Raw genomic sequence first — 125,896 nt, forward strand, 5'->3', positions numbered from 1 at the left:
GGGTACAAAATATTTATTTTTAATAAAACACAGTTTTGGAGCATTTCAATACAGACAAAGAAAAAAAAAGCCTATCACTCAAAACCATCAGTGTTACAAGGTAGGAAGGTGTTATAACTATCACAATTACAAGTACATTTAGTGATATGATTGAAGGGTTAGTGTGAAGAACGGTTAGTGTGAAATGGTTAATGCCCAAGAGGGCCCACCTACATTAGTCAAGCAGCAAAGATCCTTCCTACTCAGGTCCCTGACAGCCTCTGGGCCCCAGTGCTGCTGCATTGTGGATAGTTATGCAAGTGGATGGAGAGATCCACATCTGTGACCTTTGACACCTCTCCTGTTTCTGCATTTATCCGCTTCCTGACGCCCTCCTACTGGATCACACAGCAAACCACCCCACAGTGCCTTCTGTGATAAAGGATTTATAAGGTTCCCCCATGCAGAGCTGGCAGTTTGCCCTTAAGACATCTCCCTGTCCTTCCACTGTCATGTTGCATCGAGACCCGTCGTGGTGAACCTGCAAGCCTCATGTGGCAGCAGTGAACCATTTCAGAGAAGTAAGCGTTTAAGGCTTCTGTTAATGGAGTTACACTACAATGAATGTATAGGTTGACATGAGGTGACTCCTGCATGAATGATTTTAAATGCATTTGATTATTATTACTTCATCAGCACTGATAGTCGGCGCCTGATATTCAATTTGGGAAGTGTAGCCTAATCTGTAGGCTACTGACGTGTTCTGGAATATCCTGTTGCCACTTGACAAACGCAGTACCGTAACATTTGGCCCCGATGCAAATACCCCCCACATCCTCGCCCCAAACACACAACCACTCCAGACAATTGCAAAGCACACAATTGCTATGTCACCATGGAGAGGCTCACCATACTCCCACCCTGCAGAGGAGCGGCTGCTGTTGGTGGTGCTGGTCAAGGACAGGCCGAAGCACCAAATTGATCATCGCTAATCTAGGAGCCTGCTCTGCACTCAAACCACCACAGCCTAATTTCTCCAACTATTTCACGTCCGAAATGGCTTTAGCCACCCAACCTTAACAAATGAACACAAAGGTAGTTTACACCGTGTGTCGATAAGCATAGAAAAATAGCCATCAAGAAAGTCATTATAGGCCCACACAGTATGAATCACACGATCACTTACATTTATAGAATGCACCATTCATCATCAATGGCACAGCGGCCAAATGTTATCACAGACAGATTACAGTAGGTGGGCAGAATTACATTGCTATAGATTTAAATTCCTGATCCCACTCCATAAAGAGAAACCTGTAGGCTACTCACCCATAAAAAAATGGTGAATCTAACGTGCCTTGCGTTTAGCAAAATCATTATAATAATCAGCTTGTCCCATGCTGCTCCTTAACTCTATCAAATTGAGTTTAACAGTAGACTACACCCTGTTCTCTTTTTCCCTTGCTCTTTAGCTCCGCTTTTTAGTGTGGGCTTGCTAAACATTATGTATGTTGCTAACTTATCATCTATTTGCTGAAGAACATTGCAGCTTGCGAACAGCTGAGGGAAAAAATAACGTTAAGACCAGCAAGTTATCAAAAATGACAAGGAACAAGGTCATTGGACAAACAAATTAGTAGGCTAATTTCCAGCAAGCCTTCTTCCTTCGTAACTTTTGTCAAGAAAGCAACCAAATTACATAAGTGGTGGGTAGCAATAATATTTATTTTGAATAAAACATGCAGTTTTAGAACATTTCAATAAGTAGCTACCACTAAAAACAGCCTACATAAAAATAGGCTATGACTCAAAACCGTAGGCTCAGTATTATACACAAGGTGGGAAGATGTATTACAATTGCAACTAGGCTACTAGATTTAGTGATATGATATCCTTGAATGGTTCGTTTCAAAACCGCGTGAAACGCGAGAGTACCCTACATTAACGTTAATCAAGCAGCAAAAATGCTCCTTCCTATGGGCCTCGGTTGCACCGTCGATAGTTACACCAGTGGACAAACGCAATTGATATCAATAAATTAAGTATAATCTGTTTAATCTATACTGTCTGTCTTCATCATGCGGCATAGTCACAATCGTGCACCAGAAGCAAACCATTAACAGGTGAAACTGCGGTCTTGGTGTCTGTGAAAACGGCTGAGGGATCGGCAGGTTATGACTGTCATCAGCTGGCAACCAAGAGGCTCTCTGCGTGTCAGCGGCGTGTCTCTTGCTCCCCCAAAGTTCATCCGCAGCTGAGGCCCTCGGAGAGTTCTTTCTCTGCCCTTCTGCCGAGACGGTAAAAATATCTCCGAGACGTATCCCGACAGACAATAGAGGTAATACATGGTGACAAGCGAACAGATCCCAAGATGGATTTTTTTTCTGCGCTCCTCCTCAGATGTGACGTTAAGAATGGAACGATGTTGTGTTTTTCTCGCTCTCTCTTTCTCTCACAGCGCTTGTTGCCATGCCAGTCTTGAGTGTCGAATTCTGTGATAACGTTTCAACACCTCTGGCGCGAGGTTTCTGTGACGAGGAGAAACGTCTTCCTACATGAACCCTAAACACACACAAACTCACGTTCAAAATCTGCCGCGTGTTTCTTCTCCAGGCCACGAGAGCGTGGTTTTCACATACACCCAATTTTTACACATCACTGGGATTTTAGCGCCAATGCAACGTGCTGTCGGTCATTGTACCTACGTTGGCTATTCTTGTTAAAAAAAAAAAAAAAAAAAAAAAAAACAGGCATCATTATCTACTAGGCTGCATTAGTGTTTGAGGTTTTATATGGTTGGCATTTAAAACTGCTGTGGAAAGGCCATTATCATAAGGCGTGTTAAATTCTTTATTGCGACTTGACTTAAGTTAACAACAATATGATTGATCTGTTTCGCTTTGTCAAAGCATTTATAGGTCTGCCTATTATTTGTGCCATTTGGACATATTCCAAATGCTAGGTCACCAGGCTTACTAATGATTTTGCTCTACATACCTTACAGAATGAGACAATGTGTCTAAGACCAACAAACTGCAATAACGGCATTAATGGTTCTGGTCACCCCAGAAACTGATGGCGACATCATGGTCTTTGTGTAGGCCACATTGAACTCAATGTTTAAGACGAGGATGGTTTTACCAAATAGCAATGCTGCCATCTAGGGGTAAAATAGATGCTTAGCCGTAGACCTGTAAACAAGGGCACTTGGGTAGTGAAGTTCATAATGGAATTTAGGGACATGGAAATGAGGTTACTGAAATTTTTACCAACTGTTTACAAGAGATCTGGTCAGGTATAAGCCTTAGAACTGGCCTCTTCCCCCTCCACCTCCGGATTTTCCATATACAATACACACCGATAATTTTCTTTGTATACAATGCATTTGAATTCAACTTTACAGTGCACAGATCTATGACAGGTGGCCGGTTCAATAACCAGGGAGCACACATACTAATTAAAATGTATAGGCTTACTGTACAGTGCTGTACTGTAAATTGCTGTCGATAAAAGCCTCTGCTTAATGAAAACATGATATGCTGACCCTGAAAATCAAATCTGTATGGATGATCTTGAGCTCCTGAGAGGATCCCTAAAACTGGTAGATTGAGAGCACCCTACATTAGGCAAATTGATTCCCGTGGATTGATTGAGTGGAGACAAGTAAGAAGAAAAAAAAACAGTACAAATTGAACAATTGAACAGTGCAATTGAACTATATTGGGAGCTTCGTCATTCAAATCAATTTCAATCAAATTTGGTATTCTGTACTAAAGACATTGTCTCAGATAGCATCCTCACGTTCAGCCTCTCAGACCTTTTGACCTTTTGATGAGGGATGGTGTCACTTGACAGCAAAGTCGATGTTATCAAAATGTTTCCTGTTGGTAGTCTGATGGTGATTATTTGTCTGCTGTGTACTTATTCAACAGATAAGACTTGTTATGTATTACATATTATACTGTATCACAAAAGAGTTCCCATGCGATTTTGTAGACAAGCTAAATGGCTCATGAAAAATCATGTACACTGAATTTAATTAAACGTGATAACATTGTAAGCAAGAGCCCTGAGCAAGCCTTTGAAAACCACTCTGGAAGTCTGTTTCGCCCCTCTACACCCCCACTGGCTTTGCAGTGGCAGTGCAACAGCCTTTGGGTGGTGAATGGGCATAATCAGCTCAATTGTCCACACATGAGGAGGAGGTGTGGCTAAAAGCCATGCAGGTCGCCTTCCGAAGGGGCCTTGCATTCTCACCATGCGTTGCACACTATGGGTTTTTGGTGCTTGGCACTTACTATTTTATTCCTTATTTTGTGTTCTAGAAATAAACCCTATTTTTGTATACCCTGCGGTCTGTGTCCAATTTATGTTGCTGCTCACGAGCCGGGTCGTAACAAAGTCTTTTACATGTAGTACCATTTTCTCTCTATAGAGGGCTCTCATTCCCCCTGAAGTGAAAACCCAGAAAACTGGAGGTGTAAAACATGCTGGCAGTCATTAAGAATTGTCTTATAAGCCTTATAACATATTGTTTTGTTGGAATGTCTTATCTCAAGGCATTGAATTAAGCTGTATCAGTTATCAGTAACTGGGATCAGGAAGTCAGACAGGAAGAGAAGGACCAGCCATAAACACGTCAGACTTACCTTCTCTGATCAGAGAACTCTGTCAGTGGCCTCTCTTGTAGTCCCCTCTTCTTGTAGTGTACTTTACCTATCCCTTCCCTCAGTCCTGGTTGGCTACTACCTTTGCTTTACAGCGCTTTCCTTGCGTGATCAGTGCATGCACTACATAATCAGTTACACCTAACAGCTGTACTTACGTCTAGGGTTTTTGAAAGGAATATGTCACAATCTTATTTGGGATAAAATGCATTCCTTCCACCAAAGTTTCTTGCAATCCACTACCTTTAGCCTCATTTGTTAAACAGTAGAGACAATTATCTCATGTTCTGAGGGTTTCTCTTATAAATAAACAGAAGGAACAGATCCGTTCAAACACGTAATATGTTTGTTAAATATCAGTAAATGGACACAGATATCTTGGCATTTTTTTTAACACAACAAGGAAGTGTGCAAAGAATATTTGAGACTGGCATGGCAGAATCCAACTGGCAGTCCTCACTCATCAACTTCAACTGTTGAATTCAGCTGTGTTCGCACAGGGAGAGAAAGATGTCTCGAATATTTGTGAGAGAGGTGTTTTGAATTTGATATAGGGTAAGTGGATGGAATCAAATTGGTCTATGTACCATTCTAGAAAGTATACTGTCAAGACAGTTATCACAGTAGATAGCAGATGTGTCAAACTCTGCCATAGAATTATGTTTATAACTTTTGCAACTAAAAGCATGTCCAGCCAAAAGCAAGGCAGTAGACAGTAATTTCCTCACTCTTAAGGGTGATTTAAGAAAACATACAGACATGAGTTGTGGGGAGGGCCTTGTAATTACTACACCAACAGCTCAGCACGTGTAATACTAAAAGCTAGCTCAGAAGATGGACAACCCGACTTGAGTGCTTCCATCTTGTAGCATGTCAACACTGTTGGCTGCTGTTAGTGGTTGACCACTATCCATTCGTCAGAGTTCATAACTGATACATTGAGGTTTCACAGCAGATAGTGTATATGTTAGATGTTATATAACCCTTGTAGGCTTGCAGGGGCTTAAAGTTACTATTTGCCACCAGCACCTTGGTGGACTGCTTTGGTGTTAGCAGTCTGTTCATTAATTTGTGAAAACAAGCTTTTATCATTAAGTTAGTTATATATACAGTACATATAGCAACAAGGCTTATAGCATAGTGTAAACCTGCTGGCATCACCTGAAGGAGGGAGGAGTCATCCATAAGGTGAACTGCGGAGCTTAGAGAGCCTGACTAATATTACTGTGTCACCCCTGAAATTGGGTTAATTTCCTCTGGCATTGAATTAAACGACGGACCTCCCTTGAATCATTAATTATCTCTCAGCATTTCCAGGCAGACCTCTAGTGTGAGTGTGGGGGATAGTCGAGACTTTGCTTTTACACTAATTGCCCAGCAGATGTCACTGTTTCACTACTCTCACATTCATACTGCACATCATCTTAACCTTAGCAAAGGCAATGATTTCTGAGGGGCTGTGCTAGTTTTAGAAGAATCACTGTAACTGCTCTGTCAGCCCCAAATAGAATATGCATGGATAAGGATTATATTTGCCTTTGCCTTTTTTAATCAGACCTGGTGGTTTAAGACATTTTTGACATCCATGCTGGTATATAGATTCTTAGATGAACATGTCTTGTTGTAGTATTTCTTAAACATGCAGCAACATTTTGCGTTGTAAATAATAGCAACGCTCTCAGTTCCTGACAAAGTCATATAGCCGCTGTGCTGGTCTAGTATAAGCCTCTCGGGTTCAACCACAGTGTGTGCGTGTGTTTCTGCTTGTTGCACACATCTACCACCTCCTTTCCCCGCACCTTACATCCCGTCTATTACTCTAGCCTGTCAAGCATCCTTCCAGCGATGCTCTTGTCTCAACCACAGCCACTAGGGTATGCTTCCGCTGCGGAGCTGAGGGTAGAGGAGCACCCTCACACAGATGCACTTAATACTCCCTGCGGGTCCTCTTACCCCATTCAGACTGCCCATTCACCTACAAAATTGATTTCCTCTTTGTTGAGTGTGTGTGTGTGTGTGTGTGGTAGCTCCTCTGTTGTATGTGAGGTGCAAACAAAAAGAAAGAGAGAGAGAGAGTGGGGGAAAGATGGGTTTGTTTGTTGCAGCATGGTTTTATTTGTTGGGGTGCAATCATCGTGCAAAATAAGAAATCACTGGCCTGGTTTTGAGTGCCTTAAGCTTTTGTGAACCTCACTTGTCTTCTCTTTTCTTTTCTGTATACTATGTTTACTCAAAAATGCTTACACACTCATATGCAAATGAACAAATGCACAAGCACAAAAAAATTGTACTAAAGAACATACACTAAAAAGCACACACACAAGGACACACACACACGGTCACACACATACACACTGAGATTGAGAACCATCTCACACAGAAACTAGGCAGGCATCTCTTTTGATCCGTCCTCCTGTCCCCTTTATTAGATATGATTTGTAAACAGCACACAGTCCAAAAAAAGAGAATGGACATAGAAAAAATACAACAATGGTTTAAAGAGTTTTATTTTCAATATGAGGCATCTTCTCCATATTTTTATGTCAGCATAACAGGAACAGTTGCACAATGATCTTAAAAAATAGTACTCATTTACTACTACTCCTATTTAGTTTTCCTTCGTAGATTTTCAAATATCAAAGAGTCAAGCAGGTTAATAATCATCATCATCAATGTCATGATAAAATAGAAAAAATAGAATTACATGCAATCAGGTCTTTCCTCAGGTCTTCGCACAAGTTCCACCGAGCAAGTGAGTCCAAAACATATGCCATGAAGAGTCTAGCAGTGCTTTTGTATTAGGACACGTGTGAGAGTTGTGCTATGCTAGAGACCTTGACAAAACAATAAATGATATACTTGCAAAGTCTGACCAAGCCGGAAGTGATAGTCATTCTACACGTTTAATTCAGTATGAACAGCAGAGGGCACTGTTTGAAAAAAATAAAAACTGACATATTTTCTTAAAAGTTACAGGACGTAAAATAAATATGGACCAAACTCTGAGCAAAAGGTCACTTAAAAATGCAACTCTGTGAAACGTAATCTTAAACCACAGATGACGCTTCAAGATCCCCTCACTCACCTAATATGTGCCCTCTCTGTGTACCTTCCTCAAACAGAAACATGTCCTGAATGCCACCACTGCTGTCAGAGGCAGTTATGTTAGAAAAGTGACAGTAAAATGTCTTTATTTTCCATGAAAATACCTTTAATAAACTTAAAGCAAATGTCATATACTCAACGCATTCAAACACACACAGCAAATTTGTTTTGCGAGCTTATTTAAGTACCAGACCACACAGCTATCGAGGCAAACTGATCACATATGTCTATGGACAAAAAGTACAGCAGCTGTGTTAAAACACCTCAGTTCATATTCAGTACAGATATCTAAACTTGGACTTTAAGACTAGTTTAAGAGACCGCAGGAGTACTCTACAATGAACATCAGATGTCTCAATTCACAGTGTTTTAAATCGAACAGTACAGGCCAACACCTAATGTGTATAGCATGATTTCATACAAACTATACTTTTGAGTCGACTTCGCCTTCAAGTTCAGTTATTGCTCAAGTAATTCTACCAAGCATACATTAAAGCACCAGTGGATTGACTTCAGTTCAAACCCATACAGGATAAATCACCTACAGAAATGATACCAAATTACAGCACTACAGCATCTCAGCATCAAGACGTTGTAACATAATACTCTGCCTCTCCGTCTGTAGTTTTTAGCAGTACAGATTTACCACCCAAATAATAAAAACTCTTCTTTATGCAAGATTTAACAAAACCATACTTCCATAGTGAATTCCACAAAACTGTGTTGCCATAGAACTTCTTTTTTTTTAATTCATAGTGATTTTTCTTTTTAGTTTTTTTTCTTTCACATCTGTCAGGAATAAGACATTTACTGATTGTGGAATCTTGGTTTAAACCACAGTATATTATAATATCATATATCTGAATAGTGTTATATACCTTCATTTGATAATATATCTCAATGTCTTATAATATAATCAGTATTATATACTCTCATATTTTTCATGCGTGTATAAATATAAAATCAATTATTTATTTTGTTTTTCCAAAGTAAATAAGATTTAAATGGAGTTTCTCAACAGATTTTGTTGCATAGGAAGAAATATATTTTACCTATAGGAAAATAACAAACTCCTTTACTAAATGATATCCCAAGTTAGATATGATAGATTAGACCTTTAACCAAACCTAAGTAAAACTGGTCCAAAACTGGCTGTGATGAAAATGACCTCCATTTAAATGCATTGATGCAAGAAGAGACAGCATGACTGTAAGCTATAAAAACAGAAATGGTCTCTATTTCAAAACTGGACCAAGGCAATTCAAATCACAAGAACATGTTTGTACAACCATGAAAAAATAATGTGCTAATCAGAAAAGTAGGAAACCGAGTGAACAAATATTGGTATGACATCATGACAATAAACAAACTAGAAGTTACTTCTATTCTGCATTTGGCAGGCAATATTCTAAATATGAATAATACTGACCACACGCAGACAGGAATATATCTCTTGTGAATAATAAAATACATATCTACAAACATTTATAATAAATAAGCCCAATATATAGAGATATGTACTGTATCACAATATATATGTATTCCTATACATATATGTGTATATATATATATATATGTATATATATATATATATATTTGTTTATGTACATTGGAAGGTGCACTTGATTAAATGATGTCATCAAGAAGATGAGGGGTGCCTACCCAGTCCAGTGTTCTTGGCTCCGAGGCAGCCATGATCATGCACATGAACTGTTTTCCTGTCCGCTTGTCGATTGGGTAAATGGTGGTGGGCGTAAACCTCCTGTTGCTCTCGACAAACTCACAGAGCTGCTGGTATATCTGTGGGTACTCGTGGCGCAGGAACACTCCTCGCATCCTCAGTTCTCGTTGGATGTTAATAAAGCAGATTTCTCGTGCCTTCCTTCCTTCCTCGCCTTCCTTGTCAATGTCGGCTGTCCCCGGTGGCGGCGTGAGGATCAGCGTCTCCATGTCATTTTCTTTCCTTTGAACCTTCCTCTCTGGACTGTAGGAGGCCAGAGCGACCTTGGCATATTTCCTGACGGTTGGGCTTTGGACCCTTGGTGACGGTCCGTCTGGCACTTGATCGCCAACGGCGATGGATACATTCAAGAGGAAACATTCGTTGGGATCATACTCCTTCCCAGCCTCCTGCAGGTCTTTGCAGTATTCCCCCAAGTTATCTTTGAAGCTATCTAGTTCTCGGAGTGACAGGTATGTTGGACACATGAGGAGGCTTTCCAGGCCATAGTGAAGGAAGTTTGAAGATGATCCTGGATTTGGGAATCCTAAAAACAGAACGCCTCTCCCTCGAGACAAGTAGCCCACCTTAGCAATTCGAGAGAAGGCCTTGTGCACCTCAGTCGTCTCACGGCAGTGCTTGATGATGTGACGACAAAGACTACCAATGCGTCCGTACAAGCAGCTTTCCTTATGAATGTCCCAATGTTCCCGGCGGCAGTTACGAGAGCAGTAGTAGGTGTAGCAGCTGTGGCAGGATTTGAAGTACAGGCAAGCGTTGAACATGGTCTCAGTCCGCTGGCACTTGCTGTTAGAACACATCATAGTGTCGTCTTCGTCAGGACTCTGGTCTGGGGAGCACTCATCCGTGCTTCTGGTGGTGTCACAGGTGCCATCAGTGTCTCTAAAAGAATCGGGGGTCATTCTGATGGAGGTGGGTTGCTTGTCCAGAGGGCAACTGCTCTCAGACCCTGCCTTTGAATCCTTTCTAGCTAGAGATGCTGCTTCCTCATCATCAATTAGCCTTTTGAGTTGGCCCAACAGTTCTTCATTATGCCTTCCGCTACAGGTAGGTTTGTAGTCAATCACAAGATCAGCTAAAAGCTCGTCGAGCTGCTCTAGGCTTTGCTGCAGTGACGAGCTGTTATGTGTCTTTTCTTTGGTAGAGTCCACTGAGCAGGACATTGTTTCCTCATGTTTAGTTGCCTCATCTCGTCCTCGAGCACTTTTAGAATCAAGCACATCCCAGCTAGCTGAACGTCCCCCTGACTTAGTGAGGATTCCTGGTCGAATGTCATTGTCAGTGATGGTGATCTCTGGTGTGACATACCAAAGCTTTCCTGTAGCACTCTTCCCAGCTTCTGTTGGGCTCTTGTCAATGAGGGAGTTTTCAGACAAAGACAGGGCTGCATAGCGTCTTGGCGATGTCGACAGATTGACAACCACAGGTTTTGGTTTGTCCTCTGCGGACAGAGTCTGTTTCCCCTGATTCAGGAGAGTTTCATAGCTGCGACCTCGTGGTGCAGCTTGAGGTTGTTCTTGCTCCACTTGCGTGTTGAGGATGTTGTCCCAGGACCTTGAGTGTGGTCTAGGCTCTTGGACAGACCTTGTTGTGTCAATGCAGGGGTTAGCGTACCAGGTGGTGGGTCCTGGATCTTGCCTGACTCTGGTCGGAGTGACCTGAGAGACATAAGAGGAAGGATAATGTGTTGAGTAGCCTGACACATCAGAGCCATACCAGTCATCAGGCTGGGGCTGGGGCTGGGGCTGAACCACTCGAGCCCGCTGACGGCCCTCTGTGTAGTATGCCCTCGCTGGAATGTGATGCTCCATAGGGGGTGCATAGGGGTCACCCGTATAGAAAACGCGCGGGGGAGCCGTCTTGATCTGGTATGTCCTTGGATCATCTCCGTAGAATGTTCTTGCAGGGGGTGTCTGAATAATATATGACGCAGGTTCGCTTGGAGCGTAAGGTTTTTGATACACCTGTGCTTGATACTGGCATGGGTCTATTTCAGCATAATATTGCCGCGGAGTCACACTACGCACAAGTCGAGTCCTTGAGTCTTGTACATATTGGACTTTGGGGGTGAGGTTTTGGCTGGGAATGCTGAAGTGGTCCTCATGGTAGTAAGTCCTTGATGGAGGAGGTGCAGGGGTAGCATATCTCCCCAAATCCTCTGCATAAAAGAATTTTGTTGGCACGTTGGGGCTGGAATGAGCCCTTCTTTCCCTTCCGTAGTATTCCCTCGGCTCCCTTGGAGAAGGCATCCTTTGCATTGGTATCTCCACAGGGTGCATGTAACTGTTTGGCATACTGTGGGAATACTGGTAAGCCTGTCTGTACTCTCCACTAAAGGATTCTGTGGGTGTCGGCGTCCTCGACATTGAAAAATGGCGGGGCACGGTAAGACTCCGACTTTGTCCACTCGGGTACCTCTGCCAAGGTATATCCATCCTGGGCGTCGCAGGCTTTCGTCCGGCCTGCTGAAAGGCTGCGTCGTCCGGCTTAATGTCCACCCTGCACCTGACGTGAGGGCTAGTAGCAGGCTTATCTGGCCGGCCCTCGTCGAGCCCCTCGGGCGTGAACACTGGGGAGAAGGGGCTGGTGTCCATGCGCTGGGGCTGCAGTTTGACGGGGTGCACCTCGTGCATGAGCGCTCTGGTCGCAGCGAACGAGCACTCCCTGCGAGGCGACACCTCGGGCTTCCACTTGGTGTCCCGTTGCGACCTCTGCGTCTCTCGTCCCCTCCTGCCCACGGGCGGCGAGCCCTCGAAGGACACAGGGGTCAGGCTGGCCTGTGCTCTCGTGGCACTTTTTGACCGGGCCCTTCTCTTCATATCTGTAACGGCCATTTCACTTGCCATTTCAGCACTGATCGGCTGTGGGGTCAGTCTATGGTTGTAAAGGTCAGGAGAGGAAAAGCGATGCTGGCTTTGCTGGCTCTGCTGGCGGCCCAAGGCATTCCAGGCTACATCTGGGTGAGCCACGTAGCGGTCAGCCCTCCTGTGTGGGTACTCCATAGAGTAAGAGTTGAATCTGGGCCTGTCCAGCGACCCAACGTAATGAAAGCTACGGCAGTGCCTCTTTTTACTCTTGTCCCGATTGTCCTCCAGTGTGCTGACAGGTGGAGAATCACATTGTTCAGAGGGACAGGGGGACTGGGTGTGTGTGGAAAGGGATTTCACTTCTATGTCTTGATACACAGTTGATACCAGTATGTCAGGTGGGTCTGTGCGTGTCATCTTAATGGAACTCCTCTTGTTTTCTCCATTAAATCTTTTCAAGGGTTTTTATACCCTAGGAGAGAGAGACAAAAAGGGAGAGAAGAGAAACTTGATAAGCTTTTGGTTGGCTATGAAGTGCTTTTATCTTTCTGGTGCAACATATACATGATTTATTATAAAGAAACTTGTAAATCCAAAGTTAACAACATTGCAATTTCCAAGACAGCCTATGATTGTTTCCTGGGTGAACATTATAAATTAAATAGATGAATATAAGGCATATAAAACAACTCAGTGTCAGAGCACCTCCGTAAAACACATGGTCATTCTATACAACTATGAATGGCTGAGAATAAAACCTCACAGTAACAATTTCTTAACTTTTCCTGAAGTTTGCATAAATAGCTAAAGTCAACTCTGCCTTACTAACTGAAAGACCACAAAGCGGAAGCGCACAAAAACAATCTTACGTATATGAACTGAAGAGAAACCACAAGCCATGTAAAACTTGTTGAGTATAGATTTCTGGCCAAACCTGTGGCTACAAATGGAGCTCATGTGTTGTTATAAATGTTAAGGGATATATTACAACCAAAGTTTGAGAATAATGAGAATAGGTAATTCATCACAAAACAAGAAGGCTTTCACCATCTGTTTCTCTGCAGTGATGTCATCTTCTTTTTATAAGGTATGAATGCAATTTATATTACTTTGCTGGTTCTAGAGCCCAACACTAGTCCAAATGACTGCTTCCCTACACAAAAGTTGTCCCAATTCCTGTCAAAGGGATTTTGCTAATATCTGATCTGAAGTGATTTTATTGCGTTGACACAAGACAGAATTATACTATTTTCAGCCCTTGCTTTGCATGCAATACTAATACAAATAAGCCCTTAACAAAAAAAGGAGCATTTCACAAAAGACTTTGAAAATTCAGGCATATATTTCCTTATCATAGACGGTAAATTCTAAATTACTCCCCTCCTTTTCAAGGTCTCATTGTATTACTCAAACTTATATGAAACTGAAATTGGTCCTGGAGTGTTGAAAAGAACACCAAATTACAGGCTTTTGACAATTAGAAGCCAAATTTAAAACAGACAGGAGGTGGGTTTAGAGTGGCACTAAAGATCCATCTGAATGCATTATCTGCTGTATCAAACCACCGTTTGAAATTGCATAGTGAGGGAAATTGCAGGGAGCAGCCACAGTGGTATCATTATCGCCCAACTCATACCTGGGTACTATGGTTGCTAATGGATGCCGTTGCCTCAGAAACGGTACAGTATATGACATATGGCCAGACTTCACAACGCCCTTGGCAGAGAGAATTGTTTTCCATCTCAGGGTGGAGAAAACGTTCCATCACAAATTGAACCAAGAGTGATTATTTCAACGAAATACTTAATTAGCTGAGTTCAGATTTCACAAAGGAACACTGGAATGAGTAGAAGCGCCTCCTCTGAAGTTGGGGGTTTAGAAGAAGAAAGCAGAAGAAGCGCCGTCTAAAAATATCTCGTTCTAGCGAGAGTTCTGGGCCATCTTGTCATTTCTAATGGCTCTGGATTTCATGGGACAAGTCTGTCAGGGACCGAAAATAATCATATTATTCGTTTCCGACAACCCTGACATCAAAACACCCAGCAAAAGCTTAAAAATACCCCACCCTTAAGTGGGAGATGTCACAGAAACTCAGCACACACTAAACTGTGGTGAAACAGTAAGGCTTTAAATGGAAATATTAAGAGAATCTGGCTGCGTGCTCATTTAAATTGATACTTTGGATAATAACAATGATAAACGCACATATGTGGTCTTGATATGATTGTGTACCAAGTTTAACAAGTATACCATGATCTAGACTGCAAAGTGCAGTCTTCCCAGAGTTGAGGTGGAGGTTTAACTACAATAACTTGGAAAGAGTAGCAGATGCTCCTGCAACGTGCTGTCAGCACAGCGAAAGCCTTGCCATCACCAGTGCGAGGTAAGAGGGCGTCCTCTCGGGGGACATGGGGGTGAGTGTGGCACACGGCGCACCTGTGCAAGGCCACCTGCATCATAGCAACAACCCTCATTAGGGCCTCCTGGGAGCCCACTATAGGCTGCCAGATGCCCCAGAACTCCCCTCACCACCACATCTTCGTGTCTGTCTTCTGTTTTTTTTTCCCCCTTCCCACCGCACTTATGATAGCAGTACCGCTTACCACAACAGACGTGCGCTCCGTCTGTGCACCAAACACAGACCGTCAGACCAACAATGCACATCTGTAAGGCCTCCTGTCAACTCCTTCGGCACTTCAAACAAGACCCGCTAATTATGATTCTGCACTGTGAGGAGTGTTTCGAAAAAGACTTGCTGTGAAACAGCAGCACACTCACTCCACCAACTCAGCCTATTCAGCACAGTGCAGGATAAACCTTGCTTACTGACAGCTCTTTGAGCCCTGCAGAAACACAGTTTAGCCCCTTACACATTTCGCGCATCACCGAGCTTGTGTAAGTCCGTCGTGGTTTAAATTTTCTACACGGAGAGCAAGAGTGGAGTTTCGAGACTTTCAAGTTTTCATAACTGCATCACCCGAGACGAGGGAGGAAGCTCTGACTCCAGAGGGAGGTGTCTTTTGTCACACCCCTGTCGTATGCTAATGTGGATCCTGCTGCCTTACAAACATCCTCTCCCATGATGTTTACGCACGGAGTCTCAGTTGGCACCTTCCCATGGTCTCTCCTGATCATAAGACTGCGAGGTGTGTGTGTACACAACAACACACCTCCTCTGCAATGAGACTAATCCGAGACAAAAAAAAAAAGGGAGGAAAAAGAAAACGATGCTGCATGACACAGTAACTTCCTCGAGCCAAAGTGTGCTGTCTGGATCGGGCTTATGTGGTGCCATACAGGCCCACAGCCGCAGGGGAAATGTGCCGGGCTTCCGTAATAGGATTAGCGCCCTCGCTGTTTTGCAAACAGCTCAGCACAAGTGCACAGGGGAAAACGAGGCAGAGACGTTTTCAGGAGTTTTCAGCGAGACGCCGGTGTGATGAGAGGAATGACGTTGGCTCGAACACTATGTGCCCATGTGGCCCCTTGAGGCGCACTCTTATTGTGGAGCTCCCTATTTATCTTTTTCCAAGCACCACTATAATATTTGCTCTTTTAGAGTTGCAAGTCATGCGAAAGTGAACAATGAAGACAGGCTATTTTTGCAAGCTGGCACTCGGTCAAGTCGAGCGCAAAGCATATGCGTGTTTTTCTCCAGACTAATAAATCACTTGCTGATTATGTTTCTCGCCACGTCTCAATTTTAAATTCTATTGAGAGCCCTCATTTGTTCGTGTGAAAGGATGGTTTCATGTTTAGATCTGCGCTAACTGGTTAAAAAAAAAGGAAACGCTGAGTTTACAAGTGATGCAAATTGGTCGGTAATGCTCAGTCTAACAAGGAGATCCTTAACCTAGATTCATATTTTTTTAATTTTTGAACCGATCTGTTTTTTTTTGTGTTGCTTCTGTGTTGCCCTCGTCATCACCCCAGCTTCAGTTTCCGTCAGTGTCCTGTGTGGAGATGTTGATGTAAGAGACTGCTGCGGTACCAGCTGGGCCACTTCTTCGACCCTTTTAACCTGTTCAGCTCTACAGATGGACGTGAATTATTTAGCAGGAGTTGCATCTTTGCAGTATGCTGCCTCCACTCTTTCCATTGAGCATCCACTACCTCCGACTGACATCAAAACATACTTCCTCTTGGAGCATGGATAAGACATTTACCAGTCAATTAGTGAGCTCCATTTGGTCTCCATTATGATGTATAGCCTGTTATGTGTATCTGCGGAGACCCATAGAGGAGGTTGGATGACTGTGCTGTTCTTAGACTGGGCATTACTAAAAAACAGGCTGTGGTGCATGAGTGCTCAACTGCAGATGATTTAGCAAAAGCCTTGAGTCCCCGCTGGGCACCGAGAGGCAAAATGTGCCTCTGAGGCAAAATGGCCATGAGGAAAAGGGGCATCGTCATGGCAGCTCGGGTCTTTCGAAGGCAAACAAAAGCCAAACTTGCTCATGCCCCGCTGACTCACACTGGTGTCATACCACCACTCATCGCGCAATCTGTGTCAATCTGTGGCCTTTGCACAGCATGAATCCCCTCTTTTCTTGTCCAATGAGTCGGGTATCAAAGGAGCCCATTCTGCAACCTGCCGCTCCAGTGATGTTGGTATAATTAGTCTGTTTGTGCCGGAGCACAATGGGCTGCCCTGTGAATGTCCCCCTGCACATTTACCGCCCTAAATCAACCGTCTCGATAAAATAACAATCGTAATAAAAATCTACGGACATCAGATATAATTGTCCTGTACACAAAGCGCGATCCAGACGGAGAGAAGAAAAAGCCCTGGCAGAGGCGTGGGAGCCCCTGCGTTGAGGGAGCTGGGAAGCAGGGCAGAGGTGAGCCCAGTGCTACTGCAGCCCGCCGGAGCGCGAGCAGAGCGCTGAGCTGTGTCATTCACTCGGTAAAATGATGATGACAAGCGCCATACTAATGTCCTGCTACTGCCTCTCTCCTGGGAGCTCTCTCTCTATCTCTCTCTCCCTCCCTCTCTCTCTCTCTCTCTCTCTCTCTCGCAGGACCATCTGTTAAGGTCTGTGATCTGGCAACCGTGACCCCCCCTCAGAGCTCAAACACACCCACACACAATCTTAAAGAGTAAGTACTTTGGAATACTTTGCCACATTCAGTTTTACCACATTCAGAGAATACCACTGTTTTAACTATGGTATATCATCATCTCATCACCATCATCTCAACCTGCATATCCCATATTTAAAGGATCCCTGATTTGAGTATGCATATATGATAGACAAGTCTGATAAACATTATATATATATATATTTATATTTTCCTTCCTCTGGCATAAAGCAAGTAAATGCTGTAGATACTGTTTAAATAACACATCACACAACATTGTGTTCCATTCCAAAGAGCACAATTACTAACATAATTACACTCTCTGGGTTTAGCCTCAAGACGTTTAGACCTGAGTGATCTAAAACACTTCAGGCCATTGAGGATAACTTACATTAACCATAACTTCTATTACGATTATTTTCTCATAGACTACGAACTTGCTGTGTGAGAGCTTGGTAAAGTAGAGAAACATATGCATTTATTGGTCTCAGTTCAGTCAAATGAGTACACTGTTTACAGACAGAAAGATATTGGCTAACACTGTTTTTACATAGTCTGATGAAATGGGATCTGCTTCACTGTACTGCTACATACACTGGAAAAACCGAAAAGATGGGTTGTCAAATTTGCTAAACCACATCACATTTGAATTACACAAAGTAGTCTTATTGTGTTGAACCAACTAATTCAGACCTCCATAACACTAAAATGTTGAAGTAACCTGATTAAATAAAGAAATCTATGGCACCTATTTCATGTAACCTTAAACAGTTTCACTGGAACTAGTTGGTTAAGTTTTGTCTGTTTTTTTAAGGGGACATAAACACATTTAATTGGAAGAGAAATGCTCTGTTGATTTAACACACTTCATTCATGTCCACATTACAGTTAAATACATCCAAATAAAATTTAAAAAAATTCTCCAGTGCAAATCGTGCCAGCTTGTGTGACACTGAAGCTTGGCTGAGAGGCTTTAATTGCCAATGCAACAGCAGTTGAGACTGAGGCAATGTGTTTTTGTGAGAAACGCAGCATAACCACTGCGTCTGGCATGTGCCGCCCTAGAGATAGAGAGAGAGCAAAAGCTGTTTCATCATCACGAGAGGAAACCCAATATGGCACGATAAAGACCTCTATATTAACATTGTATTATCCATCCATTAGCTGTGACAGCTGCCCACTGGTCCAAGGGGGTGTGGCTGGTAAGTACCCCACTCAAGCATCATCACTAATCATGATGACATCTGCCAGATTTCATCACAAGTTTAAGGTTTAAGCTTTTATGCTCATCTGACCGTTGACTGATTCATCCAGTCCCATACGATCCCATTATACACTTTCCAGCTTATCAATATCTGCATCCAAAAAATGAAAGTGTTTTAATTGGTATAGATCCCGTTTTTTTCGTTCTGAATGTTCCTCAAGTTGTTTATCTCATGACATCCATCTGTTTTATTTACATGTGTTTCAAGGCTCTGTATCGCAGAGGCGAGAAAAGTTATTTGGCTGAGGCCCTTTCATAAACCCGTCAAAATGACACTTAGAACCATCTTTCATTTCATGACAACGCCCATAAATCTAAACGAGTGTCAATGTCATGATATCCAGCAGCCTCTTCCATTGAATCACGGTTATACAGTATTCTTGTCTTCAGTGGGCTCCGACAGGCATTCTTATAACCCCTGGCTAATTACTCACTGATGGCTGACCAAATTGCTTAACCTCTCTTCCTCTTTGGAGGCACCATGGAGCAACACTCCCCCTTCCTTGCAGCAGAAGATATGGGCGATCAGGCATGAAGTGGTGGCTGGAGAGCCCAATCACTCACTATTATTCTCCCACTTCGCCTCTGTTTTCTTTTGCTCCCCTCCTCATCTCCTGACTAGTCGTGTTAAATTCTCTGCCATTCAAATCCCTGCCAGCATTCTGACCTGTTTATAGCCCTGTCTTGGTCCAGTGTCTGCACTGTCATTCTCTCTATGACCCCCAAGCCTTAATCTCTCTAATCCACTCCCGCCCCAGGATCCAACATGCAGTAATTTAATAGAACTCCATGGTGGGAATGAGGACACTCGAACCGTTGAACAAATGTCGTCGTCTGGGTTTTTTTCTTTTTTTTTTTTTTACAAGGACAGCCAAATATACAAACACCATACAGCACCCAATAAAAAAATGGCCGATTTAAAATGTCAGACAGTGAAATATGGCGGAACGCTATCAAAAGAACATTAAATAGGACTCCATCCCAGCATGTACCCAAGCAAAATGACTTGAGGCTGTTGTAGATAATCAACTGTAGAGCTTTCAGTTTAAAAAGCTGCCAGGCTGGCCAATTATATGCTATTCCCTTCACAATGTACAGAGAACAACTCCTGAGTGGGGGTGATTTTAATGGTTCTTTAAATTGTTTCTGACTTCACACTGAGGTTGATACTACTGTATGGGAAAAAAGACCTAAATCGAACATGAATTCATAATAAGCAAATTTTCAATAAAAACAAAATCAACAACCAACAGCAATTTCATCATCTTGGTCTTTGGTCAGAGCTTACATAGAAATACCTCAGCATAAATCAGTGAACCACAGCCTGGCATCCTTACTCTCTCCATCATCAGGCTGTAGCATGCCCGTAGGCGGCGAGGATGTGTGTGTGTGTGTCGGGCGGAGGGGGGGGGGATTAAATCCCATCCCTCTGTGTGTCACAGGAGGCTTTCCCTGCACCCCGCCCCCCCTTTTCTCTTCCTCCTCCTCCTCCTCCTCCCCCCCCCCCCCCCCCTAGTCCATGGGCGATGCAGCCCGTCCTGTGAGTCAGAGGACTGCCTTTTACGCCACGCTAACGCATGGCAGGGACCCCGGCGCAGTGTGTGCCACTCAGCCAGCCACCGCCAGGCCTGCCCCAGCGCCAGCAGAGAGCTGGGCTTTGTTGGTGCTTCGTGACCCATATCATCACAGCTAAAAAGGGGCATGGGCGCTGAGGGCAACACATCAAAGCTCTCATCCGCTCTGTGTGATTGAGAGAGCGGAAGAGAGAGAAAGCCCTGAGCTCCCAGGGTCCTTCATACAATCAGGGGGAGGAAATGGACTAAAAATATCGGTGCATGTCTGTGTACTATGCACAGCAGGGCCATATGCTTTCAGGGCAAGGCATCACGGGGATGGGTCGATACTGATCCTATCACAGGCCTCTGCAGTGGCAGCATATACAGTGGCTCGGCGCAGACAGCAGTGGAGCGCGTTTCAGAGGCGTGTTTCTCAGATGCAACTTATACTTCTCTGCTTTCCCCCAGGGAGCATCAATCTCGCCTAGGAAAATGGGAGTTTGGCCCTGATAGGACATTATAGTGCATTATAGTGTGACAGGCTATGGCGGCTCCTCTGTGTTTGAAGTGAGAGTATCTCCATAAGAACATTTTGATTGGACTTTACCAAGTGTATGTTTGTGTTGGTGTATTTGTTTGTGCTCATAAACAAAGATCAAAGAATCTGCAAAATGGAAAGGACTTGGACAAACACAACCTTAGTAGGTAAAAGTAAAAGTTACAGCATCAAATATCAAGTAAAACACATAGGTCAACGTCTCACACAGGTTTCCTCAGAGTGAATAAGGCCTTCCAAACCTAGCACTGACTATTCTGCTATATGTATCAGCACAAGCTACGAAGTCTGTTCGAGTGATGCATACTCGGGTAGATCCATACAATTTCGCCTCCACCACATCAACTGTGCTCTGAGAGCATGACGTATACTCCCTCAGCATCCTCCACCACGTGACTTGCGCGAGCCATTTCATCACGCTCGGTTTGAGGTTAATCTAGTTGTAACACTGGGATGCCCACAGAAGTGTATTTTCCCTGTTCTACTATCACGTGATCTCTAGTAAGGCAGTTAAAAGACAAGCAAATATACAAGGAATCAGGCGTCGAGCGATCTATCAGTATTGTAGGCAACTACTACCGCGGGAAAGGCGAACAAGCTTACTAGCTTACATGCAAACGTGACTCAAGCAAATGAACATAAAGGTGTGTACGAAGTATGTAGTTCTGCAGTGCCGCTATAAGATATCTCAATATAAACTGTGCAACAAGATGTAGCTAATGGACACATTTGTATTGAAACCGTGCACTGTAGACACACTCAAGCAACGTCTTCCGCAGCACATTCATTCGTGATAGGGCAGAGCTCTGACAGATGTGCGCACCTCTTCAAAACTACGAAAACTAATTTAATTTGCATTGGCAAAGAGCCCGTGAAATAGCTGCATTTTGATAAACGCACTCTAGTGTCCCCGCGTATCCTGTGAGTGACCATTACTGTCAGGTTGAAATGCGAAAAAGAGAGATTTTCCTTAACTGAAATTCTGCTTGGCAATGACAAAATCACAAGGATGCACATATTATGTCCATAACGATTTGGACAAGACCTTACCGTATCGTTGCAGTCACCTTACATATATCCATGCTTAAAATACAAGCAGTGGCGATGCTGTGCGTTATGGCATGTGAGATGTTGCATTTTATGAGTAAAAAATCGTTTGTAATCCGTCTTATCGGTCAACCATGTCGTCCTCCCCGCCTCATCCTTCTGCTGTGCGTATGTTTCGCACTGCATACGTCGGGTTACTACCCGCTCTCCCCGGCGTACGGTGCTTCCAATGCGTCTAATATGCATTTAAAAGGGGCGTGCCAAATGAGAGAGAGAGAGGGAGTGAGGCATGGGTGTAATCATGTATGATACACACTTGCTTACACTTTACAAGATCTCGATTGACGATTTAAAAATGGAAATCAATTCATTTTTAGAAAACTATTCAAACAAGTCTAGTCGACGTAGACATACACAGCCGTGTGATGACTTATTTCGCAATTTCGCAACTCACCTAATGTAAGCATGATCTATGGCATTCATAACCAATTATGCGAGTGAAAGAGCAGATTAGAATTGCACCTGCTATCACCAACAAAAGCACTGCTACTACATTACCTCATCACAAACCCACTCTGCACTAGTCGTGATAACACAACATCCACATACCTAACTCAACGGTGGCCAGTGTATCCACTGACATGGGAAGTTGAACCTACTTCTCTCCACTCTGATTTACAAGGGAAATGAGGCGTGCGATGATTGAGTTTTTAGGGCATACGTGATAAGGGTTGTAAAAGCCACCTCACACAAAGTTCCCTAATTGCAATTTGTGGAGAGACAAATGCTATCTTGCCGCGAATGCAATATTTCAAGAGACTGATTTATTAATGTTTTATTTCAGTAAATGTCTTACAATGGAATTCAATAACTTGGAGCCTTGATATATTTCAATTAGCTGGATCAGGTATTGGTAACAGATTATTAGGATGCTCATTCCAACGTGTTACATTGCTTTAGTCTTTCTATGTTGTCCAAAGAAATTAAATATTTGAATGGATCCTTTCCTATTTTATTTCACAAAGTAGTGTTCATTATATCCAGTAAGTAATGAACAAATCAGTCTGTATTATCTGCTTGTCTGTCTACCCCAAATTAGGATAGGATTCAAGACAATGCAGTATAGTGTTACTCATCAAACTCCTCCTCATGGGCCATATCATTCAAGCACACACAGACAGCACCACAGGGACCAGCCTTTGCTAATGGGATTACCCAGAGAGGAAGGGAGCACATTTTAAAACAGCCCACCTCTTGATCTGAACGAACTTGTGCGTTCCCCAATGACAATCATTTCAACACGTCGCCATCTTGCTCATCTTAACCACCCTTGACAGTTTGTCACCTGGAAACCAAAATGACCTCATTCCTTTATGAAACCCAAGGTGGAATTTGAATAGCTTTGTGTTATTGGCTCTAATAAGCAAACCCTCGCTTACAATGCCACCACGAGTGGGTGGGAGTGCTAGGACTTACAAAAACTATGTCCAGAATGGATGATATCTGTATGCGGTTATGAGCTGTAACAAATTCTCATTGTTTCTTTACAAAGAAATGTCCACAAAATAAATAGATGTATTTATGAAATATGTCATACTACTAATAGGGAGAGCTATGTCAGTTCTATATACAAATGAACATTACAACATTATATCATTAGTCAACTGTATTGTCATTAACGACACAATAGAAGCAGTTGCTATTGTGTGTTAGCTATAACCTTGACACAGACGTCCTGTCCAACTCCACGCAGCCCACTCCCTCCCATGAGCGGGTATTTAATTCCCCAGGATCGCTGCAGTGTGCCGGGCTTCCAAGCCATAGGAGGATCCAGTGCTGTGATATTGATCTGATTCTGGGCAGAATGAGAAAATCTGCTGAATGGCACACACCTGCTCACATATCACACCCAGGGAAGGGGCTCGCATTTATATGGGGCATGATGTCAATACGTAGCCAGGACATACACGCACAAACATGGCCGCACATGTGGGCACTCAAACACACACACATACGCACACAGACTCACACCTACACGTGCATGACGACACATGCATCTGCAACATTCATGCACACAGATAGTTAAACACATACACACGCAATTGCAAAGGCAAATAATTGGGGGCTGATTAATGCACATCAATGTTTTATTCATGCCTTCATTAGGACCCCGTATGCATTCAATATACAAAGAAAAGCTACCCATCAAGGTAATCAGTGTTAAGTCCCCATTAACCTCCAGTGAGTGGTGACCAGGCGACTAAGGGTTTCCCCCCGGTGGTGGCTGATCTGTCTCTTCGGATGCCTTGCTTGTGGTTGGGCCATGCATTATTAAAACAGCCGAGTCTTGAAATGGGTACTGCTGCAACTCACCGGCCAGCACCTCATGTCTGGGACCAGCCAATAGACGGCATAATGAATTGCATCAGTCAGCAGACAGGCAGGAGGAAGTTAGGAACGTGTCTTCACTAACCTGCCGCCCACATTAGGCGCGGGCTCTGGATTGATCTGCTGAATGGCAGTCTTGTAATACCCACGTGTGCATGGCTCATTCCATTTCATTCATCAATCATTGTTAATATGGGGGACAGCATATGGCTGTCTAGGCTGTGTTTAGATAACCTTGGTGAGTTACGAGTGATAGTAAGCTAAGACGGTTTTCACTCAACCTGTCTCGCTTTGAGAAGAGCAACTGACGAGGAGGAAATCCGATCAAAGAAAAGGTGGAAGTCAGAAATACAATATCATAATATTACTGTAATATTGTAATATAGTAAAAAATGCATCTTAAAAGAACAACGCCCTAGATGTACTCACTAGACATCCTAGCAGTGAGTCTGTGAGCCTGCCTGCTTCCTCAGTGAGATGACTGTTGGCATCCAGTCGCGCCTGGTGTGGCCGTGGCATGGGGTCAGCCCTTAGCTATCTTTGAAGAGTTTGAACCCCCCACGGAGGCCACTGATTGATTTACCAGTTTTTAGGCCTCTCTGGACTCGTGAATTCTGCTTGCACTTGCTGTTTGTACTACTGTAATGTCCTGGTTGCATTTGCTTATCTGATTTATGTGTTCAAATGACCGAGGTTTGTCATATCCAATTTGCATGTAAATGTATTTTTGATTCATGCATTTCACTCATGCGCAAGTACATTCATAGAAACACACACACACACACACACACACACACACACACACACACACACACACACACACACACACACACACACACACACACGCACACAAATGAACAGACTGATTACTTTTGCAACATGATGAACTTATCAGTTGACAAGGACAGGGAGTCTGGGCTCACCATGGATCTGGTGGATTTGAGTCTTTAAAATACACAACAGATTTGAGTGAGGATTAATCTCATCCAGGGAGAAACTTTGGATAAAATGGAGAGGCTTCATTTCTTTCTTTTCATCAAACTTTAAAGGCTTTAAAGGCCTGAAGTTCAGTCATGTTTGTTTTTTAGAATACATAAAATACAGATCAGAACCCCACGACTATTACTCCACTTGTTGATGACATTTGTTATTATCTATGGAAGGTCATCATCATGCAGTGTTTTTGTTTTACAAAGTTCCAGAAAATTTGAACTGCGTTGTAAACCATGCTGCATTTGTCAATTTCATTTATAATTCACAACCTCTTCTGGCTTTTGGTAGGGTGGAGAGAGAAGTCGTGACAGGCTAACAAGAAAAAAGCGTTCTAAAGAGCCCTTGGGTCTTGTAAAGCAGTAACTCCTAAAAGCGGAGCTCCCCATTCCAAGCAGCTATCTCAGCCCCATTTTGCATCATGTTTTTTTCCCTGACAGTGGCAAGGTACTCGACAAAGAGTCTAGAGGTGGGGTGTACTGCATGTCACGCTGACTCTCCTCTGCCTTTGTGACTCACTGGCGGTTACATAAGAGGCCCAAAAGTGGCGTCGTGTGAACAAGCTCAGGCCCAGGATCAGAAGGGGCTCTTAAAAAAATCAGCCCAGAGATATGCTGCTCCAACAAGCAAAATTAAAGATATAGAAAAGTCTCTAATGAGGAGACGGCGCAAAATGTCACGGTGGCGCACAGTGGGGATGGATGTAGAGTTAAACCAGGCAGAATTTATAGGGATTTTCACACTTAAATAAACACAAGCTAAGATGCCAATTAATTTTCTTAAAAATGCTCCACAACCCCTGCCTCTTTCACATCCAAAACTAATCAAGACTGAGCTACCATTTTGTGAAAAGACATTTAGAGGGGGATGCCAGTGATTTGTGGTTCGCTCTGTGCTTGGTCAGTATTTAAAATCAGTGAGATCACCCCACAGGCCAATTGAAAGCGCTCATGACCTACCTGGCACCACAGCCAATCTTGGGGTCTATCACCAGAAACTCACTGATCCAGAACCCATGCTGGCCCCACCATTCATATCCAATAATGGGACTGTCAGCCAACTGACATATCCTGTGCATGTCAATGGCAGTGCTTCTGGGCCCCGATACAAATAGTATCCAGAGGCGAGGGCTGTGTGGAAAGAAGGCCAGTTCAGAGCGGATTATGGCTAAACTGGACCGGAGGGAAGTCTGGGACTTGAACAGAGTGGCAGATTTTAGTCCCTTGAAGCGAGCAAGCTGGACGGTTGAGCCACAGATGTTGGATGAGCTGCTGTGTCCTCTAATCATTTGCACTTGAAAGAATTACTTGCAGGCTTTTAATGGTAAAGTCAAAATGGCTAGAGCTCTGTGCTTTTTACAGTTAATCATTGCAAACCAGCACAACATAAAAGGCTAATTTTTGGGACTGATCAAGTTGTTAATCCTCTTCCAGGAAAACTGTATCAAACTAATTCACTCAGAAGATCAACTACTCCTGTCCTCTCCTCCTCTCCCCTTCTGGTGAGATCACCCTTACTGACTGCACTCCAGGCCATTGACTACGGGATTTCCTAGAGATTGTGTCCCAATTCCAGCTTTAGGTCAGGACCTGCTCACAATAGTCACTGATTATCTCCTTTCACGATGGTCCAGATTTATTTTCATGATGGCTACAATTCAGCCCCTCATTAAACTAGAGTGTGCTAGATTCCTTGTTTATAAAAAAAAGACACAGGCTCATCTTAAAATTCTGTTTTACTTTTTCTTTTTTTGTTTCACTTTTAGTTCTTTGGTTTAGTGTAAATTCTAGGCAATTTTATTTAAAATAAACTCATGGATATTTTCAGGGTCAAAGCTCAGAAAAACTCTTAGGGATGTCAATGACCCTCTGCCGAAGATGGGGAGTGGTCAGTCTTGGTGCTTTTGACAAAATTGTTCATGCATTATTAATTAATATTGAGACAAGGCAGTGGTTTGGTACATCTGTAAAAGTCCTTTAGTGAGTTTCAATGGTCAATACACAATTATTTTCCAGTCAATATTGACAATGTTTCCTGATGTATTTCTAAGATTACATGTGGTGTACCCCCAAGGCTCTATACTTGGTCCTATGTTATTGTCTGTCAATTTTCTACCAAGACCACATTAACAGAGACAGAACAGCTCCTTCCCCAGACCACATTAACAGAGACCGAACAGCTCCATCCCCAGACCACATTAACAGAGACAGAATAGCCCCATCCCCAGACCACATCAAAAGAGACAGAACAGCTCCATCCCCAGACCACATTAACAGTTCCTTCCACTGGTATACCAATGACACTCAGCTATAGATCTGTCTGCTAAACCTAATGAAGTTGATAACATGCTCAAAATCCAAATACAGCGACTATTGATGTGTAATCCAACGCATTGTGTTTACTTCAGTGTAACTACCAGCCAACTGTCTGCAATTGAAGACCAAGCATTTGCACAACCTTAAACAAATCTGAACAAAAAAAACACATTGCCATGTGCTTGCATGTTTTACTGTCTAAGGTTTTGGGACGATGCTTATCGTATTATTATAATGCTACTATAAAGATACATTATTGACACAGAATGTGGCACCTGCAGTTCAAGTGATGGAAGATGGAAGATCGTTTCACTGGAATCTTGTATACTGATCCAATGTATGCACTCACTGTATGGTCAGCTGCTTTGGATAATGACTGCTAAATAGCTAAATGTAAATGTAATGTGTGGCATTGCACTGATGCTGTCCACCAGTGAAATAGTGCTGCATTGCAGGCTGCCTGCAGCAGCTGGCAATTACCGAACCGGGCGCGGAAGTTTTGTCATCGGCTCCTGTTCTGACAGCCACATAAAGAGCTCAGGCACAGAGAGAGCTGGGGAGATTGCAATAGGAGATCCCCGATAAGCTCTCACCTTTCCTGACGAAAAAAAAAAAAAAAAAGACACAAAGCAAACTGTGCTGCCGGAAACCGTTGTGAAAACAAATATTTGATAAACGTACAATGTACCCTGCAGGAGCCTGCTGGACCGGTTTCAGTTGCCCCCTGCTCTCATGGCCTGGGGTGGAATGTGTAATGTCTTACATTCACTGGGGGATAGAGACAAATGGGCATCAGCCCAGTGCTGTGGACATGAGGCAGCCAAATGCAGGCAGAGAGTGCGCATGTCCAGCCCCTGCACAGAGCAAGGAAATTGAGGTTTTTTTAGCCCTACTTAACACACATGGCCAAGTTCAACTAAAATAAGGACAATCCCCTCTTAAAATCGCTGGCCTATTGAAATTCAAGATTCTCCCTCCCTCCCTCCCTTCCTGTCCCTCTCTCTCTTTATGTGTGTGTGTGTGTGTGTGTGTGTGTGTGTGTGCACGTCTGTAAGTGTGTGTGTGTCCACGTCTGTATGTGTGTGTGTGTGTGTGTGTGTGTGTGTGTGTGTGTGTGTGTGTGCGTCTGTATGTGTGTGTGTGTGTGTGTGTGTGTGTGTGTGCGTCTGTATGTGTGTGTGTGTGCACGTCTGTGTGTGTGTGCGTCTGTATGTGTGTGTGTGTGTGCGCGTCTGTAAGTGTGTGCACGTCTGTATGTGTGCGTGTGTGAGAGAGAGAGAGAGAGAGAAAGAGAGAACGTCTGCTTTTGCCTTTGAGTTTATATAATACTTCAAATATTTATATTGCAATCATTATTTCAGCTTTACGCCTCTCAGTGAATTTGATTTAGCTGTGGAACATTTCCCTTTAAATTAGATCATCATTCTGCACCTCTCATTTTAGAATTCCACCCATAGCCTCTCCTTCCCTAACAGTTTCATTCTGCTGGGTGTCATGCTGCGTGCCCTCCTTACAGTCTGTGTTAGGAGAAGGAGGAGAGGAAAGAAGGGGTGAATCACCCCATGAACCCAGCGCGAGAGAGAAAGTCACGGGTGCAGGGACCTTGAGTTCATGGCCAATCCCTTGTGTGTCAGGACATGTCGAGAGAGAGAATGCCCCTGTGCAGAGGCTATTTCCATAACGGTTATGAGACGATGCCTTGTGAATCATTAGAACAGCCAAGACCAAGCTCTGCTGGGCAAGGTCATTTCAAGGTTATTTCAGTGCTGTTTGCAGGCAGATAAGCGACCTCGGCGATAATTGTTATCGCTGCCGCCACCGCTGCCACCGCTGCCACCGCTGGCTCCACGTGTGCCATTGGAGAGGGACAGCTTGAAGGACAAGCCTTCCTGGTGGGTGGGGAACAGGTGAAAAAAAACGTTGGGGGTCGAATTCCTGTCCCACTTTTTTTTCCTGTGGCTCTGACAGACTGCCAGCATCCTCAGGAGCCTGACACATCAGCACAAAATGTTGCATGCAGTCACATGCATCATGGGAATACTCCACTTCAGCCCTGCACTTCCTCTTTCTCCCCCCGAGCCCTGTAATGTACTTTGGCCATTTCTGAGTGCCGACCACAATTTCTGGTCTCTCACTCTTTCTCTCAATCCTCCTTTTCTCTCTCTCACACACTCTTGCTCCCTATTCCTCCCCTTACTAATGATCATTTTCTCAGGGAATGAATACATTTTCTTATCGCACCATCTTTCATTTTCGAGCGATCCCCTTCTTTTGCCTCCTCCTCCTCCAGCTCTGCTGGGGCACCATTGTGAGCGTGTGAAAATGAGGAGGGGGGGGGGGGGGGGGGGGTGATAGGGAAGGGGAGGAGACGGGAGGAGGATTGGAGGGGGCCGCATTTGCCCCCGGGAGCCGAGTGGCTTTAAATAGACGGGCACAGGGAATGACCAGAGAGCTCTTCGTGTGGACTGATGCACAGGGTTTCCCTCCCCCTGCTCAGGCCATTATACCCCCTGCCAGTAACTGCTTCATGCACATCATGGACACTGCAGTTACGTTTCCATCACTTCCATCAGCCTAGACTAATGGGAATCTAATGTCTGGCCTCTGCACCTAACATCTTTGGATCCGTGGCTAGCATGTCAGAAACCTGCACAGAGGCAGCACGGGTGGGTTGAAGCCAGTGACATGCATTCACACAAAGTTAGAATATATTAGGTCAAGATATACAGCACTCTTGTAAGGTTTCCATAAATCAGGGGTTGTTTTTACAGTCAGAGAGCTGGAAGGGGCTCTGCTATAAAGACATACAGTACGTTGTGCCAGTATGCCTTCAAGCATGAGGGACTAGAAGGAACTGGTGGTTTGGAGGGCACAGAAAAGCAGAGCTGGATGCCCACCATAAATCACTTCTTCAGCCAGAGGAGGAGGTCACTGGAGTTAATAGCTCCACCTGGATGACAGTGCAGTTTTGATGTTTGTCTCCTGGGGAGTTTCCCTGTGTGTTTTCCTAATGTGTCTCCAGCCCTCTGCAATATATCTGGGTAAAGAATTGTTGTGATATATGGAGTGTTGTAAAATGTTGATGACATGCTAGGGAGGGCCACATAAATGTTTCTCAACTTGTCACAAGGAGACGTGTCTCTGTTTATGCTCGGTATTCAATGTTATTGATCTCTTAGGCAGGTCACAGGTGTCCGTTGTATATTTCACTGGGTTATCACCGTCATCATAATCATCTTCTGCTTTTTCTTCCTCAAAGATGGATGAGCTGAACTTTGATAATTATTTTATCCCCTTCTTTCACTTTTCTCTATTTTTTCCCTTATCCTCTTTTTGTTCTCCTTTCCGTCATCATAATCTCATTTCTAGATTAGCAATCATCAGCATAAATCCTTATAAATCCTTTCCATCTTCCATCTTAATCACCATCGTCTTTTTGCTCTTCAACTTTGACAACTTCAGCAACTTCATTGTATTCTACCTCTTTGACTAATTTGTCTTTCCTCATTTCATCGTCACGTTCTTCTCATTCCTCCTCTTCTTTTTCTCGTCCTTCCTCTCGTCATCACTGTGACTCAGACCTGATCGTGCTGTTCTCCCTCTTAGTGGTGTTCTCTCCTCCGCCTCCTCCTCCTCCTCCACGTTGCGTTGCTCATTAGCTGACCGTGCTCTGGGTGGCGTCTCTTTGGAGAGAGTGTTGAGTCTGGCTGGCAAAGTTGCCTTTGATGATTCTCCCGTGATACTCTCCTTAGGATGCGTCATGATGTGTGTGAATGTATCAGAAAATGACAGTGAGAGAGAGAGAGTGTGGGGAGAGAGAGAGTGTGGGGAGAGAGAGAGAGAGAGAGAGAGAGAGAGAGAGAGAGAGAGAGAGAGAGAGAGAGAGAGAGAGTGCACGAAGGCAGGAGAGTAACTGTCTGCCTTCCTCTGTTGTGCTGCGATAATTAGTGTGTCTGGCACTGAGTAGGGGGATGGGAGGGGGAGGGAAGGGGGGAATTGGCTGGATGGAAGTGGGTGTTGATGAGACAGCATCTTTGTTTTAATCTTCCACGCATGATGTCGGCTGGCTTTTGAGTTCTCTGTGTACTTTCGGGTTTTTGAAGGGGGCTGTTTTGTGCCCTTTTTTTTTTGTTAAAGTTTGGATTTTTTTCTCTCTCACAGATGGCAGCAGAGCAACTACGCATGCAGAGCTGCGGAGGACAGTGATGGGATAGGCTTGGCTTGGCTTGGCGTGGTTTCAGCGGTGCCTCTCTGGCTTCGCTTGGCTGTTGCTGCACTGTCACGGGGATTTCAAAAATGGAGGCTGTGTGCTCACAAGGACCCTCTGCCCTACAGCCAGTCTGCTGACAGTATTCCCATGCAATCCCAAGAGGGCACTGGGGAAACTGATTTTTTTTAATTATTATTATTTTAGGCAGTAAAAGGAGTCCTCTGTATTTACACTTCAGAGTAACTATTACAGTGCCTGCGAGGCTGATCAAAGAAAGGCTCACGCTTCAGTTTTAAGCTGACAAGTTGAGGGGATGTAGAAATGAGTCTTAAGATAAATACTGGATATTTTTATTCAGATATAACATGTCAAGACAGTCATAGCCGGTGAAGATTGCCGCCCATAGTCCTGATGGCTGAGTGGATGCCAAAGGGAGAGACAGACCTGGTTATCCTCTAAAAATATGCAGGTTACGTTATTTTTAACCCAAACCTGATTTAGGTGTGTTGTCATGGCACCAGGATGAGTCATCGGTTGTGTTCCATCAGTCAGATTGTGGCTTATTGCGAGAGGTGGCCGGCCAACTCAGACCACGCCAGCCCTGACCAGGAAGTGACAGAACCATCTGTTCTCGGGCCAGCTTCTAGCGGGGCCTTGTCTGAGCGTCGACCCGCAGCACATTCACACATACACACACACACATACACACACACACACACACACAGTGTTAACAAGGACACTTTTCAACACTCAGATAAAACTGATGCGCCGGAGTGATTTACTAACACACCCATGATGCATCTCAACGGCAGGACTCACATACATCCCATGTGGGCTTCACAGAGTGTGATAGTCAAAGACAGAAGCCATTAAAGACACACAAACACGCATAGAAAGAGAGAGAAGTCAAAGACAGAAGCCATTAAAGACACATAAACACGCATAGAAAGAGAGAGAAGTCACAGACAGAAGCCATTAAAGACACACAAACACGCATAGAAAGAGAGAGAAGTCAAAGACAGAAACCATTAAAGACACACAAACACGCATTGAAAGAGAGAGAAGTCACAGACAGAAGCCATTAAAGACACACAAACACGCATAGAAAGAGAGAGAAGTCAAAGACAGAAACCATTAAAGACACACAAACACGCATAGAAAGAGAGAGAAGTCACAGACAGAAGCCATTAAAGACACATAAACACGCATAGAAAGAGAGAGAAGTGGAGGCTGTGAATGGTACCCCTCCTGTCTATGAGATGCCATCTGGTAGTGGCTCATTGCACAACTCTAATGAAGCAAACGGCCCCAAAGCCTCTGTGGTACTGAGGAGAGCAGCACATTGTTAGTCCGTATGGTGAGTCATCTAAAAGCGTGGCACTGAACAGCCTGTGGCACCATCCCTCAGGGAGTCCACGGTGTGTTTTTAAACATCCACGTGACTACCTGTCTGCGAAAGCGTCCCTTTCTCAAAATGCGCTGCCCTCCGAACGAATGGGGGTTCACTCGGCCGGCTGACTTTTTCCTCATTTGAAGTCGCTCTTGTTTTGTTGTACAAAGTGTTTCGAGAACGCTATATCGGATCTATCCGCGAGAGTGACGAGTTCATTGGTGGCATTCTCCAGCGAGGGCATGTGGCATTTGTTGACCTCCAACGGCTTCATCTGCTGTAGCTTTTGTAAGTGATGACTCACCAAAGTCATTGACAGTTGGGTGCTAATATGTCAGCCTAAACTGGAATCATTTCCACCGCAGGCAACGGTCAACTGCAAATAAGGCACTTTTCCCAGTGAGCACATATAAATAAGAATAAATACATCACAGTGTTAGTAAGCAAAATATTACCAGTCTATGAGGAATGCATTAATAGTGTCTGTATACAGTGGACTAATCTCCCTCCCAGGCTAACTAAAGGTGTAATAATTGAGTTCTGCCTGAGGCAGATAGCAACTGTGAAGGTTACACTTGAAAAGAAGCTGGCAGATGAGGAAAACAAAGCCGTGACAGAGCCGCATTTCCCACCCTACTCCCAGTGTCTGAAAACTGCCTCCATCTCTCCATGGTAGATTTAATTACGCTCATTTCCTTGTGTGTTGTGTGGACTCGGGGCACTTCATGTTGCGGTTTCAGTTTGGGGAGATGGGGGCAGCCTCTCAGGCACATGTTCTGGTTTTTGCCGGTCCGCTTCAGGCGCTAAGAGTCAGGATTGGTGATTCGGTTGCATCATATGGGCCGGAGAGAGAGCCTGAAGGCATTAAGCTGCAGTTGCAGGGGAGGCGTTGCGTAACACATACGCACACGCCCGGCTCATGCCAGGCACTCAGAAAGCATATTAAAATAATAAAGAAGCAACGTTCATTCATACCAATCCGCTGGTAATATCTCTCGTCTGTTGGAGCTCGGCCCGGGGATGTGATTGGCCCGGAGCCCGGATGAGGTCACACTCTGCTTTGAAGAGGGATTACAAGACTCTGATCAAGTTCACGGTCAAACGTTTAAGTTTATGGAAGGACAACTTAAGAACCGCTAGAACTGTGCTGTTCATTAGGCTGTCTCCATCTGTGTTCCTGGAAGTCACCTGCTACCAGAGAAGTCTGCAGCTACATAATATCACGACAAAATGACCATATTCACAGGACAAATGAGCAATGGCAGACACAATTGTATTCTGTGACAGGAGAACGCGTACACACACCCCCCTTCTGAATATACATCTATCTCAAATTGTGTGAGTGCAAGTCATTCTGTGAAATAGGCCTATGCTACCTTTTATCAGCACTGCTCGACTATTGCATAACAGTCCTGTGGGAATAGTATTTCAAAGAAGTCAGAAGCATTACAAGAGACAGGGCATTCCTTCACCACATCAGCATGCATGCCTCTCATCAGCTCTTGATTGGCTCCCTTGGCTGCCTATCAGGATGCAATCTGTTTCCCAGGCAACGGGCATTGGCAGCCAATCGAATGGCGCCGTGAGGAAATTGCAGAACCTCTGGCCGTTGGAGAGTAATAAATTCCATTTTACCGAAAGAGGGTGTACATGTCGGTCAGTTAAGATTTTATAGGTTTTCAGGATCATGCTTGCGACTCCTCTTAGTGAGGTACTGTACCCAGTAGTGCAGTCAACTGAGGTCATTCATGAATATCATCAAGACTGCTCTTCACATCTCACTGGGTATATATTTGTCCTCCCTTAATATGATGTTTTTGCTGCAGCAAGTCAGGTTGACCTTGAAAACCATAAAATGAATAGCCTACAACTTGAATTTCTGAAGAATCATTTGCTTTATAGGTATATTTAAAACCAAAAGACAAATATTTGTAAAAGCATATACCACTTTTGGAACAAATCTCTACTTCCTGGACATATGAGTAGGCCTACATATTCCAGCCTCTCAAAATGATGTCTTGACTGCTATGTAACTTGACTGTAGAAGGAAGAAGTTAAAAATATACCATATATTCTCTGCACGATTCCTATAACCTACAAACCTGATTAAATTAAGGTCAACCTAATGAAGGAAAGACATAGGCAGCATGCTAGTGACAAAATGAAAGGAGGAATCCTCACCAGGTTTCCTGATGAATAAAGCAGGTGGTTCCAGTAGGCCTGCGCGCGTGTGTGTGTGTGTGCGTGCGCAGACTAATTACCTGAGGATATCTCTTCTATTAAATATTGATGGCCATTACAAGGATCTCAGCAGAAGCGCTCTACGTAAAGGAGCACTTCAAGAGCTGCCAGCTAGCACCTGTGTGCATGTCCACATGCTTCAAGTGCTCCTTTGATTTAGATAATGACGCGTAAAAATTACAGCGCAAATCTCACGGTCATAATGACTTCGCTGCTGACTGTCACACTGCCGGTCGACGTCTGGCAGGAGTTTAATGTTCATGTGAGAATGCTGTGTGTCGGGAGACGGGAGTGGGTGAATGATGCAGAGGGAATCAATCCACATATCTACGCCAAGCACTGTCTTCTGTTTTTTTGTGTGTGTGGGCAAATTATGCCTTCGTATGATTGCTTAGATTCTAACGTAATGATTTCCCCCTGTGGCGCTGAGGCAATCGATTGAAGCCAAATGAGGTGTCACACTTCAGTAAGAAAAATCTTGCTGCGTCCAACACCCCCCTGTGGCCGAAAAGAGTAAGGACAGGTCATTGCATATGATTTTTCAGCTTTGCTGAGGAGTTGAATAGATTGAGTTTGGTGTCCTAGCGCCTGTATTGTCTTACTCTGCTGAAACATGTTGCATGGCTTCACACTAATACTTTAGTTTGTAAGGCGAAGTACGAAATCTATCCGACAGTGTTTTACTCAGATAAGTCATGTATTGAAGATGATGACACTGGTAAGGGAGAAAATATGTTTGAATTTATTCAAACAGTTTGAACACACCGTCACAGACCCACAATGGGAAGATGGAGGTATACCAAAGAATGTCAAAATAAAATATTTCTTTGCAATCAAATGTTATTACTTCACACAAACAGTCACATTGGTCTGAGAGATGGTGTAGAATGACTACACATTCTTAAATTAATCTGTGATTTAAATTAAATTGAGCACAAGGGAAAAACTGAAAACATTGCACAATTGTGTTTTAAAAATCTGTCATCCTGAACTCTTTCGCTCAAACACACATAACAGGTTTTATACATCATCTCTAAACTTTTTCTAAATCAACTGGTACCGGCTCTCACTAATAATCTCAACCACAGAGATGGCTTTCCAGCAGAGAGTGCCTCACAGCTGTGGTCCCCAGGACACCCTCTCACCCTGTGGTTCAAAAGGGGACAACATTGGAGACACAGCACCAAAGTCAGCCATGTTCTTCAGACTTCATGTTGATGTCTGGAGCTCAGGAGGTTAGGGACAGCTCCCACACTGGCTTCATGTTGATGTTTGGAGCTCAGGAGGTTAGGGACAGCTCCCACACTGGCTTCATGTTGATGTCTAGAGCTCAGGAGGTAAGGGACAGTGTCCATACTGGCTTTTTGCAGGTCAGCGCTGGAGATACCTGAACCCGTGGGAGAGATTTGGGGCTCATGGCAGCTCCCCAGGTTGTCCCGGCGTGTTTGTTGGTAAGAAAAAAGCTTGAAAGTGGAATCTTATTCCTTCACCTTCGAGTCCAGTTGGGGCGGTGTGGGTGCAAGCTGCCACGGAGGGTCCACAGCCCTTACGAGGAGACAGGGCTGCACCCGGGATGGGCGAGGCTCAGAAGACGGGCCAACAGACGACAGAGTCAAGTTTGTTCAGAGGGGCGGGGGGGGGGGGGGACTTGGACATGTGGTGGTTTTACACTTGAGCAGGCAAACTGCAGACAAAAGGAAAGATGAAAACAAGAAAGAAACAAAAGCACACTGAGAAAAGAAAAAAACAACACCAACAAAAAGGGGCTCTCAAAGAACAAACAAGATGTCCCGTCTAATAGAAGCAGCAGGGCTGGGCGAATGTTCCAGGAGGTTTGAGATCGTGTCTCTTTTTTTTTTTACTTCCTCACAGTGAGCATGCAGAAACCATCAGCTGAATTGTGGCTTCAGTCTACAGGTCCTGATAAAAATGCACAGCAGTCTTAAAGGACACACACAAACACAAACACACACACACACACACACTTTACATCCTCAGTCATTCCACACAGAAGTCCACCAACAACACCACCAACACTCAACCCCATCCAACGAGGGTAGCTGAGAAAGAGTCGATCTTGCACAGAGGAACAGATAGAGGCAGATAGCCACTTCACCTTCTGCCATCAAAGGAACAAAACAGAGCCTCTCCTCCATGTCCTTGGGTGGCTCTCGAGGGTTGGCGGAGTGGCACAGGGTCAGACCGGGTTAACCTCGCTCCACTCTGTTAATCACTGATGAGGGAACCATTCCAAAACCACCATCCCAGCAAATCTTTCCAGCCACAGGCAGACGCGTGAGAACAGAAACAGAAACACAGCTGTGGGCCTTCTGGCTCAAGATAGGAGAGAGACACCAACTGGGAAACTGGAAACTGGGTGTGTTTTTGGTGGTCATTTCCTACACACTGATTAAAAATAGCCTCCAGTATGAGGAAAGGGGGCGAAAGAGAGAGAGAGCGAGAGAGACAAGGAGAGAGGGAGACAGAGGGGAAAAAAACAGCCAAAAAAAATAAAAAGAAGGGAGAGAGAAAGAGGTCACCTGGGGAGACCTCCGTGTTCAGACAGGCGGTGCAAAGGTGTTCACAAATATCTGTGCATATCATTTGAATTCATGAATAAATCAATGTGTAAACTCGTACAATATCCCAAAATATTTCTCCACACATCAAAATAGACAAAATAAATAAATATGAAATGGTAGAAATGTGTGTATTCAAAATAGGATATGGTTTTCAACATATTCCAACATTTCATTTTCTTCATAAATATATTCTTTTTCTCCATGGCATGGATGACCAATTCTAGAACGCTCTAAAAGCGGTAACAATCACACGTCTCATTTGACCATAAATTAGTCTGGATAACGGAATGAGAAACGCTGACCAGCTTGAGGCTCTCCGTTGTCAGAGGCCAGCATTAAACAAGCTAGCTGAAACTTGCCGGAAGCAGTAAGGTAAAATGGGTGAATTGGGTAAGCGAATTAGCATTTAGCATATCTAAAAGTGCAAACTCTCCAGCTTTTCTCCACGGAGACGGAAAATGGGCACAAACGATGCTAGTGGTGACACCACGCTAGCTCGCATTCTAATTGCTGCCAAGTCGATCATCGGCTTCTACGAATGTAAACGAAAGTATTTCCAGCTTCACACTACTAAACTGTTATTTTGTTTTATCTACAGAAGGGGGGGAGGGGGGTTAAAACGTTTTAAAAAATCTAAATGAGCCAACGTCATGGAAATCACAGAGATCAGAATGGTTATGTTGACTGTACCTATTTAGCTGAGCTTGGCTGCTATTTTACTGTAAGCTACGATCAGCACTCTTGCGTAGAGCACCGTTTCAGAAAGGCTTCGGTCTTGATGGTGCACGAGTTAGGCTTTAGTTAAGGCATTTGATCAATGGAAGGAATGCAAGAAGAAGAGAAACAAATCTACGTAATTAAACAGCGGGTCGCCATTGGAGAGGTTCGTTTCATCATGTGCTTCATGCATATTTACTTGTCTGTACAAAGCCTAAGGGAGGAAGACGGCTAATGTTAGCTGGACAAAATACTCAGCAGAGATTTCAGTGTGCGTGCAGGTGGCACACTGTGTACCTTCTGTTAGACAAGTTAACTGTAAAAAAAATGATTATTTGAAGCTGAAGCATGATGCTGAAGTTGGTGTGCTTTAACTAAAAGCAAAACTTGGAGGTTGAATCACTATTGGAGATCTAATTTGCCTTTTTCCTTCGAAAATTGAAATTGGTTAAATTATATGTGGGAAGGATTTACTAGTGAGAAGATGGGTTCAAATTGATTTCAAGATTACGGGCCCCTAGACCTCTACCTGGGAGGCTAGATGCGATGTGATGAAGGAGAGACATGGACATTATTGACTCGAAAAACAATAATCAAAAATGTAGGCACCACAAAATCAGGTAAGGTGAAATGAATCCGACGCAATGAAAGTCCAACAGATGGGCCAAGACCACACCGCTGATGCAAAAACAAAAACAAAACCCTGATTGGACACTTAAGAGTTCTAGATCTCCTCATAGTCTCCACCCCCGCTCCTGATAGGCCCGTCCCCTCCGGCCAGGAAGGACTCCAGGTCGTCCACGTTGGACGTCTTCTTGGTCTTTGACTTCTTCTTCTTCTTTTCCTTCTCCTTCTCCTTCTCGTCACCCGATCCGGAGTCCTCCTTCTCTTTCTTCTTGTGTTTGTGTCGTTTCTTGCTGCTCTTCTCCTCCTCCTAAGGACAGAAAGGGGGAAGGGGGGGGGGGGGGGGTATGCTTTGAACCTTAGTTTCGGATGAGAGTGTCACTTAAAACAGTGCCAGACCAGATGAAAAATGATTTTGTTGCGGCATGAATATGAACCGAGGAGCGATCTAAAGGACGGCTGCCAAAGCCTGAGGAAGATAACGTGCCTCGCTGCGGAGGAAAGAGTCTACACTGAGCCCATCAGCTCTGGGACACACACGCTTGCGATGAGTAAACTGAGATGCGTGGGCTTATGCTTTTTTTCTTCTCCTCCTCCTACCTACCTCTTTGCTCTTCTTCTTCTTTTTCTTCTTCTCTTTTGTGGAGTGTCTGCTTTCGTTGTCTGAGGAGGAAAAGACAGCATCTGTGAGCACACCACCCCTTCATTTATATTTCAGTCGCTCGCTCTCTACACAGCCCACACACTGCTGACTGAATGGACTGACTGACAGATCCAGAGATTGAGTGAGTGAGTGATTGATTGATTGATTGCCAAATGGCTTTGCAGACCTTCCTGGTCCTCGCTGCTGTCTTTGCTCTTGGACGGCGTCTCGTTGAAACCCAGGCCGAACAGGTCAATGTCACTGGTCTGGCTCTTGAAGGACGGCGCGCCGGCTTTAAGCGGCTCAGGGAGTCCTGTCAGGCCAAAGCAGTCATCTGACCTGTCAGAAAGGTCATCGCGCGCTGGGAAAGACTCCTGCAGGGGAGGGAGAGAGAGAGAGAGAGAGAGAGAGAGAGAGAGAAAGAAAGAAAGAAAAAAAGAGAGGGGGAGGGGGAGGAGAGAGAGTATGTGTATGAGAGAGGGAGAGGTTAGCCGTCCTGCTCATGTCACAGGAAGACTGATGAGGGCTGCTTGTAATTTATCCCAAAGGCCAAAAAGGACACATGTGTGTGTGTGTGTGTGTGTGTGTGTGTTTGAAGTGAAAAGGGGCATGTATGTGCTTGGAAATGTTTTCTAATGTTCACTTTATTAAGTGGAAGAGTTGATCTGATTGTAAGTGGAGTGAAGCCTTAGTGTGCTCAGCAATATTGATCACAGCACTCAGCAGAGCTTATTTTTAGTGTCTGCCTTTAATCCACTTCTCATCTCTACATCATTTCAATTTCCATTAGTTGAGTGACACATTTTTAAGCCATCTACCTTTTTGACCTTTGTGGTCTCCAGGTCGTCACTGTCAAAGTCGGGGTCGTCCATGACAAACGAGAGCATCTGCTTGGCAACAGGACCGCCGCCGTGTTCTGAGTCGGAGGACCCGGCCTCCACAGCGCCCCCTGTCTTCTTACTGTGCCGCTGCGGCGTGGGCGAGGCGGCCTTGGTCTTTAGAGTGGCTGGCCTCTCAGCCGCTTTGGTCTTAGCTGGCTGGGCCTTCAACATGGAGTTCATGGAAAATCTAGACAAAACAATCCCGTGGAGTTACTCTCAATGAGGGAATGTAAATTCATATTTCGTGTTAGCTTGACATACAAGAAAACAAGCAAACACAACACAACACAAAAAACTGACATAACAGCAATGAATCATTTACAGTAGGTATGTAGGTAAGTATATTTGTAAATATGTATGTAAATATATGAACATGTATATAAGCATGCAAGTATGTATTGATATTTGTCATATGAATAATACTGAAATACTGCCAACAAACAGGACAAATGTGCGATACGGAGTGCAGCACAGCACAGCACAGCACAGCACAGCATAGTGGTCCTTCACACTGAGTGGTACATTGGCCACTTGAGGCTCTTACCCCTTCAGGTCCCCTCCCGTGGATGGGCCCTTTTTGTCCTGATAGGTGGCTGCGGCAGTGGAGGGCTTCATCACCTCCTCCTCCTCCTCCTCCTCATCACTGGTCAGCGTGATGTCCAGGCTCGGGGCCGCCGCCGGCGGTAACGGCAGCGCTGCCACCACTCTGTCGTCAGGGTCCAGGTCGTCTTGGAAACCCGACACTAAGGGGTTGCCTCCTCTGCCCTCCCCGTCACTGTAGAGGGAGAAGGAGGAGAGGGGGCTGAGTTCATGTGATATGCTCCTCAATGCAGTGCTCAGGTGAGAGGTCAGGGTATAGTATCAACCGCCCAGACAACAAGTGTCTGTAAAGCATACCATACAGAAGACGACAGAAAGACACAGCTTCATGAATCTCATGTTCTTTTTTTTTTTTTTACTTTTTTTTCAATCCTCCAAGTGTTCCCTCCTAAAGTGGTTCATTGTGGCACTGCAGGTATAAATGTATCATCCTAGTGTGAAGAAAAAAAGTCGAAACCGTTTAGTAGGTTTTCCCACAAAAGCAAAGCGAGAGCTCCTCAGAGCCTTGACATATCCGCTCCCTCTTCCCTCTCCCGCTGTTTCCTTTAATAACTGGAATCAGAACTCTGGGGCACTCGTGCGCATTCTCAAGGCCAGAGGAGGATGAGGAGAATGATTAATGACCCAGATTTGATGCGTGCAAATAAAGAAATGTAAGAAGAAAAAAGCGAGGAGATGAAAGAATACTAAAATAGACCTCCCTTTGTCTGGGTGAGGTCAGAAACTCACAGTGACGTGTGAGCCATCCCTGAGGTTCCACTGAGTGTTACAGTCAGCCCCGCCAAGCACTTTAATGCAAGCAGACCTCCAAAGAAAGGTGCAGCAAAAGGTGGAATTCTCCACTTCCGTCAAATCTTGTCAATTGGCTAAGACAGCAACATTTGAACACGTCTATAAAACAGTGATAGTATCTGGAGAAAGTGGTTGACATTTTAAGTCAAATTATTCGTACAATCCTGGACAATGTTCTCCATGTATAACCACCAGGATTTGGTCCATCTTTGGTTATGGAAGCCCTAAACATTAAGTCACTTCAACTGCTAAAATTACCAAAACAACAGATGATCTCTACTCTGACTGTCTCATCTCACCATAATAAGGTGTAAATTTAAAGCAATTGCAATATGCAGTTTTTGTCAACAGAAACCAAAGGTTGTTCGAGGTCTTCTAGAACCATGATGATGATTTTAACAAGAGAAAAAAAAAAAAAAAAGAAGTGTGACAAACAAAACAAAGATCCATGGGTGCCTTTAGAATATCACGAGGCCACATTATTCCATTTAGAATCACATCCTTCTAGGTCTGCAAGCATTTCCAATCTTCAGTAAGAATGAATGAATGAATGAATGAATGAATGCTTTAAATACTGTTGAGGTGCAGCTTGGCCAGTGCAGTGAGAGTGAGAATCTGCTTCTGTCCGCACCTGTCGCTGTCCAGAGCGGCACGTCGGGCTTTCTCCTTGGCCCTGGCAGCGCTGGCGCCGCTGTCCTCCAGGAAGCTCTTGTCCAAGCCCAGCTCTGGCACAAAGTCGTCCACGCTCTGCACTTTGCCAGAGGACTGCGGAGTGCCTGAGCCCCCAGACTCTAAGAGAGGGAAATGGAAAACACAAATAGGGGCAACGACACATTAGAAGGTTTTTTTTTTTCATAACAGGGATCCCTTCTTTTAGCCTCTCATCAATTCAGCTCTGAATCATGACTATCATACAGTTTCTTTGATGCTGGAGAAAACATAATCTTACACTTTAATCTTTGCCAACAAAGCAAAACAAATACAAAATAAAAATAAAACAAATCAAAGGCCTGGAAGAACATCAGAAGACTTGATGTTTGTTATCACAGTTCATTGTTTGTTCTTGATAGGATGACTGCCTCCATATGACTCACAGAGCATGCATGAGTAAATATCTACATGAACATCTGTGTGGCTAAGTATGTCAACATGTATGTGAGTGTGTATTTATGTATATATATATATATATATATATATATATATATATATATATATATATATGTGTGTGTGTGTGTGTGTGTGAGTGTGTGTGTGTGTGTGTGTGTGTCAGTGACTGAGTGAGTGGAGTGTCTAAGGGACTTGTAATGGCCAGCGTCTCCGGCTCCCTCTAGCCCTGACCCAGCCCCCTCTGGATCTGCAATGCAGCAGTGGGTGCACTGGTGCGGAGCAGAGACAAATGACTGACTGACTGAGTGAGTGTGTGTGTGTGTGTGTGTGTGTGTGTGTGTGTGTGTGTGTGTGAGAGAGATTGTAAGAGCCAGTGTGCAAGTGTGTATAAAGGAGCATGTAAACATGCACGCCTCTGGTATCTCTGTGTGTCTGAGAACACGTATACAGTTGTGCATGAGTGTGTGTGTGTGTATATAAGTGAGTGTGTGTGTGTGCGTGTGGAATGTGATGTGCAAGCTCCATAGGTGCTGCTAATGGGTCTTCATTTCATCCTATTCTTTTCCACCCAACCCCCATCTCTACAGACACACACACAGAGACACACAGAGACACACACACACACCCACACACACACAGACACACAGACACACAGACACACAGACACACAGACACACACACACGCATCCCTCATTGGCATGCGGTGCAAGTGTGAACTCGCAGCCCCACAGAGCCTCTCCGCTGTGCCACCTGACAGTGCTCTTCCATCTCCGCGGCAACGCACACTAGGTTTTAAATGCAACTGGACGTTACTGGGTTACCGGTGACAAGGAACCGCTGGAATTCCCCTCTCTATATGGCCAAAGGACGAGTGAAAAAACGAAGGCCAAGCAAAGACAATCACACGAGTGAGCTTTTGGAACCCCTTTCGTGTGTGGCGTTTCCGCTGGCGTAAATCAGATATGGCCGTGAGAGAACGTGACAGAGCAATTTCAGGCTTGACGTCTCGCACATTTCTACAGAGCAGACGCATAAATGTTCACAGGCTGTTAAAGAAAAAAATCATCCCCTTCAACGTGATGCCATTTTTACTGCTCTTTTACTGTGCCTGTGCTTGGCTGACTGAAATGACGCTCTGGCTCATTTAAAACAAAGTAATGTGATGTCTTGATCTTGATGTCTGCCCCTCTCCCCCACAGACGGCCAATGAGTGGTGAGCGTACTACCGCAAAGATGGATGACGCCGCATCGCTCAGGTGGGTGGGACGTGGTGTTGGTTGTGGTGACGCAGTAAGTATGTAAATGCTATGTATGGCAAGTACTATTTCCAACGTATGTGATGTCCTTTGAGCGTAAATCATTTATTCATTCATTCATTCATTTCTTTAACACAAAACAACGTGAGGTCTTGATCCTTCAGCCCAACAAAATCATCGGCCACTGCACAGACTGAAACAGCACATACTTACCTACAAACGGCTGTCAAAAATGGAGCCCATACCTACATTTCATCCTTACATTATCTACCCTGGCAGCATTGACATATGTCTGGGCTCACCTGGTCTGTCTGGGGTCTGTTCTGCCGAGCCCCCAAACAGGCGGGACATGAAGCCTCTTTTCTGGGGTAGAGCCCCAGCAGCAGCGTTGGGGGGGGACTGGGCGACCGGAGGAGGAGGCTCTGCGGGCCGTGCTGGAGGTGGCGGTGCCGTCTGCGCATGAGGGGCAGGCTGAGCCACGGGCCGCGGAGGGGCGTGGGGTGCGGCCGGGTGGGGCACTGGCAGCGGCTGCGTCTGGGGAGGGAAGGGAGCCTGAGGGGTGCTGGGGCTGGGGATGCTGGGGGACGCGGCGCCCGCGGGCACCACGGGGGACTGGGAGCCTGAGGACGGGCTCTGGCCGTTGGAGGGGCCCGGGGAGTTGAAGCCCTTACCACGAGTCTCCATCATATCCATAAATCTGCAGCGGGAGTAGCAGATGGTTGAATAAAGCAGAAAAACAGAAAACAGCTGCTTCATTAAACAGGCTGCCCGCCAGTAACTGAGTGGGTGTGAGGGTGTACCACATGCATGCTCTTGGAGCTATGAAGGTGAGATCTGGACATTTGGTATGAGTAAGTGTGGGATGTGACTGAATATGTGAGTGTGTGTGTGTGTGTGTGTGTGTGTGTGTGTGTGTGTGTGTGTGTGTGTGTGTGTGTGTGTGTGTGTGTGTGTGTGTGTGTGTGTGTGTGTAAATAAGCATGCAAGAGATATGACTCACATTTCATAGTTCTGATCCTCGGTCTCCTGTTGGACGTTGAGCTCCTCCAGAGTGGCGTCAATATCAAGTTGGTTTGTCTCCAGCTGCCTCAGGAGAGTCTCTCTCTGTAACATTATTAATAATAAATAACAACATTATTAATAATATTAATATTATACTTAAATCACTTAAATTCTGAGACAGATTTCAGAGTAATCAAAGCATCTAAAATGCTAAAACTTCAGTCGATACTTTTTCTGAGCCTCAACTAAAAGCAGAGTTTTTCATGACTGAATTCCCAGTAGGGTCAAGCTCTTGCTGTCATCAGTCGGAAATACGGCTCTGCCCACTCCAGTCACAACACTGTTGGCCTCCGCCCAGAATGGCTCACTTCCTCCGAGTGCCCAACTGAGTGCCATACTGAAGGGCACGGCTGAGTGTAGCCCCCTGCAGTGCTAGCCAGCGCTAACTTTAGGAGCCCATTATAATGGCACGCCAGCTTGGGCTCTGGGCTTGTGCCACTTAATGCCACTTCTTCCTCACACCTACATTTTATCTATCCACGGGCACCTACTCACTGAGTGTAGGGACACAAAAAGCATTTCACATTCAAGAAAAGCCCCCCTAAACACCCTTCTAAAAATGCCAACCATATTTGCCTACCAAACAACATAGAAAATGTGTTCAGTGACTACAATATGTCTTTGCCAATACTTTACCATATGTCTCTTTAAAATGGACACAAAGATTAACTATGGTTGTTTTTCTTCTTTTTTTGTATGGCCAGTTGAGTCATGATCACTGCAATAAAAAAACAACTGAAGGCTTTAATTGAAAAAAAAAAACAAAAACACAACCACACCAGGGCCATCAATATTTCAGAACAATCAATACCGGAGCGACCGGCTGCCACGAGTCCATGAAAAACAGTTCCAAGAGTGCATACCCAGTCAGTGTGTGTGGAGGAGAGGCTCTGCATATTTAAACCCTCTCTCCACTAGGCACAGCACTGTACTCCACTGCTCTCTCTCTCTCTCTCCCTCCCTCTTTCTCTCTCTCAGAGTCCCAGAATAGCCCGGTGCTTGAGCTGCGGGCCCAGCGACTGAGCTTCATGCCACTGTACTCACCTCTGTGCAACGCAGGCTTCCCTTTCATCACCTTACTAATTCATGGAGTCAGCAAGTTTAGCAGACACTCAGAAAGATAATACGACGCTCCGCAGCACCACCTGACCTCTAAGGTTAGCAAATCCTGTTCGTATGACACACAATAACGAACGGGGCGGCCGGTGACCGTTCCATCCGGTGCAAGGCGGATTGATGGGGCTGGGTTGTGGGGGGAGGCCAGGAGGCTGGGGAATAATTGATGGGAGGGGGAAAGCAGTGGCCAAAGGAGCTTGGGAATAAGGCATGCACGGGCCGAACGCCATAGTGTGTCTCTGCCGGCCATGACATGAAACAAATACACCAAGGCCTCACTTGCAGGAAAAGTGAAGTGGACAAAATCACGAGACAGGCACATAGAGGGCAACAATGGGACGGATGTGTTCTAGACTCAGCTACAATCTGGTTCAGTAATGACTGATATACAGGCTAACTGCATAGTCTACATGACTGGAGTGTAAAAAGTGGAGGTTATATCTAATCCAGAAACCAGAATACTCACTATGTAGTTACGTGGTCAAGAGGACAAAGCACTGCTAAAATATAAGCTTTACAACACAACATCAGGTAACATATTGCTATATCAGTTAGCAAACTAGCTAGATTTTCTAAGTGCTAGTTGTGTTGTTGTTGGTGTTTGCATGACAAGGTTGTTAGCCGTCAAGTTCCCTCTTCTTCGACTAAAATTCCTCACTACTGCTTTCACTTCACTAAAACTAAAAGATTTTATTTTTTTTGTGGGACCCAACCCAACTGTTGAGCCCCCCCCCCCCCCCCACACACACACACACAGCACAAGCACGCCCTCTGACCTGTAGCTGCAGGAAGGGGATGTTGAAGAAGCGGTGCAGGTACTTCAGCCCGAAGCCGTTCTTCATGGACGACTCTGCGTAGTGGACGTACGAGGAGCCCCGAGGCCTACGGAGAGGAGGACACGGCAACACACTGTGTGATTGATGCTTCTCATGGCCGTCAGTGTCACCGCTGATGAAGATGAACAGGAGACCCTGTCCGTTCATACGGCTCAAGTGATTATTCATGCCCTCTGTCACGACAGAGAAGAGCCCATCATTGCCTTTGGCTACCTGCTTGCTCTATAGGGGTGCAGGCCTTGGGCTCTGTAAAAGGCTGAGTTAATGGCGCCATATAAATGCATTTAATTGTCAAATTCAGAGAGGCATTTCTAGAATAAGCATACATATCTTGGAATGGCTATCAGAGATGTTCACAGTCCGGCAGTATCTAGACTGGACCTGGCCATCTGTACCTTTTGAGGTTGGAGATGAATTCTCGTGTGTCGTCGGGCAGGATGACCCGGTGCTCGCCCATGTCACGCTGGTTGCCTAGCACGCACACGGGCACATGCATGGGCACCTTGGGCAGCTCTCTCATGATGTAATTGAAAGTCCTGCAGAGAATGACACACATTTACCTACATTTTCGATGACAAGATGGTCACCTTCAATGCTAGCCAGTTTTAGAAGCAGTTCGTGACAGCTAATGGGTGCTAAAGCTTAATCTCTTTCTGGGGAAAAAAAAATGAATTTGAAACTACTTCAGCAGAAAATTGCTTCCCAGCTGTGGAAAGTGAGCTGAGGGTGAAAACCTGACCCAGGCCTGTCCTCGGTAATGTGCTACCGAGGGTTAATGGGGATCTTTTACGGGATCAGCTACATGAGCTGTCTTCCAGCCTGGATCTCTCTCTTAGACCTCATAGGAGGCAAAGCATAAGAGGTACACAAGTCCATCTGTTTGTTGTCATGATATCTGTTTGTTTAGACATCAAAACAATAGACATCATTGACAATGAACTAAATAACTGAGATGGGTTATATATTTTCCAAGGGCCAACAATGAACCTATAGAGAACATTAAGCCAAATTTGACAAATTTGCAAACAATGCGGACAAAATAAAAATAAAAAAGAAGGAAGAAATAATCCCTTTCTCTAGGCCATGTGTGTGTGTTTATTTATCTCTCCCAACAAGAGAGGCCATGGCGCCGCTCTGGCGACCCAGCTGCAACCCAATGCCAGATACAGAGACCGACAGAGACACAGGAGCAGACAGAAAGAGTGGATGCTCACCACTGCTTTGTGATGTCGAACATCATGATCACCCCGTTACAGTTCTTATAAACATCCAGGAACTCGGCATCCAGAGCCATCTCCGTCTCCGACTGACGACAAAACACAAGGGTACAAGGAAAAGTAAATTCACGAAGCATTAAACGCAGAGAATAACTCTTAACCATACACTGGCTTAGCTAACACTTTAATATGGCTGACTTTAGAATATAAAGTAGAAATTGCTGCATCTCATCCACAGAACAGAATTGACATTTGTTATGGCAGTTATGACAGACGCTTTGGGCTTGAACAAAGGCTCTTTTCCATCTCTGACTTGTACTCCAAACTAGGCAGACTCATTAGGAGCGTGGGACGCCTCTGAGTGCAGTCGTTACCTCCTGAGGCTCGTTCTCCAATTTCAGGTTGTCTCCTCGCTTTTTGCCTTTCCCCGCAGTAGTTGGAAAAAACACAAACAAGCAAATAAATAAACAAAACAAATACAGATATTACAAATCACTGAAGAGGAAAAGCAATTACAGAGGACTAACACATATTTCTAATGCAGTCGGACGGGAGAAGAAAAGAAAAATGTCAATATACAATTTAATAGTCTTTGTTCTGTACTCAGTTTAAATTCACAAGTCATTTCACAGCTGCTGAGGCAGAGGGGGTGGATGATTTTCTAAAGTTCACATTTCATATCATTCACACATAATGTGCTGCTGTTTTACAGTTATTGAAGAGCGTTAGTTTTAGTTATCTGTGATCCGATTTGTTTGTCATGGGTGTTGTGGGGTGGAGGTGGGGGTGTAAACCCAATTTACCCCATGGGAACAACAAAGTCAACAAAGTCATGCACTTTGGCAATAAAAAAACAATAACAAAAATAAAGTGGACAACCAGGACGATTTCCAAAAATGAGAAAAATAATGACTCAGTGTAGCAATATACAAGAAAACAGGCGTATACGATATAAATCACAGAAAATGCATCAACCACCCCCGCCTTCAAAGAATCTCTGCCAAGTCCTGCTATTGAGCTCCGCCTTAGAGAAACAGAAATCAGAGCAGTCTAAAGCCATGTCTCTGGAGTAAGGACCCAGCAGGAAAGGGAGAGAGGGTCACACAAGCACCACAAACACAGGCTGCCTACAGTTCCACCACTACTGGGCCACCCACTCTCACCTAATCCCTCAGGGACAGGTGGCTTCTGACCTGAAGGAACCACAGGAGGGGAGCAAGAATACTGTTAGAAGCAAAGTACAAAATGGCTGCTGTTCTTCACTAACACTGATCATCAGCACTAAGGCCATCTACCAGCACTGATTTACACACTCATTATGTAACCAGATTACCATTCCATCAGTGACTCTTGCACCCCAATCAATTGAGTCCTCTCATGTTGACACGCTCCATGTGGGGAAACACTTGACTCATGTCTTTGCCTCTGTCAAAATGTAACTCGTGCTGTTCGTTTGACCAAATAGCACCTGAAGCCGGTGTTTTATTAAAGCCCACGTTGTTTTCCCCAAAGGATCACCCCAAGACTCACCTTTGTCCACTACGTCCCACACCTCAACCTTCACCACGTCGTCTGTAGCTGAGGACGGAAAGAGACAGGTTCAAAGTCTCCGTTCAAAATCAGCAGAAAAACCACACACTTACAACTACTCAGCAATTTCACAGATAAAAATAAAATGAAGTCATCAAATGCGCAAAACACGCTCAAATATCTGAGGAATGAATACACTGACAATATACAATACATTTTAATACATTTAATTACATTTTAAGATCATTTTTATGGTCATCTATACTGTACCAAAAGTAAATACCACCATAACCTGTGGGGACGGCCCTATTCTGTCAGATGCCCCAGTGCTGAGTCACCAAGTAAAGGGCATTTGTTGACAGAAAGTGTTTCCCCTCCAGCAGGAACCACTTTGTTTTTTTGCAGCCGCAGTTAATGGGCAACTGAGGGAGAGAGAGCTCCGTCTGCTGGCATTGGGCCAGACACACACCGTGCACGGCAGAAGCGCTTGGCGGAGGAGAGCGAACACTGGCCACTAGCTACTATTTAATGTGGATTAAAGCACAGGATACGGAAGCAAGAGTTGCAAGATGGCGAGTAAAACTGATGGGAGTGATGTTTTGCGGCCTGTTCTGAGTTCTTATGAGCTTAATGGGACAACAACTGAGGGGAAATGTGCCGATAGACGGCAGTTTGATGGATTCACACTCTGACCTGCAACATTGCATTGTGCTGTAGGTAACAAAACACCCTTCTCATGTATTGCTGCCCTGCACTGTATCTAATTAAAAGGACACGGAGAGTCTCACTTTTGTAGTTCCAGTGTATGCTGGTGACCTGGATTTCCTGGGTGGGTAAATACTCCTCTACAAACTTCTTCCCTTGCAGTCGGTGCCATAAAGCACTCTTGCCAGTGTTCCGGTCCCCACGGATGACGATCTTCACTGGGAGAGAGATGAAGCATACAGATTATGTGACAGCTGCAACGCATCGACTATCAATCAGACCATTAGAGGAACACAAACAACTCAATAAATGGGAGAGCAGCGACTCTTTATGACTACCCAGTAAACATCAATCAGATGCAAAGTAAACGAATGTGTGAACTAATGACTAAATGAACGTGATCTTGCGAGTGTCTGACTGCATATCACTTTCCATGTGTCAACAAAAATGACCCCCCCCCCCCCCCCCCTAAAAACTGCATCGATGGCCATGACATTTAATGTGCAACACAACAGGTAGAAAATACCATTAATTAACTTCGCAAAACATTTGAGTGAATGTGCATAGAGCTATCCCCACAGCCCAGAAAACATTATCTAAATTCATATCCGCAGGCATATGCTAGGTGACATGTTCAGGAGAGATTTACAACGGAGACTGTAAAAGTAAAGCAAACCTAACTGCACCTGAACACCACTGACAATGAGAAGTCGGAGCCGACTGGAAAAATAGGCCAGTGGGTGGGTGATCGTGTATCAGTCATGAATGTTTAATGTCTCCTGAGAGATGGTCGGACAGCAGCCCGAGTGCTAACGGACGATCAATAGGAGTACAGTTCACTGTCTGTAGGGAAACAGCCTGATATGTCACGGCACAACCCGTCAGTCAATCAGCCTCACCACGCCACATGTTCTGTCAGGGATAACTACAGCTGGAATTGATCATGTATGGCTGGGAGGGAAATCATTTGGTTTCACCATCAAAAAGACCTGCAACCTGTTAACCATGCTAACTACAACGGTGATATTATTATTCCCACAACGCCTCAAGAAATCAAGTGCTTCAATTCAGCCCAGCTATTTGCCTTTATAAAATATGATGCGTGTGTGTTCAGTAGTCTGAAGGGCAGGCACTTACTGTTGTACTGCACGCCCTTGGCGAAGCGCCTCTGTAGACTCTGGTTCATTGACTGCAGGCCGGCCGGGATGTTTTTATCCCTCAGTTGCCCTCCCTCCGAGCCAACAAGTTTCTTTAGTGCGGAAAACATCTTGACAATGCTTTTTGTTCAATTTCCCTTTCAGAAGTCAGAATTCAAATGTCTTCTCCTGTCTGTCCTTGACTGAATGGGTCAGCAAAATCCAAAGGAGATAACCTTTCAAGAATTACAGCTGCAGCTTGTACAAATAGGTTTACCATGCACACATTGTTGTGAGGCTGTCGGCCAGGCTCACGTTCTGCAGTCAGTGACAGCCAAGATCATGAACTACTGAGGAAAGACTTGGCAGCCAAATATCTTCACCAGTGCAGAATCCTTCGAAAGCCCATTGCTCTGTGAAATAACTGTCTTGTTCTATTTTCGTTCCAGCTGGCATCACCTATAAGAAGAAAACAATCGCATTAGGCTGGTCCGTCCATTCATAATTGTATAAAATCTACCCTACATAGACACGACGCTGGAAAAGGACGTTTGACATCAACAGAACTGCGTTGCACGAATGAATATAATTGCAGACGAAAGACATTTCATCTATGAGTAACTCCAGAAAATATGCTAAGGCATAATGCAACAAGCAATAATTTACATAATGCACGACGAGGTGCAAAACACCCACATTCACAGTGTAATGACACGGTGATGACCATTCACTCACAACATATTACGACAGCTGGTAAATCTATGTGTTGAATGCATTTCATTGCAGCTATCCTTGCTAACGTTTACTTAGCTAAAATGGGCTCCTTTGCTGCTGCTTCAAGAAGACATAGTCGTTAATGCTATCTAAGGGTATCTGTTAACCATATGGCACTTGACACCTGAATGCCAGTTTAAGTGGAACGTTTTCAGGAACGTGAGAACTCACGTATTCATCATAACCAACAGTGCCGAGTAGCTGACATGTCTTCTCAGCCCTAGCAGTAAAGCCGCTTCGGAGCTAAAGCTAACTGGCTCTCCATCATTTTCCTATACGGTGGCAAGCACAAAGCTATTTCCTCGACTGGATCCAAATGTTATGCTACGTGTCAGTGTTTTCTAATCCAGATCCGGTAAAACAGACCAGGACAATTTTCAATCGATTTTTCTCAGCGTTCCAATTACAAATGTACCTTATAAACTGGCCTCGCCACCGCCTTTCCTTCCCCATGTTGACGATGAAACCCTCTGGAGCATCATTATCCCGCGATGACAACCATTTCCCTAGCATCCCTCATCCCAACTGGAATGTATCGTGAAGAGACAATTACATCTTCACGGCAACCGACGATATAGCGCCTCTAGTGGACGGAAGATGAGTAGACCAAAATGTGACTGGTGCCCAGGTGAATTTTACAGGTGAAGTTGACAACATTTAGTTAGGCGCTGGAAGGGTGGCAAGACAGGGGAACATTAGGTTGGCTCTATCATTCGCATTCAGAGGCATGGTATTAGCTATTGTCTGGGGCAGCACCTTTGGTCATGGCTATATTTGCTTTTATTTAGCCCTAGTACATATACAAACAGATATTGGTCCAGAGGAACATATTTTCATTTTCATTACACTGTCAAAACATGTGCCTCCAACACACACACACACACACAAAGATATACGAACACCTCACCATCAGCAGTAATGATACCTCGTTTAAAATAATTTCTTTCTGCCTGTATTTATTTCTTATACATATTTAGTTGTAAGATTATAGAAATGAAGGAATGATGACAATAATAGTATCTGTTTTTCATTTCTACATAGGTCTACTACAACACTCAAATGGAAATCATCAAAACTGTGCACAGGGACCACAAACAGACGACCTTGAACTTTAGTATAGTAGCATTAACCAACATTATTTCAAATACTCAAATACTGGATTTTTGTTTACTTTTTTTTATCACTGCTGAAGGGCAAACATGGTGTGAATTTGAAGTAGATTAAAATGCTAAAGGTATCTTTAATCTTTCAGTGTTTGGTTTTAGACCTATTGAAAACTCGATTAGTTAAAAAAGTGGGTGCTGTAAATGCGCCTATAGGCTATGAGTCATTGGGCTATAAGTTTAACTGTATCTTCAAATAGATCTCTTATGACAACAATCACATATTTTATTATAAGATAGTTCATTGCATTTTAAAGAACTCCAGGCTCAAATAGAATAGACTCTTAAAGTCTATTACAGGTCTATAGACTATCCCAGATAACAAGGCCAGTGGACCACTGTCAGCCCACTGGGGGCAGAGCTGACGGTCTGCTGGCATTTTGCTCATCGGTTTTCAGGCAGGCCATTAGTGAGTTATAGACAAACGGCTCACCGTTTTGCCACTTTCTTTCTTTCTTTATTCATTTCCACTTCTTCATTAACTTCTACCAACCCCCAATCTTTTTATAGATGTTACCTGTGCTTAACAAAAGTCTTTAATTGACCAAGTCATTTTTCATCTTGAGAGCTAGTGCCATGAACTTCCAGGAGTTACTAACATTTTATGATTTGTTCTTAATATCCACGTCCAGTTAAACTAAAAGATGAGGGTGGTCCGAGAGCGGACCAGAAGGGGTGTCAACCAAGCTCCACAGATATATGCTTGCTATCTGTGATTTAATTTTCAGAACCAGCGGAAAATGAAAATGAAAATGAATAACCTATTCATTTAAAGTATAAAGTGCAACAAAGCAGTAGCCTATAGACTATGTTATAAACTGAGGAAATATCTTAAGGGTATTTAAATGAGTACTCTACCACGGGAAAAGATAGAAAGAAGCATGTTTTTAAAGTGTGAGCAATTCTGAATATTTCTGTATGGACATCAAACGGGTGCCAACTCGTGTGGCACAGTACGCCTTTAACTGCTTTCTCTGGAAACCATTGCACTTGACTGCCATCACCACAGTGCGCATGTAGTCGCTGACTTGTTTTGCTGTCTGCCTATGTCGGTTCTTCTATATCATGACGTAACCCTGTGAAAGAGCAATCGCTGCTCCTAACAATGTAGCAATCAACATATTCTAGCGCTGCTTTAAATGTAGGCTATCAATACGAGCCATGCTACATGGCTTGGGGCAATGTCCGTTTCGGTTAATGAAACATTCATCGTGTTTCTGTATTTGCGACGAGGGGCTATCCATTTCTCCTGCAATGATGATTCAGCCTGAAGCTCGGGTAAGTAAGCTAAATTGCAAAGTGAATCTTGTCGGTCAATTTCTTTTGATATGTAGCTTTGGTTAAATTGTTTCTTATTAGCGTGATTATGTCGAGGGGCGTGGCAGTCTGGCTTGAATATCATGTTCAGTTTTCGGAAGGATTCCCTAATAATAAATTCAAACGGGGGGAAAAAATCATTGTGCATTTGGGAGCATGGCGACATATTTGTGACACAGCCGCTTTACCACACGCATTCCTGACATGATGTGGACGCGGAACAGATGACAATCCGTGGTTCACACTGGATGTGAACCTACCACCAACCAACTTGGTCCAGGTGCGGCTCACCCGAAAACACAAACAAAGAAACGTGGCCCCAACGGCCTGTATTGCCTTCTTTTTTTCGTTCATATAGCCACTAAACCCGCTTAAGAGTCTGACTGAAACAGCAGAACAGAACTGAAACTTGCAACGGCTGTTCTCTAACCAAAATGCATGGTTTCTAGCAAACAGTCCAAACTGCTTTGGTGTATAACTCAGCAGATGATAAACGCAAACCGATAAATAGCCTAGAGACCTGCCTTTTTTTTGTCATTTTAGATAAACCAGGCATGAAAGCCTTGTGTGCAATGTCACCTATATGGCAATATCACTAGAATTAATTTGTAAGTACAACCTAACTGGAAAGACAGGTTTACATCTCTTTGTTCTTTTTTTAGTGTCTCTGTAGCCTGTTGTGGAGTATATGCTACAGCCTCCACAGCCAATGGACAGTTTGCTTTATGTTGCAGCTGAGCTATTGGGCATAACTTGACCGATGCAGAGCAATAGATATTACAATGTCATGTGTTTTTTGTTAGGTGCACTATAGGCCTGTTTGCATTTAGGTTTCCTTGCAGCATTAATGGTGTGGTGTCATTGTTCATTGTTTTGAGATAGACCCAGTGTCTGTAGAGGGAGCCATGGCAACGCAAGAACCTTCTCCCCCTTCATCAATGGAGAGCAACAAACCAGGTTTCCCCAAGAAGATCTTGGCCAATAAGCTGGAGGATAAGCACCTTTGCAACTGCTGTCATAACATTTTGAGGAGACCATTCCAAGCTCAGTGTGGTCATCGGTTTTGTTCCTACTGCTTTAACAGAACTGTCAGGTATCTCAGAAGTAAAGCTTGCGTGTGTGTGTTTGTGTGTATGCGCGCATGCTTGTATGTGATTATTAACATTGTAATATCTAACTTGTTTTTATATAAAACTGGTTTTAGATGGAACACTAATTGCTCTTATTTTAATAGCAATGGACCCCAGAAATGCAATGCCTGTATCAAGGAGGACATATTTGAAGAGCCGACATCTATTCTCAAACAAGGCTGTGTGCGTATATTTTCTACTATAGTTAGCATCCTGCTTCCACAAATATATTGCTTGCCATTTATGTATATATATATTAAAATGAGTAACCATACAGCACTCGTTGATGGTCAGTGGAGTACAGTAACAAACTCCCTCAGCATTATCTGTGTGCATTTATGACTGTTTGTTTGTTTGTTTGTTTGTTTGTTTGTTTGCTTAGGCATTTCCTGACAATGCAGCTCGAAGAGAGGTGGAGACGCTTGCTGCTATTTGCGTTCATGAAGGTTGCACATGGAAGGGCAGCATCAAAGAATATGAGGTATCTCATTCCCTCTGTAAGGTCTTCGCTTTTGCCAACATTGATTGTTAATTTGTTAATTGAGTTAGGTTCTATATATTTTATTGTATTCATCTGCAAACCTTTCGTCTGCTTTATCGACTGTTCAATATGTAATTATTGTTCAGATAACATATTTCTGTTCCGTTTGACTTCATATTAATCACATATATTTTAATCCATATCCAACAATATGTATATATAACGATATAATCCAACAATACAGTGCTTACCCCTGATCAGTACAATAGTGTACATTACTGGAAATTGAACCTTTAACATTGACACTGTAAGCACACGCTCGTATTTGTGTGTTTGTTTTGTTTGCAGCTAAGCCACGAGGGAAAGTGCGAGTTCATGATCATCCCCTGTCCCTCGTGCAAGGAGCGCCTCCGCTTCAACGAACAGGAAAGGCACAATGAGCGCGAATGTCCGGAGAGAACCCTCAACTGCAAGTACTGCAAAGAGCCATTTCATTTCAAAAACATTAAGGTGAGGCAATACGCAGGCGTGTCTTTTAGCAGGACATTGATTTCAGCTTTTACTCTACTGTTTTGTCATGGATGACTTGAGCGAGTGTATCCAGAGATGCATAAAATAGCAAGCCTGCCTTTCACATTACATTATTCATAATAGGAGCTGTAAAGCCCGCTTAACCACAGCTGTAAAACCTCAAGTGAAGAGGTGATTTTGTAGTCAGTTGCATCAAATGATTTTATTAAGCGTTTGTTAAGCATTTACACATATATTGGTGACATATCTGTTTGTGACATTGTGTTTAGTTACACAATGCCTGAATATTTTATAAATACTTCCTTCACATTCTGTTCCCTGTTTCAAATGTTCATTGATTTAGGCAAATAAGGAAGTGAGATCATTAAAACCACCATTAAAACCTTTTTTTTTCAGGCACATGATGAGATCTGCCCCAAGTATCCGATGATCTGTGAAGGCTGCGCAAAGAAGAAAATCCCCCGGGAAAAGGTGGGGCCTCTGAATGTTATTTTTAAAACATCTCTGCTAGTGAAACAGAAAGTTCTGTCGCTCAGAGTTTGGTGAATATTCACAGTTGTCATTTCAACCCTTTTAGTATGTCGACCACATAAAGTTTTGCAGCAAATTCAGAACTCCATGCAGATATCACGTGGTGGGCTGTGACATGTTGGTAAGTAATTATTCTCACTTCCTTCAACAGACATCCTGATTCCTCAGTTCTTTTGCATCCATAACTGATCAGTCATTTTTGAATATACTGAGTCCTCTTTTTTTTTTTACTTAGTACCAGCAGTCAGACAGCAGAACAATGATAGTAAAACAGTAATACAGCAGATATACACAACGCCTAGTACAATAGCTTCTGATTGCTCCTGTTGTGCTCCACGCCCAGGTTGAGAAGGAGAAGATCCACGAGCACGAGCGTGCCTGTGCCCACGAGCATCTGAACCTGCTGCTGCACTTCATCATGGGCATGAAGCTGAGTCTGGAGGGCATGCAGCCCCAGAGCCTGGAGCTCGCCGGGTACAAGGCCCACGAGCTGCACCAGTCCCTGCGCGAGCTGGAGGCCCGCGTCAGCCAGCTGAACGCCATGTCCGCTCCCATCGTCGGGCCTTCCGTGCAGGGGGCCTCGTCCTCATCCTCCTCGTCCTCCGCAGGCGCCTCCGGTTCCGCGGCGGCGGCGGCTCCCCCTCTTCCCACCCCGACGCTGAACACGTTGAACACGCTGAACACGTCCTTTACCCCCCTGCCCAGCTCTGTGGGCGCGGCGCTGGAGCTCCAGCTGCACAGCGAGAAAACCAAGGTGGCCGAGCTGGGCAGGCGCTGCCAGGAGCTGGAGGTGAAGTCGGGCACCTTCCAGGACGTGGTGTGCGTGCTGAACCGTGAGGTGGAGCGCTTCGCCACCACCATCGAGGCCAGCAACCGGCAGCACCGACTGGACCAGGACAAGATCGAAGCTCTGAGCAACAAGGTGTGTGATTTACCTGGACGCTTCTTTTTCTGGTAGCCATCTAAGAGCGAGTGAGAGTGGACAGAAGGTTGAGTTGTTTCAGTCAACATTTAACTCATAATTTCAAAATGTCCCTCTCTTACATTAATGGAAAGATGCTGTGATACGGTTGGTATATAGGCTACAGTTCAGCTGTAGAATAACAGTAAAATAACAGTAAAGTGGTCAGGTTAGCACCTGCAATGCTAAAGATTGAGTTTGCTTCTGAAGGCATACTACAAGTTTTGATAAAACTCTGCTGCATATGAAAAGGCAGAGATCCTGCTATGAAATGTGAAGGACAAAAATATCTGTGACGTCTGCTAATTGAAGCCACAAAATCTTTGATAGGCATCATATAAGTTTACTATCACATAAAGAGTGGGTCTGAGAGTGGGCCTGTACCCCAGCCAGGAAGTGGATGTAAACTTGACATTGCTGTCCTTTTGGCTCAGGTCCGGCAGCTGGAGAGAACGGTGGGGGTGAAGGACCTGACGGTGGCTGAGCTGGAGGGGAGGCTGCGCGAGATGGCTGCCACCACTTTCGACGGCGTCTTCATCTGGAGGATCTCAGACTTCACCAAAAAGCGTCAGGACGCCATTGCTGGGCGAGCTCCTGCCATGTTTTCCCCCGGTATGGTTATGTGGATGGTGTATGACTATGCAGAGGTTATGTAAAGTATGCAGTCGAACTGCAAATATGGTGAAGCTTTACATTTACTGAGTGTTCATGCCTCTACAAGCTAGTGCTGTTGGTGTGGTTTCTCACAGGCTATCAGTTCTTTTCTTAGAATGTTATGGAAAGCTGAATGCCCATCATGGCTACACTAATGTATGATTCCAAAACGGATACCTGTGAATTATTCCAACAAATATCTTTGCAGCATGAATTGAAAGGAATTATATTATATATCCCAAATGTATCGGAGACTCAGTCAGATTGTGATGAAAAACCTAAGTCCAGGTTTATTCTTTCAGTGGCACGCACCAAAGGAGGACAGAGAGATATATTTCACTGAGTGTGTGTTCCACCTAAATCTCTTTCACTGCCCATCTTTTGGGAAAGCACAGAATTTAAGCTGTGTGCATGCCAGGGGGGGTGGATCCCTAAATGCTAATTATTATATGTCTCTAGTCAGGGGGGGAAGCTGTGAGGGCTTCTCACACCTCATGTAGGCCAGGAACAGAATACACATGAGAAGTTTTTACAACTCACCAAATCCAAAGAACACTAAAATGACCACTAGGTCAGATATATTGAATTATTGACTATGGAATATATTTATTAAACTAACTATCAAATGTCGGTCCCTTCAGAATAAATACCTGTGTGTTTTTCCTTAGCGTTTTACACCAGCAAGTACGGCTATAAGATGTGTTTACGGATCTACCTGAATGGGGACGGGACAGGACGGGGCTCTCATCTCTCGCTGTTCTTTGTCGTGATGAGGGGACAGAGTGATGCCCTGCTCAAATGGCCATTCAACCAAAAGGCAAGCCACTTTCACAGAAAAAGACTTGATAAAGTGGGAGTTTTTTCCTTCTTTGGAGAGCTTTTCTGCTTCTAAGAATTGCCATATCCGTGGGTCATTGTCTTTTAGAAGTTTAGGGGGAAAAGGCCTTTTATTAAAGCTTTTTTGGGGTTGTGTGCTAAACAATTAACACCCACCTACTGCAAACGAAATTGTTCAGCTCAGTGAAGCTCAGTGACCTTCATGAAGGAGACTTAGTATACTGTTTAACCTTCATGAAGGAGACTTAGTACACTGTTTAACCTTCATGAAGGAGACTTAGTACACTGTAGTACACAGAATAACCTTTTTCTGACCCAGTAGCCCTCCTGTTCTGCCGTCTCTCCTTCCTGCAGGTAACCCTTATGCTCCTGGACCAGAGCAACCGGGAGCACATCATCGATGCCTTCCGTCCCGATGTCACTTCCTCCTCCTTCCAAAGGCCCGTGAGTGAGATGAACATCGCCAGCGGCTGTCCGCTCTTCTGCCCACTCTCCAAGCTTGAGGGCAAGAACACGTACATACGTGACGACACCATCTTCATCAAGGCCATCGTTGATCTCACAGGCCTCTAGTCCGATGGCCCTTGTTCTAGGTTTCGAGGCGGTTCTCCCACTGCATAAACATACTGGGTCATGTGACCAGCTTGCAGATTTTTGACAGGGTATTTTGCACACCAGACTTGTTTTGTTTGTCCAGAGGTCTGTGTTCATGGCACATCCTTTCACCTGCATGCGAATGCTGACCCAGCATGTCTCGCACTGATGCCGTGGCAGGCTCGGCTGGTGCCACTAGGGGGAGCTAGAGCTCCACGTGACTCTCACCCTCACAAGCACGTCAGCACAAGAAGGGGTCAGCTTCAGCTGAGATGACGTTTAAAGAGGGCTATGTGTGACCGTCAGTTGTCAGTGTTGTTTACATTTTAGGAGAGCTTAATTTAGAAACGGCGACAATAGGCCTGCTTGGCCTGTTTCTGTCTGGTGCTGTGTAACTGCTTTTTGGTATAACAGGGTAAATTGTGTTGAAATTATGCCAGTATTTCTATAAATAAAACAGTGATATCAAAAATAGGTTTAGGAATACAGTCCGATCCTTAGTGGAGATGCACCCATGTAGACAGGGGAGGCAGACTGTAAGTGCCAATGAAGGGGAAACAGCAGTGTTGTCATTGATTATGGATTTGCCCCAGTGTTTTCATTGATTATGGATTTGCCCCAGTGTTTTCATTGATTATGGATTTGCCCCAATTTTTAAACCTCAAACTTCAGCCCTTTTTGGAGAGTGGTTTCGATTATGCTTGCTTGTTGTAGCGATCATGAATTTGCAGAGAAGAAACGTGGAGTTACTGAAAAAAAAGTAATTGGCAGTTTTAATATTAATGTAGGTGCAATTTGCATGTCAACCAACCTAGCATCTCTTTAGTTGGCCTTTGAGAGAGAAATGTCTTTGTCTTTAGCAGCTTGTGTAGGAGTAGACTTCTTTCATGTTATTGTGAATGGCAACATTCCATTTACTGTGTGCATCAAGGTCAGTGAGTGGTTCTAGATTTGAGGGCTGGTTTGTTACATCTGTGGAAGATACATTTGGAGTTATCAGGGTTTTGGCAGTAGCTCACAGCAGAGGTTTCATATCTTTCATATTTCCAAAGCTCTTTCCTGCCGACTGCGCCGATTTGGTATGTATCCCTCGACATTCTGCATTTATCTGACCTAACCAACAGGGTATTGGCTTCCTGCTATGGTATTGCTTGTTGCTTTTGTTTGTTTCTCTCTCTCTCTCTCTCTCTCTCTCTCTCTCTTTCTCTCATCTGAGAACCTTGGTTTAGCAGTGTTGGGAATGGAATGTAAAACTATTGGACATATTGAGTGCAATGGGATGGAAGTTTGTAGAAGTTTTATTGAAGATTTAACAATGGATGGAAATGCCTTGAAAGGAACTAACCTATGAGATTCGTGACCACGTGTGCAATGTCTAATTAGTTAAATAGAAAGGTAGGCTAGTTTTGATGGAGGGAGTGTTTGGCAAGTTGAACTGTGAGCTGGTGTTTACAACTGTAATGTTGAGATGTCATATAAGGGTATGTGATATGTGTTAAAATGGTCTGTATTAGCGACGTGGTGTGCAATTTGCTATTAGCTTTTCTTCCATTTGGCTTTAACAAATTCTTTTGAAGTAGTGGTGGTTATTTTTTAAACCAGCCATGACAGGTCTTGAAGCTTCTCTGTGCATGAGAGGCTTCGACGGATATAAAGTTTTATCGTGTGTTTATCTATGATCTTAGACACTAGGTCAGCAGTGGACACACATCTTTATATTTTAATGAATATCACATTATTATACTATTATATTATATACGATGCTGCTTATATATTTTCTTAAATTATCAGCAGTAATAACTTTAATCCTTAAAGAATAATATATATACTTTTAATATTATGATATATACTAATCTAGCACCTATTATCAAGTACATGTATGAGAACACTATTCAGTGAAATTGCGTGATATATGTTTTATTATGGATATAGCCACATAGCTGATTTTTGTGCTGTCATGGTGGTTTAAAAATGTTTTGGGGGCATTTAACAAATGCTATACCTGTTGCGGTATTAAACGTTATTGTTGCCAAATGCACAGAAAATATTTAGATCGTTATAATCAAAGTGCTCAAAAATCTGTTGGTCCTTGCTGTCATATGATGACTGATAGAGTTGATACTGCTTATGCAGCGATGTGTAACAGTTTAAGCAACAAATGCCAAACTTTAACGGAAGCTGATGTACTTTGTAATACTCTTCCTACTTGTTATTGTGCCAAATGTGTAGAGGGTTGAAAGTTTTAACATGGTTTGAAGCATAGTTTGAATGTAAGGAAGGCTCTGTGCAATTTTATACAATGTGTTTACATGCTAAATGCTGCCCATGTTAACTTCTTTCTACAAGAACTGTGTCCTAAAATTGGTGTGTTGAAATTCGTTTTCAGTTCTAGTGTATTTATAATTGATGTTATTCAAAGCCCATATTACAGTTTTTAATTGTATCAATGCTGTATTTGACCATTTTGTCAATAAAGGCAATTCAAATACATTTTTAAGAAAGTATTTTATTGTAATAAGGGATACAGATCTTTCTCTATCCATTTTACAGAAAACAAAAGCAAACATTTTACAGGCTTTTTGAAAATCAGCGGTGTCTCCCACTGCTATAGTCATTTTGGTGTTCTGTCATTGCAACATGATGGAAGTGCTTCATCTGTTATTCAGTTCAGGGCACTTTGTTAAGGAGGGTCTATTATATCATCTAAAAGACTTAAAAATATCAAATTACAAACAAAAATACATCACTCATCACAAATCTATCCCTGTACAACAGATATTTATAGACTGTGACTACTCTGTCTGATGATTGTTTGAAATCACCTATTCAATATTTAGCTGATTTAGTGGTCATACTACAACATAAGGAGCTTCTCATCTTTAGCCACTATGCCCTGCACATTCAGCGACAATCATATATATATTTAAAAGCTCTTGAAAAAAGTACAAAATTGTGAGACAAAACAATTAACCACCTTTTCAAAGAAAATATAAACTCACAAACAAATACACATACAACAAACCAGAAACTCAATAGGATTCTATGGGAAATCTCTCGATAAAACTATCTGACCAACAATATCAACAGGTCTCTCAAGAAATAAGTCGAAAAGCACCAGCATCGATTCAGTGGGAAATAACTCTTTACGGAAACAAACATTTTTTTTTAAATCGGAGAGGGATGAGACAGGATAAAACCCAAATATTCAGAAAGGGTAGTGCCATCCCAGTCTCAGCTCTATAGTTCACCCTCCACCCGTTGTGTGCACAATGACAACATCTTCAGTATAAAAAACTAGCCCCCATTTTGTCCAGTCACTGCCATAGAGGGTGCTGTAGGTTGTGTCGGGACTAGACCACAGTGACTAAGGCCATTGTTTGATGTGGAATTAGGGCCTTCATGGCTGGTACTTGGCCAGTTAGGCTGAGCTGGCTACCGGCTGGGGGGGTTGAGGAAGAGGGGATTTGTTTTTGACAAAGTGTGTTTTACGATCTTTTCCTCCGGCTTTCCAAGTTGCCAAAGTTGACTGGTCTGATCTTCATCTCGGCAAAGGGGACAGAGTGCTCGTGGCCTTTCCAGTGGAACCAGTTAATGCCCTGAGATAAAAACATGAAACAGACAGAAGAGATTTTGCATTTCTATTTGTGGCTTGACAACTGATGAGCCTCAACACACTGCGAGAGCCACACCAAAATACACGGACACAAAAATCCGTCAATTCTCAAAGGCAATTCTGGCTTGTCAACAGGACTTTTGGAAATATCCTATTTTTGATAACCTTACAAAATGGTAATAAGCACACATAAAGAGTTAACCAACCCCGTGAAGTTAACACCTCTCTCATGTCTCACCTTGCTGTGGCTGTTGTCTCCATATCTGCCCATGAGGTTGACCCGGTGGCAGTTCTTGTACCAGAAGGCACCCTTGTACGAAAGGGCGCAGTTGGTGACGGCGACGTCATTGTCATTGTCGTACGTGGAGAAGGGTCTGTTCTGGTGGTAGGTCATAGAGTCACCTAGAATGTGCAGAGGAGGTTAAGCAAACTGAAATTAAGGAAAAGTATATTAAGGGTTGATCTTACAATAAGGAACCTTTCCTCCTGTGTAACCTCAAATCGTGTCTCTGAACTGTGCTTTTTGAAATCACCACCAGGTGGTGCTATGAGATCACAAGGGCCAGGAGTGCGTTCGCTTCCATTGTAATGACTCATAACTAAGCATATGGCAAAGAATCTATCTGTCTGAAACCTGCTATGTAAATAACATGATTTGTGTCTGGATTTTCTGCAGGTTAAAAAGTACTAAATAGTCTGAATATTTCAAAGTAAACGCCCTGAAAAATTCTGTGCAAAGTCGGTTTGCACTGTAGGTGAGACTCACCAGCATCGTGCATTGCTTTTAGACTACGAGGAATCATATTATGAAGTACCTTCACAATACCCATACACTGCATTTGATCTATGTTTGTCCTCCATACATAAACTAATACGATCCTACTGCACCAGTAGATCATTAGTATGTGTAGCATGTATGTCGTAGTATGTGTAGATATGCAAACTGCCATGGCTCACCAGCTGTGCCACTGTAAGAACCGATCTGGATCTTGTAGCGGCCGCGTGGCTCGCCGATGGAGATCTTGTCGTAGTAAGCGTACACGGACTCGGAGCCGTCTCGCAGGTCCACCCGCAGCTCATACGGGGCAGATGAGGTGAGCTTGTGCAGGTTGGAAAGGCCTAAAGCAGGGGGAGACAAAGGTTGGACATTTACATGTTTTATTCATTTACGTTTACATAATTTACATGTTTTATTAATTTACGTTAACGTTATTGTCATGCCCCATCAGAAGATTTAACACTGGCAAACCAACCACTGTCAAATCAGAATGCTACAATGCAACATGATTGCATTAAGACTGCTCTTAGCTATTTAACTGGAGTATTTTGTGTGCAAGGTTATTTATATAGGAAGCGAGGAACAGTAAAATATTGCTCAAACGTGACACTTGATACAAGCATGAACTTGTAAATGGTTGTAAGGGTTTCTCCATTTCTGTCAAGCCTAGACCCACCGAGCCAGAATTCATCCATCATGTCACCAAAGCCGTTGGTGTAGTTCCTCCAGTTCCTGAAGAATTCTGTTTTCCCACTCTGACGTCTGACGAATACCTGGTGGGAATACAGTCGAGTCTGAGGACAGAGCCTTTGGTCTTGCAAGATAACGACTTCATTGTAATTACAATCCTTGGGCTCCGGTATATTTAAATATGCACCAAATGAACCTATGACCAAGTAATTTCATTTTGTTTCATCATTGTTTCTTGCCCACCCACATAACTCTCAGTAAATTGATTTTTCTCGTCCCTTGAAGACACAATATATTACTCCCTGGAAGAAACGGTCGACACAGAATATGAGAGCACACAGTTTCTATTAAAGTAACTCTCATAACCATGCGGCATACTCACCACCCATCCACCTCCGTCAGTGGCCATGTCACAGTACACCTGCATGGGCTGGTTCTCGTTTCCTCCCACAAAGATGGTGTACAGGCCCGATTCACTCTCCCCATTCAGAAGTGTCTGCGAGCAGTCCTTGGGATATTTGTAAAGGATTCCAACTACACACACGTCCATACATACCGACCCACACACACACACACACACACACACACAAAGATATCTTAAGAGACACAACGGCTTAAAAGACATCTTAAAACCAAAAAATAAATAAAAAATCATCCGCAAACACAGGGAAAATGTAGGTCTTGGTACAGATGCTTAATAACAAAACAAACTAAACTGACGGAAAATCTACGACTGACGAAGATGAACTTAAGTATAACTAACAAAAGCAGAGGCGTGAGCTGCGGAAGACTACAAATCTGAAACACTGTGTCCGTTTCAAGCAGAGGGTTGTTGCACACGACACACGCGGCGGGTCACCGGTGCAATGAGCACACACCTGTGGTGAACACGGTGGTGACGTGTCGGCTCCTCTTGGCGCCAGCGACGGCCTGCAGCCGGACGGCGTACTCTGTGGAGCTGCTCAAGTCAGTCGCACTGTAGGAGGTCTCAGAGGCATCGAGGACTACTTCCTGCATTGGACACATACACACACACACACACACACACACCCCACACACACACACATACACACACACATACACAGGAACCACCCCACACACACGTACACGTGAGAAGGCTTGTGCACGCACACACAAGGTCAAACTAATCATCTCCTTCTTAATCAGCTGGATTGCATGTAACCTTCTAGGCCAAGCCACGAAAACATGAATTATTAATCCCTCTGTTGCATTGCACTTATCGAGTGCGTATTAAATATGAATTATAGCTCGGATATCTCATAGCACTGGCTAAGCATCATCATCTTTTCCAAGACAGCAATTCGGCGTGATTTATTTTTTTAATATGGCTGACAGAATAGAGGAGCTCCCAGAGTTCACGCTCACCCTGACTGTGCCGTCAGACGCCTCGAAGGTCAGGATGTAGCCGCTGATGGCGGCGCGAGGGGGGACCCAGGTGAGCGTGGCGCTGTCTGTCAGGACGTTACTGGCCACCAAATCCCGCGGAGCATCGAGCTCTGAAATGGTTTACCAAAACAAGTACCGTCAACACAGGAGGTTCCCTGTCTTGGGAACAGACTGAAACAATGTGGCAGTATTCTGGCAATCACTGGCAAAATAGATATACTTACGTAATTGTCTGGCATTTCTCTCTAAATTAATCATAAATACACTCTTACCATGACCTCTCATCAGACCAAATAACCTTCCCGGGGAATTGTGTTATTTATTAACTGTTGGCTCCGGCTGTCCCATAAAGCTGACTATATAATTGAACATGACTTTAACTACTCTTGCTGCTTCTACTAAACCACGCTTTATACAACTACCAGTCCAGGCCTGTTTGGCACATTAATATTGACACGTGTTTGTGTGAACAAGTCATGTCAAGGTCGAGGATATAATTCTCAGGAGCGCAGAGCAATTAATTGCATTGCTCCAATTCATCTCACTGATTAAGCATGAACCCAATTGTAATACAACTGCATCTGAAACCAAAATATGACTTAGGCATGAATGATAGGACTGAGTGTTGCAAATTCTTTGAATTTCCCTGAAGTCTGTCTGGATATTTTCTACTCAGTGCAATTTCTCGAACTTCATCAGCTAAACAGAGACTGATGTGTTATTGGAATGGAAGACCAACCGGTGCTGAATTCTGTGGTGGCTGCCTGACTCTTCAGCTCGTCTTTGGTGGCGTAGACGCTGACGGTGTACTGAGTGTCAGGGTTCAGGGAGGTCATCTCGAACTCTATGATGTTCCCAGACACTCGCTCCATTACCGGAGATACTGCAGCCAGGAGACGAGCACAAAACATTTGGGATGTGAAACATTATTCATGACGTCACTCCTACATTGGTTTTTACAGTGATAGTTTATGTGTAAAATCTATTACTCTGATCGAGATTTGTTTATGTGATTTGTATCACTCATAACAGGGTATACTACAACTTATACTTACAAGTCTATACAGGAAAATATAAATTTATATTTACAGTTTGTTTGTTTCTATAACTTGAATTTAATATATCTTTGCAAACTACAAACATCAGTTTCAGTATTTTGACTGAAATCTGGCACCTGTATCTGCGCTGTAGGTGATGACATAGCCGTCCACCGTGGCAATGGCAGGCTGCCATAGCAACAAAGCCTCAGTGTCGGTGATGTTGACCGCGGTCAGACTGCGTGGCATATCCAGAGCTGCAACGCACAAACATGGTCAGCTGACGCAAAACTGGCCACCTGCACTGAAACAGGAGGCCACCGCTGTACAAAAAGCCTGAAACTGTGAGCTAGTGGTCTTAAGTCTTTTCTGCTCATTGAGGTTTTTATGCATTTAAACAGACACAGAGGTCACAACTGAAAGCCTTTTAAATTGTCTATCTAAAATTAAATAATAATGTTGATACGACTCTCTGTTTAAAAGACGTCTGTCATACCTGTAGTCAGTGTGTCAGTGATGGGCTCACTCTCCTCCAGGCCCTTGACGGCTACCACAGTCACTTGGTAAGTCTCCCCGGGAACCAGGTTGGGAAGCATAGTCTCTGACTGAGTCCCATCAATCATCACTGTATCTGGATTGCCTGCGAACCAAAACACACAACAAAACCCCTTAAGAACAAAAGCCCAGATAGAAATGTTGCCTCATCTCACGGATATGTTATAGAAGAGAAACAGGAAATAATGGTTTAATCTCACAGTACACAAATGTCAACATTAGGGGGGGGGGTGTGTGTGTAATGGTATTCTCTTGATCTTTGACCGTTGCACTTACCTCCCTGAAGAGGCACAAACGTCACCCGGTATGAGTCCACATTGGCGCGGGGAACAGTCCAGTGGACCATGGAGGACGTGCTGGTGATATCAGAGAAGCTAATACCCCGTGGCGCCCCTAGGCCTGATACAGAGCGGACACACATGGCAGAGAGGAGACAAAAGGTGGATAACTGTCATTATTGGATAATTACACATCATTTGGCATCACTGGACAATCCCCCAAAGCAATGTGTAGGAAGCAATCACCCAACTCCCCATGTCATTAAAAAGAAATCCATATCTTCCTGAAAGAGAGAGAGAGAGAAAAAACAGCAGGCAACAATCTGGCCTTGGAGGAAAACACAAAGACCTCTGGTGAGCACCACCCCATCAAGCTGTTTCCTTTTAGAGGATACCCACAGGAAGAAGGAGTTTGGCGACCATAGACCTGATACAGTTCATTTTACAAGCAAAGATAGAAGGGTTCAGACCCGCACCCCACCACAGTTTCAACATGCCTGCGTCAAAATGTAAAAACACTCAAGACACATCAACCTGAAAGCAAGACACCCTTGAGGGAAGGATTCTTTGTAAGCAGTTGTGAGAGCACATACAGACAAACAGACTCAACCGTCACATGAAACATGCCAACGACATTGCAGCTTTGTAAAATGCTGGCTTTCCTGTGGGTGAGGGATAGAACCTGGCTGTATTAGTTTAAGTAATGACATTAATAAACACCAGAGTAAGATATGTAAATAGCCACAAAGCCCTTGTGGCTTCTTTTCCCCATGTCCTGTATCAGGATGGAAAAGTACTGTGAACATGCAAATGGTAGTCAGTCAGTGGTTGAAACTGTATCTGAAGCGGATACATTCCAGGCCAAAACGGGTCCATCAGTGACAAAGAAGGGCAGAGGCGGACATTAATTAATTAATGGCAGACAGTGTAACATGTATGAGAGCACTGACAGTCACATCACACTGAGGAGAAAGGACAAAATGGCTACCCAGCACCTTCCACCAATCGCCCAGCATCCAACTGTACCTGTTCTGGCAACAGCGGTTAAAGGCTGGGACCGGTGTTCCAGAGTGACGCCGAACAGTTCAATCTCATACTCAGTGCCCCCCATAAGATCAGTCATGACCTTGGTCCTCTCGTCACCAGCGACATTAAACTCTTGCGGGTGAGCAAGCTTTTTGGCGTCCCTAACTTTGATCACGAACCGATCGAAGACGCCGTCCTCCGCGGTCCAGGCGATGCGGAAACTCTCGGGGGTGACGTCTGATACAAAGAGGTGCTCAATCTCTGGCTCGGCCTCTGGTTGAGAAAGGAATAATCATTTCTTTCCTTCTTTTTCCCCTCTCCCATTTCAAAAACCAATTTTAAAAGGTGACATTGAGACATTGTAATGACAGCAGAGAGGAAATAGGTGATAGTAATCAGGTGAATGGAAAGATCAGTTAAATTGTCGTCACAGACCATTCTCCACCAATCCACCATGCTCTGAAATGTTAGTATTTGTAGGCCCAGTACGGTTAAGTTAGTCACATCCACCAAAATCCAGAGAGGGATAATGGATCAACCTCTGTGTTTGCCAGGGACTTTCTCAAAAAGCGTCCAAGCCTACTGACATTACTGCACAAGTTGTGCTTCCTGAAGTTCTGGGAAAGAAAGACAGAGAGCGGGAGGGAGAGAGAGAGAGAGAGAGAGAGAGAGAGAGAGAGAGAGAGAATTCTCTCTTTCCCCAGATAAAACCTGCAGAACTCCCTCAGGGCAGTACATTCAGTGGTCACAAACGAGTACGAACTGTAGAGGTGTCAAACTTCTCCAGGAGGGCGGTGCCAGCTTAGTTTTTCTGCGTAATTACTATCTATTTCAAAGGTTCCCTTGTGAATTCTTGGTCTTAGAACTTGTCAGACATGGATGGTGCCGTGAATACCTATCATCCACTCTTTCGATGTAAGGAAAATAGCAGAGAGTAAAAACCAGCTTGAACGCAGCCCTCTGGATGTTTGACCCCTCCAGCAAATATCAATTAGCAAGTCATACCAAACATGCTTTGTTCTCGTTTCTGAAACTGTGTTTCCCAGATTATCATTATTCAAGCAGAAAACTGCATGATTTCTTGCATGATTTATGCCTGCAACTTTAGCACTGATGTAGCAATGTAGCCAACTCACACCAACATCAGTTACTTTTTGTATACGCACAATGGCAGTGCTAGTGCGCTAAGATAAAGTAGAGTCTTAAACTCACAAAGGCAGTGCTTTCACAGCGTCTGTTCCCGCAGTTTTTTTTATCACTGGTAAAGGAACTCTACCACAGCCAGGAGGGACAACAGCGCTGTGGTAAACTGAGAGATTAAGCTGTCACTCTACTGACTTTCAGAAGGAAAACACAGTTTAAATATGGCAACACAAATGTGAGTGCTCATATTTCAAAGGGGAGGAGAGTGGGCGACAGAAAATCCATCCTTTGTCCTCTGTAACAAAACGCAGCAACAACACAAAGATACAGGAGATAAAAACGGGACAGAGTCTGAGAGCTGTCACGAGTGAGGTGGTTTGGGTGTACTGAGCCTCTCCACCAGAGCGTAGTACAAATGGCATGTGCAAAGGTTTCAAATATCAGTCAGCGATAAGGTCTAATAATGGAGTACTTTATGTCGAGTTATGTCTATGCTAGGTTGACACATAGCCATATGACTAGACTGATAAGAATTTGACCTTGAGTCAATGGTAATTGCATTGTATTTTGCTATTGCCCCAAACCAGCTGTAGTGGAGAAGCCCATGCTGTGTTGATGTGTGGTGTGTGCTCGGCAGGTTTGAGGTAGATGGTGATACCTGTCACAGCCACTGCGGTCAGCGGCCTAGAGCGCAGCCCGGACGCCGACACCCCGGTCAGCCTGACCTCATAGCCTATGCCAGTGATCAGGCCCCAGATGTCCAGCGAGGTCTGGTTGCCTGGCACCAAGAACTCCTGCGACTCGAGGAGCCGGCCGGAGTCGGAAACCTCTACCTGAAAGTGGCTGAAGCGCTTACCGGCCGACCGGTCCCCGTCACGGGCGGCCCAGGACAGTCGGAAACCGTACGGGGTAATGTCTGACACGGTTAGGTTTTCCACTTTGGGCAATGAGGCTGAGGAGACGGGCACAGGGTGTTTGGTTTTGTGTGGACACAAAGGGAGATCAGGATTGGAGTGCTGAGTGTGGCAGGAGCCAATAGAATGAGTGAGAATGAAGACTTGACGTGTGCAGTGATTGCAAAAGAACGTATTTTGACAATGATAAATAATATTTACTAGATTGAATCTGATCTACAGACCTGAAAATATATACATGAACATGGACATATATGAATGAGACACAAGGCTATAATGAAAGTGTTAATGGACCTTAACTGCTTAAGATGGCATTGAGGCACAGTATATTAATATGTGGAACTGGGAACTAACCTCTGGTTCAGTAACAGAAGCTTGCTAACACCTAATCATTCTATGTACAAACCAATCCTCTTCCTGGGTATTAATAAATAGGGTATAAATCAGTTTCTGCACCACTGAGGTTAAATAAACATTACCTGTAATATAACTCATCTTCAGATGAAGAAAATTTTAATTCCATTTGTACCAAGGACAGGCGGTAAACCAAAAGCTTTGCAGACATCTAAAGATACTTCAGTTCAAGATGTCTGGTACGAAGCATACGGTAGAGATCAAGCCAGTAAGAAGTTGCAGTAAAGCAAGGGTCGCACTGATGACATCATAAACATGCCACACAGAGTTAAAAGTCACATATCATGCGATGCTTCAACATATGGTAGCGGTTACAGGTAGCAATTAGAGGTAGCTAACGAGATTCTTCCAGCATTACCCGTGCGCCCAGACCTCATTTTGTCTTAATTTACAACTGTGGAGACTGAGGAAGTGAGTTCATGTTAAAAATGCCATTTAGTGGAAACTTGCCATATGGTGGATAAGGTCCATATGGTGGAGAGCAGTGGGGGACTGTCTCATGTGCCCATGCTACACAACACAGACGGCATGCAAGTTTCCAGTCTGTCTATGTGTATCTGTGTAAGTACAAAATGTATGCATTGAACTGCTCTAATTCATAGCTGTGAGTGAAATTAATCTTGGCATGATCCATAAGTATGGCAGCAATGAGAGGAACAGGCAAACACATGGCACTGGACTCCTGGCCAGAGAAACTCATCCAGTATGAACACCTAACCATGCTGACTTTCCGCAGTGACATCGACATGCCAGAGGGGGCAGCATTGGATGCAGAAAACATCTAGAATGGTTCCTTCCCAGCCAAGCCATTATCCAACAGGGCACACAGCAGATGCTCATGCCATTCTGACAGTCTTGAGCAGGCAGGGGAGGAGGGTTCATTTCACCCTTGTTTGGCCAAGCAGGTCAATCTAAAGGTGTTTTTTGCCTTCGATGGAGTCAGTAGCATGAAAAAGTTACATAGTACCTGTGCGTGTACGCGTCGAGACTGGGGGCGTTCGGCGCCCGTGCGAGACCCCGTACATCTGTACGTCATAGGCCGTGGCGTCCACCAGCCCGCTGACGGTAAGATTACGTTTGTCGCCGGGAGGCGTGAGCTCCAGCGGATCGTTCAGCATTTCGCGGTCGCTCACGCGAATGACAAAGCCATCAAAGTGGCCAGCCACTGTTTTCCAGGTCAGAGTGAAGTTACTCTGCGTGATTTTTGATACTGATAATCGGCCCAGTTTGGGTTTAGCCTCTGAATAAAAGAGAGTGTAGAGCTTCAATTACTTAGGCTTGTGACCAGTGTGAATTGCTTTGTGAGAAACACAAAACATAAAAGCAGAAGCCAGGGGAACTTAAATCTGTCTGCCTTTGATTGTTCTAACATGATGATAAAGTAAGGAAGAAAGTAACCCTGGCACAGGTCTGTGATAAGTAGAGGAGCATGCAGTGCAGTCCAGTACCTGTTCTGGCTACAGCAGTGAGAGCCGGCGAGTTCTTCCCGCCCACGCTGGCGTAGAGTTTGACCTTATAGCGCGTGTTCCCTTTGAGGCCCGTTAGAACAGTGGAGCGTGCCCCACCGGGCAGAGTGCGGCCCATGGCCTGCGAGGGCAAAGCAGACTCTCTGACCTCAACTATAAAGTTATCAAACGCCTTCTCTCCCGTCCTCCACGACAGGGACAGTCTGTCTGAGGTAACGTTAGAAACAACAAGCCCATACAAGTCGGGCGGTCTGGCTATGGAGGAGAGAAAAGGTGGTGTTTATTTCCCCCCGACTATCCCTTGATGTCTCTTTTGTGTTAGCTTGTTCTGTTTTCCTCCCCAGACAACTCATACACCATCCAAAGAAAAGCTAAAAATGTATGAACAAGCATTATCATACACAGACAATTTCAGCCTTCCATTTTTACATGTATATGGTCATCTATTTAAATATCATAGGACATTATTGAGTAAATGAAAGAAGAGGAAATACCTGTGGTTGCAACAGTACTGATAGCGTGAGTTCTCCTTCCTTTCATAACACCATAGAGATAGGCAATATAATCAGTGCTGGGCTCGAGCCCTTTGATGTCATACGACATGGTATTGTGGGATACGTTTAGTTCAACCGGCTCCTTTAGCCAGCTGGTATCAATGACCTCCAGGATGAAACCCTCAAATCCGCTCTCAGTGCCATTCCAGGACACTGAGAAGCTCTTGTGTGTTACATTAGACACATACAGATTGCCGACCACGGGGGCTTTCACTACAGAGAGAAACCATCATTGGATTTTTTTTCAAGCTTGTTTCGTGCATCTCTAGATCACTGAATGACAGCATACACTCCCTCAAAGCAAAACGCTTTCTGACAATATAATATACTACTCATCTCCTTAAAGAAAGAGAGCTTTCTAAAAAAAATATACTATGCTACTCACCTTCCAATTTGTACATAATGAACACATGCTCTCAGAATGCTATATTAGATATACATAACCTATTGAAACATGATATATAATTAGCATGTAATAAAAATAATGCGATATATAAAAACAAAGTAAGTAAATATCTTTGTGACATGTATTATCATGTTGTGCTACATGGCATGGTTGATTATTGTTTGACTGTTCAGCAGGGCTAAAGTCGTTGCTTTTGCTACAACGTGATCCGTTAAGTCAATATGACTCATATGCAGTAGATCCTCTATTGCAGCACCACATTAAAGACTAGGAATGCAAGTAGTTGAAGGTTTCTATAGAAGATGATTAAACTATCAAATAATCTAAAGTTTACATGACTACTTAGTAAATATTTGCTGTGTTATTAACATGTGTTACAAAAGAGCTTTTAGTTTGGAGACTGTAAGGCTTATCTTCATTGATGGGCAACCAGCAAAGTGTGTCGCGCATGCACTTAAGCTATCGTGTGGCGTGGGGGAGCATTCGGCTCACCCGCCTATGTTTGCGCTTAGGATCTTGCTCATGGCATTAAATTAGCAAAATGATTTGGCCAAGTTATCAAATTAGCTTTAGTTCACACACGGCAGACTTTGCTTGTTGTTCGTTGCTTCGCTCGCTGCCAGTTGCCTGTTAATGAAATAAGGGCCCATGGAGACAAATACATACACGGCACATACGGAACAGAACAAACAGAAAACAAACAGAAAATGAAGAAAAATGGCCCTCAGTCATATACTTCAGGGAGACAGAAGACTAAAGGTCACTGTAGTGTCAAGACAGGTAGAAACAATGAGATGGCAAGAGCTGTAGACCCATAAAGGAGAAGGAATCTTCATGTGCTTCACTGATGAGTCCATTTTGAAAGAATGTAAAAAAAATTACATTAAAACTAAAATTCTCATGAAGCCACAGTCAGGTAAACTTTTTTTTTTACATTTTTTTTTGTTTAGAATACCTCAGTTATCTATCTCTACATTTTAATAGCTGTCACTGAAATGGAGGCTGTGACAGAGATAAATTAGAATCTCTCAGACACTCCTTGGCTCTTCCATCAGTGACTAAGATATCACCTCAATCTGTTTTGAAGCATTCTTTCGCACAGCCAGACGAGCATCTCTGCCTGTCAATTATTATTAAGTCAGGACGATGGTGGGAAGAATTACTAACTTCTCTTACGGCAACTTCAAATGGAGACAAAAATGATGACGGATGTCTGTTAAACCTTTTTTGTCAGGACTTCCATAATTACGTAAGAATGTAGCTCTTATATGGGTAAGTGTTAGTAAATGACTGGGGACACATGTAAAAAAGAGAAGCGTTCTCTGTGTGTGAAATCTAAGCCAAAGCATTGCAGGAATGTTAGATGCATGCACGTAGGCAAACATCATAGCGCCTTAGGATGGAACAGTTTCATAACCATAGAAATACCAGGGGAGAAATAACTATTTTCAAGTTTATGGATTGTCCCAGTAGTGACCGGATAACGGTTCAGTGATAGTTCAGTGAAGTATTTGAACATTCTGAAACTCTTCCTTAAATATACTAATATAAATGCAACCACCAGGTATTTCCAGTAGAAATTGTATGACCATCACATGACTGTGAGATGTTAAATAATGATCTTAATGCAGTTATTCAAACTGATTGGTTTGCCTTAAATGGCATGGAGAGGACAAACTCCTTGACAACGATAAATTCCAAAACACGGCGTAGGCATGATTTCGACAGGCATGTGGTCAGACTGTTAATGGACAAACGCCACGACACATGATGAATGAGCATGAGAGATGGAGCGAGATGATAGTAATTAATCATGATCTTAGTGTGGACAGGTTTTTTTGCATAAAGTATTGATGAATTTTGCAATCACTGCAGCACATCATACACAAACTCACCACGATGCAGGTGATGGGAGGATGGATACCATGCACGTGGGTAATGGGATGGAGAAGAAATGGGGAGGTGGGATCGCTGAATTCAACCAACCCACCCCTGTTGACAAGCTGTGCAGGCCGAACTGACACAGTGGCTGGAAGGTCAGTGTGACATGAGGTGTGATGGTTAGAAAAAGACTGGTTATCAGTTGCTGCCGGCAGTCCACACACACAACATGACCGTGTTTGGTACACGCGGGTTACTGGCTTGCTCCGTGCATGACTGTGGATGCTTTAGTGGAGGAAAAAAAGGAAAAGTGAAAGGAGACGTGAGGAGAGACAGCCCCCCCGCTTGACACCACAGATCCCCCCGAACTGGAAAAGAACAGATGAAGGATCCAAGAGAGGGGGGGGGGGGGGGAAGGAGAGAGTGATGAATGGAGGAGACTGCCACACTCCTCCGCGGTCAATACCTGTGGTGGCTTCAGTATACACAGAGCCCAGGAGGTTGCCATTGTGCAGCCCATAGAGAGCGATCATATAGGTGGAGCTGGGACTGAGCCCGGACATGAACAGACTGAGGGCGTCGCCAGAGAGCGTGAGGTTCTGGCGCTCGGGGCCGCCCTCCAGGTTGGCCACCTCTATGACAAAGCCCTCAAACTCGCCCTCCTCGATGGTCCAGGACACGTTAAAGCTGTCCCAGGACACATCGGACACCGTCAGGTTCCCCACCTGAGGCTTCCGCTCCTCTGAATGACAGAGACATCAAATCCGAGGTCAGTCACAAAGGGGTGGGGGGGAGAGAGGATGAAGGTTACTGATGACTGTGCGTAAACTCAAAACACATACACACACACACACGTATGCACACATATACAAATGGACATAGAGACACTCAAAACACACACACACACACTCAGAAAGACATGCATGCAATGGTGTTTTTTGATGATAATGGTGATGTTCATGGAGACAGTAAAGATACAGAGATAAAGACCACACTCCTAGGCATCCAGGAGTCAGAAAACTATGTTGACTTTTCATATTGCACCATTACAGAAATAGCGGGAGTCAGTAAAAGCTCAGAATGAAAAATGAAAATGGCAGGAATCATATTTTGATGAGAAAGAGGGGAAGTATTGAAAAAAGAACATAAATATTTATGAAAGCTCATAGGGGGTGGGTGCTAAATGTTTGAACACATAACACATAAGTGTTCTTTGAAGTTCAAGAAAATGGGAAATTCTCCTCGGACAATGTTATTTATTATTCTGCGAAGGGATACACTCAAGCATAATTTTCGACCGTGCAGACAAAATAACTTCAGACTTCAAAAGAAGCTGAACAGCTGAAAGAACATGTTAAGGAGGGGTCACGCGGTGCCTGTCTCTAGACGAGGAGATGTTTTTAACACAAAGAGAGTCTGCTCAGGAGCCCTAAAAACCTGCAAGGGAACTTTGTCCCCATTTCAACATGACAGGTTTAATTTGTTAGGAAAGGAACAGAGTGGTTAGACAAAGAAGTAGCATTAGGGCCAAGTGAAGGATGAAGGCAGGATGACAACTAGTCTGTGTTTTAGGAGGTAGCTGACGTCTGTGTACCTTTTGTTGTGTTAGCAAAGACAAGGATTGGTTGTGATTGCTCTCCCTCCACCATCCCATACAAAGAAACCTCATATTGTGTCACGGGGAGTAAACCATCAATGTGGGCACTCCTGGCACTGCCAGGCACCAGTTTAACCGGCGTTAGTGCCGTCGACGTTGAGGAAGCCAGCTCGACTCGGAAGCTATCGAAAGCAGCCTCTGGGGCTGACCAGGTGACTGCCAGGCTTGTTTGGGTCACGTTCGTGACACTGAGATCACCTGGGGGGGCTAGACCAGAACCTTCTGGCTCAGCACCCGAGGCCCCTTCAGCACCTGAGGCCCCCTCATTTGGAGAGGCCCCCTCAGTACCCGAGGCCCCCTCAGTTGGTGAGGCCCCATCAGTGGGTGAGGCCCCTTTAGTTGGTGTGGCCCCCTCAGTTGGAGAGGCCCCCTCTGTGGGTGAGGCCCCCTTAGTTGGTGAGGCCCCCTTAGTTGGTGCGGCCCCCTTAGTTGGTGAGGCCCCCTTAGTTGGCACAGCCCCTGTCATGGGTGCCTCTGTTCTGGGCGGGGCCGTGCTGTTTGCTGTAGGCGTGACTTCAGTTTCAGGAGGCAACAGGCTTGTGGGAGCACTTTTTAATCTCAAAGCGACAACATCTGGAGAGGTAGACTTGGGTGCTAAACAAAAGTACATTCAAGGGTTTAAGAGCAGAAGACTGTTAGAAAATAAAGGGAGGATGAGAGGAAGAAGATTAACCTGTGGAAAGAGGACTTGGTTAGGTATGTTATCGATCAACTCACATCGCCAGACACAACACTAAAGGCCTGCTAGACCAACATGTGTGCCTGAAGAAATACTGTGAGTTATTTCACTTCCCCTGAGGTACCTGCCATCTGACTTGAACTTCACTCTTCTGCCGCTTTCATCACAAGAACAATGGTTTCGTCCAAACCATGCTGGGTTCATTATGTCACGACAATTACATGCAACATTGTTCTAGCCTTAAAAAAAAAATGTCTGAAAAATCTTAAGAATACGGTTCAAATCCCTACAAACAGTTGTGTGCATGATTCTATGACAACAACACTGACTGTAATGATCAACCAACCGCCTATATAGCTTATCTGAGGTCATAGAATCATACCGTCTCACTGTCTTATGAATTCAACCATCTCATGATTTAATAGCATGACATGTTCATCATGCTATTGTAACGTTCCAGACATTCAGGCCAGACAAACTCAAAATGCTACGTGGCCTGTACATATGAACCCTTCTCGTCGGGGGGGGGGGGGGGGGGGGGGAACTTAACTAACCTTGACACATGCAGGGCTGTTATTTGCACTCAGCTGCCAAGGCATTAATGGCTGCATTCAAAGCCATTAATTATTGAAGGGTTTGCGTAGTCTGCCAGAGCAGAAGTACACAGCACACTTCAAACTAGATGAGGAAGCCATGCACTGCCGAGGAGTCCTCCTTCTCTGGGGACTGACATGCTACAGGTTGTGAGGTTCCAAATCCAACATGCACCCTGAAGTTGTTCCTCTGCGCAGGCATGACACGCAGCAGGAGACAACTGTAACACTGGAGCGGTAACACCTTGTGAAGTGTAATTCTAATGTAATCGTGGCATGGCACCAAAACCACCGAAATAAATGGCACTAGACCCGAACATGATAAATGGAGTTTACATTTCTCCTGGTTTATTTATGCATGTCTACTGAGCCAGGACGCATCTGTCTCTTCTCATAAACAGACAAAAGAGTTTATGATTAGTAACATGCCATGTTTATGATAGAATTACAGAACTGACTCCTGAAGGTGTTAAGCGTTACCCAAAAATGGTGTCGACAAGGGACAATGAGGTGAGCTAAATGGCTCTGTTGGCAGAGAGTAACTGCTTTGCTTCTGGCAGCTTAGTGAAGAAGGAAATCCAAGCTTGCAAATGTTATCTTATTCTGCTGAATGTAAAAGTTCAGTCTCAGAACAAACTGCACTAACACCTTTTACTGAGCAAATAATTTTTGTTTGTTTCAAGCACTGTGCATTGGCCAGAGGGGTATTGACTATATTCGGACTAGTGCAGTTGCAGGATCTGCAAAGAGTTGACTGCAAACTGATTATGTGTGGGTGGCCAGTATAACAACAGAAAGGACTCTCACAAACCTGCTCAAATAATCAAAGGTTTGTTTTCTTTTTCTTCTCAGGGTAAACGGGTGATGTACAGGAAATAGAGATGAAAAGCAATACTCTCTATTGTGAGACTGAAGATGAAAGCATGCATCTGGAAGTAAAACGGGATGGAGTTGAGGGGCGGATGTTTTTTTTTTCAAAATGAAGGCATGTGAAATGATCAGGCCGGTCTGATGGTTCAGTCATGCGACCGCTCGACCATAATCAATATGGGAGCGAGGTCATACGTCTGCATGCACTGCCTGTGGGGTCGGAAGCCCTACCCTCTCTCATTTCATGACTCCAAACACATCACAGTATTTCTCTGAACGCTTTCCAGTAAGTAAAAAGTCGTGCTTGTCTGGCATGCGGCTTAAAACGGAATTTTATACCTGTTACTGCAACAGCTTCAAACGGCGAGGACCTTTGGCTATTGATTACTCCATAAAGCCTTACTTGATATTCCGTGGAGGCGTTTAGGCCACGGATTCTAGTGCCTGCCGCATCTCCTGCCAGAGAGATCTCCTGGTTGTCCCACAATCCAGTCACATCTGCCAGTTCTACTGTGTAGCTATCGTACAGAACGTCTGCCTTCGATTCCCAAGACAGATTGAATCCGTCAGATGTGACGTCCGAGACAATCAAGGTGCCTGTGTCATCCTCGGGCCCCTGACCAGAGAACTGAGTACCAGGATTGTCTATTGGCAGAAAGCTAATGATATTGTCGTCGGAGCCAGTCGGAGCTGAGAGCTCGGGGCCTGATTCAGCTAGATAGAAAGTGAAAGACGCTACGGGAGAGAGACAGAGAGATACACATGAAAACGAGAGAGGGAAGACTTGTGAATACAGGCCCTGAACCAGTCCGTTAAGAGGTGTGTGTGTGTGCGTGTGTGTGCGTGTGTGTGTGTGTGTGTGTGTGTGTGTGCGTGTAGGTGTGTGTGCGTGTGTGTGTGTGTATGTCCGTGTTTGTTTCAATAAATCTACATTTTGTAAGTGTAGCATTCCATATGTGAAATCCCAATGACTGAAGGCAACTGATTATGAGTTTGATGGATATTTTTTCAATGTTATGCTTCCCAATCCAGTTGTGTTAACCCTGTGGAGTCCAAATACCCTTTAAAAGGAACATGTGCACAGACACAGGCATCACACAGTTGTATCACAAAGGATGGCTTAAGGTGTATGAACCAAAGGCTCACCTGTGGAGGCAGATGTAACGGCAGGCTCGCTCCTCTTGCGCCCACGCTCCGCCACCAGGGTGACACTGTACCGCATACCCGGGGTGAGACTGGTGAGGGTGTGGGTGGTGGCATCGCCTGGCACCTCTACCTCGTCTACTCTGCCCGCTGCGGACTCGATCAGCAGCCTGTAATTGGCGATCTTGGCCCTCGGCCTCTTCCACCCCAAGGTCATTGTGGTCTCGGTGGCCTCCGTCACCTCCAGGTCCCTCGGCGGGTCCAGGTCTGTGCAGAAGGGGGAATACATTTTTCTTTTTTTAAACACAAGGCAGCATATGGCAGGAATAAGTATATTAGTGGGGATAAATTGCCGGCGACAAGTTGTCACAAAGCAGTTTGGCTTGAGGTTATTAGTGGATGACAGGTGCGGGGTTTAAAGAGTAGCACCGGTGTTAACATTCATAGCCGTGTAGCTCTCTATCCTGACACCACCGCAGTGCCGCTACGTGTCAGACTGTCAGGAGACCAACGAGGGCCGTGCGGGGCTTCCCCCCCCCCCCCCCCCCCCCGCGCCGAAGCAGTAACAGTCCCCCGCACTGCATGCTAAAGACGGTGAGCTCCTACCGGTCACGGCGTTGACGGTCGCTGGCAGACTCTCCCTCTCGTTCTTCACAGCAGTCACACCGATTCCATACTCAGTCCCTGGCTTCAGGCCTGGTGCGTGGAAGAAGAGATCAGCGCTCAATTGTGAAACACTTATCACTTAGCGTCTTTTCAGATTGGAAGTAAAATAACATTTTGACTCAAAAATATTACAGCTATTTAGTATGAATGAATGATATGCTATTTATAATTAAACATGTTATATGTAATGCAACACTGTACATGTAAAACCGCATATGGATAACAGCATATGTTTGCACACATCTATGTGTATTTAAACCAATAAGAGGCCCCAGCAGATCATAATTATCATGACTGTGTTATGTCTACGATCTCTTACCTGTGATAGTGGCCTCAGTCTTATTTCCTGATCCTTCAGGGAACAGGTCCTCTCCGTGGGAAGTTCCAGAGACAGGGCTGAACTTGACCCGGTAGCGGTCCACGTCAGCCCGGCTGTTTGTCCACTCCAGGGTCACAGTGCCATCGGTCTGACCCACCACCTGCAGATTTATGGGGGCGTCCAGGTCTACAGCACAGCAACAGACAAGAAAATACCTTCAGCATATGGTGTTCAGCAACAACCCATCTACTAATGTTTCTTTCTAGGAGAGCCCTGGAGAGAGTAATGTAATGGTTAAGGTCATGACACTGCTTGACAGCGTGAATGGCAAGGAATGACACCAATCATAAACAACACAGATAAATGCATGATGCTCATTTTAGTGTCTGTACATCTTCCCCCCTACCTGTGGTAAAGGTTTCAGAGGCGGGGTCGCTTGTCATGTCGCCTCTCTTGGACACCAGGGTCACCTCATACTCAGTGTCTGGAGCCAGCCCATCGACTGTGTGCTGCGTGTCTGTGGGGGCCAGGTCCACTGACTTCCTGTCCGAGGGGTCGGAGGAGGGGCCGAAGGACAGGCCAATGGCGTCGATCTGGGCCACCGGTGGGGACCAGGAGATGACAGCATAGGTGTCCGTCACGTCACGCACCTCACACTTCCGTGGTGCGTCAAGCACTTGGTTTTTAAAAAAATACCAGAAAAAACAGAGGTTATGAGAGCCAGAGTGAAAGGGGAAACAATATGGCATGGCGTGGTGATTTTTCTTGACTCCTGTCCTAATTCTGTTGCATGTAGAAAATCTAAACGTAAATGTTATCAGTAACATACTTTGGGGCTTCTTGTACATTAGAGAATGAGTACAGAGCGTTAGTTCCCCTTCTTGTACATTAGAGAATGAGTACAGAGCGTTAGTTCCCCTTCTTGTACATTAGAGAATGAGTACAGAGCGTTAGTTCCCCTTCTTGTACATTAGAGAATGAGTACAGAGCGTTAGTTCCCCTTCTTGTACATTAGAGAATGAGTAAAGAGCGTTAGTTCCCCTTCTTGTACATTAGTGAATGAGTAAAGAGCGTTAGTTCCCCTTCTTGTACATTAGCGAATGAGTACAGAGCGTTAGTTCCCCTTCTTGTACATTAGAGAATGAGTACAGAGCGTTAGTTCCCCTTCTTGTACATTAGCGAATGAGTAAAGAGCGTTAGTTCCCCTTCTTGTACATTAGCGAATGAGTACAGAGCGTTAGTTCCCCTTCTTGTACATTAGAGAATGAGTACAGAGCGTTAGTTCCCCTTCTTGTACATTAGCGAATGAGTACAGAGCTTTAGCTCCCCTTCTTGTACATTAGAGAATGAGTACAGAGCGTTAGTTCCCCTTCTTGTGCTCTATTTCAACAGGTTATCAATGCCAGAATTCTTCTCAATGCACCAGAAACTGGGGTTTCACAAAGGGGGCATTCAGAAACTATACACACCATCACTCAACACAGCCCAGGTTCCCCTCTCTCTCTCTCTCTCTGAAGACTCATTTCCACAAGCAGGCAAAGAAGTTAAGCAGTGAAGTAATGCTTCAGCACAGAAATGGAAAGAGCATGGTTCCTCTGCAGCCCCCCCCCCCCCCCCCGAACAAACACATAGACACACGAGCACACACACATACACACACACACATACACCTACACACATACACTTACACACACACACACACACACACACACACACGCACTGCTGTTTACACTGGCAGGTAAGTCACTCCATAAATAAACGATGTCAGGCCATTTAACACGTGGGATGATGGAGAGGCCATAAAAGTGAAAGTAAACCACGTACGAAAAACCTCCTCATTGTCACACTTGATCAAATAAAACACCTGCTATCACCCCCGAGCTTCCCCAGGAAAGACTCCTTAATCCACCTATGCATCCCTCTGCTGCGCGGCTGTAAATCTGGGAATGCGACGCCGGGAGAGTCCGTGTTTTTTCCATTGAAAATCCTCTCTGCCTTGGCCACATAAAGTGTCAGACCTCCCTTTCCTACCCTGGGATTTGTGGAATAATAAATAACTTTGTCCCACTCCATGTTATCTTGGCACTTATGAGCTTTATGCTAGATAACACAAAACTCTTTGTCATTAACGAATGGCTGTCTGTAGACCACAGCCAGACGTTTATGTGGACTCATTATATGGTATTCTGATAAATATGCCCCACAAAAGTGCAATCATTTGAGAGGATTAATAATAGAGTAATGCTGACTGAGAAATTAGACTTAGCCTCATTAAGGGTAGCAGTGGAATTGAATTCAAAGCATTTAGATCAATATGCTTTACAATGAGCTTTTCGACTGAATCCTTTCATAAGTCTCGGTAGAGCAAGAGAAACTGAGCATTTAGAGTACTAATGTTTTTCAAAAATGCCACTTACTTGTCACAAGAGTCCGGGTTGCCTGGGGTCCCCTGGTGTTGTTTTTCACGACCCCGAGGGACACCTCGTACTCCTGACCGGGCCCGAGACCGACCTGCTCAAAGCTTGTCTGTCCCCGGTTCAGAGCGTTCAAGATTTTCCCATTTTCCTCTTTCTGAAGTCGCGAGAGAAAGAAAGATTAGAAAGAGCATGCATAATTCACACATAGGCCCCAAGCTAATTGCTTTTATATGACTCAATATTAAAACAACGAGACACACAAAACCCCTTTTGCAATTTACATGTCACAAGGGTTTGTAGTTTCAACTTAACAACCACTTTGTTTGAAAAAGTGAATTAAGTGTGAAATAAGCTCGCTAGAAACCTTCAGAGTCAACAGTGAATGGAATTTCATGGCACCCGCACAACAGCAGCTACTTGGGGATTTCACACTGTTTAAAATCAGCATTCTTTCCACACTATGGGTTTAAACTAAATTATTCTCGAAACTGCCTCATGAACTTAATGGCTGACAATGGTTTCCATTAATGAGGGATGGCATTAAGGTTTATTACACTGTAATTAAACATAATAATGGTTAGCATCCTTTATGCTTGTTCAAAAAAGTGCTAGGACGTGAGCGGAGAAGAAACTACCAACCCAACTCCTCCTCGCCAAGATACACAGTTTTGGGTACACTCTGACCACAGGGAATATCAATGTGAGACGGCTGAGGTTTTTTACACAGCACTTGGTAGAAGCAAAAGAGGACATATGTGGCTTGTTCCATTGAGAGAACCAGAGGCCTCCCATAATAAACCTCAGTGACCTAAGACAGTACTGGACTGGTTTCCTTGCATTTTGCGTCCACAAATCATGTTCTCACAGACGTCCCGTGGCAATAAATGCGCAAAGTCACCCACCAATTTCTCTGTATCAAGCCCGAGCTCACTGACCACAGCTGGGAACGAGCAGGATGGTTTATGGAATGTAATTAGGGCAGACATTGGAGTCATCTGTCTTATGAAGAGGTAACAATGACAGAGAATATTCTAGATGTCCAAGAAAATAGCGTGGCAAGATATATATGTTTATATGTGTCTGCCTTGCAAAAATGCTAATATTGTTCTCTGGACTGCTATTACTCTCTCCATAAAATGTGGTGTACAGGGAAGGCTTTCAACTTGGCAATTATACCAGTGTGGATTTGTATCAGATACATCCCTGTTAATTCACATTAATAAGACGAACAACCAGGTCTAGTCGCGTGCCCCGTCACTTTGAACTAAGCATTTAATAGATCTATAAAGTTTGGGCAGTTCTAAGTTATTAAAAAACTAAATATATTCCCCACAGTTGGGATGTCCTAACATAACTCACAGTGTTCCTGAAGGAGAGCTCCAAGCCATCGTACGGGAAGTCTAGCTGGTCCCATAGCACCTCCACAGACGACTCTCTGATGGACTTGAACTTCAGGCCGTCTGGCTGCGGGAGATCTGCACAGACAGGAGAGTTCCAGAAATGTTAACACTTTATGCCAACAAACAGATTGAGGCGTGCTGAAAATCTGTCCTTTTCTCTCTTTTTTTTTAAACTAACTTTCCTCCTTGAGAAAAAGGAATAAATAAATAATATGGGGGGTAAAACACCAAATGGCTGATTCTGCCAAGGAAAGATTTCCCTGAAGTGTGAACATTTCACAGCAATGCTTGGCTGGTCTGGACAGTCGTCAGTGTGTTTCAGATTAGTCATACTTCCTGAATATCAATTCCCTTCCTACCATCCTTTGGTCTCCAACTGTGAGATAATGACTAAGCCCTCTGACAGGTGTCAGCGGAGGCATCACTTCCTCATTGGTACTGGCTATTTCTTGTGGTGGGTTACTGCATCAGTAAGGAGTGTTGGTCTAAAAAGCAATGACCGTAAAATACATGGACATCATAGTGTCATGCATTTAGGTTACGAAGAAATTAAGCAAGAAAAAATGAAGTTTATTAACAACCATATCGTGAAAAATGGCAGCCAGGGCATGCAGAGTAAATAGAAAATCAGTCAGATCCACCCAGAACCAAATTTGGTTAAATCTCTGCCATTTTGTAGTTCCTTCAGGTGGCTTCACTTTTGACGGAGATTGCGCTGTCAATGTTTTTTGTCATTGGTCTAAACTTAAGAAGCTCACAACCTGAAAGACATACATAAAGCTTGCTGGCATGCTGACTGGTGTCTTTAAGTGATCTGATTGGCGATGTCAAGCTGTGAAAGCTTTTCTCACATTTTGGTGGTCCATCTCCACAGACCACAGAACCACATGGAAAAGAACGTGCTCAGTAGTGTTGAAAAGAGGACCTACGGGTAGCCACGCGTGCACTGACTGGAACACTCTTCTTGTTGCTAAGGACAGCGAAGACTTTGATCATGTACTCGATGCCAGGCTCGAGGTCGTCGATGTTGGCCGCAGTGCGGTCGCCTGGTACTGTGACTTCCATCTGTAGACCACCGGACGCTGTGGGGACGTAGGTGATCAGGTACTCTGTCACCAGCATCTCGTTGAACCAGGTGAGGTTGACCGACTCGGTGTTCACATCAGTCACAAGCAGGTCCTTGGGAGGTGACACTGCGAGAGAGAGAGAGAGAGAGAGAGGAGAGAGAGAGAGAGAGAGAGAGAGAGAGAGAGAGAGGAGAGAGAGAGAGAGGAGAGCAAGCAGGACATCAAACCCAGTGATCAAAGGGACGCTCCAAAGTGGCCACTTCAAGCAAGAGTGAAATCAAAGGAAGGGTTGCTAGGGCAACATGCCACCAAAGTCTCTAAAGCAATTAGCTGATGACCCAGTGGCTTTGCTTTAAGGTGAGATGGGTCTTATCTTTGGCATCTTTAAGAAATTATCTCAAATAGATTCCATTACGTGTCATAAACACATTACTTGGAAAATAATCCCATTTCCTGTGATGAAACAAGTTCTCTGTGGAAAGTCCAGGAACTGCTGGACAAAGCTGCAAGACAGTAACACTGAATGGATAAAACAGATTTAGTTATAATTAGTGAACCTCTATTGAGGAACAAAATGCTTCAGGCACTTGGTTTCTGGGTCTTAAAAATGAACATTTTGTCAAGTCTTTTATTGTTTTAGAGGGTTTCCCTTCCCTTCAGCCGCAAATGACTATAAGGCAGAGGGAATGACTCTACCAGACACACATATGGTATTGATCAGCCTCAAGGAGTCTGGGTAATTTATATACACACAATCACTTTGAATTGGCTTTTGAATTTCTGCATATTGCATGCTTTTTCCACAGTTTGCGGAAAAAAGGCCAAGTGAAACAAAATATGAAAAGGGAGCTGGTGAGAGGTTATAATGGAGGGTTCAAAGGAGGTCAGCGGAGTTCAGCCACCCACGCCGCCCTTCCTTCGTTCCCACGGGAAGAGCAAGAGCTCACCATCTGAGCAATCCTCTCCGATGTAGCCCTCGTCGCACACACACTGTCCGTCTATGCAGCGGCCGACCCCTTTGCAGTCGTTCAGGCAGCTCCTCTGGCCACAGTCGTCTCCTTCAAAGCCTGTCTCGCACTGGCAAGCGCCGTTGACACAGCGCCCCCTGTTGTTGCAGTTGGCAGGGCAGGTGAGCACAGAGCAGTCCTCTCCGGCAAAGCCCTCCTGACAGACACACCGACCATCGTCGCAGTAGCCCCTGCCTAGACAGTCGTTGGGGCAGGCTTTCAAGCTGCAGTCTTCAGCAGTGAAACCCTCGTCGCACACACACTGCCCGGAGACGCAGCGCCCTCGGTTCTGGCAGTCGTTGGGGCAGCTCAGCTCGCTGCAGTCCTCGCCGGTGAACCCGGCGTGGCACACGCAACGGCCGTCCACACAGTCGCCTCGTCCGTAGCAGTCGGACGGGCAGGTCTTGACGTTGCAGTCCTCCCCGGCGAAGCCTTCGTCACACACGCACTGCCCGTTGACACATCGGCCCCGATTTCGGCAGTCGTTGGGGCAGGACAGCTCCGAGCAGTCCTCCCCCTGGAAGCCAGCATCGCACTGGCACTGTCCGTTGATGCACTGGCCCCTGCTGTTGCAGTGGTTGAGGCAGGCCAGCTGGCTGCAGTCCTCGCCCTGGTAGCCCGTATCGCAGATGCACACACCGTTGAAGCACTGGCCCCGGTCGTTGCAGTCATTCAGGCAGGTGAGGGACGAGCAGTCCTCGCCCGTGTAGCCGGCGCTGCACACGCACTGGCCATCCACGCAGAAGCCACGGCCCATGCAGTTGTTGGGGCAGGTGCGTGTGCCACAGTCCTCGCCGGCGAAGCCCTCGTCACACTCGCACGTGCCATTGTGGCAGCGGCCTCGGTCGTAGCAGTCGTTAGGGCAGATAAGCTCTGAGCAGTCGAAGCCTGTCCACGGCTCGTCGCAGATGCAGTCACCGTCGACACATTGCCCGCGGCCAAGGCAGTTGTTCAGGCAGTCCGACTGGGAGCAATCCTCGCCAAAGTACCATTCAGTGCAGACACAGACGCCACCGATGCACTGGCCATACTTGCCACAGTCCACGCGGCAGAACTCCAGACTGCAGTTATGCCCACCGTAGCCCTCGAAGCACTCGCACTTTCCGTCAACGCAGCGGCCCTGGTCTGAGCAGTCATCTGGGCACTCGGACTCTGAGCAGTTGGGTCCCTTCCAGCCAGGCTCACAAACACAACTGCAGACCTCAGAGCTGAAGTTGCCACGGCCACTGCAATAGGGCGTCGTACCCACATTACCTGAGGAAGAACAAGAATGGGGGGGGGGGGACTGAGAGTTACACAGGATCTGAAAACCTGTATTTGGTAGAAAACGTGCAAGTCGACTTATGACTTATATGACTTATGTCCAACCTATCCCATAGCCCTTAGTTTTAGGTAATCCATTTTACAATATGACATTTACATAAAATGCAATTCTCCTTTATTAGTAGTAAGGAGTTTTGCTCATACCCGTGGCCTGGGCTCCACAGCAGCCAGCCTCACTGGTGCACTGTTCCCTGAGGGTGGACACCTCTCCCTCCAGCATCTCCAGACGACTGAGCAGGTTCTTGAGCTCCGGGAGCCCGTCGTTGCAGACACAGGCCTGCTTGGGGATGTTGATGCGGTGAGTGAAGACGATCTGGTTCTCCCCGTCCAGAGTGTGCTCCGTGATGCGCGTTCCGGCCGGGGCATCCTTCTGCTCGAGTTCCTTACCTCCAGGAGAGTCCAGATCCACAGAACACATAGAACTGGCAGGAACGTTGATGTTGTAGACGTGGTTGAAGACCACTGGTTGATGAGGGCTTGGAAGGGTGACGTTGTCCCCACCGGGACCCGTCAGTGTTTCGCGCCGATGTCTGAGGATTTTCTTCACCAGACCAGCATCGCTTAAACTCAGTAGGACAGCTATGACAAAACCGCCTAGAAGCAGGCGGCTGGTCCCCATCATTATTCAAAGTCAATTTGTCCTCAGTTGTTTGATTGCTTCTGGTAATAAGGATTTAGAACAAATCCAGTAAGACTTGGACAGGATGTCTGGAGATGGAAAAAAGAACAAAAAGAATTATAGAAAATACCAAGGACAGCAAACCAAATTGCAGATGTCAAAGTGGATTGTCTCAAGCCTTGTTGTGACATATGGAATGTTTTAGTGGCTGTGCTGTTTTAAGAGCTTCATGTGTGTTTTGGCACAAATTGGTTGCTTGCTTTTTGTGATTCATTCTTCATTGATGAATGGTTTAAAACTGAATACACTTTCACTAACAAGAAGCACTTTTTCAGCAACATGTAAACACAGACATGCAAACAGACAGACATGAAGGCACACACACACACACACACTCTTTATCCCTCTCTTCCCTCTCTCTCTCTCACACACACATACACACAGACACACACACATAAACACAAAGACAGACAGACACACAGACTTAGGTAAAAAAAAAAAGTCTACAATTATATACATGACTCCTGATGTCAGCTGATGTCCTGTGTCGGCTGTCTCAGTCAAGAAAGTACACTATGGTTTCACTTAATGAAAGACCATGTCACTGTGAGCTTCACCTCTTTTTGTCCACACCATGTGCCACACTCTACAGCCTTACAATCAACTCCTCTAATGACCATTCTTGCCCTCATGGGAACAAAGGGACCCAGCAATGCCCCTTATAATCATGCCGTTACGACAAGCTCTCCAAATCACTGGTTTTCACTCTGAAGCATCTGACATAAAGAGGTGAAAGCACATACTTCCACTTGACCCTCCCAGCTTCACTGACCACTACAAAGGACTCTTCACTGCGGACATTTTAGACTTCTGGTTTGAGCTTTTACGGCAACACCCACTTGACAGCATTGCAACATCCACACAATTTTTAATGTCTCAACCCGTAACACTTATTAGATGATGTCTATATTAGCCTGAAATCACGTTCCTTGTTTGTTTGAGATTCACTGGTTATAGGCGGTGACATCTGTGACACATTAGTGGTATTTGGGTTGGAGTTTTTGCTGTTGACTGCAGGAGCGTCCAGCTAAAGGCAGCTAATAAGGTCAGCTAGAGTGAGGGGCATAAACCATCATGTGCTCTGAAGCTGCTGACAGTCAAACACACAACCCTGTCAATAATAAAAGACTCGGGGTCAGTTATTTACCCATTCCTCTGACCTCGTCAGTTAACTGCTTTACAACCGCCTTTGTAACTGCAAAAAAGACATCTACCGAGCTTGACCTCCAAGTTAATGGCAAAGCACGTAAAACATCAGTGTGGAAATAATGTACGCTGGCACTTTAATAGCGTGCCAATTAACACTTCTCTGCCTAATATGCACTTGTGATTATGTGTTCATAATGATATGGTTTGGCACCACAGTGTCAGTGGAAGGGCACTCAATTCTATTACACATTTGGCCTCCTTTGCTACTTGTTTTTTTTCCAAAATTGTCAGTTAACTTAATAAATGGCTCTTTCGGTCCCTAATTAAAAATGCTAGCTTATTTTCTCTACAGCTTGCTATATACCAAGTCATTAAAGAAAAGGTCCCAGCAGTCAGTGGCTATATTTCGTCTGGTTTTGCAGAGTCTTACTACGGCAACTCTGCTCTCTTGCAGACACCCCTCTGCACACAGGGGAAGCCTCACAAGTCAGCCTTTGTGTGGGAATATTAGCAATTAGCGGTTGCTCTCATCAACCGCTTTACCCTTTACCGAAATGACTTCATATCTGGAGATCAGAGGGCTATAATTTGTGGGAGATGGATCAAACCCAGTGGCTAGCTCTTCCTCACCGTCGTGGGAAAGCATTCCCGAGTTGGCGCCCCGACCCGACAGTTTCCACATTTTCCCAGAAAGGAGGCTGCACAGGCAGGCTCAGATAGGAGATGGATTTGTTCAGATCTGCTCCCACATTTATTTCTCATTCCTTCAGTCTGTCTTAAATGCATAAAACTGAAATTTAAGAAACCACTTGACAAAGCTGAGAACAACGGCCACGTGTTGGAAGGCCATGCTGGCAGCACTTTTGTTTCCACTGAATTACTCGATAGTGACCCCAAGCTCGGTCCCAGGGCCCAGCAACAGTCACAGAGTGTGAACTAGCGTCCAGGAAAGCGTACGCAAAAAGAGTAGCCTCCAAGAGTGGAAATGTTGATCTTTTCCACATGTCTGGTGATAATGCCTGACCTGTTGAGAACTGTTCCATTCTCACGTTAGCACCGAGAGCGACTCCAAAATGTAACAGAGAGCACGTGACGCGTCAATCAAGAAACGAACAGCACCATCTAAAACAAATACAAGATCATAAACCAAACCCTCAGGTGGGGTGGAATGCCCACGGACGAGAAGTCAGTTAATTAGAAGTTACATTTTGGAACTTTCGTCGCAGTTGCGTATGTCAGGTTCCGTGGGGAAGGTACGCTTCTCCCATGCCGTGCCTGAAGCCTTCTGCACAACGTCTGCTGGCCCTGTAATGAGTTCCCCGGTGACCGTGTCTGTAATTAGCCCGGTCGTATCACCTTCCCTTCACTGATCATTATGGTGATTGACGCGCACTCCCCTCGCCTCACATGCACAAGTACGCCACACACACACACACACACACACACACACACACACACACACACACACCCACACACACACGCACACACACACACACTTCAAAACTCATAGCTGCCGGGTGCACAGGTCTGAGGCAATATAAGAGTCCACTGATTTAGTGCCCTACAACTGATGTAAGTGACAGGATGTCCAAATCTCACTTACGGAAAGATGGCAGCTTTGACACTCTATTTCTGATGGGATCTCCACGTCTCCAAAACAAACTCCCAGTTAATCTGGAGCTCAAGTAAGGTCTGGAGAAAGGGATGCTTTGTGTCTCGGTAGCTCATCAGCCAGCGCTGAGCGCACCACACCCGACACACGTCATGAATGGCTAACCATCGACAAAACCTACAAACCCGGTCCACACTGAGAAGGGACTACACTGACAGAGTGAAGAAGACCGAGAAAGAAGGAGATGGGAAGACGCAGAGAGAGAGAGAGAGAGAGAGAGAGAGAGAGAGAGAGAGAGAGAGAGAGAGGCCACTCAGCACTATAGTGCTAGAGGAGTTATTCTGTCTCGTTAATTAACGTAATTACACTGTCTGAGATGAGATAATGGAATAATAAAATGAGTAAACATAAAATGAACTCACTTAATTTAGGGTTGGAACACAACAAGTGTTCTTTTGGGTATATGGCAGTGATCAATGGTTTAACCCACTCAAGCCATTTCAAAGTCATTTGGAAACATTCTAGAAAGCCCTCATCTCGTCTCACAGCTCTTACGTAATCGCATTGGACAGTGTGTTGTCCCAGTGCATTTTTTATTTATTTCCCTGCTTTTTCCATCTTTATCCACCACTTCAATGTAAACACATTGATTTCTGTGTTCAGTCCCCAAAAAAACAAACCCTTTCTCTCTCTCTCTCTCTCAGATGTTTCCATTTGTTTGTGATAGCACGACAGAATTTTAGGGAGAAAAACAGAAAGAATAAATGAAGTGGGAAATACAGAAAGAGCAAAACAATTCTTATTTCCTCCAGGATAAAGATGGGGGGAAATTATTTTGTTGACTGATACTCACTTTGAGACCAGGCATCAGTTTTCACAGGGGGAAGCTATGCAAGGCTGTCTAGAAGTACCTGCAAATGCGATCTTGAAACTGTCACTGCTTTCCTGTCTGGGTCTTGCTTCGGAACACAGTTAAAGAACACGTGTTAATGTACTTCAGATTTTTAAATGCCCTGACTGGAAGTCCTTTCGTGGACATTCCTATCTGTCACTGTCCAATTGGCAAGCAGCAGATGCCTATTGTCTTCCATCACCCTCACTGATTGGGCAAGACTAGGATGGGAGTAAGACGCAGAGAGGATAAATGCTCTGCTGCACAGCACAGCACAGCCCTGAGGGGTGTTACAGTATTTTGGGCACCAGGACTATTAGTGTCTTTGTCTGGGACAGTTTATAGTTCTGTGGTGCTCCATAAAATGTGGATAGCCGGATTTACACGTCTTGAAAAAAAGGGTTCCCCAGAATGAAAATCTTGCTACCTGAGGTGGCCATCGGACTTGAAGCGGTCTGAGATTCCAAGATGGCCTAATTTGAGGCACATTTGGACAGCTTGGAATTCAATTACTGGCTTATATGGTGACTTCAAAGTTCTGCAGGCTCACGGTTTGGTGAAAATATTCATTTTTTGATTAATGTTTTATAGGAAAATAAAGGACTTTGAAGACAATGAATGGCCTATCCTGGTGTCATAGTTCTCACTTCCTTAACGCTGCATATGTATTCTCCATTACAAAAATTGAAGCCAGAAGTCCCAGCAGGTCGCACACTTGACTGATGACAGCGCCCTGGCTCATAGCAGGATCTTTTATAAGGCTTTGTAATGTCAGAAATATATACAGTGCTTGTCTAAACTTGTCCCATCACATTAAACAGATTTATGATGAACGTGAAATAAAGGTAATGGAAAACCTTCATCAAGACCATATAATTGCCAAGAACGAGCATGCTGTAATAATTCATGGAGCTGGTTCAGGTCTGCTACAGCATGGCAGAAATTATTTATACAAAAACTCTTAATGTCTAAGAAATAAAAGTAAGTTTTTATGACGTGGGTTCAGGTAGCAAGAACTTCTTTGATGTAGGTTGATGTTTGATATAAAAAAATGAATTTTTAAAAGCTGAACCGCCCGATGAGGACTTTTATAGAAGATAGCCTCTTACTCGTCTATGTCAATCAAACTACAAAGCAAAGCATTAATGGTGCTTTTACAACCGCAACATTCTCTTGGCAACATCTGCCTTCTCCTTAAAATTTCCCTCTTCCCATAACCTACAGTGTACCCCTGGGGTTCAGACGGATCACGCTGGTTTAGGCTCCAGGGGCCTCATGTCCCAAGATGAAACCGTGCGCACACAAGATTCCACTCACCTTTTCGTTGTGCAATTGAGTGGACATGTACAAGCACCCCACTCCACCCTCAATTACACTCATTTTAATACGCTAACACATATAAATAGGCCTCGGCTACAGCTGTGTTCAGACTGAAACAAAATGGCAAAATAAAGCAGCAAATCAACTAAAAAGGACATTTTATTGCCAATTTGTCACTTTCACAACAAAAGAAAACAGTTGTTTCAGAGTGGCAGAGTGTGGCAATGGCTATAAATGCGGTGGGGTCAGTTATTAAGGTTAAAGAGGTTATTTCCGCACTAAATAATCCTCGGACAGTCCGGGATTTGGTGAGGATGGTTAGCAACCACGCCTTTAACCGTGAAACCACAGTGTTTTGATGGGCAGTTGAACAATATATCAAAATAACTACACACATAAATAAAAAATCAGACATCAAGTTAATTATGTCCCAAGAAGCCACCCATTCGCGCACCGTGCCACCTTATGATAAATGAATCATGAGTTGATCCAGGTCACCTTGCCACAGTGTTAGTCAGGCGCATTTCATCCTGGATCACATATATGTTGCACGTTGATAGAATAAGAATTTAAAGTTCAATTCTACCTCCGACAATGCCTTTATGTTTGTGCAGTCAATCACTCCAATTACATTTGGGAAAACGTCTCTCGCTGCAAATTGCGCTTTAATGTTAGCCTGGTCAGCCACATCATATCGGAATTTTATACACCTGGCTGACATACGGATAGCCTGATCCCATCCTGACTGGTCCGCCAGTTCCCTCTGGAATGCCCCTGTTTTCTCTGATTTATATTTGAAGGTCGGCACTCAAGCCATTCACTTGCCATCTCACTTGCTTTGACATTTATTCATTAAGCAGACATGTATATATTCTACGAGTATGTGTGTCACTTTGGAATTCAATCCATGGCGCCTTGGAGTTGTGAGGACCTTTCACTGTCATTTGAGTCACAGGAACAATTTCCTAAATTCCCAGATTTATCCGAAAGAATCACACTGACTGTAAAATCCCACATAACTCGGACAGTAAAAGTCTGAAGGCGTTGGGAAAGGGGAAGCCTAGGAACAAATATTCCCCACAGTGCACAGCCCAGTTTTAAATTCAGCGTGAGGTTGGTCAAGGACATCATGCTGCATTTCATTTTGGGACTTTGGGGGCACAATTTGAGACGGATTATTGAAAGAAGTACCTGTGTTTTTCTTAAAGCTTTAATCCAGAATGATTGTATCTTTATTACTCTCCCCCTGTCCTGGCAGGGAGCGGGGAACTTTCCCACATGGAAAAGGGGGGGACGAGGAATGTTGGCTCCGCGCTCAGGCCATCTGTTTCTGCTGGGCCACGGGCGAAGGCGTAAAAAGACTGTGTCACGCGTCCAGACGGGATGAGCCCGAGCGCCGCCGCCGACGGCTTCAGACATTTTGCACCACCGGCCAAATTACCGTCGAGCGAAAGACACACTTTTCCTCTGGGGGTGTCTTAGTTTACATGCACCCGCCTCTGTCCAAATTAAACAACCAGCTGCTCCCAGTGCGCACGGTGAGAGAGTCCTCTCAGCATCCAGGACATGGGCAAGGATAACAGCCATGATATTATCACCAGTCTCCACCCACCCGGGCTCAAGAACACCAAGAGCGGTTCCATGAGATGGGTTAGGTGGGTAACTGACCATGGTGGACAGAGGGAGGATCCCACAAAAACAGGCCTACTGCATAGACACCCACAGTGTTATGTTAGTTTCATGTACAGAAACTCTTATGTACTCTTATTTTGGAATCTATGTAATGTTTGAGAACCAGGGAAATGTGTCCACTCTCACTGGCCTGGCGTGGTGCACTGAGGTGATGACCATTGTACGCACCAGGTAACTGCCTTGAAAGGTTAGACAAAAACACGTACACAACTTAGATTCATCTCCTCTTTGTCGAGCTGACTGGAGCGAGCCACACAGGGTTGAATCAGAGGTTGTGTTCACACTAAAAGATGTTTTAAAAATACATTAGGCAGTGTTGTGTCTACAGTAAAAGGCTTTTTAAAACAGTGGAGTTGGGAATGGGAAACACCTTTTTTTAGGCACAAGGACAGAGTCAGTTCATTTAAAGAGGAGTTTATGTTGTCGTTTCTCATAAAATTCATTGCTCATTGTAGTGTTTTACTCCACTACTGGGAACATATTCTTTTTATACCTCTGAAAACTTTCCCTTGCCTCATTGTAGTGGTATTCACATAATTAAAAAAATAAATAAAAATAACCTTTTTAATTTTGCGACGTTATGGAAACTGACATTAAGCAGTGAAATATTATGGTGTGTCACTGACAGCAGACAGCAGCTGATGCTGGATCTGGTCTGCTGGAGCCAACTCTCTTCCAGAGTCATCTCTGCCACGGGGCCTGTTTGTGTTTAGTGATCGCACACAGCGGTAGCCGTCGTAGCAGTGGGAGAGCAGCTCGCCAGGGCTTCCCTGCTTATGAAAAACAGTTGAGTCTCCCTCCAAGCCTAGGGCTGGGCGGTATATTGAAAATATCGATTTATTTAATGCTATTTCATACAATATATAAGAAATTACCATATTTGTAATACCGACCGGCATCACTCACAACACACTTTTGCAGACAGGCTGAGTGTGCGACAAAGAAAATAGTTTTTTGCGTTATTTAGAGGGAAAATGCATGCATCTTAGCGTTTGATTCAATTTTCAAAAGTAGCTAAAAGCTGCGGAATACATTACAAAAATTAGCTAAATTTGTTGTAAGGTGCTTTTGGTAGTCTGAAATGTTGCGGAATCTAGTTCTAGCAATCTAGCAACACAGCACAAAAACCTCTGTAACCACCAGGGGAAATGGGGGACGTCTCTTTCTGCCATTGTGGTAATAGTTTAATAATCTTGGGGTGACTCCCCCATCACATTTTCCTACCACATAAAAAAGCATCCGAATAAATAAAAGCCACAGTCCTCCACTGCTTTCGTAGTTGCGAGTTGACAACATGGGCTGGTAATGTCACTGCTTCTAAATGTTTCAAAGTAGCGTGATCATATAAGGCAACAGAAGTGGTGGACCTTCAGGGCCTGGCTGCTGAGCCAAACCATTTTGAAAATAAAGAAAACAATACTTCAATTTTCACCTATCACTGGCTGAACTTACTTTTGTGATTTACTCCACTACTTTCATGCTTTACTCCACTGCTTTCATGCTTTACTCAACAGCTCTTATGCTTTACTCCACTACATCATGCTTTACTCCACTACAACATGCTTTACTCCACTACATCATGCTTTACTCCACTACTTTTGGGCTTTACTCCACTAAAACATGCTTTACTCCACTGCTTTCATGCTTTACTCCACTACAACATGCTTTACTCCACTACATCATGCTTTACTCCACTACATCATGCTTTACTCCACTACATCATGCTTTACTCTACTGCTTTCATGCTTTACTCAACAGCTCTTATGCTTTACTCCACTACTTTCATGCTTTACTCCACTACTTTCATGCTTTACTCCACTACATCATGCTTTACTCCACTACTTTTGGGCTTTACTCCACTACAACATGCTTTACTCCACTGCTTTCATGCTTTACTCCACTGCTTTCATGCTTTACTCCACTACAACATGCTTTACTCCACTACATCATGCTTTACTCCACTACAACATGCTTTACTCCACTACTTTCATGCTTTACTCCACTACTTTCATGCTTTACTCCACTACATCATGCTTTACTCCACTACTTTTGGGCTTTACTCCACTACAACATGCTTTACTCCACTGCTTTCATGCTTTACTCCACTACATCATGCTTTACTCCACTACTTTTGGGCTTTACTCCACTGCTTTCATGCTTTACTCCACTGCTTTCATGCTTTACTCCACTACATCATGCTTTACTCCACTGCTTTCATGCTTTACTCGACTACTTTTGGGCTTTACTCCACAACTTCCATGCTTTACTCCACTACTTTCATGCTTTACTCCACTGCTTTCATGCTTTACTCCACTACTTTCATGCTTTACTCCACTACTTTTGGGCTTTACTCCACTACATCATGCTTTACTCCACAGCTTTCATGCTTTACTCCACAACTTCCATGCTTTACTCCACTACTTTCATGCTTTACTCCACTGCTTGATGAATGATGCTGTGTGTGGGCCTAAAGTTGTCTTGTGTTTATTCTTTTTTTTAATCCAGAAGTGTGTTGAAAAATGTTGGAAACACCCAAACTTATTTTGGCAGTCTTTGATAGCACTTAAGAAATGCTGTGTGTGCGATTTGTTTTTATTTTTTATTTCAGTAGAACAGAACTACTGAGATATAGGACGGTATGATGTGTTACGTTTTTATACATATATTACAAATACATATTGATACTTAAACATTATACTATGATATTATATCATATCGTATTGTATATCGTCATTTCTCCTCAGCATATCGGGAGTTTTTTAGCCAGCCCAGCCCTACTCTGAGCCAGACCTCGCTGACAGATCCCACACATCTGCTTGTTTGCTTGTTTCAGTTTTTTTATATCTTTTCTCTGAGATTCATCTTTCCATAAAGGCCTGATCCAAAGTCAATTTTTTTGTTTTCTTTTGGGGTTTTTTCTTCTTTTTTCGTGTGGTAGAGCCAGGATTGTGCTTTCACTCCTACTAATAGGCACGGTTACCTGAAGCGGCTCAGAGGCATGTGTTATATTGCTCCAATGGGACACACACACCCACACGCATTTTCACACCTTTCCCTGATGCTGCCACAAAGCTGCACTTCGCTGGAAAGAACACAAGGGCCGACAGACTCAAGTCGTTATACAATATTTAAACATGACTTTCAGTAGTCTCAGAGGCCTATAGGTTATTTATTTAAGCCACAAGTATGTGATTCTGTGGGCTCGATTGTTGATATTTGTCTGTAATCATACGGTGGTTGCTATAACTACAGTAATATACATACACAGAATAACAGATTCATCCAGTTTCTTGAAGACCTCAGGAGATACGATCTAGCAACTTTGTGAAAGGTGCTTAAGAGATGTTTAAATTTCTAGCACATTGTTATAAAGACACAATGGACCATTAGAACGTTCACCAGTATTTAGTTGTACAAATATCCAAAGAAAGAATTCTTCAATAGCAAGGCTGGTGTGTGCATAAGAATGACAATGCTTTGGATTTCCTCCCAAAGCTGCATGTCTGACCACATCCTCTCAAAAAGCGGACACTCTGAGATATTTTATGTATGGCATATGCATCCATTTTTCACCGGTTCACCTCCAGTAAAATGAGAAGCGCCATTAAAAAAACTAAAAAAAAGAAAAGAATGAAATTGGGCCTGGAATTTGAGCGCCCCACCAGACCATCTGCATCCCAGTCTCCCTCACACATGCTGCGCTCCGACGTCTAGACGCTCAGAGGAGATTTACAAGTGCCAAGCCTCACTATCAAAGCCAGTACATGGTGACATAATTCCTGAATGTGTGCGTCGTAAGTCAAGATTCACAAAAAATACATGAAAATACATGTGTGCTGTGGGCCAGTGCTGCTGCATTGTGTTGTTCATTGGGTTAGGGATAGGCAGTGGGATAAATGTCCCATATTTTGCCAGTTGGTTGGCAACCCATCGCTAAGCCATCGAATGACCAATAAATCTGATAAAATGCCACGGAAACACAAGGCTTGGTTTGTCTTTCGCAGGCTCAAGTAATGTGTATAAGTGCTGACCAAGAGTAGGATTGTTAAATTATGTGATCACAAAGTGCTCTTTTTCTCTCTTTTTAATAGGGCACGCCATTACCCTCTCTGGTTTTAATCCATTTTCCAAAGCCAAAGTGAATGAACTCTCACAGTGCTACCAAGATCTCAGCTCAAGGAGAATGAGTTTAAATGAACTCCTTCATTTTCCTCCTCGTACATAACATTACAAGATGGCTCAACTGGACTACAGTTTACACATTCTAAGAATATTGTTTGTGAATTTATACACATTCATTCCCATCAGGCTGCATACAATCCAACTATTTTTTTGGGGGGGGGGGGGTCAAGCTTAGCAAAATGCCATTCTCAAGTGCAAGCTTTGGTCCTCAGGCAGGGGCGGGTCAATGAACCAGCAGGTCTGGCAGAGCTTTCAGCTTCTCAGAGCATCACAGGGAGAGCTGCACATAACACGAAGGCCATAAAACACACACACTCAAACACACACACACACACTTCAGCCTGCTCTCAGAGGACAAGCACTGACTCACACACACACACACACACACAAGTACCTGCATGCACACACTCACACATGCAGTTTCTTCCTTGTGCTCCCCATATCTGACTCAGAAAACACTGTCCACTCGCATACACACAGATCCTGGATAACTCGGTGTAACACAAACTGACACATTTGTCCCAACCTCAGAGGCCTGTTTCTGCCCACTCATCAGATTAGTGAGCGGTTGAGGGCTCCCCACGCAGGTGTTGTCTTGGGGTTTAGGCAGTCCACCACAGACATGAAAAAAGCTCTAAACAGCATGTTTAGGAAACTAGGTGCTCATCCAAATATGGACCGGCATGGCCACATGTAGTGTTCCACTGGTTCCCACTGGAGAGAGAATCAGTGTCACTAAAAAAGAGACCCAAAGAAGTAAAGTTGAAGATCATAGCTTTCGACAGTTACCACAGCGTGATCAAATTCCATTCCCCGTTTGGACGCGCCAAACCAGAGTGATGAAAAGCGAAGAGAGATTTTGTGAAAGCTTGATGACTTTTTTCCAGTCTCTCTTGACATCGCACAGTTGATCATCCCACTCCCCTTCGCTAGGGGAGACTTCATGTTTGGGCCTGGCTCTCGCTGGGAAGGCCATAATGGAAAACTAATATCAAGTGGAACTGTAATTCTGTGAGATTTCAAAACAGACTACAAACCCCAGGTGCTCAGGGGACCAATTCCTTCTCCAAAAAAAACCCACAAACAGCTCTCTACCTTTACCACAGAGAAATACAAATGCACACACTCGCTCACTCACATGCTCACTAACACACACACACACACACACATGTGCCTTCTCATAAATGCAAATGCACACACAGTTACCGACACAGATGTACACACACAGGTGTGTGCATGCACGTAGACAGCACATTTACAGGCCCATCCCCAATCGTTGTGGATTTCAGGCTTCTTAACACTGACCAGCTGCCTCTCACAAAAGTCCTGTTTTATGCTGACTTACGGTCTGTTAAAGTGGGAATGAGCGTCTCTCTCTCTCTGTCTCTCTCTCTCTCTCTCTCCCCAGCTGACTGTGGGGGCAGGCAATCCCTCCACCTGCTCCCTCACTCACTCACCACGCAGTAAACCCATTGGACTTCACTTCACTTTCCATATTCACACATTCTCTCTCCTTCCCACTCTCTCTCTCTCACTTTCTCTCTCTCTCTCACTTTCTCCTTTCCCTCAGACAGAGGAGAGTAAATTAGGATTTTAGGTCAGGTCTGGTTATATGTAATGAATGAGGTTACCAGATGTTCCCACAGTTCATTAAAACGGAAAATGTGTCATTCAAGTGCAAAACATTGCATAATGACAGGAATACATCACAATGAATGAAGGAATAATGTGACGGTACTCTAAGAAAGTAGGTAAAGAATAAGGTCACTTTGTTACTGTACCTAATTCATATAGAATGGTGAATACAGAACTCACACATTAGAGTCCAAAGCCTCATTTAAAAATCACAGCACTACATTGACATGGTATTGAAGATGATGAATAAAACCGGATTAGAAGCATATGCACATCGTCTCACTCCATGAGGCGTTACGAGACGTTACGAGACGTAAACTGACTCTCTCGTCTCCATGCATGCAGACGCAGGGTTGTTCTCCTGAGCTTACCTGTGGCGGAGCACCAGCTGCTTCCACGCAGATGCCTGTGGCCGCGTGCGCCGAGGCAGCAGACCGGCACGCAGACCGGCACGCCGACTCAATGAATGAACCCAGAGCCCCGGCAGCCAGGTGAGGAACAAAGAGGAGCTGATCTTCCAGGAGACGCTTGCTTTCAACCTCTTTGTGTACCTGTCTTCTCGCTCTCTCTCTCTCTCTCTCTCTGTCTCTGCGCGTCTTCCTGCTCTCCCTGTCTCGGTTCCTTTTGACTCCACAAGTCCTGCTGGGCTCAGCTCACCTTAGACCCTCCTCTGTAGGACTTGATGTGAGTGAGTGAGGGAGGGAGGGAGGGAGGGAGATGGAGAGAAAGAAAGAGAGGAGGGTTAAGAGTGTTCCCCTCCTTTTAATACGGGGAAAGCCTTTGGTCAGACACCCTGGCGTTTTCAGACTGTCCTTATATAGCCCTGCTTGCTTTCTTCCTCTCTCATCATTTCTTTCTTCCTTTCTCTCTCACTCTCTCCCTCTTTCTCCCTCCTCCTCCTCCCACTTTCCCTCCCTCTGAAGCTCTTTCCTTGCGTCTTGAAATGAGATGCCTGTGTTCCTGTTCGCACTCTCAGTAGTGTGGTGTAGGAGCCGGAGAGTGGGAGAGGGAGTGGAAGAGAGAGAGAGTGAGCAGGCGTGAGAAAGTGAGTGAGCATTAGTGAAGACACAAGTGAGAGAGAGAGAGAGAGAGAGAGAGAGAGAGACAGAGAGTGGCAAGAGAAAGAAAGAAAGTGAGATGAGAGCACTGTAAAAAAGATATAGTATGTAGGTGGAATAAAAAAAAAGAAAGTGGATAGTGGCGAAGGTTCATGTATATATAAATATAAGGGAGAGAGGAGGGAGCCATGTTAGATTGAACAGAAGTGACAGATGTTGGGAAAGAAAGCAAAAGCAGAAAAGCCTCAGACAATATGATGGAGAGATGCCATGAAAATGACAAATGCAGGGGTCCATCTCCATCTTTTATGAAACGTTCCATTTCTTTCTCTTCCTCGTCCACTGTGAAATATTTTATCTGCCTCTCACTATGCACTGGTTAAAGGCTGTGCTGGGTACAGTCTATTAAAGAGGATCACAAAACACACAGCTTATTTTTCCAGTCTCCACTTCCTTGGCCTCCAGTGATTATTTTCCTTTTGTCCGGCACTGCACTATCCATCACGCCATTCCTCACGACACCTCAAGCAAATCCCCCAGAGGCAGAGAAAAGGCCAGGGTTCCCACATCTTCCTCTCTCTCTCTCTCTCTCCCTCGCTGTCTCTCTGTCTGTTTCTCTCTCTCTTTCTCTCTCTCTCTCCTTCTCTCTGTCTTTCTCTCTAGCTGTGCAGCGTGAGCCCTCAGGGGAAGTCAGTGCACTTTTATATCTTGTAAACTGAATATGATCTGGCTCACCCTACAAAGTATTTTCTTATGGAGGAAGCTCTTGGGCTGGGATTTCGATTTCTGAAGTGTTTCACTGATGTCCATTCCTACATCTCGATGGTTCAGAAGCACTTTGATCATATGTTCAAAGGCAACTTTCTATCCACATCCTTGGAAAGCTCTGAAATGAACCCAACTATTATCACAATCAGAAATGTTATTCTTCAAATACATTGAATTTGATATCTGCAGTGCATTTTCAGTAAAGCACACAGTGGCTTCAACGGTTAAGCTTTGAACCATTGTTCTAAAGGTACACCACATTGTGTCAAAATTGCATTTCATTCATCCATTTCTGTCTGGAGTAACGTAAACTGACTTGAACCCAGAGCTCCTGCAGTCAATCACCAGTATCCTCAAACGCTTGCCAGTTTGTTGATTTGAATGTCCCCGTGTAGACCCCCTGTGTGTTTGGGTTGGGAGCTTGTCTCCCTAGGGCCACTGAAATCTGAAGACATTTGGCTTCTTAAGAGTCCAAACCCTCACCACCCCAGCTGGTGGGCTGAAATACTGAGGCAGTAAGGCCTGGACTATAAAAATGGGACCTTTCCAGAGAACTGCGGTGGCAAATGAGTAATCCAGCAAAGGTGTCAGACCGCTAGCTACGTGTGCTGAATTATCTTATTAGAACCTGTCCATCAATTTGAAATAGAGCTGTTATGTCGTGTCCATGAAAGAGCGGCAGAAGAAGACGATTCTATTTACTGACAGTCCTTCACTCTGAGGAGGAATCAGCCTCTTGGTTAATGAACACACAATGAAGTCATTGGGAAACGGAAAATTATTTTAAGATAACAAAAATGTGTCCATTAGCAAAACTCCACATGGGCTCTTGGGACATATTTACATGGAACACCCAAGATGTTTCCGGATAAGGTTAAATACATAACTGCATTAAACTTTAAACATTAAAATCCTATTCCGTAACATTACAGACACTTCAGTGCCAACTGTGCAAGAAGACACACAAACACTCGCAGGGCTTTGCCCCATCGTGGACACCCGACACGAGGCTTTTCCACACTCATGTCCACTCACACATCGATGCATCCAACAGGCGCAGAACACCAAAGCTCAGGAAACGGGCTATACTTCGGCCAACAGATTGGAAAGTGTCCGAGTGAAAAAAGCAACAAACAGATTCGAATGAATCCTTGGCAAATCATGATGTCTGTAATCGGCATTAGTGAACTCAGCCCCTTTCTTCCTCTCTCTTTCTCTCTCTCTCTCTCTCTCTCTCTGTGAAACTGACAGTTCTCATGGAAAAGACTATGGCAGCGTGAGGGTAAAATTACACAGCAGCAAACAGCGTTGAGGAAAGTGAGAGGATCGGTGCAACAGAAGACTTTTAAATGAGGTAAAGCTGAACACTGTATCACCTGGCATGGAAAACAGAGAATGTCTCTCTCTCGCTCTCTCTCTGTCTCTCTCTCTCTCACTCACCCACTCTCTCACTCCCTTATAGGAGCAATTTCCTCAAACCCCTATTGTCAAACCTTTTATTTTCCATCAAAACCACAGCCAGCTGACCCCAACCATTTCCTATCTGTTTGGCACTTCCCTTCTCTGGCAGCATAAAATGCACGGCCTCGCCCGAGCTTCTGCATGCTGACACCATCTCTGGACATACAAACAGATGTAGAGCCCTGGCAGCTTTGATGATGACAGAAGGCTCCAAGCAAGCGATCCCCGAGTCCACCTGTTTGTAATCACCTCACGCTGTTGGCCGGTTGCAATTAGCCAATTACAACCAATGGTGGTGTCTGATAAACAAGGGCTGGGGGAGGGGGGGACGGGACAATGCATGAGCGATCCTGGCCAAAGCATACTCACCTAATGCTCTCTTGATTTCCAAGGGTTAGCAAACGGTTTCTGCTAATGTGCAATTACCCTTAGTCATTACTCAGAGCCAGGGGCAGAGGAGCAGGGATCAACCGCATTTTGGAACGTTTTCAAATGCCTCGTCATGTCTGAGTTTGCCCGTTTTTTTTCCACATCCCCAGAGTGATCAAAACCTCATCTGGTTTCAAGTTTAATTTCCCACATTTAACCTCATTGCCCATTAATTAAGTAGAAAATTCACCAAAGCACAACTCAGCATTATACATCTGTGCATAATTAATTATCAATTTCCATAAATTTGTCTACACTCACAGTGTCAAATCAAGTAATGTTTATATTATACAGCACATTTAAATCAACTTTGCTAAAGTGCTTCACAGACTACAAAAGAAAACAACTAACCAACCGAAAATGAAAACAATAGAAGTAAATATGTGTGTATTAAAGTATGTATTACTATTAAACATTTTTTTAGAATGGCAGCACAATGATGACAAGACAACACAACCACTGGAGGCCTGACGGCTAAAGAATAAAAGCAGGTTACAAATGTTGGTAAGATTTAAATGTATGATCAGTGCCAGGTCAAATTGCCTGTGGCAATTAGTTCAGTCGTTCGGGCACGTGGCTCAGACCAGAATCCCAAACTGGGGCAGACGCTCCGTCTGCCTCCTCATTGAAATCCACTGAGTCACCAGCACCTGGTCTGCTGTGGTTCAGCCACCCAACCGCACTCTATCACACCGCTGCCGATGTTCTTGGAGGCAAACTTCTGAATGGAAATTTGAACAGAGCATCGCTGTAAGGTGTGGTCCGCTCCCCAGGCCCGGCACCAAACCCTTTCCACCAGGGCGGGAAGGTTAGCAAGGCCTGACGAGGCCGAGACCTCGCCTGAACTCTTGTGTGGTCTCACGTGCAGCACCATGTTTCTCATCCTAATTGTTGGAAAAAACGAACACTGGCTGGGATTTGTTTTTTACATTATGATGGGGAGGATGAAGGTTTTTTATGATAGAAAAAAATTCAAATTTCTCAAATGCCTGGTGCTCATTTCATTCCATTTAAACTATCAAGGCTGTGGTTTCTGCATCCTACAAAATCCCAGACACATGCATGCATTTTTGCAGAACACAGCAGGATTTGCCTGTCATGAAGGCTGCAGTGGTGCCCTCGACCAACTAATTAATTCTGAATAGCCAGAGGCACCCTTGCTAAAAAACTAACAATCTCACACAGTAGGGGATGCAAACGGATAGATGTGACAGGGCGGATGACTAACAATGTGCTTGTCACAGTTGGCTATGCATCAATAACCAGGAGGATTACATAAACCCCAGTAGTAGCCATGTCAATGCTACCTGAGACTTCAATAGGTAACAAATACAAGAGGTGAAATAAGATTAAATAAGAAGAATGCTTTTTTGTCTGGCAACTCATTCAATCACACATCACATTTTCAAACACCAAATGGAAAAATAGTGCAAAAAATAAATAAATAGATGGATGAATAAATAAATGACACATCTACCATAGAGACCCCTCTGGCATAGCCACAGCATGAGGATGATCCTGTAAAAGCTATCAGCACACTTTGAAAGCTTCCCAACTCATCTCTGAGAACAGATCTCTCTGCCCTGGAGACGACATGGCACAATCAAGCTTCGATAAACGTGAGGTTGCTTGCTCAACATAAAAACCCTTTTGAACCTGCAACTTCTCTGTTCATCAATGCAAAACTCTTCCAGAGGCGGAATTAAATACGAGAACAGAACTTAAAGAAAGAAGACAGACAAGTATTCTGTCCATTTCTTTTGTGGGAAATAAAAACAGTCCATTTCCTTAGCATAAATATTTATTTCATGGTAACTCTCTCACGAACAACCACCTCCTGGTGTCCATCAGGAGACCCCCCTCAGCTTAGGGAACACAATGAGTCCACAGTCTCTCGGAAACCCCCACGGGAGAGGAAGTTTCTGCAGATACGGGGGGTTTATTTGGAGGTAAGGTGATGGAGGTGCGCTCCTCAGCCCTTTAACAGCGTGAAGACAGAGCCCCACATGTGTTTTCGCCTCCAAGGCGTGACCCCCCCAAGGAAGGTCAGCTGACACGTTCGCGCTTAAACCGCTGCAGTGTGCCTAGGTCACCACAAGGGGTAATGTACGCACTGGGAGACAACTTACAATACAATGGGACATAACCCCCACGAGGAGTTAATTTCAAACGCAAATATGGACGCCCGTGGCGTCGCGTCCCGGATGCCCATCTCCCACGGCTCTTTTTGTTTTCTTCTACATGTTTGTGTGACCCAGTCCGACCACATCCAGTGTGATGTTCACTTATCAGGGTGCCAGTGACTGAACTGAGGACGGGAGTGTGTTTGTATCCTGACGTACTCTCTGGCCCAATCTGCCAAACAGATGTGAGCGCGTGAGGAGAGGAGAGGAGAGGAGAGAGAGAGGAGAGGGCCTCACAAAAAAAAAACAGTACGCAAGGAAGAGGTTTTAAAAGTGCATACAGAGGCTCCTAAAACTCCACAGGTGCCCCATGCCCCTGCGTTTCGGGTTAGTTCTGCTGATGTAGATCCTGTTCTTCTCAACCATTCTTCTGAAACCAATGGCGAAATGCCGTCTGACCCAGTCAAAATTTCTCAGACAGGGTGCAAAAAGGTGCAGCTATTAGTTGTATCTGTCATGTTAGGAGTAATATTGATGTAAAATGAACAAGACAATATTTACAAGTGCACACACACACAGACACACACATGCAACAATACACATACCAATCTACAGCTAAAAACCATAACACAGTATATCAAATATGTAAAAAGAACAGGGGATCAAGAGAGTGTGTACAGGATGTCCTGTAGCCCTAATAAACTTCATTACCAAATGGGAAGGTCACCTCGGTCTGTGGCTCTGATGGGAATGACACACACATACAAATGAAAAAGCCCCCACCAGCTTGTTTCCAGGCTGGCTTTATTTCAGCGAAATGGCCGTTAATAAACAATAAATAAGGAAACAAGGGTAAACAAAGGGACCCATGATTCACAAGATTGAGACAGATATCTGGCTATGCGCAAACCAGCCACAGACACAAACAATCACATGTGTCCAACTCTACTGCCTGTGGAACCCTAAACACAGATGTAAATCCGAGTGTAAGTAAAGCATACAATCAGCAGGGACCGACATTACTGACCACATTCAATCTAAATATTAATTTTTATCGCCCCAGTCGTAAACACTACATATACATGTTTTGTGGACTCAAACTGTGGAGCATACTCTCAAATAGCTAACAAGATGAAGATGAGCATCTAACCTTTGGTTTTGTCTGCTTCCACAATGTGTAGAGTTGTGATAGAAAGCATCTGTGCCTCACGTGAGCACAAGTGTACATTTACATGAACTCATTTGGCCGACTCTTTTATCCAAAGCCATTTACAGCTGAGGTACGGTAGTACGGAGGCCCGTTGAGAGTAAGCAGAAAGAAATGATTCTAGTTCATCTGACACAGCTCCAAGCTATGAGCAATGGCGTGGAGAAGGAAGACAGACGCAACGGCCCATTTCACTTCTTTGTCATGACTGTCCCTGATTATTAGCACAGTGTCTTGAAACATCGTCCATGTGTTACATTTCAAGAAAACATTCTCCAGTTCACCAGATCACAACCTAACCGACCTAATGAAATAATGACGACAAGTCATTTACAGTAATAAACATATGTCAAAAGAGCACATGGTTAAGTGTCAGATTAATGTGAGACCAGGACAGCGAGATGAAAATAATTGAGACGGCGGAGTCAGTCCCGAAGGCAGCCTAATCTATGAGGTCACAGTTGTTTCCTCGAGATCCTCCAAATGTTATTCTACAGATGCTGAGAAGAACAGCAGAGTCATGGCGTAGCATAAACATGAACAAATATGGGATTCACGCCACCGTCCTTCTGTTTTACTCAGCTGACGGTGTCTGCCAATGTAGCGCTCACTGTGCTGACCTGCTTTTATGGGGTATTACCTTTTGTGTGTGTGTGTGTGTGTGTGTGTGTGTTTTCCAAGTCCAGACCAGGACGACAGGGACCACCAGATTGTAACATGGCAACTGTTTACATACAACACTGGCAGCCCAGCTTGATAGACGGCGTGTGGTTTTGCAATAAGCTCGCTGAGGTGGGAGATGGATGTGTTTTTCTGTTGCTAAAGGACAAAAGCCATTAAAAACATTTACAGCATGTGTTAACTTGTGACTGAGACTACCTGTTGGCACGATACTCAATGAATCTGTCCAGTAACCTGTTTATGATTAACAGTATGCAACAGCACGACATCTATATTACTACCATGTGCTGCAATCATCGTGATGATCACGTAGGCTATTTCTGTCATTATCACTAATACGGATGCAGTTGTTATTATGACGTTCCTGTTTTGTTTGCCTTGTGGCTCTGATCTCACTGTAGGGGAGAAATTACTTTTCCACAAACTTCTCCAGATGTCTTCTGCGAATCCAAGCGGCCACGGACCCATTTCCTGCACATTATGACCTTTTCTCCTTGTCTGAAACTTCCAGGGAATATAATGTCCGTGAGGCATTTTAGCATTGTGTTGATTGCTTAAATGTTTATACACATGTGTGTTTGTGTGTTAAACAAGCATGTGTGCAGGTGAGTGTGTACGTGTGTGTGTGTGTGTGCGTACGCACGTATCTGTGTGTGTGTGAGAGAGTGTGTGTGTGTGTGTGAGCGTACGTCTGTGTGTGTGTGTGTGTATGCGTGCGTGTCAGCGGGTGCATGTGTGTGTGTGTGTGTGTGTGTGTGTGGACTGTATATGTCTGTGCTTTGGTATGTTGAGAAGCCCTTGTGCATCCAGAGACTTTGAAATTAGCCCATCAGAACCGGTTTTGCTATTGTACCCTTTATTTGCATATATCTCAAAAACAATGAACTGGCATTGAGTTAACTTTAGCAGTCCATATTGTTGAGACTGCATTTGATACACACCTTCTGAGAGCCAAAAATAACTGCTGTGCATTCCAAACGAATTATGCTGCTAACATCAGCAGCCAACAGCCTGATGTAATCCAGCAATCCATAGCCTCTGCTTCAAGTCAGGTGAGTCATGGACACCAAAAGATAAAGCACTCTGCATCACCACGCTACACTTGAGTTTATTTATGGACGTTAGCTCTATAGTACTGCTAAAGTCAAGGGCATTAGCACGTGGCTAACCTGAGCCGCCACAGAGGTAATGGGGCCTTAATAATTATAGTTCCTCCAACAAAAAGGACAAGAAGGTGGATGGGGTCAGGGTTCAAGTGCCCTGTCAAAGAAGCCAAGCAGGAGGCCTGTTTTGATCTCACACATTCTGGGTCGTCTCGTGTATGTGTTCTTCACAATCACAGGGCGGTGCTTGAGGTCATTGACGCTCTGTAGGAATGTTTGCGTCTCTTTAAAGTGTACATCTGCTTCTAATACACATGTGTTTAGCAAATCTAACAACAGAATGCGATGATTATGGGTATTATAGGTGAAGATGGAGATGATAGGGGCATTTAATGGGCCTCTGAGAGGCCAGCACTGACCAGTCAAGGAAGACTGTCAGTGTATTCGTTCCCATGCATTACAATGCAAGGCTATTAAAAATACAAGGCTGTCTGTCAACACGTGGATAACCGCAAAAACAACACAAAGTTCATAATTAATTAAAGCTGTTACCGAATTACTCATTCTTGTGAGAAAGGCAAGAACATGTCCAAAGGGCTTCGATGGGAGACAGGATGTGTGCAATGGAGCAGTAACAGTAATCCATACAGAAATACAATTTGTCACGGCTTCATATGAAGCGGTCATCAATTATACTCTCATGCTAACATACTGTCCAAATGACAAATGTTCAAATGTTGCAATCAGAGCCAAACAGAAGTTTTCAAAAGGAACAGGAAAATACTCCAGCACTTGTAGTACCTGGTACCTAGAGTTATGTCATGAGGTCCTTTTGGACGTATGATTGTTCCTTTCACAGATATCACCAGTTAAATGATTATGACTAACGTCTGATACTTTGAACAGACCAGCAGAAGATTTCAGAACTTTGAGCTGCACATGATGACAATACTTTGCATTGTACTACACAGCATTTTCACCCTATGCCAGCATCGGGCATATTGTGAAAATGTCTTAGTCTTTCGAAATGTCCCACATTGTCCCACACAAACTTGCAACTCGTCGTTTGGATCTGGTCATCCCTGAGGACAAAACATGACCACAGCTCTTCAAAGAACAACATTCTACAATAAAATTAGGAATTGACGCTAAAATTCGTTCACATGCTTAACTTTCCTTGTAAACACGCTGAGGACCATCCATTTATTCTCACAGGCAGCCATCGCCGTAAATCTGGGTCATGGTCGTGAGCATGTGCTAATTTTGCCCTGCCACAATTTATGGGCAGAAAATGAATATTCCTGTGTTTTCTCCAGCTGCTCTATGACAGTAAATCCTTCAGGAGCATCTGGATGACGGGGCCAGGGACCGTCCCCTTTTAACGCCCTTGCTGTGCGGGAACGGGACAACTCAGGTCAGAAGAAAGTCTACTGTTCCTGTTTGTCTCTGTGCTGATTCTCACTACTCTGCTTGCATACTTCACATCGACTTTCATCAAAGTGTGCAAATAAATAAATAAATAAATAAATAAATAAAAACATGAACTGTGTTAGAGAGCACCATTAAAAAAGGCTGTAGAGCCCTCTGTGTTTCGGCCTCCGGTTAAGCGTATTTACTAAATGACAAGGCACTTCCCCTTGCGCCTCGGCACACACTGACGGCGAGAGTGACTCAGACACGCTCAGAGGTGGCAACTCAGTGGGCAGACTGTTAGCAAATCAAACAGGCCGTTAATTAAAATCGGAAAATTAAATCCGCTCCCCATGGCAACATTTAATTGCAGACCAAAAGGAACAAAAATGTGCTTCGTGACACTGGTCGTTTTTTCTTCCTGTGAGGCTCAGAGAATGTTTAAACAGCTGTGTATCACTGTTCTGTATGTGTGATGCATAGCACAGGGGAAGTTATATTCGTCCCATAGAATGATGACATGAAGTTGAAGTGCGTTAACCACTGTTTGTTGAACTACAGCAGTTGCCAAGAGGCTTAAGTATTTCAGGTAGTCATTTACACTGGGCAGTCTCTTATCAAGGAAAAGAGACACTTTGTACAAGTCAAGTGGAGAGTGCAATCAGATTAAATCATTTTCTCTTTTATATCCAAATTGCTTACAGCAACATTGTCTCACATGTTGTGAAGTTGATAAGGCTGTCACTGTTAAGAGCAGTCCTCTAAGAGCCTAATTAGCCATGTCACAGGCTCATAAATATTGATGCACCCGACGCACTGGCAAACGCTAGATTTGACAGAGCGAAAACACATTTATGTCATGAATGTGTACCTCAGTGAATTATTACTGCACATAGAGTTCTTAGGAGAAACGAGGCATTTCCAAGAAGACTTATTTCATTTGACCAAATCCATAACATTGCTCTATAGCAACCGCAGTAAAAACAAATAACCCCGACACATCCTGTACCACTTCCACAGGGGATGAGGAGGTGTCAGTGGAAGAAAAGAGACAGGCACCTGGAAATAAGACTGGAGACATCTCCAGTGTGACAGTGTTTCCACTAAGATGTCTTAGTGAAAGCCCCTTGACTAACTGCTCAGAACAGCTGCAGGTCATTGTCATAGATGTTGTGATATGGTGGATTTCCTGTTTCAAGCATCCGATGTGTCTGTATCCAAAAAAATACTTAGTGAATACATGTCGGATTTGTGTCCCAAAAAGTCAAAATGTCTTTCATTCCATGTTAGATTGAAAAGGAAAGAATATCTCACCTGATTCCCGAGTCAGATTATCACATCATGGGGAATTTGTTTACTGGAGTCTTCAGCTTCACAACGTATCCAATGAAATAGGTCCAGAAATTGGGGCCTTAACACTAAACCCACACTCGCAAAATGCACATTTTGAAATGTTTGACATGTGATTAAAGTGCAAACCTGAAAATCTGGGATTGGGCCTGCAGGATGTCATTCAAAAGTAGGAACGCAGGCTGAGCAGAGCAGGGGAGGGATGAGGTTCAATCTCAACTCTAACTAACACTAACTTGATTTGTATGGAAGTCTTCCATATTGTATATTTAGCCAAATATATTAAGCTCTACAAAGTAACTACACTATCTCAACAGTCCTGTTGGTCATGTTCTTCCTCCTATCAAAATACTTCAAAAGAAAATATCTTTTTATTTTTATGATCTATAATAAAACTTTACAGGACAGGAATTGCTTTTTTTCTCTAAAACATGGGAAAGATTCAGTGAAAAATGATTTTTTTGTAAAATACCAAATAAAAAGTATTGTCCATGGCTGAGTCCTGCATACAGAAGGTCAGAGCCGGTCTCTTTCCTCACCAGCGCTTTGGCATTTTCCCACCCTGGGAATGCTAAGGCCAGCCGGGCTGGAGCAGCCCGCTAACATCCCAGTGCTTTCACAGGGACATCTGCTAAAGCGCTGCGGCCTCGGGCCTGAGTGTGCGTAAAATCGGCAGCAGGGACTACGCCCTGTGCTGTACTTTACCATAGGGCTCTCTGCAAGAGTGCACAGTCCCTGGTTAGCATTTAAGTATGGTGGCACTAAAGTGCAAAACACGAAAACACACAAAAGAAATCGTGAAAACAACCTGGATACTGCATACAAAAACCCTTGCAGCCCTTAATGATGATGTATTTTTGGCTGCATTTGCACCTCAGGACTGCTTGTTTTTGTGTTTTGCACTTCAGAGCTGCAGGTGTTTGTATGTATGCTGCATCTGCACCTCTGGACCTCAAGATTGTCTCTTTCTGAATACTCAATAGTCAAAAAATACTCGAGGACAGGAAGAGACTGACGCACATAAATGTCTCTGGACTCATTCAAAGCAGCATCTGGATGGTAATTCGGAAAAATATCGTCCATTATCTGCAGATTTATTAAACAGGCATACGTTTTCTAGCGTGGAAAAATGTAACATGCTCCTCAAACATCCTACAAGTCAGTAAAATACCATCCAGGCTTACCGGTCATACAACACTTTCAGACGGCAGGGAGCAGGTTCTTTCTCAAATGACAAAGCTGCCCTTCTCGCCTCTACATTCAACTCAGAAAACCTCACTCCTGAGAGGCTTACAGGCTCCCACCTACTCAACATGCCTAACTATTCCCTGACCTTTGGTTTGAGACCCAGCGTGAGACAACCAGTCGTCCACAGGCCCTCTCAAGACTGGGGAAGTGCGCCGGAGGCTTATGGTCTGAGCAAGCTATCTTGATTTATCATCTTGCTACATTCAAACAGAACTAGTAGTAAAAAAAAAAAAACCTGTCCGAGTCTGGCCAGGCCTGACAATCCATTAAAGCCATACACCTAGATGAGTCACCAGACCGCACGTCACCCCCAGCAACATGTTGCCAGGAAAAGCTACTGCCACTGGCCGTCGGTATGGACAATTCATTATCCGCGGTGTGCTACGCATGGCACGGCTGGATCATTACCAGCGGTCTTCGCAGCATTTCAGTCGTCTAGGCTTGTTACACTCTGACAACAAGCCGCCGGCTATGTCTAAATTATGTCTGACGTGACGTGGATGACTTCGCCTCTCGGCCTCGGATGAAACCGGCAGCAATGCTGATGTAAACCAAAGAAAATCTGCTAATGCGAGAATGCAAGCCCACTGCGAAGGTTTTAATATTTGCAAAATTAAAAGGGGACATAATTTAACACCTAAATGAATGAGTCTGAAATATCAGGAAATGAGTGCCCAAATAAAAAAAGCTCATAGAACATGATTGGCTAAGATGGCATCAGGGACCATCTATCCTTGACTTCCACGTCCACACCTGAACCACTGGAGCTTGTAGAACAAAATTTTTCATGTGTCTGTAACCAACTGTCCTTGTTTACCAGAATCATGGCGTTTGTTCATAGCCAAACAGTGTCATCCACTGACATACTGTTGCCTGGGTCAGGCCTGGAGGGAGATACTGTTCTTTTGAAGTTAACATTTATGAGAGAATAATTCGGTTCTGATCTCTAAGTACAAAGTTTCTTCTGTTCTCATATGTTACAAAGCATTTGCCTATGCCTTGCATCAGTCTCCATGTGTTTCTATAACTGTGTTCTTTCTTGTCCTCCTCTGAAAGGTTGAAATTGTTGACAAGTTGTTTTCCCACAGAGTTGGCTGACATTTTCAGCTAACAAGACAAATAGATTGCAGAATGAATCTCATTTGAACCCAAAACAACTCATCAAAAGAATTCAGGGGCAATGTTCTCTACAACATTTTGTATGATCAGTTGACAGTTTAACTGCTTTTTAATATCTATCGTTGTGAAAATTTGGTTAGGCCAGCGTCTGTTTTGGGCCATAAACTTCTTCCGTCAGGAACTAAATGTATTTCTAAATGCCTTACAGCACAAGTAGAGTCGTGGGCTTTGAACTGGCTGTACCTCACACTCAATTAGTTACCATCAGCCTGGACTGCAGGACTGAACCGAGGCCAGTTCTTTGTTTTGATAATGAGGTTCATGAAAGAGGTTAGGGGAAACCAACACTGTTCACTGGTCACAGCTGTCTGACATCCTCAGTCTCATAACAATGACAAGTAATTCCTTGAGCTACTGGAGTTACGTTTCCAGGGACTGCCGTTATGATATTATAAATAAGCCTGCTGAATTAAGTAACATATATTGAATCACTAATGATTCGATGATGAATCATTCATTAATTATCTCATTATGGAATTCATACAACCGGTACTTATGTATATAATGAAATAGGGAAACTAAAATCTTTGGTTCTGCACATGCCGTATCAGGAAGGACAAAACATACACGATTACTATGAGTCCAACACTTACTATGATCTCGTAAAAGACAACAATCAACAACCGTCTTCTAACACCTAGGAAATGAGGTGAAGTAAGATCTGGCTGAGTTTTCAGAATAATGAAATATGTGTGCCTGATTGATTCTTCTCTCACTACACATGTCTAAACACCGCTGGCAGCACAAGGGTTCTTGGGCTTTTTATCATTAAAAATCTATTCAGTCATGAAAGAACTGTTTAGACTGACCCATGAAGCGAGGCAGAGCAGCAGCAGTCCTTGCTGGGTAACACGACAGAAAGAAAGCATGTGAAATGTCTATTCTTGCTGATTTCCTGCTCCAAACCACGCTGCTTTTTATAGAAGTGGTTTTACTGATGCCCATCCAACCATGATGTCAGCCATTCTGCGTGTTTGGCCTTGTCTGACTGCATCTACTGGGAACGCTCACCGGCAAAGACTGGAAACACGACTGCTGCTTCTCTCCCTATGACGGCATTAACCCCTTTTTGTTGAACGGAAGGGAAACACTTAACATTTGTTCTTCACGGTCATCCGTATGTATGTCAACACTGACCAGCTAAAGTCATTTAGCTACACTTCTACATTTTGGCTCCCAAGCTGCCATAACCACTGTTCTCCTTTGACCTCTGTAATGGTGGCATTTTGATCCACCCAAATTTCTGATATTTTCACCTGTGTAGCCTTTGGGGTGGCCATGTTACTGACAGTGGCTGGTAGGTAGCTAAAGGGAATAGCACCTCGTCTCTTAGTCCAATGGGGACAGTCAGTTTATTAAAGGTAAAAAGTCATAATGTTGTGTGGCTGTATTTTTATGGCCACACTAAAATGATCAAGGGTGACTACAAGTGCCTTTTCAGAATAATATGAATGGGAGAATGAGAGGATTTCATAGTGTGTCCACAAATGCTACATCTCAGCAGAGGGAAAACTGCCTAAAAATATGCCTTAAAACTCTCCTGCCCACAAAGTCTGAGCCAACTTTGTTCTCAGATGTGTCCAGAAATGTCATATTTCTCTTTCACCATGTCATGATAAAGGTTTGAATGATAGAAAGCTAAATAGCAGCCAGAAAAAGATAAAAAAAAAAAGGATTATTTCAGGAATGTACAGTAGAAATAACGAGAGGCATACATTCCGAGCACAGGATAAGCTTTACAGCATGGCCTTCTGAAGGAAACTGTCTCAGGTAATGTTTTAAGCTGATAGCATTACATAAAAAGCCAGGGTACAAGAGAGCCATTGTATCCTGGAACATGTCCAGTCACCTGGAACCACTCCCACTTCTTGGACCGATCCTTCACCTCACCCATCACTGCCAGAGACAGTGGTAGCAACAGAGGCCAAAAAGAATGTCTCAGGCCGCTATGGCTACGGTTGCCATGGCGGTGTAATGGATTTTTTGGATCATTTTAGCATGAGTGGCATTCTGCCCATGACTTTGAGGAAGGGCTGAATAACTTACACAATTGTATTATGTTGACACAGACACACACAATTAGGACAGAAGCCATTCTTGTTATTTGGATTATGTGTTGTGTATAAAATAGAGAAAATGTAATTGACTTTCTAAATATTACACAAGATAGCAAGAACTTCTGTTCAATTCACAAGCCAGCTTCCTTTTCCCCATTCTGTTTAGCTCTTAAAACTATTTTGACTCTTATACCAAATTATCATCGGTTTCTGACCAAAATCATTATTGATTTTGAAAGACCCCCACCACCCTGCTCTAAGACACACAACATGAAACTTACAAAGAGAAACTGCCACGTACAGAGGTAGGAAATGATGACGTAAAACTCATTTTAAAGCTGTCCTATAAATATTCTTGAAAATGTCTTTAAAATATGTGATTTCTTATAAACACTGACAATTGGTGTGTCTGTGTCCCTCAAATTCATAGTTCAATTTTATGTCAAATTGTAGTTGGTGTTGAGTGTAACCTTTTGTTTTCAAACTGTTTGAGAAACTGTTAGCCAAACAAATATGCACAAAAGGAAACAATTAAGACACTGCAGGTTAGAGTAGGTGGGACATTTTTGCTGACAAACACACATGTGCCCCTTCCATTAAAACAGCGCTCATCCAAACCAGCCAAAACAAAGTTGGTGTTTACTATGGCAACAGCTCCATCCTGCAGCTGAACTGTGTTCATGTGGGCTGACAGACATTGCTGAGGATCTTACTCACAGTTTATTCTGCAGGCATTGCCTCATAGTGAGGGAAATGTGTTGACATGGTTAATTCTGGAAAGTTCTCTAATCTCCGAGCCAGCACCCAGAAGCAGAGATACATGTTCGTATTTTTCTCTGTTGTACAGTATTGCAGGCATATGTTTGCACTAATTTGGCCCACTGTCAGAAGACTGTGAGGCATACATTTTCATGTAAATGGTTATGGCATTGATGAATGATAATGAATTAAATATATGAAACTTTTCCTCATTTTCCTACAGTGGTGTTAGAATTATTGTGTTCAAATTTCATTTAATTTAACATTGAAATGGCATTGACAAATGAGTATGAATTAAACTCATGTAGCAGAAGTGAAATGTCCTGAAAATCTGAGTTGAAGTAATTACTCAATTGTTACAAGACAAAATTGTAATTAGTTTACCCAGTAGTTGGTCACTTTCTTGCTGCTACCATCATAATTTAACTATTAGTATATATTAATTTGATGTAGTAAAATAAAAGGACTTTTCTATGAGAAAGACATGTATTTTTTTATTTAGTGTCAATCCGTTGAAACAAAGACGTTATGCACTCTCTTTTTATAATCTTAATAAACCAGGATATAATGTAAATACGCCTTATAGCATGTCACATATCGTAAGCAGCACATACACCTTACTCTACAGTGTCTACACAGACACTGCAGAAACAGACTACGACATCAAACACTTTATATCCCATTGATGTACTGTAGGTGAGTATAAAACCATACCCGAAACTCAAGCTTAAATGTTCCCACAGCTTAATTATATGGACGTTGTCTTAATGTTACAGCATCATGTAAGTATTCCTTTCAAATTACAGCCAAATATCTATTATACACCACTGAGTCGTCAATATTACACAAAGACAAGCGCATTACCAATCTTAAAGCATAAAAAAACTTACCGTTCCATTTTATCCACTCCAGTCTACTTTGCGTCCCAATCCCATTGCAACAGCTGATTGTTAAGAACTGTCAAGGAGGATGGGAGAAAGAAGCGTGTGGGCCTACAATCCACTCAGAAGAGCCAGGGAGGACACTGCTCTTCGCGGGCCTCAATTGATGGCCATCGCACCCTGTTGCCCCCCTCCTCTCTATACTGTTATCCTGTAGTCGACTGTAGGATGAGTGTGGGTCAATGCCAATTTGTGACACTCCAGCTGCAGTTTTAATTGGAAGCAGATTTAATCAATTAGGTTGTTAGCAATCAGCCACACGAAATAGGTCACAGGAAGGAAACCCTATTTATTTATGCGATGGTTAATCACTGGAGTATTACACTAACCAAATGTATGAAGTATTGAGCCAAATTTCAAAAAAAACTTTTTAATTTTTTTGGACATCAAACAATGTATCAAAAACAAATTACTGAGGAATTGTGTGCCAAGATGCCACATTTGCATAGCTATCTTTAAATACCAGTTCACAAAGCTCTTGGTATTCTACGCATACATAAAGAATAACTATAGTTGTTTTTAGGATGGGCAGCAACAATCACAGAGTGTGATATTTCTTTAAGAAACTTACACACGTTGCATAACCATGTCTACTACTCCTGGGGAAAGTATGTCATACTCTGTCATATCTCTGTCATCATGTCATATCTTTGAATATTTTCTAGACAGAATCAAATGGATTATAATTATATCTCCCTATCTCTCAAATGCACATGCTGCCTATCTTCAAATCAACTATCATTTTCATATGTTTAAATAGCACATGACATGAAACTTTATATTAAAAACTCAATTTCGGTTTCCCCTTTCTAGCTCAGTCAGGATTTTTTATAACAAGTTATTAATGGGTCAACCAACATGTGGATGGATCTCTTCATACTACTGAAGGTAAAGAAAGATTACGTTTCACTTACCTGTTTGATCCAGTTTGTGAAGGGTTTAAAGGTTAGGAGCTGACTGGCTCAGAGGTCAGAGAAAAAAGGAGGAGAAAAAAATGGGAGCCAGAGAATTTTGTTCGTGTTAGTTTGGTAACGAGAAAACCACTATGTCTACCGCCTTGTGTGGTTTACATTGTTGTTACGAGAACGTAATACTGTTCAAGGAGAACATGTAATGCGTGAAACAAGACAATTTCCTCTCGACGTAATCTATTTAGTTAAGCTAAGCAAACGTTCAAGGTAGTTAGCATTTTGCTAATAACGTAGTGGTGAGCTTGATAAAGAACAGATTAGCTACTGTCCATGAAAACGCAAATGAACAAATAACACTGATTTAAAAACCAAAAAACATGTAATAACTACCTGCAGACCCACGGGGAGTTGATTATCCCCCGAAGCTTCATATTACATTTGGCTGGCTAAGTGACAAGTGCTTGCAGGACCCTCTACATTTTGAAGCGGCCCTTTTCATTGGTTCAGTGGTAGGCCTATTTTCCCTTTTTACAGTTCTGTGACTGGCTTTTGTTAGTGTATGTGTGGGGGTCTCACTAAGCTTGCTTTTTACTCTGAATAAGAATTTCCCTTATTGAGTTTGCATTGTTTGAATGGATAACTTGATATGTGATCACTTGAGTTGCATTTGTTCATTTATTTTAGGAAGCTATACTGTAAGACATATTTGTTTTTAACGTAATTATTATATTTAACTAAAGTATAATCCTATTTATACACAGTAATTATATATCCTAGTTGACGTTCTAATGTATCTAATGCAGTCTTTTCTGAGGGGAATCCTAATGTCTAATGTCTGATGAAGACCGGAAGGATCAAAACCTTACTATTATGTACATTTTCTGGGAACATAAACAAACAGTGTGTGGACAAAAATTATTTCTCCAGATTTGCTCTATGTCCAGCACCTGGCCCCAACTTGGGCTGAATGTGCACACCTTTGTGTAGTTTACACATTCCTCTCAAAATGACCAAAATCCAGAGATATACATTGATAATTATAATAACCATTCTGCTAGTACTTCTACTACTTAGTCAATATAAACAGTAGAAATATTTCATGTAGACATCTGCGCATAAAACCATCAGATCCATCTAGACGGAGGGGTGATTTAAAGGCAGTGGCATCACTTGATGAAAAGCCACCCAGGGAAAGGAAAGCAGTGTGTTGATTTATGACAAAGCAAAGGAAGAGATTTAACCAAAGATTTCCCTTTTACAGAATCACTGAATCATTTATCTTTGTGTCTGTTCTCCTTATCATGGCCTTCGATCAAAGAGACATGCAATATAACCGAAAGACAAAAAAAGGGAAAACTGTGGTTTTGTCATCAAGACCCCGCGTTTTAGATATTACACCCCAGAGGGGCATGGTCTGTGATTGCACATGTCAGATGAGACTCATGGGGCTCCTCTATCAATTCATGTGTTTTCCTTCCATTGCCCATTCTTACCTTTAAATGACTCTTTGCTTAAAAAGCCTTTCAAACCACACAAACTATCCTACTAGAATTACCATGAATTGTCACCAATTTATGATGTGCCGTTATATTCACGTTCGTTTTTGTTACCATGCCAGTGCTTCAAAGGCATTAAAATGAAGCAATTGCCATCTGAGGACGGGGCACACAGGAGACAGTAACAATTGCTATCTGAAACAAGATCTGGACCAGAATATGTAGGACCAGTATTTCACTGTTGGTGAGCACAGTGACAAATGGCTCTCAAGAGAAAACCACGAATATTTCTCTCTTGCTGCATTTCCAGTGTATTTAAATATTTGGTTACCATGGAGATCCTTCACACACCATCTTCTCCGGGGGGGTCACGAGGTCAGAGGAAGGGCAATGGAAGAATTCTCCAGGAACACATTCTTGGCTACCGCGGGGAGATTCCGGTACACAGCAGCAGCAGCAATCCAGACTCAGCTGGATGCAGTACAGACAAAGAGCCGGTATGGAGTAAAACAATAACATGAAAAGATGAGAGTCCCTCCTGGTAGAACAAGAGAGTAGCAAAACCAAGGTCATGGCTCAGTTCCCACCAAAAATAAATAAAATAACTGATACTTGACACTTCTAAAGAGTCATTTTGATGTATCATTTAAGACCATATGGACCTTCAGCCTTAGAATTTTAATGAACCTCTTACGATCTAACTCTATCTAACTATGCTCAGTCGCTTTTCTTTGCAGTTTCTAGAGCACAACAAACTAGTGAAATATACATTTTATTTGGACAGTACCCCACTCATAGAAAGGCCGCACACAACAACATATATTGGGACTGAACTTCTCATTTCTGAAGCGCTAAGCTTTTCATGAGATGGGGCTACTGAGGGGCCATGAGGCTTCTGAATCCAAGATTTTTTAGAACATAGTATTCTCGTATGACTTGACAAATTGGCAGGGAAGTGGCGTAATTAAGTTGGAGCCTTGGTGACACTGAATCGTGTCCTGTGAAACCTCTAGAGAGGATAGACCAATGAGAGTTTAGGCGAACACCCCCAAAAACCAGGGATAAAACACAGTTGCCCTGTACTCCCGAGTGTCCTATGAAAAATCCCAGCCCTCATTTGTGGATACATGCCTGCAAGGGAGACGCTGTAATGTCTGAATCACTTGTCTAGATGGAAAATCAAGGAAAACAAATCTGCATCCCATTTTAATTAATCACAGCACTGATATTAGATGGCTGTGACATCATTACTGCTCAGGGATAAAGAGTTGATTGTTTTCTGGAGTGGTTCGCCACAATAAATGGAATAAAATAACTAGAAGAGATCGTATCACGTAAAGCACATGTCCTCGGTCAGATGCACCCCGCAGTGAATGCAAAGCCTCAGGAAGGATTGCAGCTATTTTTCTTGGCATCAATCTGATCTGCTTCTCAACTTGACCAGGGGTCCAGCACTTATATGAAATATTAAGAGACTTCCAGTTGTCAGAGGATGTCATAGCGGGCTAATGACTCCTCTGACATCTGTGAAAATACGACGGCGGAGATATGCTGCTGGGCTGGACTTCCGGAATGCTCTCCTCCTGACATTCTGTTTCACCTCTGTGCTTCTTGTCATTTTCATGGATGGCATTCTCTGCAACTGTTGATATCTCTTTCACATCACCGCAAGGGCCTTCAACGTCAATCTCCACCGACTTTATCAGACTTGGCCGTGTGTCCTGTGCAATGGTAATCTTATTATCCTTTACATAAGAATATCTGGTCTGTTATCTAAATCAAAGAAAAAGCTTCAGATGGGAGCGGAATCATCCCACAGGCAATCTTTGACACACTCATTTCCTGTCAGTTACTCGTTCAACACAGCTCCATAAGGCCGAGGTCACCCATAAAAGACAGCATGCCGGATGATTCCCTCTGTCGTAGGAAGGCAATAAATATTTTATGTCACACAGTAGACAAGTACAGATTTTCAGGTGTTGTTGGAATATAAGAAGGTTAAGGAATAATTTCCTTACTACTCATTGAAAAATGCAGAAAGGTCATCCTTTCAAGAAAATCTTTCATTCTGGAGAATAAATTATCTTTCTCAGTGGTGCAAATAGACTTCCTCACAGAGATGCGTTTCAGCATCTA

General features: G+C 44.0%; 5 protein-coding genes across 11 annotated transcripts; 1 reads left to right on the forward strand and 4 right to left on the reverse strand.

Annotated features, from left to right (window-relative positions):
• Positions 1–9,316: 9,316 nt before the first annotated feature.
• On the reverse strand, positions 9,317–22,484 carry ajm1 (apical junction component 1 homolog). 2 transcript variants are annotated; one of them, XM_031577955.1, is made up of 3 exons: positions 22,363–22,415; positions 21,808–22,039; positions 9,317–12,771 (listed from the first exon to the last, which is right to left on the reverse strand). In XM_031577955.1, the coding sequence occupies exon 3, from the start codon at positions 12,714–12,716 to the stop codon at positions 9,378–9,380; it is 3,339 nt and encodes a 1,112-aa protein (XP_031433815.1). In that variant the 5' UTR covers positions 12,717–12,771; positions 21,808–22,039; positions 22,363–22,415; the 3' UTR covers positions 9,317–9,377. The 2 variants fall into 2 exon arrangements, with proteins under 2 accessions (XP_031433815.1, XP_012685509.2); XM_012830055.2 differs by lacking the exon at positions 21,808–22,039 and having other exon boundaries at positions 22,414–22,484.
• Positions 22,485–38,985: 16,501 nt separating this feature from the next.
• On the reverse strand, positions 38,986–53,495 carry rabl6a (RAB, member RAS oncogene family-like 6a). Of its 2 annotated transcripts, none has more exons than XM_031577779.2 (16): positions 53,332–53,495; positions 52,144–52,601; positions 51,090–51,224; positions 50,302–50,349; positions 49,146–49,192; positions 48,769–48,860; positions 47,950–48,090; positions 47,495–47,600; positions 45,541–45,644; positions 44,843–45,237; positions 42,809–42,968; positions 41,330–41,560; positions 40,723–40,972; positions 40,092–40,278; positions 39,866–39,924; positions 38,986–39,571 (listed from the first exon to the last, which is right to left on the reverse strand). In XM_031577779.2, the coding sequence occupies exons 2-16, from the start codon at positions 52,271–52,273 to the stop codon at positions 39,362–39,364; spliced, it is 2,295 nt and encodes a 764-aa protein (XP_031433639.1). In that variant the 5' UTR covers positions 52,274–52,601; positions 53,332–53,495; the 3' UTR covers positions 38,986–39,361. The 2 variants fall into 2 exon arrangements, with proteins under 2 accessions (XP_031433639.1, XP_031433638.1); XM_031577778.2 differs by having other exon boundaries at positions 49,146–49,201; positions 53,332–53,494.
• A 1,542-nt stretch (positions 53,496–55,037) lies between these two features.
• LOC105902465 (TNF receptor-associated factor 2) lies at positions 55,038–63,605 on the forward strand. 3 transcript variants are annotated; one of them, XM_031577122.2, is made up of 11 exons: positions 55,038–55,357; positions 55,621–55,676; positions 56,279–56,489; positions 56,631–56,709; positions 56,909–57,007; positions 57,356–57,517; positions 57,935–58,009; positions 58,116–58,190; positions 58,413–58,991; positions 59,465–59,642; positions 60,353–60,716. In XM_031577122.2, exons 3-11 carry the CDS (start codon positions 56,302–56,304, stop codon positions 60,574–60,576), a joined length of 1,659 nt encoding a protein of 552 aa, XP_031432982.2. In that variant the 5' UTR covers positions 55,038–55,357; positions 55,621–55,676; positions 56,279–56,301; the 3' UTR covers positions 60,577–60,716. The 3 variants fall into 3 exon arrangements, with proteins under 3 accessions (XP_031432982.2, XP_031432981.2, XP_012685507.2); XM_012830053.2 differs by lacking the exons at positions 55,038–55,357; positions 55,621–55,676 and adding exons at positions 55,684–56,004; positions 60,876–63,605 and having other exon boundaries at positions 60,353–60,501; XM_031577121.2 differs by lacking the exon at positions 55,621–55,676 and having other exon boundaries at positions 55,039–55,357; positions 60,353–60,714.
• On the reverse strand, positions 63,606–104,663 carry tnca (tenascin Ca). 3 transcript variants are annotated; one of them, XM_031577120.2, is made up of 24 exons: positions 103,951–104,663; positions 90,563–91,126; positions 89,036–90,349; positions 87,951–88,214; positions 86,981–87,096; positions 85,622–85,775; positions 83,611–83,880; positions 83,205–83,390; positions 82,826–82,915; positions 82,223–82,486; positions 77,744–78,019; positions 74,931–75,203; positions 70,500–70,772; positions 69,472–69,594; positions 69,137–69,280; positions 68,778–68,897; positions 68,343–68,486; positions 67,583–67,713; positions 67,075–67,207; positions 66,579–66,730; positions 66,183–66,279; positions 65,686–65,847; positions 64,967–65,130; positions 63,606–64,711 (listed from the first exon to the last, which is right to left on the reverse strand). In XM_031577120.2, exons 2-24 carry the CDS (start codon positions 91,038–91,040, stop codon positions 64,601–64,603), a joined length of 5,439 nt encoding a protein of 1,812 aa, XP_031432980.1. In that variant the 5' UTR covers positions 91,041–91,126; positions 103,951–104,663; the 3' UTR covers positions 63,606–64,600. The 3 variants fall into 3 exon arrangements, with proteins under 3 accessions (XP_031432980.1, XP_012685668.2, XP_031432979.1); XM_012830214.3 differs by lacking the exon at positions 74,931–75,203 and having other exon boundaries at positions 103,951–104,661; XM_031577119.2 differs by lacking the exons at positions 70,500–70,772; positions 74,931–75,203; positions 77,744–78,019 and having other exon boundaries at positions 103,951–104,659.
• LOC122133344 (tenascin-like) lies at positions 72,690–74,873 on the reverse strand. Its single transcript, XM_042709364.1, has 2 exons — positions 74,419–74,873; positions 72,690–74,210 (listed from the first exon to the last, which is right to left on the reverse strand). Exons 1-2 carry the CDS (start codon positions 74,552–74,554, stop codon positions 73,927–73,929), a joined length of 420 nt encoding a protein of 139 aa, XP_042565298.1. The 5' UTR covers positions 74,555–74,873; the 3' UTR covers positions 72,690–73,926.
• Positions 104,664–125,896: the final 21,233 nt, after the last annotated feature.

This window comes from Clupea harengus, chromosome 12 (genome assembly GCF_900700415.2).
Source record: "Clupea harengus chromosome 12, Ch_v2.0.2, whole genome shotgun sequence".
Lineage (NCBI taxonomy): Eukaryota > Metazoa > Chordata > Actinopteri > Clupeiformes > Clupeidae > Clupea > Clupea harengus.

What these genes read in the sequence shown, in the direction of transcription:
- ajm1 (XM_012830055.2), bottom strand. Translation starts at nt 12,716, where the DNA reads ATGACACGCACAGACCCACCTGACATACTGGTATCAACTGTGTATCAA.
- rabl6a (XM_031577778.2), bottom strand. Translation starts at nt 52,273, where the DNA reads ATGTTTTCCGCACTAAAGAAACTTGTTGGCTCGGAGGGAGGGCAACTG. An exon ending in CAAGGGCGTGCAGTACAACA is followed by an intron (nt 51,225 to 52,143) that starts GTAAGTGCCTGC and finishes TCTCTCTCCCAG; the next exon opens with TGAAGATCGTCATCCGTGGG. An exon ending in TTCGACATCACAAAGCAGTG is followed by an intron (nt 48,091 to 48,768) that starts GTGAGCATCCAC and finishes CATTCTCTGCAG; the next exon opens with GACTTTCAATTACATCATGA.
- LOC105902465 (XM_012830053.2), top strand. Translation starts at nt 55,980, where the DNA reads ATGGCAATATCACTAGAATTAATTT. An exon ending in AATATCACTAGAATTAATTT is followed by an intron (nt 56,005 to 56,278) that starts GTAAGTACAACC and finishes GTTTTGAGATAG; the next exon opens with ACCCAGTGTCTGTAGAGGGA. An exon ending in GCAGCATCAAAGAATATGAG is followed by an intron (nt 57,008 to 57,355) that starts GTATCTCATTCC and finishes TTTTGTTTGCAG; the next exon opens with CTAAGCCACGAGGGAAAGTG.
- LOC122133344 (XM_042709364.1), bottom strand. Translation starts at nt 74,554, where the DNA reads ATGGGCCGCACTCTGCCCGGTGGGGCACGCTCCACTGTTCTAACGGGC. An exon ending in CACTGCTGTAGCCAGAACAG is followed by an intron (nt 74,211 to 74,418) that starts GTACTGGACTGC and finishes TCTTTTATTCAG; the next exon opens with AGGCTAAACCCAAACTGGGC.
- tnca (XM_031577120.2), bottom strand. Translation starts at nt 91,040, where the DNA reads ATGATGGGGACCAGCCGCCTGCTTCTAGGCGGTTTTGTCATAGCTGTC. An exon ending in AGCTCTCCTTCAGGAACACT is followed by an intron (nt 85,776 to 86,980) that starts GTGAGTTATGTT and finishes TCGCGACTTCAG; the next exon opens with AAAGAGGAAAATGGGAAAAT. An exon ending in GAGACAACAGCCACAGCAAG is followed by an intron (nt 64,712 to 64,966) that starts GTGAGACATGAG and finishes TTTTTATCTCAG; the next exon opens with GGCATTAACTGGTTCCACTG.